The 134,787-nt window shown below is 36.6% G+C and overlaps 15 protein-coding genes, 1 long non-coding RNA gene and 1 pseudogene across 22 annotated transcripts in view; 11 read left to right on the top strand and 6 right to left on the bottom strand.

Moving 5' to 3' along the window:
* Nucleotides 1-15,232: 15,232 nt before the first annotated feature.
* On the bottom strand, nt 15,233-18,791 carry LOC133864696 (growth-regulating factor 1-like). 2 transcript variants are annotated; one of them, XM_062301100.1, is made up of 4 exons: nt 18,026-18,791; nt 17,517-17,741; nt 16,712-17,066; nt 15,233-16,305 (listed from the first exon to the last, which is right to left on the bottom strand). In XM_062301100.1, the coding sequence occupies exons 1-4, from the start codon at nt 18,432-18,434 to the stop codon at nt 15,501-15,503; spliced, it is 1,794 nt and encodes a 597-aa protein (XP_062157084.1). In that variant the 5' UTR covers nt 18,435-18,791; the 3' UTR covers nt 15,233-15,500. The 2 variants fall into 2 exon arrangements, with proteins under 2 accessions (XP_062157084.1, XP_062157083.1); XM_062301099.1 differs by having other exon boundaries at nt 15,233-16,323; nt 18,026-18,790.
* Nucleotides 18,792-23,870: 5,079 nt separating this feature from the next.
* Nucleotides 23,871-28,862, top strand: LOC133864199 (thioredoxin-like protein AAED1, chloroplastic). Its single transcript, XM_062300465.1, has 7 exons — nt 23,871-24,246; nt 24,344-24,390; nt 24,487-24,601; nt 28,029-28,073; nt 28,167-28,226; nt 28,320-28,415; nt 28,522-28,862. Exons 1-7 carry the CDS (start codon nt 23,947-23,949, stop codon nt 28,639-28,641), a joined length of 783 nt encoding a protein of 260 aa, XP_062156449.1. The 5' UTR covers nt 23,871-23,946; the 3' UTR covers nt 28,642-28,862.
* Nucleotides 28,863-34,869: 6,007 nt separating this feature from the next.
* LOC133862522 (short-chain dehydrogenase ptmH-like) lies at nt 34,870-35,712 on the top strand. Its single transcript, XM_062298354.1, has one exon. It carries the CDS (start codon nt 34,870-34,872, stop codon nt 35,710-35,712), a length of 843 nt encoding a protein of 280 aa, XP_062154338.1.
* A 2,795-nt stretch (nt 35,713-38,507) lies between these two features.
* LOC133864376 (AP2-like ethylene-responsive transcription factor ANT) lies at nt 38,508-43,453 on the top strand. 2 transcript variants are annotated; one of them, XM_062300685.1, is made up of 9 exons: nt 38,508-39,345; nt 39,474-40,116; nt 40,352-40,434; nt 40,601-40,609; nt 40,698-40,786; nt 40,880-40,953; nt 41,047-41,097; nt 41,212-41,288; nt 41,682-43,453. In XM_062300685.1, exons 1-9 carry the CDS (start codon nt 39,036-39,038, stop codon nt 42,284-42,286), a joined length of 1,941 nt encoding a protein of 646 aa, XP_062156669.1. In that variant the 5' UTR covers nt 38,508-39,035; the 3' UTR covers nt 42,287-43,453. The 2 variants fall into 2 exon arrangements, with proteins under 2 accessions (XP_062156669.1, XP_062156670.1); XM_062300686.1 differs by lacking the exon at nt 40,601-40,609 and having other exon boundaries at nt 38,509-39,345.
* Nucleotides 43,454-52,105: 8,652 nt separating this feature from the next.
* Nucleotides 52,106-53,198, top strand: LOC133862400 (receptor-like protein 44). Its single transcript, XM_062298199.1, has one exon. The coding sequence runs from the start codon at nt 52,221-52,223 to the stop codon at nt 53,028-53,030; it is 810 nt and encodes a 269-aa protein (XP_062154183.1). The 5' UTR covers nt 52,106-52,220; the 3' UTR covers nt 53,031-53,198.
* A 4,522-nt stretch (nt 53,199-57,720) lies between these two features.
* On the bottom strand, nt 57,721-58,592 carry LOC133862357 (agamous-like MADS-box protein AGL80). The gene has a single exon (XM_062298141.1). It carries the CDS (start codon nt 58,433-58,435, stop codon nt 57,725-57,727), a length of 711 nt encoding a protein of 236 aa, XP_062154125.1. The 5' UTR covers nt 58,436-58,592; the 3' UTR covers nt 57,721-57,724.
* A 1,519-nt stretch (nt 58,593-60,111) lies between these two features.
* Nucleotides 60,112-62,639, top strand: LOC133862520 (uncharacterized). The gene is made up of 3 exons (XM_062298351.1): nt 60,112-60,778; nt 60,866-61,467; nt 61,857-62,639. Exons 1-3 carry the CDS (start codon nt 60,112-60,114, stop codon nt 62,637-62,639), a joined length of 2,052 nt encoding a protein of 683 aa, XP_062154335.1.
* Nucleotides 62,640-65,004: 2,365 nt separating this feature from the next.
* LOC133862373 (DNA-directed RNA polymerase V subunit 7-like) lies at nt 65,005-65,548 on the top strand (annotated as a pseudogene).
* Nucleotides 65,549-69,761: 4,213 nt separating this feature from the next.
* Nucleotides 69,762-78,401, top strand: LOC133864031 (anaphase-promoting complex subunit 11). The gene is made up of 3 exons (XM_062300222.1): nt 69,762-69,780; nt 70,041-70,159; nt 77,825-78,401. The coding sequence occupies exons 2-3, from the start codon at nt 70,102-70,104 to the stop codon at nt 77,938-77,940; spliced, it is 174 nt and encodes a 57-aa protein (XP_062156206.1). The 5' UTR covers nt 69,762-69,780; nt 70,041-70,101; the 3' UTR covers nt 77,941-78,401.
* Nucleotides 78,402-79,563: 1,162 nt separating this feature from the next.
* LOC133862264 (hydrophobic protein LTI6A) lies at nt 79,564-80,597 on the bottom strand. Its single transcript, XM_062298035.1, has 3 exons — nt 80,310-80,597; nt 80,077-80,172; nt 79,564-79,849 (listed from the first exon to the last, which is right to left on the bottom strand). The coding sequence occupies exons 1-2, from the start codon at nt 80,388-80,390 to the stop codon at nt 80,089-80,091; spliced, it is 165 nt and encodes a 54-aa protein (XP_062154019.1). The 5' UTR covers nt 80,391-80,597; the 3' UTR covers nt 79,564-79,849; nt 80,077-80,088.
* Nucleotides 80,598-92,046: 11,449 nt separating this feature from the next.
* Nucleotides 92,047-93,448, bottom strand: LOC133864179 (hydrophobic protein LTI6B). Its single transcript, XM_062300432.1, has 3 exons — nt 93,246-93,448; nt 93,001-93,099; nt 92,047-92,323 (listed from the first exon to the last, which is right to left on the bottom strand). Exons 1-2 carry the CDS (start codon nt 93,333-93,335, stop codon nt 93,013-93,015), a joined length of 177 nt encoding a protein of 58 aa, XP_062156416.1. The 5' UTR covers nt 93,336-93,448; the 3' UTR covers nt 92,047-92,323; nt 93,001-93,012.
* A 3,002-nt stretch (nt 93,449-96,450) lies between these two features.
* LOC133862483 (pentatricopeptide repeat-containing protein At5g04780, mitochondrial-like) lies at nt 96,451-98,737 on the top strand. The gene has a single exon (XM_062298322.1). The coding sequence runs from the start codon at nt 96,583-96,585 to the stop codon at nt 98,719-98,721; it is 2,139 nt and encodes a 712-aa protein (XP_062154306.1). The 5' UTR covers nt 96,451-96,582; the 3' UTR covers nt 98,722-98,737.
* Nucleotides 98,738-100,574: 1,837 nt separating this feature from the next.
* Nucleotides 100,575-102,139, top strand: LOC133862280 (uncharacterized). Its single transcript, XR_009899194.1, has 2 exons — nt 100,575-101,144; nt 101,391-102,139. It is a non-coding gene; the product is annotated as an uncharacterized LOC133862280 (long non-coding RNA).
* Nucleotides 102,140-103,155: 1,016 nt separating this feature from the next.
* Nucleotides 103,156-108,805, top strand: LOC133863997 (transcription factor PIF3). 2 transcript variants are annotated; one of them, XM_062300178.1, is made up of 8 exons: nt 103,159-104,053; nt 104,200-105,439; nt 105,527-105,631; nt 105,759-105,824; nt 106,682-106,747; nt 106,853-107,368; nt 108,222-108,351; nt 108,444-108,805. In XM_062300178.1, the coding sequence occupies exons 1-8, from the start codon at nt 103,959-103,961 to the stop codon at nt 108,452-108,454; spliced, it is 2,229 nt and encodes a 742-aa protein (XP_062156162.1). In that variant the 5' UTR covers nt 103,159-103,958; the 3' UTR covers nt 108,455-108,805. The 2 variants fall into 2 exon arrangements, with proteins under 2 accessions (XP_062156163.1, XP_062156162.1); XM_062300179.1 differs by lacking the exon at nt 108,444-108,805 and having other exon boundaries at nt 103,156-104,053; nt 108,219-108,353.
* A 1,324-nt stretch (nt 108,806-110,129) lies between these two features.
* Nucleotides 110,130-113,876, bottom strand: LOC133863998 (uncharacterized). The gene is made up of 2 exons (XM_062300180.1): nt 113,664-113,876; nt 110,130-112,534 (listed from the first exon to the last, which is right to left on the bottom strand). Exons 1-2 carry the CDS (start codon nt 113,709-113,711, stop codon nt 110,519-110,521), a joined length of 2,064 nt encoding a protein of 687 aa, XP_062156164.1. The 5' UTR covers nt 113,712-113,876; the 3' UTR covers nt 110,130-110,518.
* Nucleotides 113,877-128,624: 14,748 nt separating this feature from the next.
* On the top strand, nt 128,625-130,765 carry LOC133862871 (transcription factor MYB61). Its single transcript, XM_062298776.1, has 3 exons — nt 128,625-129,123; nt 129,237-129,366; nt 129,463-130,765. Exons 1-3 carry the CDS (start codon nt 128,991-128,993, stop codon nt 130,499-130,501), a joined length of 1,302 nt encoding a protein of 433 aa, XP_062154760.1. The 5' UTR covers nt 128,625-128,990; the 3' UTR covers nt 130,502-130,765.
* A 3,558-nt stretch (nt 130,766-134,323) lies between these two features.
* LOC133862872 (pectin acetylesterase 12-like) overlaps nt 134,324-134,787 on the bottom strand; it is an 8,773-nt gene continuing 8,309 nt past the window's right edge. For all 4 annotated transcript variants that reach the window (XM_062298778.1, XM_062298780.1, XM_062298779.1 and 1 more), the window contains one exon: nt 134,324-134,787. This exon is cut by the window's right edge and continues 159 nt beyond it. The gene's annotated coding sequence lies outside the window, so the exon portion shown is untranslated.

Here is a 134,787-nt window from a genome sequence, read left to right as displayed (position 1 = left end):
AAGCAATAGTTTTGTACTCTTTTTTAAGTTTTATTTACGACGTTAGATTCCACCAGCTTTTTGCATTTTGTACAAAGAAAGGGCGCAGCCAATAATGACCGAAAACATTGGGTATGTTTGGCAAAGAAGATGCCAGAACATGATAGTGCCCTGTCACTATTTTTATTTATTTTTATTTTTTAATAATAATTCATATTAAAATATTTTTATTTTTTTATACCACATCAATAATTTTTTTATAACTATTCAAATAAAAAAAATTTATTACAATATATGGTAATAGTATTTGGAATAAAGGAAAAAGGCATAAAAAAAAAAAAAGGGAAAAATATATTCTACTCTCTTAATATCTGTTTATCTTCATACATAAAACATGAATCATTCTTCTTTTTGCTTGTAATACTTAATCTTCTGGTGATCAGTACTGTTTAAAGTGTAAAAATTGACATACAAACTACACAATATCTTCCAAGTTCTAGCCCATCAGAAAATATCATGTCGTTGAACACTTCACATATATTTTACCCATTCTATCAGTATTAATTCACTCTTAATTAAGAAATAAATGAATTTAAAAAGAAGTGACTATTCAGGATAACAGTGTTAGTAAAAATATATAATTAATTCATAACGTGGAATAGTGTGATCATTGGACGTGCCGATTTTAGACTTTCAAGCTAAACATATATTTCATGGTCCATGTTAATTTTCTTAGTAATATCAAATCGGCTAGCTAATACTCATCGATCACTTCAAGTGATCACTCTATCATCTATATATGGGTAATTATCATCTAATTTTGGCCCCCCCAAAACTTTTTTTTCAATTCCGCCCCTGTATATATATATGTAAGTCACTTAAAATGTTTACCCTTCCTGTTTTGGATCATAACCAAATATATATATATATATATAACCAAATTTGTGTGCAGATTGACAATGCATGATTACTGATTTCACTCAGATCCTGAAGTCAGCACGACAGATTTGTGGGGTGAGAAATATCCTTTATCTACTCCTTACTCAACAAGTTTCAATTCCTGGAATTCCTAGATCTTGTCATGCAATTAATTGGAGCAATTTGAAGGCCTATCATTTTGGGGAAACCTGTATCTGTTACCATTTACTTGTGAATTACAGCAAATGAGGACTGGGTCCAATTAAGTAGGCCAGGTGACTTCCTTGAAGATGGTTCTTAATTAATTCAAAGAGTACATGAGGGGCAGGTAATTATTAATACTTAGGTTTTCCAGATAACATGAAGGGTGGTGTTGCATACTCCCCTTCATATATAGTTTTAAGTGTAGATATTCGTGAATTTGCAGTATAACATTAATTTTATATATATATATATATATATATGACGATTGACGACGTCGTCGTCGCTAGCTAGCTTTCCCAATTTCACTTATCAATCAATTAATTAATTAAGCTGGCTCCTTTCACCCACACTTTTTCTTTACTAAACTTGATAGGTTTTGGATTTTGGGAATGAAGATGGTTGCTTTAGTGTATAATAATAAAGTGACAAATGACTTTATACTTAACTTGAAGAGACGAGGGGCCACATGCAAATGGTGTCGGAAAACGTAATCCAATACGCTCGAAAGAGATCGATCGAGATGCCTTCGTCAATCGTCACCCCCATTTTAGTTGCGTTCCAATAAAAAGTGTAGTTTTAATAATAGACGACCAAGATTTAATTTAACTCTCAAGCTTTTGTTATTTTTATATATGCGGGATTATTTTAGTGACCAACCCAACTGGCACTTAATTTGTTAAGGTGCAATGGAAACTTCCCGCAAGTTTCATTATTTAATATATATATGCGCCCACTAAGTCCAGCGAAAACAATACAAGAAAGAAACTAGGCAACTTTTTAGTGTAATAATTTTTACTAGCTAGTAGAAAACAGATATGAGAGGATTGGAGGAGGGAGTAGCGTTCTACTCTCCAATCCGCTCCGACTTCTCTCCTCTTTGATCGCCGCTGTTGTTTGCTAGTTGGTTATGTTTTTTTTTATTTGAATAAGATTTTTCTTTTATTTAGATCTGCCCTCATAGGGCCGGGGGTTTATGAGATGGAGGTTAGTCAGGTATGAGGGGTTATCGCTCACGGCTTGGATAGTTCGGCGTGAGATGTTATCTTTCACGACCGGATTAAATAAATTTTTTTTTATAATATTTGGCTACCCTTGTCTTAGATCTAGTCTGCTCGAAACAGATCTACTCTTTAACTATTTTGTACATGGGTTAGCGCAAAATGAAAATCATAAATAACACTTTAATTTATTGTAAAAATTTTATTTGTATCTATGATCGAACACTGTGTAATCTCATAGTGATATTTGATTTTACAGAACTTTATACTTTGTAATGTAAGAGTTTTATGCTCGTGATATTTGATCAATTAAATAATTAGATATTTCGTTCAAAAATAATAAAGAAATAATAATAATTTTTACGGGTGCATGCAGTAGGAGATTAGACGTTGCAATATTCAAGAGATTAGAAGGTTCACTCTTACTGTTTGGTTCCTAAAAATAAATGAACAACTGCTAATTAATTTTCATTTGATCTCTGTTCATTTTGCTAAGTAATTTGTTAATTGAATAATTAAATTAACGAATTCTTATCGGCTTAAAATTCAAACCTTGTCGTAGTCAATATTTGTCTCTCATTATTTCAATTTTTGAATCTAGAATTATATGAAATTTAATGTACTCTCAATTGGTTGGTGTTGATGAGACCTTGTACGTCCTGGCTTACGTGATAAAAAGATAGAAAGAAGTTAAAATATATCATTATCGAGTCTCATTCAAAAAAGAAAGGAAAAAAAGAAGAAGCAAACTATTTCTAGCTACTTTTGTACTTGTTAGATAGACTATAGAGCAGCACGTAGAACCTTTCAAGTGGAAGATGAAAAGGGAAGGGAGGCCAGGGTTTGGTCCAGTTACTACCAGTGGACGTAGGTATATATGGAGCCGATCGATCGAACCGGCCGAGATCACTCGCTTTGAAAAGGGCAGCGTTCAAGGGTGTATATGAAGGTGTCGGTCATTGTCTATCTCCTTTTTCTTTAGCTGGGTATTGTCTCTTCCTTTCTTCACTTCGAAGTTTATAATTAATAAAGACGACACCTTTTGTTTCTTTGATAAAAAGAACACAGACGCGTGGCAGATGAGCAGTCATTGGTTCCCATGTCTGCACTTGCACGCTGGATCTATTGATATTCATACGTACAGAAAATAAACCAATAGGTTAATTCGATCGGTGTTTCTAGACACTAGCTCCCTTAGTTAATTCTCCTAAATCCAACAAGATTTCATGTAAATAAACAAAAGTCATGGCCCCAGAAGCAGTACTGCATATGCAATCTACTTGGGGCCCTATCGCAATCTGAGATGGGGTCGCTAGCTCTTCTACCTGCCTGCACTCCATCTAAATGTTGATGTGCTTATATATATATATATATATAATCATTCACTAAAGTAGTTCCAAAGCTGGAACTTCACTTTGCATTATGGCCATTGCTTAAGACTAATGACAAGATTTATAAATTTACAAACCCCACTCTTTCACTAATTATTTATATACGGTCCACAATTTTCAATTAAAGCCTGATATCGATGTGCTTCGCCTTTAAGTCCGCATGTTTTAATTGGGACTACATGACAGAAACGCTAGCTAGCAGGATATGTGCATGTGTAACAGCTTCAATGATTAGCTAGGCATGTTTAAGAAATTAAATAAGAAGAATCATGACAAACGAAGATTCTTTTTCCAGTAATCTTGAATTTGTTTCCGAACTACGCTGTTTATTTCAAAATTTTAAATTAAAAGAAAATAATAAATTTAATTACTAGCTAGTACTTAATTAATACTTCAAAAACCTATATTCGAGAAAGATCTTTCTGGATCCTCCTTTAAGAGTAGGAACTTTAATTCTTTCATGAAAGAATATTGGTCGACCATGGGTGATCTAGGGGGTATGATTATTTTGATATAAAAACATAAGTTAAGAACATTATTAGATATTTGTCCTATGTAGAAGACCTTAATTACCAATTTACCACTATCTTATCGATCTGCAACTTGTCCGATCGAGGCCAACCGAATATTCTATGCATGCACCTTCCAACGATTAGAATTTAGAACGAAAATCTAGTGATGAACTATTTTAGGTGACACATGAATTTTGTTATTGGAGAGTTATAAACTAGGGATTAAATCAAAGAGGTTGAACTTTCTCCATCGGATGAGAAATATTACATGTGATATTTATTATAAGTTGCATTTTCATTGCGACACTTCAACAAAACTGACAGTTTGATCATCGATCGATCTCTCTTTTCCTGTGGATGTGGGGAATGACGGAATCAATGTCAACTAAAACATGGAAAATAGTAGCTAAGCTTTTCTTAAACCCTGTTCTAAGAGTGATGTTTGATGGAGACGTGAAACTACTCCTCTACCTAGCTAAAACTCTTGCTTCTTTAATTTGTTTCTTCTAATTTTTGCTTCTGTTCCCTAGATCTGGCCCACTAAATACAATTATGATCACTTTTAAGTGCTATTCGATCCTACAACTTTATAAATATATGTTATACTATACGAAAGGGAAATACTAGAATTACATTATTACAATAAGTGTACTACAAATGCATAACTCTAAGGCACATTGAAAATATCTATATGTATCATTTCCCTATACGAAATATTAGAAACGTAGCATTTTTCTCCTTTCTATTTTTTGTTCTTGTAGTTTTCGATCTCTTTTTTCTTGTTGGTTCATTTTTCTGATCTACAGTTCCACTGCCTCCAACACCACCAACTCGGTTTGTCTCTGCCTTTGATCTCCGACCTCTTCCTTACATTTCCACCATCCCTCCCATGGATGGTAGATCTAGGCTTCTTCAACCCAAATTTGTCATCCACCCTCAATCCCCACCCCAACATGCACGCCCCCCTCCCACCATCTCCTCTTCTCTCCTCGCTCATTTTCCCAAGCGCATGGGTTTCACATGCTTACTTACCTTTTTTCTTTATCATTATGTTAAAGTATTGATTAAATAATTTCAAAAACATTTTTCTACTAGCTTAAGTGTTTAGGACAAATAGTAATATAATATTAAAGCTAGAAGTCATGAGTTTGAACCTAGACTACATTATTCATCCTCTATTTCAATTTAATATCTCAAGTGTTGGGCTTCATCTATGAAAAGAGAGTTTCAACACAAGATACAATTGGACCAGACAATTCTTTTTGGCCAATTTCCAATTATTTATTTTTTATTTGTACCTTGTTGGCTTGTTATTGGGGAACCCGCCTATTAGTTTTTTGTTTTCTTGTAATCCTTTTCGATCCCCATATTGATTTTTTTTTAAAAAGAGAAAAAAGCATCATATATTTGCATTGTAATACACTCCATAGTTTTCAGTTTTCATGATATTAATTAAGGTAATCAGAAAGAGACTTGTAGAACTACTAGTAAAGCTCTAGAAGAAAAAAAGGTAAAATAAAAGAAAGAAAGATGGTAGTGTATGAGCTAATTAATTAATAGAAGCGTAAAAAGCATTGAACTTGACTTCTAGATGGTAGTCACTGACTCACTGGTCTTCATCAACAGTTTCTTCCCTAGGAAAGGTAGGTACGTACCTTAGTCCATGTTTTTGTAAATGAATCAACTCAACAGCAATCCTAGTTTGCGAGCTCATTAAGATTTGCAATATGTTGATAATTGGGCAGATTAAACCTTTTGGCCCATCATGACTAAACTAAACAAATTAATGGCCCAACAGATCCAGAAGAGGGCAGCCATTAATAACATCTTTGACAGGGAGTGTAAACTCTCTGTACGTGTCTCTCTGGCCCTTCCCAGAATCCGGGAATTCTCTAAGATCCCAATCAAATGTTTTATATCAAAAGACTTATCGAAATGGGGAAAAGCAAATGATATTTGTACATGTTTTATAAACACATTCATATTTGGTATATATGAAGTTTATGAAAAATGATATTTGTACACACATCTTGAACACACACACTCACAATGGGTGTGAGACCCATCTCATATGCATGAGTCTCATACTCATTGTGAGTGTGTGTACAATGTGTGCAAATAACACAATTTGGAACCCATGCATGTGAAATGGGTCCCATATGCACCAAATGTGAATATGTATACAAATAAGAAAATATTGATTTTTCTACATCACATTATTCTGCATCAACTCTATACCAAGACAAGAGGTGTGAGTCTCATATATGTGGGTCCTATATATATACATGAATCCCACACCTAATGTGTCTTGGTGTAGAGTTAATATAAGGTAACGTGATGTAAAAATAACATATCCCGTACAAATAACACATCTCAAATATGAATATCCAAAAATAAGGCTAAGCTTCAACGACAACGTTCTAATCCCGAGAATTATGGGATTTGATATGATCAGGAACTCCAACATTCCCCTATAAAAAGAAGACAAAATCTAAGTAAATGGATTCTTCACTCTGGAGAAAAAACTACAGTTAAAATAATCATTATTTTCTCTCTAAAAATGAATTAACTTAAGCATCAGAACTATTCTCACCGGTACAATATTCCCGACAAACTCTTGTGATTTTTATTCTTTTACAGGTATTCATTTTATTTCCTCAGGTGTTCCTCAAAATCGGGAATTAAGTACGTGCACCAACACAATATATACTAGTTACAACTGCTATAGGCCATCCTAATGGAATCATAATTAAGTGACTGATAAATTCAGTAGATAGCTCAAGCCCACTACAACCATTAGTCTTCAATGTGAAGCAATGGATTAAGATTCGTACGTAAGAATTTTTAGGATATTTTAATTACCGGCTAGAATTATTCAAATCTTAACCATTGGCTTGGAATTCAATGGTTGATATATATATATTATGTCATATATATGAGCGGTTATATTATCCATATTTTGGAAGTGATCGATGCTTGTCGATATAACAAAATATCAATCATACCTCTGCTTGTCGATATAACAAAAAAAAAATGCCCACTCATAAGAACAAAAATACAAACTTCAATTAACCAAGCATGCAGATCTACTTGGATCGATCGTATATCATCTAAGCTTCTCGATCCCTCATCATCTAAGACAGAGCAGATTAGATGTAGGCCAGGGTGTAGCATTGTGCTGCTCGAGAAGGGAAAAGAGATGGAAGAGATGGCTTTTGCACAAGAGTCTAGAAATTAAGGAGGTTAATTTAGGGTTAACTAGTACTCTATAGTGGAAGGGCGCGAATGATAGTGAGAAATAAAGGACATCAGGCGTCCATTTGAGAGAGGATGCGTTTTATGTGGAGGTGGATGCGTTTTGGGCTTACAGAATAATTTGGCCCAATTAAGAACCCAATTGTTAGTTAGGCTTTCGGTTATAATTGTATTTCTGTTGTAATTTCTCTTTCCGCAACAGAGAGAATGAAGACATTAATTCATAATCATGATATATATATATATATATATATAGAAAGAGATATGCATGAATAAGATAGATCATAGATAGATAGATAGATAAATAAATAAAAACATCAATCTCAGGCTCAATTACAAGTTATGGAGGCTAATTGAAGACTCTTGGTACTAATTAATGTAATTGATTTATACGCTCTCTTATGGAGGCTAATTAATACGTACGTACACCAGCCTAGACAGCAATCTCAATGTGGATTCCAACAAAAACTAGAAATTGAAGCCGAATCTAAGGTTCTCTAATTAAGGAAGAAGAGTAAATATAATTAAAAACCTTCATCCAATATGTTGAGACAGATCATTGTCTTCACTCTTCACAAATACGTACATTTCTAAATCAAATCTAAAACTTTACGCAGAAGCTCATGATAGTTTGACCCGTTTAGGGAATTATAAGGCATTGGATATATATGATATTAGATAGATATATATTTTCACATCTCATATGCATGGTTTGTGTTCCCGCAAACATTCTCGACTCTCTCGTCTTGACACGCCGTAGTACTTAATATTGTATCTAGGAAGAGAAGGGAGCTGAGAGAGCTTCAAAATGTTACCTTCTTCAATAACTTCACCCGAATCCTTGCACGAAAAGATAGACTTAGTCTTCCTTAGCTTGGAACCAAAAGGAGCTTTCTTACTTTGACTTGATGGCTTAGCGCTCTTCGAACTTTTTGTGCACTCGTTGTAAGCCACAAGAAAAGGGTCGACCTCTTCCTGCTTCTTTGAAGTGCTTCTGCGCGGAGGTTGTAGTGGGCATGGAGGGAGAGGGATCTTTATTGCGTCATGAGCAGAGAGCTTGGCAGGAGTCGGTGGTTGCGATGATGTTAGTTTAAGGGCATGTAGTCTTCTATCGATAGAGCACTCTTGATGGGGGACCTTGCAGACCCCAGGCTGGTCCTCCCATGAGAAGGGAATGGTTCCTTGTGAATAAACCTTTCTGTGACCCATTTTTGAAAACAAGAATCTAGGCTTGTGGGGATCAATGGAAGAGAGCTAGCTAGGGCTATTTGTGTATATATATATATATATATGATCTTCATGTACTTTGCACTCGATACCTAAAAAGGCGAGCAAGTAAAACGTGAAGAGGAAGCTGGTTGTTCTCTCTTGAACGAATTCAAGAAAGCAGATAATGAGAGAGCTGAAAAAGAAGAGGATCTTGAATCTTGATGGGTCTAATGCCCATTATTTGGCAGGGTTGATGGACAATATTAATTTGTCTATAAATTCAATGGTGCATTTATGGGGTTGGTAGATCAAGTGGATGCTGCATTCAATAACTAATGTAACGTACGAACAAAAACGTTTCAAGTGATGTATACATATATCATGGCATGACATCCATGCCTTAATTTTGAGGTCCAACACCAACAGTGACACATCAACAAGAAATTAATTAATCATGCCTTAACCATTTTCTCCTTTAAATTAATTAGTATACATGCATGTCTTGTTAGTACATGTGCACGCACTTGTTGATTGATCGAGATTCGAGAGCTTAATTCTTTCATGCATGTGTGATTATATAATCATTTGACTTTAATTTTCGTATAGACGCCGATCGAGTGCGTGAGCTTAATTCTTTGATAGTTATATTATTGACAATATATAAAGCTTCTATACAGTCGACGTTTCAAGTAACTTTTAAGGCGTTGGATCAGCTTAAATTAATCCGTCTTTAATTAATTTGGACGCGGTAGGTAGACTGCAAGCAGGAACATCATGCCAAGCGTTGAAATCAAATGCTGATTACCATTTTCGTCAAATGGGAGAGGCCAGTTGAGGTTCATGTGAGTGCAACCGATCACCTAGCTAGATGAGGTTACAATAAAGTAATTAATATTTTCTACGGAGTCAAGTGTAAGCAAGGCTAATTGTGCTAAGATGAGAATTAATATAAACCAAAATTTAAGTCAAAGGAAACTCATCTAATAATCATTATATGGGTAGCGTAGTGCCGCATTCCAATTAAAATATTATTACTTTTTTTTTTTTCATTCTTTTTTTTAATGCAACAGAAGGACAGCTATATGTATATTCCCAATTGGGACTCTCCTCTTATCTCTTTCATCTCCTCTCTAGGTTAGAGTATCTGAGGACTTCCCTATTCAAGTAATGGAAACCCCTGCCCTCTTTCTGTTATCGATCTTGTTTACAATTGGTTTTACAACTTGTTAACATATGTCAATATATAATTGGAGTCACGTCGATCACTAAAAAAGTGTTAACACTTTGGGAAATGATATTTATACTTCTTGTGCATATATAACAACTACACTCACACAAGACACATTGGAATGGGGCCCACACATTGGACCCCACCCCAATATGTCTTGTGCGAGTGTAGTTGTTGTGAGGATGATGTGTAAGTATCATTTCCCTAAATAAAAAGTAAAAGAATTTAATTATTTTAAGTTAAAAAATTTAATAATAGAGTGACATGTGTTGTTAAAACATTTACTCACATGCTTTTTTATTAATACCTGTTGGGGATAAATCCCACTCAACCCGATCCAAAGAGGAGATTCAAAAGTCTAATAAGGTCCAAACAGATAAGAGTAATGATCAGATAAGAATAATGATCATTATCAGAAGTCTAAGAAGATATCAGATCAGAAGTCTAAGAAGATATCAGATCAGAAGTCTAAGAAGATACTCAATTAGAAGTCTAGTAAAGGATTGAAGTCCAATTAGAACTCGGACAGCAGTTCTAGATCAACAAGGAGCAGGAGTCCTAATCCAGGTTTGACTCCACCTCTATGCCTATAAATAGGCTCATACCCCAGGTATAAACTAAGACTCAATTTTATGCACAAAGCATTATTTTCTCACAGAAGCTAACTTAGGCATCGGAGTGGGACCCCCGGAAGGGTCCCTAGGTTTTGTTGTTTTGCAGAGTTATTGAGAAGCGTGAAGAACATCAAAGGAACGTGCAGATTCACACCATACCGGAAACTGTACCAACAGTTTGGCGCCGTCTGTGGGAAACGATTATTCGTTCCTCATAAAAGAAAAAGAAGATCCAGCATGGTGATGAACACACGTTCCGGAAGCCAGACCAACCGACAGCCCGTGGCCCCACAGGAACCGGCTATTCAGAATAATTTGCAGCCTCCACCGAACCCTCCCCCGGGGGGTGGAGATCAAGATCGCATAGCAGCGTTGGAAGCCCAGATTGAAAACTTAAATGCATAATTGTTACGCATGAGGCAGAGACAGCCCAATCCCGAGATGAACAGGGATGAGCGTGAGGAAGAAGATCACAATAGCAACATTAATCCTCGGAGGAAGGATGACCGCCAAGGAGATCTGAGCAGAATTATTGCCAAGCTGGAGAGAAGGTGCACGTACATGGAGATGGAAAGAAAGGACTCTCGGGAATTTCAGGCTTGCTTTTATTTTTTAGTATTTATATTTGCAAAGAACTAGACTTTTATTTTTAATTCAGACTAGACAGAAAATTCCCCAGATTTTGGGAATAAGTATTTTCAGAATAAATGAATAAAGCTGACTTAAGCATCGGAGTGTTCCCGGTCTAGGGACCAGGAACCCGTTGATGTTGTTTCTTTTGCAGGCAAAAACTCTCGGATCAGTCCTAGCCGAGAGTCTCGGATCAGTCCTAGCTGAGAAGGAGCCTCTCGGATCAGTCCTAGCCGAGAGCAAGAAAAACTTCTCGGATCAGTCCTAGCCGAGAAGGAGTCTCTCGGATCAGTCCTAGCCGAGAGCAAGAAAAACTTCTCGGATTAGTCCTAGCCGAGAAGGAGCCTCTCGGATCAGTCCTAGCCGAGAGCAAAAAAAAAAAAAAAAAAACTTCTCGGATCAGTCCTAGCCGAGAAGGAGCCTCTCGGATCAGTCCTAGCCGAGAGCAAGAAAAACTTCTCGGATCAGTCCTAGCCGAGAAGGAGTCTCTCGGATCAGTCCTAGCCGAGAGCGAGAAAAACTTCTCGGATCAGTCCTAGCCGAGAAGGAGTCTCTCGGATCAGTCCTAGCCGAGAGCGAGAAAAACTTCTCGGATCAGTCCTAGCCGAGAAGGAGCCTCTCGGATCAGTCCTAGCCGAGACCAAGAAGAAAACTCTCGGATCAGTCTTAGCCGAGAGTCTCGGATCAGTCCTAGCCGAGACCAAGAAGAAAACTCTCGGATCAGTCCTAGCCGAGAGTCTCGGATCAGTCCTAGCCGAAAGCAAGAAGAAACTTCTCGGGGGGTCGGATTTAACCCTCGGGTTTTGCAGGTTTTTCAATATACAGGGAGAAAACCCTAAGGAAAAACAAGAAGGTAATTGGGGGGTAAGATTTAACCCTCGGGTTTTGCAGGTTAGCAGGTTTTCAGAAGGAGACAAAGATCGGGTTTCCTTAGACATGGAATTCCCATTATTCAAGCAAGCTTTGGATAAGGGAATTGGGGGGTAACTGTTGGGGATAAATCCCACTCAACCCGATCCAAAGAGGAGATTCAAAAGTCTAATAAGGTCCAAACAGATAAGAGTAATGATCAGATAAGAATAATGATCATTATCAGAAGTCTAAGAAGATATCAGATCAGAAGTCTAAGAAGATATCAGATCAGAAGTCTAAGAAGATACTCAATTAGAAGTCTAGTAAAGGATTGAAGTCCAATTAGAACTCGGACAGCAGTTCTAGATCAACAAGGAGCAGGAGTCCTAATCCAGGTTTGACTCCACCTCTATGCCTATAAATAGGCTCATACCCCAGGTATAAACTAAGACTCAATTTTATGCACAAAGCATTATTTTCTCACAGAAGCTAACTTAGGCATCGGAGTGGGACCCCCGGAAGGGTCCCTAGGTTTTGTTGTTTTGCAGAGTTATTGAGAAGCGTGAAGAACATCAAAGGAACGTGCAGATTCACACCATACCGGAAACTGTACCAACAATACCGTTAAAAGCAAATGCTATTAAAAAAAAAAAAAAAAAAAATGTGATACAGGTTTGTAGGAATTTCAAGGCTTTCGGAATTTGATTTTCTGCATTCTCTCTCTACGTGGATAGTACACGTGTAACAATTAAAATGAACAGTTGAACAGACTATCAAAATTGGGCCGACCAATCTAGGCCCATAAGGTTTGAAGTTCGCCATTATGGGCCTATCACCCAGAAGGGATGGATATTAAGGGAAAAATGAGGGAGAAGAATGTCATAGATGTGGCTAGTGTTGACAAAATATGAGGATGAGGCATTGAGGCTATGATGATAAATTACATTTCTCGATTTTGAGTTATATTATATATGTTGTTTGATAGTGAACCAAGAGCAACTGCACGCACGCGTACGTGCTGCTCTCTGATGACTGCGTTTGGGCATGTCTGAGCCTTTTTGAGTATTGGTTCGTTGTGTCATTGCGTGAGGTTTTGGATAATTCGTCGTTTTGGATTGGAGGTGGCAATGATTATGAGAAAATTCCTTTGGAATTCTCAATTATGGCCATGGGTGTGTATGGTAATAGTAAGAAAAATTAAGAGTTGATAGAATTTTTTTCTATACTTGTTGCCCTTTTGGGTTGCTCAACAGTTCAAGCATGTAAAGCTGACTTGATTCACTCTATATATGTGAGGCTAATTAATTATAATTTATATTGGATAGTGTACCAGTTGATTGGTCTCTAAACATGCTCGCAAAACCAATATCAGTTTGTATAGAAAGATGTTGATGCATGCACTGGTCTTGATCTCCATTAATGTTTCTAGTTTAGGGAGAAAATTAAGAGAGAAATAAAATATGTAACCGTGCCGGGAAAGCTCTAGGTTTTCATAGATATATATGACTAGTGTTGTTTTAGGTCGTTGCAATTAGCAGCCTTTAAAACGCAGTTTAGTTTTTATAATTGTAGATTTTAAAAAACGTATTTCATTGCCTATAATTTGAAAATATAGTATTTTTTCAATGTTTTCAACTTGTAATTTTTTTTTTTTAATTTTTAAAAAAGATTGGCTTACGAAATCACATCCGCAAACGCACTCTAAGATACTCAATGGTGCCAAGTTTCATATTGGTTGTTTATTAAGTGAAGTTAAGCTTTATAATTGATTGATTTCAGAGAAATTTTAAATTGATTAATTCTTTTATAGTAATAGTAGATGCGACTATTATTTTTCTTAATGGATACAAAATATATCATTACACAAATTGAAATCAGCTGTAATGTCTACTGTCAGATCTCACCCAAACACCCTTTCAGTTGGTTGTTTATTAAGTGAAGTTAAGCTTTATAATTGATTGATTTCAGAGAAATTTTAAATTGATTAATTCTTTTAGAGTAATAGTAGATGTGACTATTATTTTTCTTAATGGATACAAAATATATCATTACATAAATTGAAATCAGCTATAATGTCTACTGTCAGATCTCACCTAAACACCCTTTCAATTAGCATGTGGCAACCGTTGTATGATTATATCGTCAAGAAAGCTTGTAGCGCATTTTAGATTTTTGTTTACTTATTTATGGTCTTAATTGGTCAGAATTTCACTTTTACAAACTGCCAAAAAAGAAAAGGGACCAAGGCATTGGTTGTAGGAGAAAGTGAACAGAGGTTGAGCCATTGTCAACCCCAATTGATAACGAGCTTCTATCAATGCGGCTCTTCCCCAATTCAAAGCTTCTCATTGTTTTGAGTTTTTACACGGATGGATCGTGGATGCAACATGTGAAAGATTGAATTTGAAGAGCGAAGACCAACCGCTTCTCATAGCACCCATAACTTTGCCTCTATTTCTCTGTGTGCGCTATATGTTCTTCTTCCACAAGATCCCAATGATATACATAGCCAGACTCTTTGCATTCCACAGAACCCAAAGCACCATCATAGGCATAGCCACACCAACCAATTCCAAAGCTCCTCCACGAACCAATGGTCCGACCACCCAATTTACATCCACGTCTTAAACGACCCTTACTGGCACCTCAATCCCACAAGGGCCGTTCATAGCGTCCTCGTCGACGTTACTCTTTCTTCTGAGTCCATGACGGAAGGAAGAAAAATGGGAGCCAATAGCAAGTTTGACAATTCCATTATAAGCAACCAAAGAAGCAAGTATAAAATTTGCTCTTCATGCAGATGTGCCTGTGGGCCAAATGAGTTGACCTGCTACTCCCATGGCCAGTTCAGATAGCTAAATTAAATCTAACGCTTTTGTCAAGCTGGTCTTCAGCAAAGGACCCAAATAATGAAAACTTTTGTCAGTGGTTGGTGCAGCCTCATCCCATGGCCCATAGGCAATAACTCAGCAGAGGGCAATGGCGCGGTCTGCCAGCCGGGCAGGCCACAAGAGTGGCTCCTGTCTGTTGTCCAGGGTACTCCAACCTACTTCACTAGACTGATTTTTATTATGCAGATACTGTTGGGAGCAATCTCCCAGCTGAAGACGGTTGGAAGTGGGGTCTATCACATGAATGGCACGATTCAGATTTCAGCTCAAATGCCTCCATGATCAATATTTGTTTTGGAAGCTTCGCCACCATCATTGCCATATCCTGTCCCCACTGCTTTGGGAGCTAGCCCGCACAGATCCTCTTCATAGCTCGTGGTATTATTACTACTTTCTTTTTCTTTTTTGACTTCTTGTATTGGCTTCCAATAATTCACATATTGTGATCTTGATGTTATAACCTTCTACTTATGAAACTTGTTCCTGTGTGCGAATGATCAAATTGTTGTAGAACAGAGGAAATCCAAATTGCTCATATGTCAAATCAGACATTAAAACAGCACAAATTGCTTTTAATAACCAAAAAAATAAAAAATAAAACAAGCTATAGATGACAGCAAATCCCCAACAGCCAAAGTCGTCAATACCTACCTATTGAAACTAAAATCAGCCAAGCCCCTACTTTAAATCAACTTTCCACAAGGAAGAGAGGAAAAAAGAAAAGAAAAAGACATTCATCCGGAAAAGAGTTACGACATGCATTTCCACCAGTTAACTCCAACTCCACCCTGTTCTTTTAAACCCAGGTCCGTCCTCGATTTACATGGATGGAATTGAGGAACTTGCAAGAGTTGACCCAAGCACATCGTCAAACAGGCTAGCTCCCTCGCGGCTCTTTTTGTTCTCAGCTCCTGGGCTGCTGCCTGAACTGCTATTTGAGAGTGAACTGAAAGGCGCCTTTTGCAAGACACCAGTGGGGGAAGACCCCAACTGAGGGCTGCCATCCCACCCTTCAGTCAAGAGGTTAAGAGCTGATGAGTTCTTGCAGGCTTTCACAGAGTTTGTGGTGTTGGTCAAGACCTCACCTAAAGGACCCCCCATTGAAGTACCCCAAGAGATTGGAATCCAGTTTGTTTGATGCCGGGTTGGTTCACTAAGCTCAGTGCTCATCCCCAAGTTCATTTGAATTGGCTCAAACACACGAGATAACCTTAGAGGTGAAACTGAAAGTTTATCTTCTGTGGGTGAGGATGAGGATGATGAAAAGTCTGAGGCCATGGGGATTGACATGGAGAGTTGGGTCCAGTCTGATCTTAGCTCTTCAGGCCAAGAAATGACTGACCGATTTGATTGGTCCTTTGGCCAGTCATCAATAAATTGGCGAAGTGGATTTTGGTCTTGGGTTTCCTGGTCATTGAAGTCTAGAAAGGAACAATAGTTTTTAGAATTTATGCTAGAGCCCCTAAGTGAAGGATTATCGAGGGAATCAGTAGAAACTAGTCCAAAGAAGGACTGAGAGAATTCTTCTAATGGGATCTCTGCTTTTGAAATGGTAAAAGTAGATTCATTAGATTTCAGGCCGATCGTGGAAGACATCATAGAGAGGCCCCGTGGATCTTGCATTCTGCCACACACATTCTCCCTAATTCAGAAAAGCAGACATATTGAATAATCAAAGGACAAAAAAAAAAAAAAAAAGCTTACAATTAGCAGTAGAATTATGCAGAACATGTAGCCTCTGTAATTAAGTATAATTTCTACCATAAAGGCCTCAATTCCATTATCCAAAGAAATTGGAAAGAGCACATTTAATGATATGGCCCTAGAAAAGGGATCCTAAGTTTCGACTATAAGGACTAGTCTCTTTCACCAAAGTAAAGATGAGCGATGGGGTCTACTTCAAAGTAAAGCAAAGGAAGTAAAAGTGCAAGTATACAAACGGCCAGATCCATATCATTTTATAAAGCTCAAAGGGGATTATAAGAGCTAAACAGATATAGTAAGCTCTAATGCATAAAGTGTCCCTTTACCTGCTGACAAGGGCATCTGCAGAAGGATTGGCAGCATCACCAGGCTGCAAGTTCTTGAACTGGTGCTGTGTGATACTGAGGCTGTTGGATGCACTGCCACTAGGAATTACCGATGATGACACAGACGTCATCGGTATCACTTTCGGATTAGTGGTTCCAGTGACGGCATGGCCAGTCTGGCCTTCCACAGGCTTTCTTGAACGATGGCGGCCCCGGTTTATGTGCCTTTCACAGTACTTCTGGTCGGCAACAGCGTCTCTGGAGCACCGCCATTTCTTTCCATCTGTTCGACGACACCTCCCCGGCTCGGGATCAGTATTGCCGGAGAAACCCAGATGGAAAGAGCCCCACCCCACTGTATGTAACAAGAAAGGGACTAATTGAAAAGATTAAGCAGACAGACTAAAGTGGGAAAAAAAAAAAAAAAAAAAAAGAATTTTGCACCCAATCCAGTCACTTTATCGATAAAAACACAGCACATGCTGGATATTGGATTAAGCTTTCCACCAGCTAAAAACTTGGACATCATTGCTGCTACTATAACATGGAACAGAATAAATTGGCAATTCCATGTTACCAACACTAAAGTAAGATGGCATAGACATATGGGGTTCCAAAATTTTATGAATAAATAAGAAATAGCAGCCGCCTGCACCAAGTCCCCCCCTTCTTTCACAACTCCACTAGGGAATCACATACCCACACTCCCACGCAACATCTAAACATGGTTGTCAGTTATGCATGTCTTGCGCAAGATTTAAAAGTATCCACCCAGTGTGTAGTTTTAAGGAAATAACAAGCTTACAGGAATTGTGAGGCAAGGATGAAGCAGTTGAGCCGGACAAGTCATAAGGGTAGAGGGATCTCCTAAGAGGGATGAGCAAATTGGATGGCACGGGCACATTTGAAGTGATGTACTTGTAGATCAAGGCCTGATGCTCTAGCTCAATCCACTGAGATGGAGTAAATGGTCCTCTAACCCCAGCAAAGCTCCCATGCATGCTTGCATTCAAGCTTCCAGAACCATATCCTGAACAAGACAATGTAAATAACTTGCCCGTAACATTTGTGGGAGTCGCGAATATTATGAAAAATTTAGAAACAAAATATGAAACAAAAGAAAGAGAGAAAAACAAACAAGTCTAAAAGCCCAATTTCTGCACAAGAATATGCCAACATCTCACCCTTTTAGAGTCACATTTCCACATAACAATGTTGACTCACACACCTTACCCAACCCTCAAAAAAAAACAAAAAAAAAAAAAAAAACAAAGAAGCACGCTCAAACCAAATAGCAGAGGTAGTACTGATTACCAGCATTTCTAGTGCAAGCAGCAGGTGTGCGATGGTAATAAGGAAAAACTGAGTTGTGGGTACTTTTCTCTACCATCCCACCATCCTTCCTGAGAAAGGGAACCTCTGGTTTAAAGGAAGAGAAGCTCAGCATATGCTCCAGTTGCCCGCTATCACCAGTGGAGAAAGCATTAGATCTCAGCAAAGAAGTGGCCTGGTGCAACGGCATTGTCTTGTAGGCCGAAAGACTTTCACTTTTGGCAACTTTTGAACTCCTCCAGTCATCTTCAGAAGGCCCAGACTTGTCTTGCTTGACCAACCCAGATCCAAGAGCCTTTGGCTTGGTTTCAGGGTCTGAGAGCTTAGAAGAAGCTCCTCCTCTCCCTTCAGGACCCACCAAACCCTCCAAACCCACTACCCCAAAATCCATTTTGGAGATACCACCAATCTACAATAACTCTATTAAGCATGAGTTCATGAACCGGAGGGAGGAGAAGCTTCAGATAGACAGAAGAAAGAGAGAGAGAGGCGCATCTGGGGGGTGGGTTTTGTACTTTGCTCAGCTGAGAATTTAAAAGGGCTGAGCTTGAAGAGGGAGAAAATAATTGGAGAGAGAGTTGAAACTTGAAACGGAGCAGCAGACGAAGCTAGTACCAAACCAAACACTCTCCACATCTCAGACATACTGTGCTGTCAGCTGTGCTTATACTAGGCAGTAGGACAAGTTTATCCATGTTTCTTTCTTCCTCCTTTTTCTCTGCAAATATATGAAAATTCCTATGTTCTTAGTAAACAGAAAATAAGCAAACAAGTACTATTATTAAGAAAAAAAATCAAGTTACAAAAACAAATTTCAAAATGTAGTAAAAAGTCTAGAAGTTAATATCCCCAAGTCAATTATTTTTTGTTTTTATTTTGAAAAAAAATTCTAATACAAGATAAAAATGAAAATCGTTTTTTTTTTTTTTTAAAAGTGTCATATTTGGAGTTGCTTGGTTAGTCTTTTTTTTTTAAAAAAAAAAAAAAAGAAAAAGAAATAAAGAAAGAAACATGACTTTTGAGTATGTTTTGGGAGATTTTTTTTTTGTTTTTAATTTAAAAATAATAACTGATTTAACATAAATAAGAACAAAACGTGAAAGAAAATAAATTTAACAAAAGAATCATTCTTAATTAAAATGATTTTGTAGTCCATTTTAGATTGGAGAATGGCATTGATACCAGTTGGAAGAAATCCGTGTGGACATTTAATGGGGGGGTTTTTGTCCTTGTGTGGGAACACCTCCTTTGGGTTACAACTTACAAAGTCCGCTAGCGGTTTCAAATTTGGGTCCTTATCCATCGCTATTGAGGACAGTACTGTAGGGGCATTGGCGTGCATGAGGCTAGATGCATTGCCACGTGGCCGCACACCCAAATCTAGGCCATCTAGCCCCAGATGCCAGATGCCAGATGCCCACCTCTCCATCGGATTCGGATTCGGATTCGGATTCGGATTCGGATGGGATGGGATGGGTTGGGATTCCCCGTTTGCAAATCTCCAATTTTACCCCACCGTTAATTATATTGTTTTAAGGCCCTTGAGATTTATTCAGGCCTTTCAACAAATCCCCTTTCAATCTCATTGTTACAAAATTAGCATATTAATTTCTCTCTCCTTTTTCTTTCATTTTTTATGATTTGATTCAGGCTCTTTCATTCGGATTACTCTCCTCTCACTCTCAGGGATTGGGCGTGGAAAACCAAAAGATAGACCTCTGTATGGCCTAAAACAGATGCACTATCTTTTCTCCTCAAGTCCTTCCTTGACCACCTTATTATAGCATTGCCTTCTTCTTAAAGTCGTTCAATGAAAAATAGGAGGCCAATGGCAGGACTTCCTTACCCTGTTTTCTTTTCCTACAAATCTATTCATTAACGTGCATTAAATCTCATTAACTCACCTCACTATTTCAAGTACAATAGGGGACGGGGATAGAAAACTTTGAGCTTGTTCAACGGGGGGAGGCTTCACGTCTCCCCCACCTGTTGATGGTCTTCCCCTTAGCCCTCACGGGCTAGGGTGGTTTTTTGTCATCCCACTGGTGGATGTTTTGTTCTCCCAACCTTAGGGTTGTGGAGCTGTGGTCCCTCCCGAAGTTAGATCTGATGAGGTTGGTGTTTTCTTTTGTTGTTTTGTTTTTGGTTTTGTTGTTGTTGATGCAAACAGAAGGATTCCCAAGCTCTGGCATGTGGGAATGGCGGATGTCGGAGGGCATCTAGTAGAGTTGTGCTTTATTGCTAGATCTATAAGCCTCGGTTGGGTATTCATCGACATGAGCTTTTCTTTAGTGGTTGCTGGCCTCCTCTGGTTTCCGTAGTCACTTGACGGAGCTGTGTGGTTCTTTCTTGGGCGGCGCATGGCTAGTATGCACCAGGGAGTGTCTTCTCTGGGTTAGCGCCTGAGGGTTACAGTTTGCATATCCGGCTTCGTTTAGTGTCGATCTGGGCTTCTGGGGGTCGTTCGATGGCTAGACGGGTTCCCGGAGTAGGTGCGTGCTCAACACGCCCTGAGCTCCGGTGGCAGTTCTCATGGTGCTGGGTTTTTTTTTTTTTTATGTTTGTATTTGTACATTCTTGTATCATTATTCACCGTCTACCTTTTGGTAACTACTTTAAGCCAAGATTTTTCCTGACTTAGTGGATGGAGTTTCTTTAGCTTTATTCACTACATTGCCCTACGAGCACTGATGTAGCCTTCGGGCAGTATTCTCAGCTTCTTTGCTCCTGTATTTGTTATGTGGCTTTGGCCTTGATGTAATCTCCTTTGGGGTTTCATTTCAGCAACGAAGGTTCTGGAGCTTGTTCAAAAAAAAATAATAATAATAAAATAAAAATTACAATAGGGGACAAGAATTTCTCCCTTTCAAATTAAAGAGAGAGTATTTTAGTGCATTTAACTGTTTTATCTTATTTAAATTTTTTAAAAGACATATATATATATATTTTCTGATTAATGATATATGTGATCACACATTATTTCAAGCGAATCTCTATTAAATTAGAGCCTAAATCTAAGCGGTCAAACCATGGTATTTGCAACAAATAGTTACGCAAAGTTTAAAGTTACCAACGGTAGAGACCATTTTAAAAGTCTCTTGCTTTATTTTTATAAATATATACCATACAAATATTTTATAAATATTTAAGAAGTTGATGGGATAAGATTTAGTAATTATTATATATATATATAAAGGACAAATTCAAAGAGTACTAAACTTGAACACATCAATTTTATGATATATTTATGTCAACTCATGCAAATGATGTCCATAACCAAAAAGGCTGGGCAAGAAAAACAAAAAATAAAAGATTCAATAGCTGAAGTTGCAATATCCACAAGTAAAGTCTACCTCTGCAAAACCGTGATTCGAGAAACAAGGATGGGGGAGATAAATAATGGAGAGGGCAATTAGGGCATTTTGCGCGTATCCCGTGATTTTGTATACACATGGCTGGGCTTGTGGTGGTCCGGCTCCTTGCCACGTATTATTGTGGAAAATATATTTTTCCCGTTTTAGCAGTCTTGCCCTGGTCAAAGCAAGTGGATGTCGTGGCCAACCGAGAAAGAATTTCCTCGTGGAGTCTGCTTCAAAGAAGGCAAATGTTATTTCTATACATTTTTATTTTTTATTTTTATTTTTATACATTTTGTGCACATATTTATATTTAATGTGAGATTCATATATATATGAAAATGAAATTCATCTCACGATCGAATCTTAAATAGCAAATTTCACCGATATATATAAGTTAAAAGTATATTTTTCGAGAGTTAAATTGTTGACGGGTCACTTATAAAATAAATGCAAAAGGTTTTTAAAATATTATTGGTCTTCAGGAGATTAGAGACACTCAATTACTAATGTTAGTAAATTAATAAATTTGTTTGAGACGGAAAAACTGAATAAAGAGAGTAGGGTTTTTTTTTTTTTTTTTTTGGTGAGAGAGTCATGATACATTGATACCTAATTTTGTAGTGATGTTCCTTTTTTATTGAAAGTATCCTACGTGTCGGCTTGTAATCTCTAATTTTGTAGACAGTTTTGAGTAGGCCTATGATGATTATTTATATATATATATATATAGAGAGAGAGAGAGAGAGAGAGAGAGAGAGAGAGTAAATGAGACCATAAAAGAGAGAGAGAGAGAGAGAGAGAGAGAGAGAGTAAATGAGACCATAAAAATGGACGATAATTCATTCATGCTGAAAAGATAACAATATTATAAGAATTCACCACTTTTTTTCTGCATTTTTTGTGGAATAATGATTCAATGCCACCTAAATATACAACTTTTCACCACCTTGCCACATTGGTAAGGTGGTCCCCCACTACTTTTTGAATTTTTTTATTTTTTAAAAATAAATTAAAGTGGGGGACCACCTTGCCACATAGACAAGGTGGTGAAAAGTTGTATATTTAGGTGGTAGTGAATCATTACTCTTTTTTGTGCTAGATTCGTGTTAGAATACCCTCTGGTTCAACTGAACTAAAAAATATCCGATTAGTTATAATGTAAAGACATTTTTGTCCTAAAAAATATGAAAAAACAAAAATACCCATAAATTTATAACTAATTGAATACTCTCTAGTTTAGTTGAGCTAAAGAGGGGACCGTTTCCAACAGTTTCCTACACTTTTCTTCCCGACTCCGGTTCAAGTCCAATTGACATAATGACCACTATAAATAACACTTTGGAGGAAATATTTCAAGTTAAGGGAAGAGTTACAAAAATACTAATTACACACTCTCTCCTTGCATGGAATGTGACCCACCATCACATAACCCTACCACATGTAAGTGTGGGTGTACAATAGGTGTGTAATGTGGGTATTTTTTTAGCATTATTCTTTGAGTTAATCCACTATGGATTTCAAAATCCCCTAAAAAAAGAAGAATAAAAAAAAAACCTCAGATAATTAGGCTCGTGTTCATTAAGCTTATCAAGGTCTCAAAATACAATGGAACGCAGTCCAGCAAACAGTGGTGGACCTGGAACCTGGTGGTGGAATGATGCAGGTCTAGACAGTGGCACAATTGACTCTGCAAACTGCTAGGTTGGGTTGGATTGGATCAATTTAGGTTGGGGTTTTTTGAGGCCTATAGCCCAAATAAAGGACATTTAACTCTTTGATTGTATTGGGGTCACAACGACCAAAACCCAATGAGAGACAACAATGCTATGCAGTATGTACATCCATACCAAAAGAGGCATCACGTGACATCATTCACTTAAATGAAATGTTTGAATTTAGTTACGTGAATAATAAAGTAATAAAAAAAATATATATCATATAGGACCACTTCTCACCTTCAAGGGTTGTTGGTCAGTTAAGGGTGCAATTAGAGTAGGCCAACCATCATTATCTAACTGCACCGCCTTAAACTTTTGGAGGTGATCGCACTATCATTTGAGAATTCGAGGCCACCCTTGAGTTATTGGAGAGATTATTAGCGCTAACTTAACTTTTAAACAGTTGTTTAAAGCCTTCAATAAATAAAATTATAATATAGTAAAAATTTAATAAATAGTCTCTAATTAAGGCTCCCATTTAATAATTTTACAAAAAAAAGGTTTTTCTCATAAAAGAATTTAAAACACTAATATGGTAAAAATTTAATAAATAATCTTTAATTAAGGTAAAAATTTAATTTTATAATATTGGAGGTTTAAAAATTATTTGGACATGAAAATGAGAATTTGTTGACTCTAGACATATAATTATTCCATTTCTTCTCTACAACTCGGTTTCATAAATAATGTAATTTTCATGAAAGTTAATAATTAAGACTTCCAATTTATCAATGTATATAACTTTTGTTTTAAAAAGAAAATTTAAGGGCCAACCATTAGTAACGATTATTGCTGAGTCTGTGTGTGTCTCTCTCTCCCCGAAGCCATGGCCTTTACAGTACCTCATCAAACCTTACAAACCACCGGCCTAGGACCAACGACTACTCCACCGTATCTTCTCGGCCCTAAGTCCCATGTTCGTCCCTCCACTGCTACCATCTACCACTCGTCGAAAGCAACAAGCCCCAACGGTGTTAGTGTTAGTAGTAGAAGATCGCTTCGTGTCGTTGCGACGGCCTCCACTTCGGAATTTGTCCCAAATACTGGTGATGTCCTCGGTGATGTTACCATTTTCAACGCTGCCGGTGACCCCGTCTTGTTTAAGCACCTCTGGGATCAGGATAACGTGCTCCTCACTCCCTTAATTTCTTCCTTCTACCTTTACTCTTTTCGTTCTTTCTTTTGTCCCTAAAATAGTTGCTTATGAATTCATTTTCTTCCAGGGAATAGCTGTTATTGCACTTTTGAGGCACTTTGGATGCCTTTGCTGGTAATTTTTGATTGCATTAGTATTATTGTTATTTGTTATCAGAAAAGCTGGACTTTGTTTTGATTATCATCTGTTTTGCTTCTTCTTCTTTCAAAGTTGGGAACTTGCTTCTGCTTTGAAAGAATCCAAACCGAGATTTGATGCAGCGGGTGTGAAATTAGTTGCAGTTGGTGTTGGCACTCCTAATAAAGCTCGGATTCTCGCTGACCGGGTGGGTCCGTTTCTTTCTCTTCATCTGTTACCCCTCTGTGTTTTGAGGAGCAGTTTATTATTAGGATACTCCATTCACAATATTTGTTCACAGAATAAATTTTAAATCCCTGGAATGGAATGACTTCCTTCTTTTGTTTGGTACGGGTCTATTCCTCGGAAGAGGTATTCCCATTGGAATACCTATTCCTTTGCGAAGATGAATAAAATGAGAGGATTCCTTAGGGTAAATGCAATATTTTCCAGAAAAAACTATTTATTTTTTATTTTTATTTTATTTTTTTTAAAAAATCAAACCTTTAACTGGCTGGTCGGCAAGCTAGTATATGGAGCCAGGGTGGTGCAACCACCCCCGGCGCACAAGCCACCCCCGATTCTCATCGGGGATGGCCGCGGCCACCCTAGGTTGCCTTTGAGGGTGGCCGCGGCCACCCCGGACTGGCTTCAGGGGTGGCCGGCCACCCCCAACGAGTATTTTGGGGGTGGCCAAGCCACCCATGGGTTTTCTTTTTTTTTTTAATAATTTGATTTTCTTTTCAATTTTTTTTTTTTTTAAAAAAATGTGGGGTTTTTTTTAGTAATTTTGATTGAATTCCAATTAAAATATATGTATTCTTACCAAACTAAAGATTATGAATAACCATTCCATTCTGCCACTTTCTATTCCTAGGAATTCCAATTTTGATTGAATTCCAATTAAAATATATGTATTCTTACCAAACTAAAGATTATGAATAACCATTCCATTCTGTCACCTTCTATTTCTAGGAATGACTATTCATTTTCCTAATGGAATAGCCATTCTGCAAACCAAACGAGGCTTTATATTTTCCTTACTAGGTTGCATTGATATTTTTCTTGTTAGGTTGCGTTGTTTAGCACATCTCACCTTACCTTATTTACACATTGCCCTGTTTTCCACTCCTTGCCTTTCTTTCTTTCTTTCTTTCTTTTTTTGCCACGCCTTACCAATGTAATTCAATTACTCAATGGATTAAATCAATATGAACAAAATGTATTGGCATTGTCAGCAGTGGAAGTAGGCCTGTACCACCTCAAAACCTTGTCTCTTTTCTCTCTGTGCATGGCTCTTTTTATATTTTATATTTTATTTTAACACTATTCTACATGAATATGTTTCTGTTAGGAAAATTGAAAGTTTGTACTCTAATTCACACTATTTTACTTGAATCTGTTTCTATTGGGAAAATTGGAAGCTTTGCCAACACACCCGTGTACTCACGTCTGAAAAGTTGTGGTTTTGATGAGTATGAACAAACCTGCTGAACTTCCCCATTTTGTACTTTGACCTAAGTTGATTTTGGACAGAATGTAGCTAGTCTGAACAAAGTTATTTTCTTTTGTGATGTATAAACACTTTTGTCATTAATCTTTAATAGACTTTCTATAAATCTTTTTTTTTATTGGATGGAACTTTGATTTAATGGACAAATTATTAATCTCATCTTAAGTAAGGGCTTATGTCTTTTTAATATACCTAGTATCTTGACTGCTGGTGAAATGGAGGTTCCTAAGAACAAGGGTGCTAGACTCGACTTAGAGTAATTGGATAGAAGGAAAAATTGATCTCCTGTTAAGCAAGGGTTTAGATGTTTTAAAATTAAGTATCTAAAGTGCCTGCAAACTGCACTTAGTCTTGACTCTTGACTTACATTTGGACATGGAGACTTAGCATATGATTTTATTTCTGAAGTAGCCAAATTTTTGTCCCATTTTAGTATTCCTTTTAACTTTCTTACAGTTGAAAAGCATGTAATGACATTTTGTCTGTCACTATCATGTCATGTGGCTTGCTTATTTAACAAAAGAGCAATTGCTGAAAATCGGCATGATTATCTATGGCCATCAGATTTTGTTCATGTGTTTGAAAGGTTTAGAAATTTTAAGAATCTTTGGGCAAAATGGGGGCTTCTACTGTATTTTGGGTTTTTGTGGGCTTCGGGTGCTGTGGGTCCTTGTGGGTTTTCTTGGGTTCTTTTTGTGGGTTAATCGGGTTGTTTCTGTGTATACTACCTGTGTACTCAGAGGCGCCTTATGCTTTTTTAATAAAATTTTCTTACTTATAAAAAAAAATAAAAAAAATAAAAAAAAAGAATCTTTGGGCAAAATGGAACATGAATCTTGGCTCTGTTTGTTAATGTGTTTTGGGGGGTGCTTTTTGCTTTTGATTCAAATGCATAAAGGTGAAAATTATTTTTGTATTTTTAGGAGTGTCAGGTGTTTGGGTTGTTCGTTAATGTTTATGTTTTAAGAAGAGAAACAAAAGATATAAAACATGAATTTTAACAAACGGTTTAGTCTCATCAATCATGCCCATCATATGGTGGACCATCATTTCATTAAATAAGCATGTTATGTGACTTGGCAGTGGTTGATCATACGTGATTACTTGCTATTGAATTAAAAAGGAAGTCATTTTGAGATATTATTACCAATTAACCTTAGTATTTAGTGATCTTGGCTTGGTTTGTTATAAACGACAGATCTTGAGTCCAAAAAAAAAAAAAAAAAGGTTCTCTTGTTAATGGTCACTAAGCATTTATGTGTCTAATTTATCATAGTGATTTTTCTACAATTGTTCAATACTATCATATAGTTGTCTCTCCTATCAATATTCATATAGGTTGATATGTAGGACCTGCACAGAGACATTTGGAGACTTGACAAATGTTGGGACACAATGACCGCTCTTTGTTACCGCTCTAAAAACAGGCTTGCTTGGCATGATGTCGAGGTCCATAAAAGATTTGAGTTTGTCTCCCTTAACACCAATTGGTTCTAGATGGAATGACAGTTCACGGTCCAACAAATGGTATCAAAGCCAGGAAGTTATGGGATTGAATTGTGGGAGCTTCATTGTGAGGGAGGGATTCTTGGGACACAATGCCGCTCCCTGCGACCGATTTAAAAACAGCCTCGGTGGGTGTGATGTCGAGGTCTATAAAAAATTTGAGTTTGTCTCCTTTAACACAAATTGGTTTTAGGTGGAATGGCAGCTCACAGTCAACAAAGAAACAGAATTTTGCACTGCTTCAGAATTTAGGTTAACCATGTATGTTGCACTAATCACATGTGGTAGTTTGCTGCCTCAATCCAACGACAATTTTTTCTCCTCTTCCTGAAAAAGGAGATCAGTTTGCACACTAAAATAGATATTTGGTCAGTGTTGGATATGTTAAAGTTTCATTGGCAGTGGTTGAACTACAAACTCGCCTCTAGATTCTAGCTGAATCTTTCGACTGGAGACATAATTTCCAGCAGATTGTTCTAATACAATGGAAATTGCAATATGTCTGTTGATTTCCAGGGGGATCCAAAGCCATCATTGCATTTTGTATTGTCTTTGTATAGTTTTACCATTGGCCTTTACTTGATTTTTGGAGCTGATTCTTCTCCCTGATGTTCAGTTACCATTTCCAGTGGATTGCCTGTATGCTGATCCTGACCGTAAGGTAATAAGTTGTTTAGTAAATTAATGATGCCCATAAGTGATTTTCTCCTCATTTAGTGATTGTAAATTCTGACTGAAACAAAATTTATTTCAGGCATATGACGTTTTGGGTTTATACTATGGTTTGGGCCGTACATTTTTCAATCCTGCCAGTGTAAACACCTTCTGCTTTCCGCAAAATGGTTTTGGCTGTACATTTTGCATGGTGTATACGATGATGTTTTCTGCCTTAACTCTGACGTGACAGGCCAAGGTGTTTTCAAGATTTGAGGCTCTGCAAAACGCTTTGAAGAACTATACCATTGAAGCCACCCCAGATGATAGAAGTAGTGTACTGCAACAGGTTAGGTTATTCTGTCTAATAATCAAGGATTGTCCTAGTGTAAGTCCTCGAATTTGTTTACTGTAGGCATTTCCATGTATTGATCTTTCTGTGTTGTTTATATTAGGGAGGGATGTTTGTCTTTAAAGGGAAAGAATTGTTGTATGCGCGGAAAGATGAAGGGACAGGCGATCATGCCCCTTTAGATGATATTTTTGATGTCTGCTGCAGGGTTCCAGTTGCATGAAGATTTACAATGGATCACTCTTTCAGATACTGTGTAAATTTTTGCTTCATGTCTGATCTGATGAAGCATATTTTGAAATGCCGGTGACAAGTTTTTAGCCAGCTATATCTAGATAATCGAATAATTTCTGCCTGGTAGAATCTTGACAGCAATTATGTTGTAGTATCGCCTATATATATGCACACCTGTATAGCTGGTTAAATGCATGTAGTCTTTTGTGATGATGGGGATCCTGAGTTTATATGGGTTGCTGACCACTAGAACAAATTAAACCATAATCAAATTGAGAAAATGAATTGTATGAATCGGTGACCTTTTGCAACTAATTTCATGTAATGATTCAACTAGTTGAAGTGTAATTAGCCTTTTAGTTCAATGGTGTTATGCAGATAAATCCAAATCCTGCACATTACTACATTAGTGAAATTAGTACGGATGGTTCAATTCGAAAGGGTCTCTGGTTGGCTGCCATTAGAGAGGTTTTTTTGGCTGCCCGTGTTACATAAACATCCTGCTTGAACTTAGATAAGGATTTGCTGATGCGAGGAATTAATTGGCCAAAAAAAAAAAATTGATGGCATTTATACAACTTGGGGCAGAATAGGTCGAAAAGATTTTGATGTACTGCTTTGACTAGGTTATTTAGTTCTTTAGTTTGTTTGAAAGTACCTACTTTAGTTATACTGTTGGCTGACAGGGGCATGGCCAATGTCTTGTATAATCACTTGGGTCTACCACCATGCGAGTTGACCAAATTTAATTTACCTTCTTAACTTAATCTTGCAGTTTATTAGGCTGCTAATTTCCTTCTGCCATGCCATGCTGCTTCTTGCGCTTCAACACAGTATCCCTACCAAATTTGTAGTCTCACTTGTGGGCCTGGCCGGCCATGGCACAAAGCCCTTCCTTGGTCTATATGGACTTTCAAAATAAACCCAGCTCTCGAGTCTCGAGCCAAGCCCCTTAAATCTTATCTTTTATTAGGATATTCACTTATAAATAAATTCCTCTTTCTTTTTCTTTTTCTTTTTCTTTTTTTAATTAATTGAATCTTTCGTCTTTACATTTATTTCACACCAATTGCATATTAAGTAATTTTCATTTTTTTTTTTTTTTTATAAAGTGGTTGACACGGCTTTAATTCTTTTGTAATAATGCTATACCTACATTTTTATTTTTATTTTAATAACGTGCAGTCGACGCTGACACGTGTTAATTTTTTGGAAGCGTGTAGCAAATTGAATGTTTATGATAATATTAACGTGTTAATTTCTAATACGTTGATCTTGAAATGCCACTTCATTTGGAATCCAACTCTCTACAGTTGCAGCCTAGGCAGATAATATCCTCTGTTTTTTTTTTTTTTTTTTTAGAAGCCAGATAGTATATATCCTCCGGTTGGGGTGGCTGTCTTTTTCAATACTTTATAAGTCAAATATGTCTTACATTCTCTACTAATGCCCAAATGCCATAAAAAAAAAAAACAACTGATCCCTCATCACTAATTAGCTGAGTTAGCTCATTTCTTGTGCTGTTGTGAAGACAAAGAAAAAGTAGACAGCAAAATTAACATATGTCCAGGGCCTTTCAGCTGACATGAAAGGCACCTCTTTGTAAATCGAGACCAAGGTGGGTGAAAGGTTTGGATTCTTCTTTGAAAGAAACCCCACCAACCTCCATATTAGTTATATATATTCAAACTTTGAACAGAAGTTTCTCTGTTTGCACCATCTTTCAGACAATATTGGGGTCACAGGAATGTAGATACTTTGGTGACTGGATTCTGATGACTTCAATAAGTTAATAGAACTGGTATGGCAATTGCTTGCTTTCCTCCTATATCTTTTGGGTTTTCCTTGTCTGGGAAAGAAAATCTAGTAGGGTCTCTCTCTCTTGGGTAAGGCTAGGCTATGCTAGGCTACAAGTCTAACATAAAGATAGACTAGTCCCAGGGTCACAGTCCCAGCCTTCATCCACCCCAATCACCTCGTAACTATGCGAAAGAGTAAACGATCCTATCTTACGTGTATTTTCTTCCAAAAATAAGAAAAGGAGAAAATTAAGAGGAATTTTCTGGATGATGCAGTGACCAAAGTAGGTCTGGAGAGAATCTTGCTTTTGAATGTGATATGGCGCATTTGGGATGGAGAGAGAGAGAGAGAGAGAGAAGGGTAAAGCTAAGTTAAAGACATTAATGGGGCTGAGAGTTGCAGAGAAATGGCATTGGGTTCATGGAGGAAGCACTTTAATGGTGAGAAGGGTACTCTCTCTCTCTCTCTCACAAAAAGGAAAAGGGCTCGCTGACCTTTTAGTCCCCATGCATCCAGTATAGCACAAACACGGTTCTGTGGTCGCTCTCAGTTCGGTTGCTATCCATGAATTGCTTTATCTGTTGACCTGTTGGCCATTTCAGGGATCTTATTTAGATTTTGTTTGGCTTTTATGTTGCCACGACCTGAAATACCATTAAAACCACTTCGTCATTTATGTGGATTATACTGTTTATTGGGTCTTAAATACTTTATTCGATCTTATTCTACGTACATTGAGCAAGAAGATGAAAATGACTTTTCATTTACCTATAAAAATTATCTAGAAAGAACCGCTAGAAGGTAGCTCTTCTTTAATTTTTCTCTTCATTGTTAAGTTTACAACCAGTTTTGCATGGCTCGTCTTAAGATATATAGATGGTCGATCGGTGAAGTCTGGGATCTTTCAACAACTATATATTTATGTTTGCTGCTTCTTGTTGTTACTCTTGGCCTCCAAGGCTAGATCTATATATATATATATATATATCGATCTGTTGCATTCGTTAAGTTTCTTGCTTAAAATTATCTTTTTTATTAAAAAATAAATAAAATTACAAAGCCTTAATTCCCATTTGTTTACGAGTGAAAGTTTGAGGTTTGACACGTACGTTATTAAACTTTTGGATGGTAGCTGGCTAGATTTTAATTTTTTATCGTTTATATAAGATTATTAGAGAAAGAAATATTTAAAGAACCAGTTTCCACTATTTCTGGAACAGATTACAATTAAAATTGTCTATATGGTGTTATCTGGATATGAAACAGAAACGGCCGGACAAGGATACTTCAAATTAAGATTTAATTTGTTTCGTCTACTAGTGTATAGAGTAATGCTACACATCATCCCCTTGTCCTCCTTTTGTCCTCCCAAATTTGATGTGGCTCTTAAAATCACCATTGAATTTATGATAGATCATTATTGAATTTTGATCCAATGGTGATTTTAAGAGCCACATCAATTTTGGGAGGATGAAAGGTGGACAAGAGGATGATGTGTAGCATTACTCCTAGTGTATATGACGTTATATCATTTAAAATGAAAAATTAAATAAAAAAATGCAAAAGAAAAAGAAAATAGAAATAATGATTTAGGGGTGCATGGTTCCGTATTACACACATTATACTTTTTTTCTTGATGATATTTATATTACAGATGCATGACTCATATTTATTGAAGAATTAAGATAGCTAGGTAAAAATACAGATAAGTATAATCAGGGACGGAGGAATGGGGGCTAGTATAGGCCACATGGCCCCCTCCCTCAATTCCTAAAATTAAATTAAAAAAAGAAAAAGAAAAAGAAAAAGAAAAAGAAAAAGAAAAGCCTACTAGCATTACAAAAAAAGGACTAATTCTTGACCATTTTTTTTCTAGAAAGGTTTTGAATTAAATTTTTAACGACGCTTACGACGCTTTTATGAAAAGCGTCGAGAATTTAAAAATTTACATACAGTTTTCTATAAACAATCAGTAAAAAAAAGAAATCACGACGGCTTCTTTCACGAATTTTGATCAAAATTCGCTCTTCGCATGTCAGTGGGTCATTATTGTACCTACAAAAAAACGTGAAGTACTTCACGTTTTTACACCTCCCCCTTTTTGTCAAGTATGCCTCCCCATTTTCTTCTTTTCCTCTTCTTTCTCTCCTTTTCTCCCCTACTTTTTTTCTTTTTCTTTCCTTTTCGTCCGAGCAAACGAGACAGGGAGATTAGAGAGACCGAGAGAGAGACCGATCCATGGAAGAGAGAGAAACAGAGAGCTTGAGGTAGAAGTGCTGTAGGCTAGCCACCGTTTGGGGCGGACGACGGCGCCTGGGCCGGTGGGTCTCAGCCCGGCGTTGGTGAAGCCAAGGAGCTTGGATTCCAGCGTTTTATCGGTTTTGAGTTTGGATTGTGATAATTCATGGCCGAAAGAAGGGGTTGTGAAAATTTTTGGGTTTGATTTGTGAAGGAATTTTAGAGACCCGGGAGATGAACCCAGTGACCCGATCTTCCGTTGATTTTCGGTGGAACCCGAAAGAGACCCGTGACCTGTCGAACCCAAGAAGAATCGAAGAAGGACCGATCCTTCGGCGGGTCAAAGCAGAGGAGATTTCCAGTGAGCCCGTGAACCAGATATGACTCGAGACCCATAAGATCCGAAAGAAGCCTGATTCTCTGATGGATTTCGGGTAGAATCAGAGTTGATTTTCTGTGGATCGAAGAACGGTTGATTTATTTTAAGTGCTTTGATGTGATGATTTCCAGTTGCTGAACTGAAGCCAGAGCATATAAGGAAGAAGATTGGACGTGAACAACGACGAAAAGAATAACCTAGAAGCTATGACAGTAGGACAAAAACTCACGCATGGATTTTTTTATTTTTTAAAAAGAAAAAAAGAAGTAATGATTCTTGACAGTTTGGGCAAAATCATCTAGAATTCTTGACGGTTTTGCCCAAACCGTCAAGAATTAAATTTTTTGACACTACATTTCGGACAGTTTCAAACCATCCAAAATAAATTGTCAAATTGATTCTTGACGGTTTTCACCTAGTTTTGAAGGTTCAAAACCGTCTAGAAATAAGGGAATTTTTGTAGTGTGGACCCTAACAACAATTTTTTTTGGCTCCTAATCCCTGCTTATAATAATTTTTGGTTTAGTCCCTGAGTATAATACCATTTGTTGGTACAGTTTCCGGTATGGTGACGTGTCGCCTTGTGATTCGTCTTCCTTCTATCTTCTATCTTAAACTTCTTTGGAACTTGCAAAATAACAAACAACTAGTTGGGGGTGCCGACTACACCACTCCGATGCCTAAATTAGTTTAAATTTGTGACTTTTTATGGAGGATCAAAAATTTCAGAGCTTAGAGCCTTTTTAATACCTAGCGCAGCAGACTTATTTATATACTCACAGTTATGAAGATTTCGGAGTTCTTGAAGCACGATTATATTAGGAGTTGGAGTCCTAGATCCTGTAGACTTTAACCTTATCTTGATAGAGTTTGAATTGATGGCAGAGTCCAAGTTGGATGGTACCCTACCTTTTCAATCTTGATTCTACGCTATTGGAAGTCTTATCCTGCATATTATTTGATAGAGTCTTATCCCGAGGTTCTCGAGATAAGGGCCTTATCAAATCGTGCAAAGTCCTAGATTCTGGACTAAACCCAAAATCTCGAGCAAGCATAGTGTCCTAATAGCACTCGATTACTTACTTGCTGAATCTGAGAAGATACCTCTGAGGCGATGTTATTGCTTTTAGACCAACTATCGGAGGTGGTAGTATCCGAGACATGTTATCTTCATTTAGACTAGGAGATCTCAGATTATTGCGCCTCTTATAGAGTCTATAGGTCTGAGTTGCTTAATGCGCCGAGATGTAACATAAAACGAGTTGTTCAGGCACTGAGGCGATCTCCTCTTATGAGGTCGTTACTAACCTCCAAGATGTTCTGACCAATGTGACCCAACCAGGTCGGACCGATGGATTGAACTTCTGACTTGTCATGGCTCCATGTGGTTTTGGAGCCGATTATTTCCCCAACGTACACCATTAAACCTGAGTATATACAATCATTTAATTATACTTGTTATGAAACCTATCATATATTATAAGAAACATATTTAATTACTACGCAGCATATGTATGAATAACATTTATATCCAGTTATACGCATCCTATGAACATTCCAAAGATCACATCGTTTGTGACGCTAGAGACTGTATGCAGCATACTATACAACTGGAAAGGCCTCAGTTATATAGCCGGCCGATCTTGATGGAAAAAACATATTCTTTGGGCATATCCTACGGCTAGACCTAAATCCATGAAAAAGGAACGTACATGCACCTTGGCGGAGATCTCTTAGTTCCTTTGTGAACCTTATAAGAGTGAGCTAGGAATCAACTATCCAACGACAAGAAAAACAAACATGGGTGACAATAAAGTTGTTTTAGTCACTGGCTGTGCTAAAGGTGGCATTGGTTACGAATATTGCAAGGCATTTGCGGAGCAAAATTGCCGTGTCTTTGCCTCCGACATCTCCCAACGCATGCATGACATGTTAGACCTGCCATCAGACAACATCGAGACACTTGAGCTTGATGTCGCATCTGATGAGAGTGTAGCCTCTGCCGTGGACACTATTATATCCAAGTGTGGTCACATTGACATTCTAATCAACAACGCTGGAATTGGAAGTACCGGCCCTTTAGCTGAGATTCCACTCGAGACGATTAGAAAGGCCTGGGAAATTAACAGCTTGGGCCAGTTAAGACTGGTGCAACAAGTGGTTCCCTACATGGCTTCTCGGCATAGTGGGAGTATTGTGAATGTTGGGAGCATTGTGGGGCGGGTGCCAACCCCATGGGCAGGATCCTACTGTGCTACCAAGGCTGCGGTGCATGCCATGTCAAACACTTTGCGTTTAGAATTAAGGCCGTTTGGTATCAATGTTGTGCTAGTATTGCCTGGGGCCGTAAGATCAAACTTTGGAAGTGCAAATACGGAGAGATTGAGAAATCATGATTGGAAACTTTATAGGGAATTCGAGGAGGCCATTGTAGAGCGAGCTAGGGCTTCACAGGGTAGTAAAGCGACTGATGCTACATTATTTGCAAGACATGTAGTGAAGAAAGTTTTGAGTCCTAGACCACCAAAGCAAATTATATTTGGCCACATGACGGGTTTGTTTGCCATGCTTTCATGGTCTCCACTTTGGGTGAGAGATCTCTTCTTTTCGACACGTTTCAACCTGAACAAGAAGGTCTCGTAAGAATCTTGATTATAGTACTACAAGTCTACAAGCATGCCGTATGTGATTGAAAGTGCTTGTGAATCAGCCATGCATATTGAATCTTAATTAGGAAATATTAGTATTTGTTAAGGCCACCCTTTGATATATATATATTTTAAATGACAAAATAAATGGATAGTGAACAATATGGGGAACTCGTTCTAATAACCACAAAAATATTTTCTTTCTTAGTTATTTTATAGCTAGCCTTAAGGGATCGTTGCTTGAGGTGTACTTTATGTGAATGCATGCATAGCTTTCATGCTCTAGAAGAGGAAATTCCACAGACAGCAGCAGCAGAGCTTGTGAGGGAGCATCTGCTTTCGTGCAATAGAAAAGGATATTCAACAGACAGTACGTACGAACTCGAAAGATTCCCATTTCTTCAAGCATCTCACTGTCGGGAGGCAGGATCGATCCAACAATTACTAGACTTTAGATTTGAAAACTCACTAGATGCTGCAGGAAGAGATTTTCATTTGTGACCTTCAAATAAATGAACCGTCTGATCAGATCGAAAGAAAAATAAAAAATTGTTTCTATTCAATTAATATCTGACACTACTCAAACTATACTTGACTCAAATAAAAACTTATTATATATATTCGCAGGCATAACAAGCAAACTAAACTTAAGCCTCCACTTGTTTAAGACCATGCTCAAACATTTTAACGTGTTTATGAATAGATCAAAAGATTAGTGAACAAGGAATTTATCTACGACTCGATCCCAAAGGACACAATTAACGGTCCATGTTTAGTGAAGACAAAAGTACTAACCACGTTGCTAACAAAAAGTTAATGACAGGCCGTATCAAAAGAAGAAAATGCAGAGAAAAGAGGCACTGCCAAGTGCCAACCCTTCCCCATCTGCTTCCCACCAAAAGAATAGTGAAAAAATAAAGAAAACAACTTTTGCGGAGGGAGTACAGAGTTGGTCTTTTGTTAGGCCATGCACTATTTATAGCAAAATTTTATTGGCCTCGGTGCTATTGTGAGTGGATTTACTCATCATTACTGCAATCAAAAAGAGAGTCTCTCTACATTCTCCCCCGTCCTTTGGTACAACTTTCACTCCCAAACACCCCCACTCTCTTTTCATACCAAATCATTCCCTCCAGAAAATCTGTCTCCATGAACTTGGTCATGCAAATTTGCATGCAAATCTATGATGACGTTTATTAAGGCCAACAGGGATTCAAGCTTTCTACAATAAATGGGACAACCCCTACTGATTGAATGGCCCCCTTGTTTAATATTCTCCGCTTACCACTAAGCCACTAGGAAGCATATGCCTTAATTTTTATGACGTGGGGCCTCGGACTCCTAACAGAAGTTAGTACTCCTACGTATGTTCATAATTTTATATACGATTTACGAATTTAACGTGAACTCAATACAAAATTAATGAATTAAAGTCGAGAGGTTTGACATGTTTAATTAAATGTATTAAGTTAATGTTAGCCTATATAGTTTTATATCCATGCTTCAACATGATCCAAACCTAACATGTAATATTTAGGATTATAATTTTTTTTATACGATTTCTAAACCTGACACAAACCCACCACAAAATCAACAGGTTAACCATTAGGATTGGAGGGTCTGACCCGTTTAATTAATAAATCGGTTATGGTTATGGTTTACTTATATAATTTATACCCACGTCTTATGCATTTCATTGCATGCATTAAATTAACCAATAATTCTAACATATTCTAATTGATCTACAGCTCTACCAGTATTAGGACAAAGCTTGATTGTGTTTTGCACGAAATAAAACAAAACCAGAATACCCTTAAATTTTTTATACTAGCAAGGAAAAAAAAAATACAAATTTTAAAAAATTGCAGAAAGATTATGAGAAAGAAAGAAGAAGCACGAATTTCATCAACGCTATATGTACGTACTATTCATCTTTTCAATGAGAAACTTGAATATTAAGCACCACTCCTTGAGCGGATAGTACACTTGGTGGGCCTATTCTAACCTAAAGTGTGGCCAACCACCATAAGGATGGCCAAGCCACCTATTAACTTTATTTTTATTTTTTTGTTATTTTATTATTTACGTTATTAAATTAGAAGTTCATTTGAAAAAAGAGTCCAAAATATAAAATTGCATATTCTTGCAATCAGTGGCGGCCGGAGCTACATGTTGGCCCCCAATGCCACCATGTTTTTTCAAATGCTTTTTAAAAATATTATTATTATTTTTTTAAAAATTAAAATTTCCCCCCTAAATTTTATTATTTTTCAGTTTTGCCCTTCTAATTTCTTTTATTGTTATTTTTCAGTTTCGCCCCTTCAAATTAATCTAAATGAGATTTTCTCCCCTGCCTGCAATTCTTTGAATTTGCACGACCGACCTGAATCCCTAATATTAACATGTAGCTCATTTTGCAGAGAATACTTCAGGCTAAGGCAAGACAGTGATCAGGGTGTGACTTGCCATCACTTGTCCTGATTTCCAAGCAGGTTTTGAAAACGGTGTCGTGGAGGCTTGACTTAAAATATATCCCTGTATGAGATTGAGATTGTAGATAGTACGTAGATAGTAGATACCTAACCTCGATCTAGTTGCAAAGTATAGTAGTAGGTCGAGTACAGTTACTGCGTACTGTTGTGAAGTGACAGGAGGGCCAGTTTGTCTTCTGCCCGTGAAATCTAATTGAAGGCACTCCTCAGAGCCTGAGAGGCTGAGACCATTGAAGCAAAGCTCAGTAGAACATTAATATGGTGCATTCACTAGACCGTCTGTGACTGCGAGTCAACATATTTAGAGAGGGAGAGAGACTTGTTGGTCATGAGTCAATGACTGAAGGGTTTTTTTGGGTACTGAGTAGTGAGTAAGAAGCCTATCCAAATGAGAAAATGAGACTTTGAGAGGTTTCTTGGAATGTAGGCTTTTGGTCTTTTTATTTATCTTCTTTGTCTATTGATCTTTAATGCGGTTTTAAGGGGGTCTTAAAGAAAAGCAAAAGAAGGCAAGAGGGGAAGGGGGGAGCGTATGGTAAAGCAAAAGAAGGGTCTTTCTCATACACAGATCCCTATGGAATGCAGGAAGGATGCCCAGCATCGCTTGTGCTGGAACTCATTCTTTTTGTTTAGATGAGTGGTTAGATACGGTCCAATCAGTGCTGCAGCTACCAAACAAAACACACCCGGTTTCAAAATGGAGGGAAAGCACATAGATGTTGGTATGATTAGTTTATATCTTTCCCAATGATTGAGTTGCCTTCCCTCAAGAGAAACTTGCCAAGGATCTCTACTTAAGTGGGAAAAGGAGCAACATTGAGAGAAGATGAAATCCATGGAAAATGATGATAACAACAACAACAGCACCACTAACTGGTTGGGTTTTTCTCTCTCTCCTCACATGACCATGGACGTTCCTCCTAACCATCACCAAACACAGCCTTCCTCTGCTGCTGCTACTGTTTCTGCAGCAGTCCCAACAAGCTTTTTCCATTCCCCACCTCACCTTAACTATGGTGCTTACTATGAAGCCCAAGGACAAAACGCTGCTTTGTATTCCCCCTTGTCTGTCATGCCACTCAAGTCTGATGGTTCTCTCTGTATAATGGAAGCTCTCAGAAGGTCACAACCACAAGGTTAGCTCAAACGTCTATTATTCTCTTCTTTTGGGCTTTAGTTTTTGCTTTAGTACAAATTTTATTCTTGAACTTCTGGACTCTTCCGTCTTTGACTCTTTTTTTTCTTTTTTTCTTTTTTTGTGAAGCATTGGTAACTACTTCAACCCCAAAGCTGGAGGACTTCTTTGGTGGTGCAACCATGGGGACCCATCACTATGAAAGCAATGACAGAGAAGCTATGGCTCTCAGCTTAGACAGCATGTTTTACAATCATAACCCAGACCATGAGGCCAACAGCCAAAATTGCCTCGACCATTTCCAACAGAATTCCAGACAGCAACAACAGTCACAGCACTATTCATATTACTCTGGCTTTAGAAGCCATGAAATGATGTTAGAGGAGGCCAGGGAGTCCCAGTTTGCAGATTGCAATCTCCAGCTTCCAACAATGGCAGATGATGGCGCTAAGAACTGGGTCTCAAGGAACTATTCAGCTAACCATTCGGTGGAGCAGAAGATGATTGGTTGCATGGGTGACAATGGAAGGGAATCTGGGACCATTGGTGCAATGACATATGGGGATTTACAGTCTTTGAGCTTATCCATGAGCCCTGGCTCCCAATCAAGCTGTGTTACAGGTTCCCAGCGCATCTCACCCACTGCGGCTGATTATATAGACATGGATACAAAGAAAAGAGGGCCTGAAAAGGTGGATCAGAAGCAAATTGTTCATAGGAAGTCCTTGGATACATTTGGGCAAAGAACCTCCCAGTACAGGGGTGTTACAAGGTTAGTTTTTTCCATCTTCTTTAGTCTCTTTAACATCTTCTGTTCTAACTATTGATTTTTCTGTAGTATGTCTTTATGTTTATTTTTCTTCAATTAAAAAGCTTTCTTACAGCCTTTTGCTGCCTGATTCTCTTACTGTGTCGTCCTCATATTTCTTCCTTTTTAAAATTGTTCTTCCCATTAGTTATTTCCTCACTTTCTCGTATTTTTTCTGACTTTTCTGATTGCTCATCAGGCATAGATGGACGGGTAGATACGAAGCTCATCTGTGGGACAACAGTTGCAAGAAAGAAGGCCAGAGCAGGAAAGGAAGGCAAGGTTAGAAAAGAAAAAACAACCTATCTATAATCTCCCCCACAATATTTTATTTTGGATGCCTCTGCTATTTTTGGTCAGTTTTTTTTTTCCTGACCAATTACCGTCGCTGATTTTTGGTGTTTCTTTCTTGGCTGGGGATGCCATTTCCATTGAAACGAATTCTTAGTTTATCTGGGTAAGCCTTCTCTTTTAAAATGACTAGGCATACTAACATATTCTGTCATTTATTGTTTCGTCAAGTCATTCCAAAAATTCAATTTCAGGGGGTTATGATTTGGAAGAAAAAGCAGCAAGAGCTTACGATCTTGCAGCACTCAAGTATTGGGGACCCTCCACTCACATCAATTTTCCTGTAATGATTCTTTTCCTTTTATAATTCCAATCTGTCAAGGTAGGTTACGTTAATCTGGATTACTGATATGCAACTGTGATGATGTTTTGGCAGTTGGAAAATTATCAAAAAGAACTTGAAGAAATGAAGAACATGACCAGACAGGAATATGTTGCTCATCTAAGAAGGTATTATATATTTTCTTTTTGGTTTCATGCTGCTATGTTGCATGCCCCATCGTGTTTTCTCATTATGTCACTCAACTTTATCATCCTATGCAGGAAAAGCAGTGGATTCTCTAGGGGGGCTTCGATGTACAGAGGAGTGACAAGGTCCTACTAGAATGGTTTTATTAGTATTGTAATTTTTGCGTTAATATGCTTATCTTTTAAGAAAGATGAATTCTTTTCCCCTGAAACCTCTGTTTCTGTTTTCATATTTGGCAGACACCATCAACATGGACGATGGCAGGCTCGGATTGGAAGGGTTGCGGGAAACAAGGATCTTTATCTGGGGACATTTAGTGAGTTCCCTTGAATCTCCGAGTTTCCTAAGTGAAATATTTGATCATTTTACTGAATGGTCCGAGTAAATTCTGCAATTGTGTTATCATATTTATTGTATAATGTAGAGATTAACTGGTGTGCTTTTGTGAATGTTTAAACCCAATCTTTGAGGCACTCTCATCAGTTTGAACCCGGCCATGTCTTTTCAGCCAACATAAGGCTGATCATGAGCCACTAGAAACAGGACTTATGGTCAGTGAGACCAAGCTTTTGATAAGGCTGTTCTTTCACAGACACAAGCACAAAAAGCAACTTTAATCTTAATGCTATAGCTTCCTGTACGCAAATAGCTAGATGGCAACCCTTTGTAGTAATCACTAATTCTAGTTCTCATTGAATTGAAACTTTAGGTACCCAAGAGGAAGCAGCTGAAGCCTATGACATAGCGGCTATTAAGTTTCGAGGGGTAAGTGCTGTAACTAACTTTGACATAACAAGGTACGATGTGGAACGTATCATGGCAAGCAGTACCCTTCTTGCTGGAGAACTAGCTAAGAGAAATAAGGAGACAGGATCCACCATTAAGGCTGCCGATAATGGCAACGAGGAAGACATTCTCCAAAAGAAGAACGATGAATGTGAATCAGACTGGAAAATGGCGCTCTATCAGTCCTCCCAGGAACTTGATCACAAGCCACCCAAGATTGAAAACTACAGAACCCAATTTTTTCCGGTGGCTTCAGACAATATGATTCAGCAAGAGGTAGAAGATTCGGTGAAGATGGGAACTCATTTGTCAAATGCGTCATCTTTGGTGACTAGCTTAAGCAGTTCAAGAGAAGGCAGCCCGGATAAAACAAGCCAACCAGTGCTCTTTGGATTGCCCCCGTCAGCCTCCAAGTTGTTCAGTACTAGTCCAACTGGTGCTGTCAATTCTTGGATCCCATCAGCTCAACTGAGGCCTGCACTCTCCATGCCTCACATGCCAGTTTTTGCTGCTTGGACAGATGCATAACTTTTGTCTTTTGATAAAACTAGCGAATGGTATGCATGACAAACAGAGAGAGAAACGGGGGGAGGTTTTATGTGGGGTGAGATATTGGGGGGGTTTAATGGAGGCCTATCTTCTTCTTCTTTTTTGTGAACAAGATTTCTAAAATATTCAAGTCATTTTCGTAGTCTATGTTATGAAGATCTTAAAAAAATTGGTGGAGGGAAAGCTTTATAGAGACTTTGATTAAGTTCATGGAATGATTATAGCAATATGGGATGGATGATCTACACCCATAATTAAATTCCGGCTTTATTGATCCTACTAAGTACAGAACCCGCTGATCAGTTTGTGTCCCAGTAATGCAGAGATGCGATATTTTGCTTTGTGCCTTTGACCATATATATTATCTCATACTTCAATCATAACCTAGTTTTTCACGTTTATAACATCATCATTGCTTGTTCCCTTTCTGTTCTAAGCTTTCGCAAAAGGTGACAGATATTCCATTCCCCTAGTACAAAGGAAAGGGAGTCGGAGGTGGAAATGCATTGGTAGGGGACTTTTGGTGATTTAATTATGATAAACATGGCCCATAGTTATTAGGAATAGTCTGCATTTTGTGGAAAGTGAAACCCATTAACGCCTTTCTTTCTAAGCCATCCTACTGTAAACTAATGATGATGATGGGCAGAAAAGCAATCCCATGTCCTAATATGGGCTTCTATGACCAATCAAACTCCACCATGGTTTTGTTCACACGGGAGTTGGATCTGCCCGTTTGACACCCGTGCGGGGTCCCGATCGAGCAGGTGGGGTCGAGATAGACTTTCACATGGGATTGCCCAAGAGATCTGTCCACATTTTTGTACCCCGTTAAAATTTGGGGGAGGGGGAATATGGTCAATTTGGGAAAGAACTCGATCCAGTATTAGAATGAGCAAAAGAGAGACGGATCCATCAACAAGATTTGCCTACTAATAGCACATTTGGTCAATGTGGCAACGGGCTAGCTGGCAAATGCTTTACATCCCAAGTAGTACTGTTCTTTTCACTAATATTCTCTCTCCTTTTCACCCCGCTGCTGAAATGAAAGCACATTATTGTTTTGGGATTTTGAAGAGAGCAACGAGCAGGGCGGGAACATGGAGGAGGTGGTTAGAGTCTCCACAAATGACATTTATTTTTATTTATGCTTACATACTGCAAAGTACACGATGATGACAAATGAATTAATAGCCAAAGCGCTCCATCATGAACTCCCCAGCAGCTGTTAACATTGTTGTTAGCTGCAGATTGTTCATAAACTTTTTTGTGAAATTCAATGCATTTTGAATGAAAAGAATGATTGTGAATTTGTTATCTAAGCAATTATGATATGATCGATATTTGCACATCAAAAACTACTCTCACAACAACTGTCGACACTAGTTTACAACGTTTTACAACTTGGTGAGAGTTGGTCTACAGCTTGGACACTGAGAAGAACTCTCTCTCTTGATCCATGATTTGATATCAAAAGGGAAATCTTTTAGAGACCCCCAGTTAGGCAAACAGCTAGCTATAGCACACTAATTTTGACTCCAAGAGCAGTACCCTGCCTGCTGACGAAAATGAAAGCATTAATTGTCAGGATGTATTAAAGTCATTTGGGATTCCTTTAATTGGGTCAGGATGCTTTGTTTATATATGAACAGTATCCAAATCAGTGGCCTAATCAACTTGAACAAAACAAACCAACAAATTAAAGAGTCGACAAAGTATTCTAGACCTCAATTACGTACGTGTAAATTGTAAAGAGTAATAGATCGATCTCCTGCATTAAGAAAAGAATCTCTTGAGGACAGGAGAAAAAAAAAAATAAAAAAAAATATGGATGGTAAAGGTCAAAAGGAACACAACTACCCGTGGAAATGATGGTGAAAGTAAAAAAGAAAAATTGTCCTTCACTTGCATAAAAGATGTACGGCTTCAGTGGAGGTTCTTAAAAATTTAATGAGTCATGTCAAAAAAAATACGCACCATTATGGTGACTTAACCCTTGCTAGGAGAAGTTGTCTGCTATATATATTATAGTCTGTGTGTCTGATCAATCACCGAATATGAAGTGGGTACAAATACACTGGAAAAAGATTTTTGGTTGATTATATATAGTAGTGCTTGAGCTGTAAAAACCAACGAGATTGCGTGCAGGTCATTATTCAAAAGCATTAATCATGAAAGGTCGGTGGTACCTTTCCTGGATCATGGCTAAATTGCGAGACTATTATGTATAATTCAGACAAAAAAAAAAAAAAGAAAAAAGAAAATTTGCATATTATGAGGCTAGCTCGATCTTGGGGTCATCGATCCCGTCCTCATCATTGCCTTTTCTTCTAATTACAATGGCGACACATGCATGCTTTGATAGCACACACCATCTACACTAATTAATCATATCTTCTTGGTACGATTAAATCATAATTGGATTGTGAATTAACTCCATAATCAAAACATGATCCTGTTTAAGGCCGATCGTAGTCTTTTCAGGACAGCATTGCTAACTCATCGATCGATTTGTTGTAGGTGTAGGCAGTATCATTAATTTCCTTGACGTAATAAAATATTTTCGCAATATAATTAAATTCACAGTCAAAACGACCTTTTTTTTTTAATGATTATATAATCTTTTCAGCTACTTGTCGATCATGATCGATGTTAAAACACAGTAAGGAATTCATTCGAACCAGCTATATATTCTGCAACGCGGTAGCGAGCTGGCCCAAATCAAATAACCGATTGCCCTTACTACCATTAATTTAATTTGTTACACTTTTCCAGTGACACTACATGCATGTGCTTCATATTCATCGGTACGTAAGAACATGGTTTATATATATTATATAGAGCATCTGCAGGTAATTAATAGAGTAATGCTTTATGTCATCTTTGTGTTAGTATTCTTTAAAAAATTATAAAACTTTTTTAAAATTACTATTAAATTTGTGATAAATCATTATTAAATTTTAAATACTACATTATTCTTAATTTTAGGGACACAAAAACAACATTTAGAATCTCCTGATAACAACATGGGCGAATGACCAGCCAAATAAACAAAGTATTGTCCTCCTACTGCAATAGAACAGGATCTAAAGTCGGAATTAATAAATTCAGATTTCGGAATCACAATTCAGGCAGGATTTTCAGTTGAAAGTAAACGGGCCGTCAAATCCAAAAGATTTGGACTTCTTTGGAGAACCACGGGGCAAGGAAATGGCCCAATGATGAAGTTTGAGTTTTGACGTTGTCACTCTGGCACTAAACATTTGAGCGGCAGCCCAAGCACCACATCTGGAAGATGTCCATGGACCCACTATTTAGGGGCGGCCCATCCAAGGTGAGCAAGTTCTTTTTTCTTTTTTCTTTTTTAAAAAATTGACATTTTCTATTCATTAGTTTTTAAAGTCTCAATTTTTTTTTCCATGCAATTACGCTCTGATCGACCAACTAAACAATCGGGATATGTAAAATTTTTAAGTAATTTTTTTGTTGGGTTTTATGATGGCCGATTCAAACAGAGAATTTTTATAATCCACGTATACGTATAAGAGTGACATGTGTTATTTAAGCATGTGAGAATCACATATTATTTTTTGTTAGTTAATGTTATTAAAAAAATATGTGAGAAGCACATATTATTAAAATAACATGTGAAAAGAGACACATGTCAATCTTATATATGGTTTGTATAAAATATTTCTTTGTAATTGCAAAATATATATAAGATGAGGTGAGTTAGGCGGAAAGAAATTATTCTATTCAATAATGAATAATGTCTGGGTGGTACATAATACATATCATCCCCGTTCCCCACTAGTATTTAAAGGCCTGGTTCTAACTCGGTTGGTCAGGAATGAAAGCAACTACAATTGTCTTGATACTCGACATGATTGCGGTTTACACCACAGAATTGGAAATATGAGCTCCACAAAATCCATGTATCCGTGTGGGCATAGGCCCATCAGATACGTGGGCCATATATGATTGCTTGATACCCAACAGGCCTACCCTTGCCACAAAGAGATATTAGATATTATTGAATTATTACCTTGTTACATCCCAGCACCAAATTGGAGCTTAGCTACACAAATTAAGATCGATGATAAAATTTGGTGAATTGAATGATTTAACTCATATTAAAATATTTAAATGACAACCAGCACAAATGCCTTTTTGGACATTCTCTCACGCCTATGTTGAAAAGGTGGCTACGTGTGTCTCAGCTTCGTCTACAAATCACCGTCTGAAGAGACCAAAAAGAAAGGGTTTGTCGAGGATAATCCCACCAAGTCCGTTTCAAAGGCTAGACAGGATTTTTGAAAGTTTGCATCAAAGCTGAATAGGAGAATGGCCCACCCACGCTACCTATCTACACAAGTTTCATATTCTTGTTCAGGACCCACACACCATGATGGTTGCACCTTTACTCAATTATTGTTTATATTGTGAGGCACAAATTAATGCTCCGCCAAATTCCACGGGTTTTGATATTTTGTTTTTTTTTTTTTTTTAAAAAAAACTCGGCTCGTCTGAACATATCATATACACGTCCAAACTTAATTGGCTCCAACACGACCAGAGCTTTGAACATTCGTTAATACTCGTCCCACGAAATCTTTTGTTAAAAGTATTTTTCAAAATTAATGTGTATATATATTTATTTTGTGTCTCGGGAATGATTTAAAATGAAGGTTTTAAAGAGTATTAAAAGAAGATAGTCCCATATGAGAAAATCTATACGTGTTCGGGTTTAATTTTCGTTAGTGCAAAATGCAATTAAACAAACAGAGGATTATGAGCTCCAATTGTATCCTGGAGAAATATTTATTGTAATCTTTTGCATACATTTCTGGTGGGGGCAAATAATTTCTTAAGGAAAGCGACGTTGTAACGCGCCTTAGGAGCATTTTACTTTTCTGCTTTCATTTACTTTTTCTAATATCTTTAGATGAGGTCAAGCTTGAGTTCGAACTCGGCAAGAGAGACATTGGCAATTTTTTTTAGTTTGGAAAAAATATTGTCGCAATCTAAAGTTTAGAAACGATATTGTCAATTAAATGGTAATTTGAGACAAACAAGTATGTGAACTTTTTTCATATAAATTTGTTTTCAACACCCAACTGTGAGTTTTTTGTTTTTTTTTTTTTTTTTTTTTAAATGAAAAAGAAAGAGAGAATTATTACAAGGGATCAATCCTTCTCGCTAGGGCTGGGAATCGGATAACTTGGTTAAGGTGGCAGCCAGTGGAATGCTAATAGTCATCTCAAAACGACACCATTTCAATAATTATACAATAAATAAATGTGTGAATGCCGGGTCGGTAAGTTATTCTGCTTACCGAATCGACTTTGTCAAAAATGAAAAAAGTTTCCTCTTACTCGTCGCTACCAAGGTAGTCTTGGTCGGTTCTTGGATGGTACTCACCTCACCGGCAGGCATTAGGGGGTTTTTTGGCACCACCCAACTTCCCGTTACAGTCTACATGGGTAGATCCTACTCTTTCTTTTTACCATGAATTGTGATGAGGGGAATGGAATTTAATGAAGGTGTGTATTGTTCTGAAATGATATCCATAGACATGTACTTATTTTGGGTGTGGTTAAGATGCATTATTTAAGTTGCTGTCTGGCAGCACTCTCGTACAATTATCATCACCATTATTTCAATAAAGGTACTAATTTAAGTGAAGACGAATGCATGTCAAATTGTCTTGCAAAAGCGATCGAGTTGGAACTCGGAACCACCCACGTACTCAAACTATTGTATATATATGGATACAAATAATGAACTGGCTAGTATTTTAACTAACCCAAGTAGACCCAAATAATATATTGGAATCTCTCTCTCTCTCTCTCTCTCTGTCTCTCTCACACACACACATACACACACGGACACATGAGATTGCAATATATAATTGTGTACGTACGTAGCACATACCTTGAAGGTTTGTTTTGAAGTGACGAGTTTGGACGAAGGTGCTATCAACCAAAGCAAAGATATTAAGTTGTCTGAGGGACCAGATTTGGGCTGGCTGCTATTTGGGAATGGAACTGAGAGTTGGAAAAGCCGTAAGGACTACAGAGCCTCAAAAATGGCACCAGCCAAACTTTGATGGGCCCTTTAGTCCACTCCACAATGCACATCCTTCGCTTTCGGATGCTCCCTTGTAGGGGCTTGAATCACATCCCAACACTATATGTGTTGGTGTGCAGCCATTCATGCTGACTTTATGCCGAGGCAGCCAAAGGAACCCAGGCTTGATGGGACCACCCTACACATATATATACTCGTTCAATGAAGCCAGCTCTAATTTTAATTATTATTATTTTTCCTTTTGTTTTGTTGGAAACATTTCATTTCGGACCACAAATGGCACCAACAACCCCTCCAGTACTATTCCTACATATCTATAATCTATCTATCTTGGCCCATTCCGGCAACTTCAGTAATCCACATATATTTTAGGCTCCTTTTGGCCCATTTGGACCATCTTTATTTTTTGTACCTTTGAAGTGACTTTGAGAAAATACAATTTACGCTAAAGAAAGCCTGACCATAAAAGAAATTATTGCTTAAGCGTGATGTGAGGCACGAGTTTGACTGCATCTTAGAAAGAATGAAAAGCAATGAATGCTAATTAGGACAAACCCCACCAAAAAGAGAAATGTTTTGTTTTCTCTCAGTCACTTTCCACTATTCTCAAAATCTTCCAATTCTTGCCATACCCATTTATCTGGGATCCCATTTGAGGATATATAATTCAAACAAAACTTATCCTGATCCGAGCACGCCAATTTGGACGCCATGACAAGGAATATTAAAATGTTTGATTCTTGATGAGCTATAAAAATGTGACACGCCCTGGTAAATATATAGGGAGTTTGCGAGCCGATCGAGCTGATCAGCCTCACACAGTCACACTCAAGGCCAAGGGTTCTTCTATCATTCTAGGCACTGCAGGAAGCCATGTGAGAGATAATTCAATTATTCAGCTTTGCGACATAAGCAATGTACGGAGTTACGGACCTGCTACTGCTAGAGTGTCCGATTGGTGCCAATATTATCAATTGTTTCTTATAATTAGTTGAGTTGAACCCCCGCCCTTAATTACCATAAGTTTAAGACATGAGGTGCAGGTCAGGTATCTGTCAATTGTTGATTAAATAAATAGATAAGTTTACACATGGACAGATGTGTTGATCACCATATATATATATATATATATATATATATATATATATATAGACTTATAAACAAAGATATAATTAGTACCGTCGTCGTAGATTATTCAAAGTTGATCTAACCCCATACAGATTTGCATTTTGTCAAATTATTTATTAGAGTTTGGCTAGTGGACTTATTTGTTTCATAATTAAATAGAATGTCAAAATTACCCGAAATAATTTGGTTTTGGTCCATCGCAACCCTAATATATATAGGCCATGGCGTTTTGGCAAAGGAAGACCATAAATAATCCCCCAAGGTAATCATGATGGCACATACATACATATAATATATACCTCATTAGCTAGACATTCCCAAGACTTCATTCAATGCATGTCGTGGTCGTAATGTGCAACTGGGCGGGCTTAAATTCAACAAATATTGATGAATCCACTCCGAAAGCGTGAATACTCTTTTCTCGTCGTCTTGGTTGAGTCAATAGTTGAAATGAGATTCCTGTAATCCATAAAGCTAGCTATAGCCTTTAGGAATAGCGGTGAGTAATGAACGGTTAGCGCCGGGAGGGGCAAAGATGGAATGAGAGTGAAAAAAAAAAAAAAGAGAGAGGAGTGACGGCTATTCCCGTCTAGTAATTCCCTTCCCCTCTCCTCCCATTTTTTTATGGGAGAAATTTTTTTAGTGTGAGTAAAAAGTGATTGATGTGATATAAAATAGAAAAAATTTATATGAAAAAGTAGAAATTTTTTGTTCTGTAATGAATTTTTTTATTTAAATAATAATAAAAAATTATCAATGTGATATAAAAAGTAAAAAAAATTAAGAATGTTTTGAGTTGACATTTTTTGAAAAAAAAGAAAAATAAAAAGAAAGGGAAAGGAGAAGGAGTTATTAAATAGGGCCATATAAAAATAATAATAAAAAAAATGGATGACTTGACACGATTTGACACTTGTTAAGATACCGGACCCGTTTGGTAACCAAACCAAACAATTTTAATTTCCATTTCACTTCTCTCAAAAAAATCAAATCAAAAACATTCTAACTTTTTTACACTTTTTACATCACATCAATAATTTTTTATTACTATTCAAATAAAAAAATTCACTACAAAACAAAACTTTTTCACTTTTCTATAAAACATTCTCAAATTCTATATCACATCAATCATTTATTACTACTATTCAAATAAATATTCCATTTTCCACAACTTACCAAACAGCTTCACCATTTACCGGATCAAAATGGTAGTTCAATTGGCAAAGGTTACTGTTTTAAAACTAGCATGAGGCTTGCATTTTTCTTCTTCTCATTCTTTCTCTTGTCTTAGTAAGGAGGGCTAATATACGGGGACGGTTACTTTTCTTTTTTGCTCTTTTAATAAAAAAAATTAAAATTTGTCCTTTGATGTTTGGGCATTCTCTCCAGTTGTACACGCGTTTAGACAATAGTGCTACACGTGAGGGGCATATTAAGAGTCTCTTGGGTTGTAAGCTTTATAAATCTTGAACAAATCTCTTTCCTTAAAGTGTATTTTGTGAAAGAGTAAGGTTTAATAGACTTTATCATGACAGTCACAATAAAATCAAAATCTTTACAATTATTTGATCAGATAAATCTTATAAACAGTATCTAACCACTTACTCACATTCGTATAAATAATTAGACAAGATCATAATTCACAGTGGGACTATAGCATTGAGGAGTGGGGACAACAATGTCTACTGGTTCCCTTAGGTATCTTTTATAGAAGAGTAATACTCAATAGACTTTATCATGACAGTCACAGTAAAATCAAGATCTTTACAATTATTTGATCAGATAAATCTTATAAACAATATCTAACCACTTACTCAAATTCATATAAATAATCAGACAGGATCATAATTCACAGTGAGACTATAGCACTGAGGAGTGGGGACAACCCCTTAGGTACCTTTTATAGAAGAGTAATACTCAATAGACTTTATCATGACAGTCACAATAAAATCAAGATCTTTACAATTATTTGATCAGATAAATCTTATAAACAATATCTAACCACTTACTCAAATTCGTATAAATAATTAGACAGGATCATAATTCACAGTGGGACTATAGCACTGAGGAGTGGGGACAACAATGTTTATTGGTTCCCTTAAGTACCTTTTATAGAAGAGTAATACTCAATAGACTTTATCATGACAGTCACAATAAAATCAAGATCTTTACAATTATTTGATCAAATGAATCTCATCGGTATCTAACTACTTACTCAAATATGTACAAATAATTAGACAGGATCGTAATCTACAGTGAGACTGTAGCACTGAGGAGTGGGGACAACGATGCCCGCTGGTTTCCTATAAATGGAATTCAAGCTCTCCTCTGAAAGTGACCAAAACGCCCTTTCCCGTATGGTCGCTATCTTACGCCTCATGTGTGCAGGTCACTGTCCCTACCAGCAGAAGGCCCCACCCTCTCTCTCTCTCTCGTGTCAAAATGACTTTAGCTTCTTCGCTCTCCGAAGTCCGAAGTCCCACCCCACGGTTCCACGTCGTCTCTCCTCCAAAGCAACATAACATTTAAAACATTGTTGAAACAAACAAACAAACAAAGAAATATGCAGTAGATACCGTCCCCCCGTCTCTCTCCCTCCCTTCCTCCCTCTCGCAACTCGCAACAGTCCCCAGAAGGAGAGAACCCCAAAGTCCAAAGCTTGGAAGCAAAAAGAAGAAGAGAAGGAGAAAATTAGATGATGATGAGCCTCTTGACTCACCTCCTTCTCCTTCCTCTTCTCCTCCCGGGTTGTTTGTCAGATCCGAGCGACGAGCTGTGCCTGACCCACCTGAGCGAGTCCCTGGAGGACCCGGCGAAGTCGCTCCAGAACTGGACCAAGTCCACTTTCGCCAACCCATGCTCCGGATTCACCTCCTACCTGCAAGGCGCCACCTGCAACAATGGCCGCATCTACAAGCTCTCCCTCACCAACCTCTTTCTCCGCGGCTCCCTCTCCCCCTTCCTCTCCAACTGCACCAACCTCCAGGCCCTTGACCTCTCCTCCAACTTCCTCACCGGCCCCATCCCCTCCGACCTCCAGTACCTCGTCAACCTCGCCGTCCTCAACCTCTCCTCCAACCGCCTCACCGGCCAGATCCCCCCTCAGCTCACATTGTGCGCTTACCTCAACGTCATCGACCTTCACGAAAACTTGCTCTCCGGCCCTATTCCTCAGCAACTCGGTCTTCTCGTTCGCCTCTCCGCTTTCGATGTTTCCAATAACCGCCTCTCCGGTCCCATACCCTCCTCGCTTGCGAACCGGAGTAGCAATTTGCCGAGATTCAATGCCAGCTCCTTTCAAGAAAACAAGGACCTCTATGGCTACCCTTTGCCGCCTTTCAAGAACAAAGGGTTGTCGGTGATGGCCATTGTTGGGATCGGATTGGGCAGTGGATTCGCTAGCCTGGTGCTCAGTTTTACAGGGGTGTGTATATGGCTCAAAGTTACTGAGCGCAAGATTGCTCTCGAGGAAGGCAAAATTAGTCAGCTTATGCCTGATTATTGAGCTCCCTAAAACCCTCCAACTTCTTTCGAGGTGTATTTTGGATGATTGAGCTCAATCAGATTGAGATTTTCAGGTATGTTTTTTTTATATATAAATATATATATCTATATATATAAGGTTTGGGCTACTCCTTTTGTATTTCTCTTCTAATGGGTTTTTTCCTTTTTCCTTTGGGGTATTCTCTTTTACTAATCCATGGAGGGATTTTTCTTTTTCTTCTCTCTTAACAATTTTTTTTTTTTTTTTTAGGGGGTTGATTATCTATATTTTAACTTCTTAACGATCAACAATGTATAAAACAATTCAAACATGAGGCATCAATCAGTGAAAATAGTGCAGCTCTATTTTTCATTTTCTCAGTGGTGTAATCAGCAATGTTTCCATACTGTACTGTAATGCTTTTCTTGTTTACTCTCTCTCTCTCTCTCTCTCTCTCTCTCTCTCGGTCTCTCTCCGTGCGTGTGTGGTAGGGTAGGTTGAGACTTTGGTGGGTCTGTTGAGTGACGAAGCTGCATCGTGCAATTTTGTCTGGCAGTGAGCTAAAATATAAAAACAAACAAAAACTAGTGGAAAAATTCTATTTCCCGGAACTGCTGCATTGAATAATAATGCACTTTAAATGCTCGGAATTCTAGTGTTTGCTAATGTAAGCGAGTGGGAGACCAATTCCCCCTCGTCGTGTGTAAAATGCCGACTTCTGCTGCATTCAATATGTTGGTGGTTTGCTCTGCTTAGGCCAACATTCCGGGCACTTTGCTACTTGTTTTACTTGGGGTTTGTGTTCCATGCTCTATCGCTGCTTTTTTCATCTCTATTTTCAAGTTTAATTTGCCATTTCTTTATACTCTCGACAACACTCCGCAGTAATGATGTTATGCACAGCAAAAGGGAAAATAATATGTATCCCCCAGATTCTAAAAGATTTTCCCACCTTGGGTTAATGATTAATTAACATGGAGGAAGTGGTTCACATTATTGATTATTAGTTACTGGGTTCTGGGCTCCGACTCCTCTTTCAGCTCTATTTTTTTTTTTTTTTTTTCACTTTTCTCTTTAGGTGAAAGTGGGCCTAGGCTACCAGCTCTTCCTTTTTTTCAACTTCTCTAGGGTTAACTTTGATTCGCTTTTGATTAGTGACATTAATTAAGATACTAATATTTTTTTTTTTACTTAAAGCTTGGCATGTATCGGCGTGCCTGGCCCCGTCTCGTCGCTCAAATCAAGCATATATATATATATACACATTACTATTTTTCTTCCTTTAATTGAAATTAACAGCGAAGCAAAGTCTGAGAATTCAAGTCTAAAGCAAAATTAATAGCTAAGCAAGGTTTGAGCTGTATGTGGGTATATATAAAACAAGAAGACCATGCCTATGACTTTTTGTATATAGAAACAGAATGGTCTTTTCAAAATACATCACCATGTCATAATGGGGTTTTATGCCCTAAAAAACTAACAGTAAGAGCAAAAGTGTACAACAGTAGGAACCATTTTGTAGCTTGGCAAGATTGCACAACCTTGGGGCTCACTTCGTTGCTTTTCCCAAGTGCTATTCCGCACAAGTGTTCCTTGATCTGATCTCACTTAAATATCTAAATAATATGTTTTGAATCTGAAACCTTAATTTGGAAAGACCTACTACCACTTAAATGACTTATATATATATATATATATATATATATATATATATATATATATATATGTGGAGAGAAGTCAATTAATGATCAATATTTTATTTTATAGATTCCTATTCGCTACGTGGTAAATAGAAAAATTTAGATGACATGCATTACATGCAACGAAATAAAATCTTCAACATAAAATGAAAAATGGAAAAGGTTTAAAGGACATACTCAAAATAGTTTAACCATAATAAATAGTGTTGTTAGGATTACTACAAGTTTAATTAATAAAGCATTTATAAATTGGCGTGACAATTTTTAAAATAAGTTAGTGACGGACTTGACAATTATACATTTTTTTATCACTTTACAAATTACGAACTACCGCGTTATTTTATAAGAAAATTTTAGTAAAAATTTAAGTACCAAACATTAGATATTATAAACAAAATTAGAAGAGAGGAAAACAAAAGATATTTGTTCCAAAAATGTGGGGAAAAAAAAAAAAAAAAAAACATATTTAATTAGAGCCAAATTAGACAAAGATCCGGTTCTGGCTTATTGGTTGGACATGTATGATGAAATTTGTCGATGGGGATGAGCAAAGTGTAACGTGTTTATCCACACCACACACCAGGCCCATGCTTGTCTCTGTCTAATCAAAGCTGCCTCATCTAATGGCTGTGAATCGCAAAATATTCAACTCACACCGAAAGTGAAAATGGTCAAACCTGCTTTCATTCTCGTCATTAATGTGTCCTCCGAGAATGGCATGCATTCCATCATGGGTTTGGGGCCTTTGGGCCCCATGCCCCACCCAAGTTCATTGTTGTGTTTTTGCTCATAAAGTTTCAAGCAACCTTTTGAGTGATTTGGTTTGTTTCTCTAGAGCCTGATTCATTTTTATTTATAAATTATAAACCATTACTGTTTGTGCTTCCCCATCCCTCCCCTTCAGTACTGTTTTAATCCATATATATATATATATATATATATAATAAGGGATAAGTTTCTGCCTTCAATGTTGCAATGCCTTTATAACCGGATTGTGATATGGCAAATCGAGACGTTGGCAGCAGCCCACACCTGGAGAAAGGGCTCGGACTTCCATAATTTGGACAATCTATTCATGTTCAGAAGATTGCGTTAATTTTTGGTGTTTTGCTCAAGATAACCACCGACATTTACTGTCATCGCCACTAGCACAAGGCGATGCTGCTGTAATTTATATTTTGCCTTTTAAAATTGTAACTCTCCACGGCACACCATCGGTGTACAAAACACAAAAACTTTTACGAGGAGTTGGTGTGAATGAAGTCTTTTAATTACACCCTCCAATAGCAGTAAATTTACGTCAGTTTGCAAAAACCTTAACGCATTAAGACAAAATCATCATTTCTATTCTCTTAATTAAAGAGAAACCTTGCGATCGACAAAAGCCCCATTCCCCATTCAAGAGAATCGACGTACGTCATTGCCCTCTTTCCTCAGCCAAAGAACAACCCCCAGCCCATTCCTCTGCTGAACGCAATCTTTTACTCTGCTTGATCACTTTGTATTTGAAAACTGATAAGGATATAGATCATTGATGATTTTGATTATCTTAAATTAAGAGATTTAGTTTATCATAAAGAATACATGCAGCGCAGGCTTGATCTGTTGCTTTTAACAGAGGCAGATCAAGTACGTACATATTCTAATTCAATATACAAAGACCAGACTCGTGTAACCCAGAAGCAAGGAACAATTTTGTACCTAAATTTGAGTTCAAAATACAAGAATATTACAAAAATGAAATCAAGAATCTTGCTTTTCTAGGAAAAAAAAAAAACGACCTTACCATAAAATGCATCTTCACTATGAATTCTACAACTTTGCATCATTACATACATGGTTGTAATACTTAAGAGCACCTACCACGCTATCATCATTCTGTTGGGTACATATAATTGGCAAGTACAGCATGCATGCATCGGAAAATAATTTACTGATCTGCTTCATAATCAGAGAACTATATATATTGTCAACATCTAATTAAATTGGTATTATTACGCGCAATCTTCTTGATATCTCAAAATAAATTCACGTAGATAAACAAATTTGTAACTCCAAAGCTGTTGTATGTCCCAATTAAGTCTATAAGATATTCAATTTAATTGAAAATTTTGGTTGGGTGTTGATGGGAATATTGTATAATCAAGTAATTTATGTCCGAAATACGAGAATGGTAGTAGAATGATTTCTGAGATGGTAGGAAAGATGTATGTATAGGTGTTGTTTTGAGGTGGTTGTGTAGATCGAGCAACTATATATAGTCTATAGTGTCCAGCGTTTTACTGGAGAGATTGTATTTCTTGTTTTTTGCTAACACAAATTTCATTCGTCTTCAAAAAAAAAAAAAAAAAAAAAAAAAATAATTACAACCTCATAGAACTTAGGGAGATCGAAAAATGCCAATTGCATTCTTGTTTTGTTTTATTTTTTAGTGTTATTAAAGGTATTACAATTTTTACTAAAAGATCGTTACAAACTAAAGTGACATTTCATGTAATACATACGTTATTAGCAACTAAATAATTAAACTTAATGCCACATTAGTGAGTTTGTTAGAGAATTGTACGTAGTTTCTAAACCATTGACGAGGAATTCATTTAGATGGTCATTCAAATTGCATGTAATCTAGAATTCTGACATGCACGAGAATCAGAGAATCAACATTTGATTGTGAATATCATGAACGTGACAAATAACCAGTACTCATGATTGTTTATGTACATCGAGTTTAAATAATAACACGCCTTAAAACATAAAAACATGTGGAATAGGATTCTCTCCATGGATTAACATAAGTCATTTCATAGTTAATGATTTATTTTGTTTCATTTAACGGTGTACATAATATCATGTGGTCATCGATAATATTTAAAAAAAAAAAAAAAAAAATCAAATGACATGAAATCATATACACTATAATTAGATGAAACAAAATAAAAACTTAGCCGTGAAATGGCTCCTATATCTCCATTTCACTTGATAGAAGTGAAAGCAAATTAATAGTAGTGATTGTTTTCAAGGAAAGAAGGCAGTGGACCAAAGAGCATTGTGGTTGTTATCCGCAAAAGGCAGCATCAGCTCATCCCCACCAAACCCCAAGTGCTCTTGTGGGTTCATCAAATCCATGAACCAATGCTGCCTCTGCAAGGTTTCCATATTCATCTCAAGAGCCGACCTCCGATGATCAGGCTGCACATTCTCTACAGTACTCCTCGGCATTCCATGACCTTGTTGTATTTGGTTTTGAGCCTCTTTGTCGAGTTTCTGATCAATCCTCATGTAAATGTCCTTCAAGTTTTGGTCGATCAACCACCCGAGATCATTCAAATCCATCATGCTCAAATTCTGCAGCCCTTTTCCAGTCAGGCTCTGGAACATGACTTGTGTCATCTCCTTCTCCCGGTTGTCCTTGCGCTGTTTCTTCAACTGCTCGTTGGCTTTGGCAATCCTTTGCCTGAGGAAACTCTCTTGGTTCACCATCTTCTTGCTCTGCTCCAATTCAGGCATCTCCTTGAACCGCGCGAGCACACGTTGCACTCCCAAAGGAGAAGGCCAAACTTCGGGCTCAGAATCATAAGGGCTATAAATAATAGCACAGGCTTCAATCCCACACAGAGTGCTAAGCTCATTCACCTTTTTCATCAGACCCCTCTTCCTTTTCTTAAATGTCGCTTTTCTTGCAGAATCACTAGTGATGTACGCAAGCTTCACCTTCTTTCTTGCCATGGCTCTTATAGTATAGAATATCAAATAATTAATTAACAAGAAACAATATGGAAATTGGAACTCCTTTGAGTATTCTTGCCCCAAACAGCTATGCTATATATACGTCTGTAAGGATACTAAATTAATACAAGAAGATTGTCGAGTTGTATATCCTCGTTGGAGGTATTAAATGAGGGCTTTATTGTGTGGCACTGATGATCTGGCCGGGCACCCCTTAAACCAGCAGGATTCACATGCAAGGGATTTTTGTTTTCTATATGATAGGAAAAGGGTTGGGTGCTCACAACAATATTTGCAATTGAATTAGTGTGTTTTTAATAGGATTATACGAAATCTCGGGCTAAGGATAACGTTGTAATGATGTGATTGAGAATATTTACTAGGTTGAGTTAATTCGTTAGGATGCTTGTCTGGACTCGATCGATGACACAGATCGAGTAAATCATCACTTTTACAGCGGCTGATTCATACATTGAAACTGCTATATATCTTTACTGTATAAGGTAATGATATAAGGATATATACATGCACATTGAAGTGTACTAATTAATGGGGACAGACACAACTGAATGCCAACTATATATAAAATAAGAACTTAAGCTTTGTTCGGGTTTACGGTATCAAAATGTGCGATTTAAAAATAACGATTTTATATGTACGATTTTAAAGAGTGATATTTAAAAACGCAGTTAAATATTGTTTGGCAAAATCGCAGTTTGGTCTTTAAAATTATGCATTTAAAAAAAAAAAAAAACATTAATTTAATGTGATTTGAAAATGCAATTTTCTGTGTTTTCAAATCACAATTTTTTAAAAACGCAATTTTCAAACGATTTATTTTCTGTGATTTGGTTTAAAATCACATTTTTTATCTATGAAATCACACTCTCAATTTAATTGTATATTTTTTTTTACGTATATTGTATATTTGTTGTCCATCTCTTTTGCAAATTTGATTAATTTGCACAAACAAAAAAAAAGAAAAAAACTATGCAGAAATAAACCGTAAATATATAAAAGATGTAACCGAAACATGTTCTAATGAATAATAAAGTTCTAATCCTCTATTTTTATTTTTATTTTGACATGTTCACACAAGAGAGGGAGGGAGAATTTGACCTAGTGACCTCCGCTTTTTATGAAGCGTGGTCCCCAACCGATTGAGCCACCCCTTGGGAACGTTCTAATCTTCTATTATTGATATCTCTTATGAAGCATTTTTGTTAAGTTATGATATTTGTTGTGTTTGATATAAAGCGTGAAATAACGGATAGCATTCTAGTATTCTACTACCCTTTGTGACCCTTTCCGGTATCAATTAGGATAAAAAAAAATAAAAAATAAAATAAAATAAAATTATGGCATCCTACTCTAACTATTGACCCAATCCACCTAACAAAATTCATATTTAGAGTATTATCATCAGCTAGCCAAATATTGTTTTGGTGGGTCGAAATGCTAAAATTGAAGTAAAAGTTGTTTAATAATTTGGAAAAACATTTAGTAAGTATTGTTTACTTATTAATAAGACATACATAACTTTGATACCCAAAAAAGTGGCTCCTATAAGTGTAGCTGATTTTCGTCCTATAAGTTTGTGTAATGTAATTTATAAGCTCATATCCAAAGTGTTGGCAAATAGACTTAAGATTGTATTGCCTAACATTATTTCCCCTATGCAAAGTGCTTTTATTCCTGGCAGATTAATCACTGATAATATTTTAGCTGCCTATGAGACTATGCACACTATGCAGACTCGCATGTGGAGTAAAACAGGCTTTATGGGTCTCAAGCTCGATATGAGTAAAGCTTACGACAGGGTGGAGTGGGGATTTTTGGAATCTGCTATGCTACGGATGGGTTTTGAGACAAAATGGGTGCAACTTATTATGGCATGTGTGAGATCAGCACATTATTCAGTCTTGGTGAATGGCAATCCGGTTGGAGATATTCGACCGTCCAGGGATATACGCCAAGGTGACCCGATCTCTCCATATATTTTCTTGATTTGTGCTGAGGTGCTGAGCTCTTTACTTACTCAGGCAGAACAAAAGGGAATTATTACAGGGGTGCCGACTTCCCCCAGAGGTCCAAAAATCAGCCACCTTTTCTTTGCGGATGACAGCATCCTCTTTTGCAAATCTAACTCTGTGGAATGGAGACGGTTATTGAAAATCTTGGGAATTTATGAGGCAGGGTCGGGCCAAAAGCTAAATTTGGAGAAAGCGGCTATTTTCTTTAGTCGGAATACTAGCCTATCTCGACGAGCTGAGATTCTAAATTTGTCCGGATTGACAGAAGCTCGAAGATTTGACACATATTTGGGATTACCGGCATTGATTGGTAGGTCCAAAAATCAAGCATTCTAAAGCATCAAGGAGAGAGTTGGACAAAAGCTTACGAACTGGAAAGTGAAATTCCTTTCACAAGCTGGAAAAGAAGTGCTTTTGAAGGCGGTGGTCCAAGCGGTACCAACTTATAGTATGAGTGTTTTCTTGCTGCCTACTACTCTTTGCAAAGATCTCAATAAATTGATGCAACAATTCTGGTGGAATCATATGGCTTCTACTTCTAGTATTCACTGGATGAGTTGGGAAAAAATGGGGAGATCTAAACGTTGTGGAGGGCTTGGTTTTAGGGATCTTATTTGTTTTAACAAGGCTTTACTTGCAAAACAAGGATGGCGACTTCTCCAGAATCCATCCTCTCTTGTGGGTAGAATTCTAAAAGCCAAGTATTTTCCAAGATCCTCTTTTTTGGAAGCTTTTATTGGTAATCATCCTTCCTATGCTTGGAGGAGTATTCTCTCAGCTAGGGAGCTTTTGCAGCAGGGTATTTTATGGAGGGTTGGAGATGGCACAAAGATTCAAATTTGGAGGGACAGGTGGCTACCTACCCCTACTACATATAAGATCCAGTCTGTCCCTATTCCACAAATGGAGGATTCACGGTTGGCTATGCTCATTAATAGGGATACAAAGATGTGGGATATTTCCCTTTTCCATGTACTCTTTCGACCTGAGGAGGTGAAGGTAATAACAAATATGCCTATTAGCCCATTTTAACCACCTGATCGACTGATATGGCAAGGTACCAAGAATGAAAGTTTTTTCTGTACGAAGCGCTTATCACCTTGGGATAGAGTTACAAGATCAGTTAAGAGGGCAATCGTCCACAGTTGTTAAGGAGCCTGGGGTATGGAAGTCTTTATGGAATCTCAAAGCCTGGGGTATGGAAGTCTTTATGGAGTCTCAAAGTACCTAATGCTGTTAAAATTTTTATGTGGAGAAGTTTTAATAATATTTTACCTACAAAGCAAAACCTTCTCAAAAGGAGGATAGTTGATGATGGGAGTTGTCCATGGTGTCTTGGTGAGATGGAAACTATTTCTCATGCTTTATGGTATTGTATTGTAGCACAGGATGTGTGGAGTGTGGGTCAATCTCCATTCCAGAAATGTGCTTTCATTGATTTTACTTTCATGGAGATTTTTATGGAGTGTTGTAGCCGCTTTGAAGTTGAGCAAATGGCTATCTTTGCTGTCCTTGCCAGAAGAATTTGGTTTAGAAGAAATGCTATGTTGTTTGAAGGTAAAAATGAACATCCAAACCAGATTTACCGAGAAGTGGTGACAGCGGCTGCTGATTTTATTGATAATAATAGAGGGGAAGAATCTGCGGTTGAACCTGTAGTTTTTAATACGGGCTCCTGGACTCATCCACCTTCAGGTATTGTTAAAATTAATTTTGATGCTGCTTTAAATCAAGAGAAAGGAATGGTGGGGATTGGTGTGGTGGCGAGGGACTCAATGGGCTTCCTATTGGGTGCTAAATGTTTTTCTATCCATATATTCACTGATCCTCATACAGCAGAAATGCTGGCAGCAACATATGCAGTATCTTTTAGTAAGGAGGTAGGTTTTTTTGAAGTGATTTTTGAAGGCGATGCACTGAATGTTATTAAGGAGGTGAATTCTAATCCACCTTTTCTTTCGAGCGTTGGTCATTTGGTTGAAGGCATTCGAAATGAGGTGGGTTTTTTTAGAACATATTCTTTTGTCCATGTAACTAGAGGTCTCAATGAAGCTGCTCATATTTTGGCTAAGACTGCGATTACTAATGTTGTTGATGATGTTTGGTTAGAAGAAATTCCTCCTTGTATTTTGGAGACTATTACTAGGGACTTTCAAGTCCTTAGATCCTAATTTTGTTGTAATGTTGGGATCAATTTTTATTCTATCTAGGGAAATGCTGGATGGGGGACACTCATCCGTCCCCCATCCCCCATATATAATAAAAAAATAATTTTTTATTAAAAAAGTTGGCTTTGATGGGACATCAAAGCCAACTTTTTAATAAAAAATTATTTTTTTATAATAAAATGCTCACAGGGGACGGATGAACGTCCCCTGTGTAGCAAGTCTCTTCTATCTATGAAGAAGTCGAGCTTTATGTTCAAAAAAAAAAACATTTTTTAATCTCTAATATTTTTTTTTTTTCTATTCTTAATAAATAAATCTTTAACAAAGAATAATTTAAATGAAGAACAAATTTGACAGGGTGGGATGGGATTTGAATGTTTGCGAGGTTGAAACGCACCGTGTTGGATTTTAGGTCCCCTCTTGACTCTTTTGCCGGAGTTCGTCTATACGGCTCACTCCTATCCCACTTTTATCCGACTTTCATAAACACGTGGGACTTCCTTTTTTTAAAAAAAAAAAATCATGAAATGGGCGGTCCTCTCAGAACAAAACAGACCAAAGGTATAAAACAAAGAATAATGATTCAATGCCACCTAAATATACAACTTTTCACTACCTTGCCTATGTGGCAAGGTGGTCCCCTATTACTTTTTGAGTTTTTTTATTTTTTAAAAATAAATTAAAGTGGGGGACCACCTTGCCACATAGACAAGGTGGTGAAAAGTTGTATATTTAGGTGGTAGTGAATCACTAGTCTAAAACAAAATTCAAAACTTTCTCTCTCTCTCTCTCTCTCTCTCTCTCTCTCTCTCTCTCTCTCTCTCTCTCTCTCTCTCTCTCTCTCTCTCTCTCTCTCTCTCGTATTCTCGCCGGATCTCTCCCTTCTCGACGGGCCTCACGTTCTTCCGCCGTATCTCGCTTTCTCTCACCAGGAACCCTCGGAACTCGCCGGAACTCCCTCTCTTCTCGCCGGGTCTTTCCGTAAACTCTTTCTCTCAACGGATCTCGCCGGACGTCGCATTCGCCCGCCGTATCTAGCTTGCTCTCGCCGAGAACCCTCGGATCTCGTTGAATCTCGCCGGAAATCCCTCTCTTCTCACCGGGTCTTGCCGTAAACTCTCATTCTCCCGCAGGATCTCGCTTGCCCTCGCCGGGAACCTACGGATCTCTCCAAAACTCTCTTGCCGGATCTATCTCGTCGGAGGTAAGCTTTCTCTCGCCGGAACTCCTTTTTCTCAGATAAGATTTTAACAGGAATTTTTTCTTTCATGAATTTTCTTAGAATAGTTTTCTTAGGGTTTATTGCATTTGACTCTCGATAGCTCTTGATAGTTCGAATTTTGTGATTACTTATCTAATTGTAATTTACACGATGAAATTATAACATAATTCAATTGATTTGGGACACCTTGAAATATCAATTAGATGTCGTTTAGATATGATTTGTGCGTTTGTGTGTGTGTAGGTTCTCAAATTGCGAAAGATTATGAATGATTTATCTCAAGTAAACTGCATGACCGAGAATACTGATTCAAAAGCTATACAATAAAGTTACAATTTAGACTGAAACCTTCCCTTGCTGGCTTTATTTTCTGCAATTCTGAGTCTTTTGTTTTGAGAAACAAAGTTTTGTACTTCTGGGAGTTTTTTTATACAGTTAAAAATGGAAGCTTTGTTCGAGATATTAAATGTGAGTTATGAGTAGTAGCACTCAATCCTTACACCAGATTTTAGAAAAATTCTTGGTAGTTTTTCCTTTACCTCTATCACCTGGCTACCATTTCCGCTGCATTTTGGTATTAATACCGTAGGTACTGTGCTACTTATAAAAAAAAAAATACCGTAGGTACTGTTCTGTTTGTGTTGTCAATTGTCATTAGAATCAGTAAATCACCAGCATCAACCCACACTACAATTATGACCATAATTGTTATTTCTTACCAGTTGTCCCCTGCTCCACCTTATTTACACTACCATCTCCACCATGTTGGCCTATGTTGTGTGGTGTGACACATTTGTGGGGCCATGCTTCTGCTTCTACAATGCTGAAAAATTTTATATGATGGTAATTGATGTCAGATGTCATGATGGAGAAATGGTTAAATGATGCATAAGGTTCACAATTATTTGCAAAACTTTGTTCTTACTATTGTTTGTTTGTTTGTTTATAACCTTGTGGTGTTTTTCTATACAATTATTCAGAATCTTGAATATGATGGTTTCTTTCAACTGAGTGTATGGTCCATCATATGAACTTTTTCATATGGATGACTAACGTCTCAGAAGATGAGAACACTGAGAGAAATTTAGAAAATTAAGTTAGCATACTCATGGTTGCTGTCTTATTCTTTTGGTTTACGACAGGTGGAGGAAAAACAAAATGTTTCTCAAAGTACAGTTGCCCTGGAATGTCATAATCGCTGCTGAAAACCTGGATGCAAAAGGATTGATGCTTCAATGGGCAATTATTATTCGCCTGTTGGGCGACTTTGCTGCCAGAAAGGCCACTAAGGTCTAAGGATCTTGGATATTATCAGGCCGTCACTACTCTGGATACAATAGGAGAGAGGGGAGAGTGAGACAGCAAACGGGAGATGTTGTCTTCCTAGTTTATTTTAGCGCCATCACCTTCAAGCTGTACAAAAGAGAGATTTCAGAGGAGGTTGTCCACAAGGTTCTGAAGCATGGGGTCCTCTTGAAATGTGGGCCAGGTTACTACTATGAGGGTGGCGAGAGTCCACTGTTCCGGGACAACCTGTCGAAGATTGAAAAGGATGTCGTGGTTCGTTTCATTGTGATTGGAACAATATGGTTGGAAGCGGAAAGGGAATTTCAAGCACTGGTCAGTTTGGAGGGCAATTATCTAGGACCAATTTCTCAGTGTTAGGAAATGCTCCCTTTGTATATGTGTAGACCCTTTTTTTTTTTTTTTTTTTTTTTGATTCATTGTATATGTGTAGGCCTGCAAACATGTTAATGCTCATGCTGCCCTTCTACTTCAAGTCCTCCAATCAACTTCTTGTTAATCGCATTTTGGCATATTTGTAGCAGCTTCTAGTTTTCATCCATTAGAAGTTGTCCAAATGTGGTGCTATTTTGTCATCCGGGGCAAATTACATAATTTCTTTGTTGTTCCATTTCCCCGTATTTCATGTTTTGCTTACCATTTTGATGAGAGAAATGCTATTATCCAATAGTAATCCATGGTTATTTTCAATTAGGGGTGAAACTGCAACTTACCATAAAATATTTACATTTGCAACACCATACAACTTTTAGCAAACAGCATCACGAAAAAAGGTTTATTCATAATCAAATTTTGTTGCTTCCACACAGCCACCAAGCCTTCAAGCAGTAGATAATAAGCTTAAAACTGCAACTAACCACAAGGTCCACAAACGCTAGCAATTCATTCATCATCCTGTAATGCTCAGGAAATTGATTGTAGAGTACTATAAAATTGAAAGACATCTTAATGTAAAATTTTCATGAAATTGACATGAGATTTCCTTCTAAAAATACAAAATATCTTCAGCTGATAATTAAACTCAGGACACAGGCAAAAAAGACTACATCTTGTAATTGAGATAGCACATCAATTCTCCTAGACCTTCACTGCATGTTCTGGAAGCGTTTCATGATAATGACCCTCATATCCATTTAATGCCGAGCACAGTTTGAAAGGCAACTAGACTCACTGGAACTGAACTTGCTCCCGAGTGTACCAGTGATGCACTTGTCCCAGCAGACATTTGTGAGCTTTCCTACCATCTCATTAACCATGGCTCTTTCCTTCTCTTGTTGCATAGCCACCATAAGTTACTCAAAAGAATCAAATAAATTGTAAATGCAACTTGGTACTAATAAGGCTAACTAATAGTGATAACAATAATAACCATCATCACAATCGCCACCACTACTATGTGTCATTGATCTCATAACATACATTCTTACTACAGTTGAGTCTATGAAGGGCTAAATCAGTGTCCAAAACTTGTAAAGATTAGAGTCAGTCCCACCATGAGCTTACTCGGAAAAGAATCACATAATTGATATGCGCAACTTGGTACTAGCATGACTTACTGTCAACTATAACAATAATAATAATCATCACCACTACCACCACCATTATCTATTCTTGATCCCAAAATGTGTTGTTCCTAGAATAGTCAAATCCTAAATGAACTAATTTAGGCTATTAATTAAGAAAACTAAGTAGACTACACATGTCATGGCAGGGATGAGCTTCCAGGACATCAAATAACCACGTTGCAATAGAACTTTACAAGAATGAGTTTTGGCATCAAATATGTGATTAATATCCTAGCATATTCTATACAGAAGCATAAGTTCATGGAAAGAAAATGGTTTTCTTTTTTCACTCTTTATTTTTCAAAACCAATGACGTTGGATCAATTTTCAAGATTCAATTGGTACCGAAGTTGCTTCAACTAACAGATAGAACTTCTAATTATGACTTCCAACTAGCCTGATAGTCCAAGTTAACGATTATCATCCACATTCGCAAACAGTTATAATTTAATCGGTTCCAATTCAATAGATGCCCAAACATGCACCAAGTTCAAGCAGGTGAATATTGACTACAAAAAATTTATGGCACAAAACAAAGGTCCGAAAGTAGTATACATTAATGTCTTCACAAGATAATACCGTGTAAATGAGGGACTATAGACACATGCTTATTATTGCTTAAGCACACAAAGATCTCTAGTACCCATCAAAAATCGACAATGATGTGAAAGAAATACGCAATAAAAAATTATGCAAGGGAACTATAACTAAACAAACAACTCTACAAAGACAAACTGTAAAAACACCAGGTGAGAGGCATGTGTAAGAGCAATAATAAAAAGAAAACCCCCTAAAATCTGATACACAACCATTACCCCACCAACACAATCAAACGAGAGAGAGAGAGAGAGAGAGAAAGAGAGAGAGAGAGAGAGGGGTTGGTCTAGAACCGACGGTGAAGAATGAACAAGAGAGATGTGGGCCGGCGCTGGTAAAGGACGGCTGGGTGGAAAACGAGAAAAAACGCCGGAGAAAGGGAGAGAACGCCGGAAAATGGGAAAAAAAAATGCCAGATGCAGGGGGAGAGAGAGATCGATGGGGGGAGCAGAAATCGCCGGAGAGAGAGAGAGAGATCGGGACGGCGGTGGTCGGCTAGTCTCCGGCCGAAAGCCCCAAAATCACACAATCAAACACCCTCCTTCAGCCATCAACAGTGACCGGCCGTAGAGAGAGAAAAAAACACAACAAAAATCCAGTGGCCGACCGTGGAGAGAGAGAGAGAGATACCGTAGAGAGGGAATAAGGTGGTCGGCGCTCCTGGTCGGTGGTGGGAAGGCGATCTGCGTGGGCGGTGCTTCGATGGGTGGCGGGAGATGGCTGTCGGTGGGATGAGGGAGGAGCGAAAAAATTGGGGGAAGAAAACTGTTTTGAAAATTTTGGGGAAATCGTGTGTTTAACAAATGCTGGTCTTTTTTTTTTTTGGTTAAAAAAGAAATGCCACGTGGCAAAAAAGTCGGACTCTAGTGTGATAAGGGTGAGCCGGATAGACGAACTCCTTTTGCCGAGCCCCTTTTGCTTCTGCTGAAGAGCTTTTAGCCGAAAGTGGAACGCATAAACCCGAAACCCTTCATTTAAAATCCTTATTACTTCTCTGCTACAAGACTTTGCCGCGCTTCAAGGATAGAAAGGTGGGTTTTTTTTTTTTTTTTTTGAAAGAAATTGTGATATTTCTTCCTCTGTTTGTTTCCTGAGAAAATGAAAGAAACGAAATAAATCGAAAGCTTGAATCTTTACGCGTGCTGTTGCGTTATTTTCCCAAATGATAAAATACCCAGTTTCTAGATTTCGATTCTTTTTCGTCCCGACATTTTATCAGCAGCGAGATGGTGTTTTGATTTTGCAATGTTTCCCATAATATCACTATCCCCCATTAAATCTATTGACTGCAAATTGCACAAAAGATTGACAATGTGTGTACTGTTTCCATTTCCCCTCTCAATCACCGTTGGTGTATCTCAGAAAATGTGTCATATCTGTGTTACTATACTTCAAGATATGTATCATAATCACTTTGTGATTATATACTGCATATGATTTGCTCAGAGAAAACGGTTTGATTTGCAGGAGAAGAGGATGAAAGTCAAGCTCTTACGTATCCTTTTCACGACATTGCAGCTTTATTGGTTATACACACACACACACACACACATACATTCACCGTAAACCCATAGCTATTAATCATTATTATCTTATGTTTTCCGTGATTGTTTCAAATTTATTCACTATGAATTCCAGACGTTATAAGCTTTTCTGGTCAAGTGAATTATGATCATATTGGAAAATCCCCATTGATCCTCTTATATTTCAGATTGTGGATAAAATTAAGATTTTTTTTTTTAATTATTATTATTATTATTTTTTATTTTGGATGAATAAATGCTTTTATAAAGCTCAAACTGTCTACAAGCGCTCCAGAAGACTGGAAACAAGCTACTAACTAGAGTAGCAACAAAACAACCAGCCATAGCCAACTACAAACCAGTCAGCAAAGGCTACAACACCTAAAAAGCAACAACACATCAAAACAACCAACATAACCGTAGCTGAGTTGAAAATGGTTATACTGAAGACAGCATCAACCAAACAACAACAACATTAAAACAGTACACCTGCTAGCTTCAAAACCGCAGTAATACCTATTTTTCACAGTAATACCTATTTTTCCTATTTGTTTCGATGGCTCTGACAAGCAAGCAAGTATTTTGATAGTAATAGGTCAATCCCGTTTTCCCATGCTTTATATTGGAGCTGCTCTAAATTCTATTTAGGAGGGATCTTAATATCTTAGATTACATTGATTTTCACTTTAGTGGCATAAACTTAAAGTTCATTTGTTGGTGATATAGTATATGTTGCCTATTTATGGAAACAGTTTTCCCTTGATTCAATTCTATTTAGGAGGAATCTTAATATCTTATATTACATTGATTTTCACTTTAGTGGCATAAACTTAAAGTTCATTTGTTGGTGATATAGCATATGTTGCCTATTTATAGAAACAGTTTTCCCTTGATTCAATTCTCTGTGAATATTCGCTGGGCTCTCAAACAGAGTATGTTCTCTTTATCTCTTTTATTATCATTGATTTTGTTGATTAAATTGTAATTAATCGTTTGATATAGGTGGTTAGCATAAATGTAAACTGTACCTTAAAATTTTCTGCTTGGTGAGAAATATCTATGTTTTGAAGAACTTTCAACATTCTCATGTTTTGCAACTCTTTTAGTTCATCCATCACTGTAAACATGGAATTAGGTTGTTTTATAATTTTTTCTGTGGAGCCATAATTCTTATCCTTTGTTTTAATGATAGCTGGCACACTGTTGCTTCTTGGACTTGGGATGCCCAGGATGAAACATGTGGGATTTGTAGGATGGCCTTTGATGGCTGTTGTCCTGATTGTAAGCTCCCTGGGGATAATTGCCCACTAAGTAAGTCAGTAACATTACTTATTTGATAAATTTCTACTTTGTTTTCATGCCTTACTATTTTGCGACTATTTCTACTGCTGTTGAGATCCCAAAGTTTGGGGAGATCTTCAAATGAGCTTCTCGGTGTCGGCCTATAATTTGAGATTATTAAATAAATTTCCTAAAAGTAGCTTGAAGCCACCTTCTACAATGCCTGCTACTTTTTTGCATGCTTGACTGTTAACACCGGTAATGATCTTTGATTGAATCATTCAAATGGCATCCAACACATAAAAGGAAATGCTTTATGGAAAAATTGCATATACAATATATAGCACATAGTTAGTGTAAATGCTTCTGCATTCAGATTTTATCTACCCTTATTCTATCAGCGTTCTGCATATGAATTTCAACATCTAACATGGGATCTCATGCTGACCCTATAGTGGCATGTTGCTCATTGGTAGTAGGGCACAACTCTCAGACTTGGATAATATATATATTTGTGGTACACTGTCGTCTACAATGGATGGGTGTTTGTAAATCTCTGGATACAGGATCTCGCGTTTGTGTATTAACTTAAGATGGTATAGGATGGAGCACCCCCCCGCGGGCGCATGGCCCTGTGAGTAGGTGTCCTACTGTATGGTGACAAATAAAGTAAATTGGAGCTTGTCAACATTCATAGAAACCTATTCCTTTTGAGAACCATGCATGTATAAGCAGAAAGCTTCTTAGGTATATATACTTGCTATCCGAACAGAGTATCTTTAGTTATTTCAAATAATTAAAATCACAACAAATTGAGGCTGAGAATTTTGTTTGTATTTTCTATTTTTTCTATCAAAATGTATTTGAGTGTTTGTGCTTTGATTGTGGAATGCCCCCCCATCTCCAAGAATCTCAGGAAGTAAGACCAGTATATGTATCTATTACTTTTGTTAAACTTGTTCATAGTATATTTGCATGCCTGCAATATACAATTTTCCTAATGTTTGTGGAAGGTCAGATAGGCGTGAATAAATGGATGCAATTATTTTCTATTTGTAATCCCTTGTCCTTGATGTTACTTATTATAAAGAAAAGAAAAGAAAAGAAAATAAAGAAATAACTATAGTTCATGTTATGTAAATTTATAATATATTTATTGCTCATACTGTTGAAGCGTAGAGGAAGAAGAGAAGAATTTTTCTTATTACTTGATCTCATGCAATTACATACATTGTTTAAATAGAGAAACCCTACGAACTAATATGGAAAGCAAATAGGCAAATACAATCAGAGAATAAAACGTATATGGTAAGACCCAATATGAAAAAATCCGTTATATTTTTCAACACTCCCCCCCCAAGCTGAGGCATAGATGCCTCGCATGCCCAGCTTGGATAAGGCTGTATGAAGAGTACCACTAGAAACACCTTTTGTTAGGGGCGGAGCCAGCTTTTAGGTTTTGGGGGGGCCAAATTGAAAAAAAATAATTTGGGGGGGCCAAAACTATAAATTTTTTAAAAAATAGGGGTAAAAATTAATTTTTTTTATTTTTTATTTAGATGGCCCCCCAAGCCAAAGTGTGGCTCCGCCCCTGCCCTTTGTCAACATATCCGCCAATTGTTCTCTAGACTTCACATATGGCATGCAGATGATACGTTCTCCGAGTTTTTCTTTAATGAAGTGTCGATCAATCTCAACATGTTTGGTTCAGTCATGTTGGATTGTATTATGAGCAATACTAATGGCTGCCTTGTTGTCACAATACAGTCGCTTTGAGTCCTTGGAGTCAAACCCAAGCTCTGTCAAGAGCATTTTCAACCATAATATTTTACACACTCCTTGAGCCATAGCTCTAAATTCTGCCTTTGCACTAGATCTGGCAACCACAGACTGTTTCTTGCTCCGCCATGTAACCAAATTACCTCCCACAAATGTGCAATAACCTGATGTAGACCTTCGATCTGTAATCGAGCCAGCCGAATCTGCATCTGTATAGGCTTCTATTTTCAAATGATCATGTTGAGAAAACAACAGTCCCTTACCCGGTGAGGATTTTAAGTAGCGCAGAATATGATAAATAGCTTCCATGTGAGGCTCTCGCGGAGAATGCATGAATTGACTCACCACACTAAATCATATGCAATGTCTGGACGGGTATGTGATAGATAAATCAATCGCCCAACCAATCGTTGATATTTGCCCTTATCCACCAAGGGACTTTCGCCACATTCTCCCAGTTTAACATTTACCTCTACTGGATTGTCAGTAACTTTACACCCGAGCATTCCTGTTTCTTTAAGAAGATCAAGTATGTATTTTCGTTGGGAGATAAATATACCATGCTTTGACCTTGCTACCCCAATGCCCAGAAAGTACTTCAGAGTCCCCAAGTCTTTTATTTCAAACTCATTTGCAAGGCAATGCTTTAAGTTCTGCATCTCCCCATCATCATTGCCTGTCAAGACGATGTCATCAACATACACAATTAAAGCTGTTACCTTTCCTTGAGAAGGATGCTTGATGAAAAGTGTATGATCAGCTTGACTCTGCTTGTAACCAAATCTCTGCATAGCCCGGGAAAACTGCTCAAACCATGCTCTTGGAGATTGTTTCAGGCCATACAAAGCCTTCTTTAGTTTGCACACTTTTCCTGCTGAGGACGAATCTTTCAATCCAGGGAGAATTTCCATGTAAACTTCTTCTTCTAGGTCTCCATGAAGGAATGCATTTTTTTACATCAAATTGATGTAGAGGCCAATTTAAGTTTGCAGCCATAGATAATAGAACCCTAATTGAGTTCATCTTTGCTACAGGTGCAAATGTTTCCTCATAATCAATCCCATAGGTCTGGGTAAAGCCTTTTGCAACAAGTCTGGCTATGTATCGTTCCACAGAACCATCGGGCCTTATGCTTGATAGTGAACACCCACTTGCAGCCAACAACCTTCTTTCCATTAGGTAATTTGACCAAATCCCAAGCCTTGTTCTTGTGAAGAGCTTCCATCTCTTCATGCATCACTGTCCTCCATTTTGGATCATTAATGGTGCGTTTGGTTCGTAGTGATATTCAATATTCGAACCGGGTTTTTATTCAAAAACCCATACCCGGATCCAAGTTGAATAAAACCCATGGGTCACTTGAATAAAGTTTGAATAATTTGAATAAACCCATCATATATTTTTTTTAATTATTTTTTACCATACTAATCATTATACACAACTTTTCATACAATCCAATCATTTTCAATTATTTTATACTATTATAAAACACTTTTTTAAAACCCATAATATATTTTTTATTATTATTTTTTACCATACCAATCATTATACACAACTTTTCATACAATCCAATAATTTCCAATCACTTTATACTATTATAAAACACTTTTTTCCAATCTTCCAAATTCAACACCCAAACACATATTCAAAAGAATCTAAATTATATTCAACATCCAAACACATTTTCATTGCCTTGAAATCCGTGATCAGATTCTGAATATTATTCATATTCGAAATATTCGATACCCAAACGCACCATAAGTGCCTCATGTAGATTTCTAGGAATAGACACAGAAGACAATTTGGATACAAAGGAACAATATGATGAAGAGAGATGTTGATAAGAAACAAAATCAGACACTGGATGGTGTGTACATGACCTAACTCCTTTACGTTGTGCAATGGGTAGACTTGTATCATTAACAACAGGTATTACAGAATTCATATCAAAAGTAGACTGAGTAGTACCTGAGCCCGAATAAGATGTTTGGCATGTAGCATCTGGAATGGTCTTAGCTTTCTGACGTCTAGAGTAAACTCTCAACTCTTCCACAGGTAGTGCACATGGCTGATCAGTAGGTTCAGTTGGAGACTCATTAGTAACCTGTTGTTGCTCCGGCTCTGGCATAGGAGTAGGGATAGGTAACGGACTCAAAACATCCTCATCCTCTTCAATCTGACTCTCCCCCGGAAGAGGAGTAGAGGTGGACGAGAAGTAGGATTGTTGCTCAAAGAAAGTAGCATCCATAGAGACAAAATATTTTCTGGATGGAGGGTGATAACATTTGTACCCCTTTTGAGTGGGAGAGTAGCCAACAAAGACACATTTGAGGGATCTGGGGTCTAACTTACTCCTATTAGGACCATGAATATGGACAAAGCAATCACAACCAAAAACTTTTGGAGAAACACCTTTTGCAGAGAGTGAGGTGGGGACAACACCTCGAGGGGTGTTTGGAAATCTAGAACCCGAGAAGGCATCCTATTGATGAGATATGTAGCAGTGAGTATGGCGTCCCCCCAATAAGATTTAGGAACATGCATGTCAAGCATAAGGGAACGAGTTACCTCTAATAAGTGCTAAGTGCCAATTCCTCCGTTCAGCCACACCATTTTGTTGCGGAGTATCAACACACGTGGTTTGGTGGATAATGCCATGTTCACGAAAATAGGCCTCGAGATTACTAGACATATATTCGCCCCCATTGTCAGAGCGAACAATTTTAATTGTGGCATTGAACTGAGTTTGAACCATCTTATAAAACATCTGAAACATGGAGAACCCATCACTTTTGTCCTTTAACAAGTAGACTCATGTGGTTCGGGAAAAATCATCAATAAAAGACACAAACCACCAATAACCAGATAAAGAAACCACTCGTGAAGGACCCCACACATCAGTATGAACAAGAATAAAAGGAACATCACTTTTATTGATACTAGGAGAAAAAGACACACGATGGTGTTTTGAAAGTTCACAAGTTTCACATTGAAATTTAGAAACATTATTATGCAAAAATAACGCAGGAAACATGCGTTGCAAAATTAAAAACGAAGGATGCCCTAAATGTTGATGCAAGAGCCAGATTCTAGCTGCCGAGTCATCCACCCGAACTATATGATAAGCCTGTATGAGCCGACCATGTGTGTCAGGCTGAGAGTCCAGATAGTACAAACCATCCTTCAAACTACCACTGCCAATCATCTTCCCCGTGGCTAGGTCTTGAAAGAAGCAATAGTAAGAGTAAAAGATTACACAACAATTCAACTCAATGGTAATACGTGCAATGGATAAAAGATTGGCAGCAAGGTTAGGGACATGAAGAACAGAGGTCAAGGTCATAGAAGGGGTCACAGAAACAGATCCTTTATTAGATACTGGCGACAGAGAACCGTCAGCTATTCTAACTTTGTCTCTACCTGAACAAGAATTATATGATGAAAATAAAGGAGACATACCAGTCATATGATCAGAGGCACCTGAGTCAATGACCCACGAATCATCAGGTGGAGTAGCAGATGCATTCAGAGCAGTGACCAAATTACCTGTAAGAGTGGAGGATGATGCTGCAGTAACATATGTGTCCAATCGAGACATAAGTCGACGGAGTGCTTCTACCTCGTCTTTACTCAGTCCCCATGTATCTGTAGTAGAGGAAGACGTCTCGAGTGTGGGAGTGGTCATCTCAACTGTAGAAGTATGATGGGCTCGAGGTCTAAATCCTCCACCTGTGCGACCCCCACAACCTCGGGTAGGACAGCCATGAAGCTTCCAACAAGTCTCTTGAGTATGTCGTGACCTATTACAGTGGTCACAGAATAATTTGTCTTTGTCATCTGAGGTCGCATCTGCTGTTCTGTCCCTATCTCGAAATTTGGAACTGTTGCTCGGAGTGCGTTGAGTTGCCCCTACAAGAGCGGATTGGGACTGTGAACTAGAATGAAGCATAGTGCTACAACGACCCTCCTCATTTTGAATGTAAGAAAACACCTCTTGTAATGATGGACGGGCCTCCTTCCCAAAAATCTGAACCCGCACAGGATCATACTTTGAATTCAATTCACCTAGGAACTCATAAATGCGTTCTAATCATCTTCTTAATTTGAGCGGCATCAACAGCGCACATAGGCTACAAATTCTGATAATGATCTAACTCCTGCCACAAACTGCGGAGTTTATGAAAATAAGTGGCTACCAGAGAATCACCTTGCGTGAGACCATGGATCCGGCGCTTCAAGTCATACTTCAGTGCAGCATTCCCCACTTTGGAATATGTTTGAGCAGCAGCATCCCAAACTTCTTTGGCCGTATGGAAAAATAAGTACCCCTAACTGATTTCTGGATGCATTGAATGCAGTAACCATGACATAACTGTGGAATTTTCTGCTTCCCACTTATCATAAGCGGGATCATTTGGCTGTGGTTCTTGAATTTTTCCATTCAAGTATCACATCTTCCCTCTACTCTTAATAAAAGAACTGATTTCCCTGTACTCTACGCATGGCCCTGTGAGTAGGTGTCCTACTGTATGGTGACAAATAAAGTAAATTGGAGCCTGTCAACATTCATAGAAGCCTATTCCTTTTGAGAACCATGCATGTATAAGCAGAAAGCTTCTTAGGTATATATACTTGCTATCCGAACAGAGTATCCTTAGTTATTTCAAATAATTAAAATCACAACAAATTGAGGCTGAGAATTTTGTTTGTATTTTCTATCATTTCTATCGAAATGTATTTGAGTGTTTGTGCCTTGATTGTGGAATGCCCCCCCAACTCCAAGAATCTCAGGAAGTAAGACCAGTCTATGCATCTATTACTTTTGTTAAACTTGTTCATAGTATATTTGCATGCCTGCAATATATAATTTTCTTAATGTCTGTGGAAGGTCAGATAGGCGTGAATAAATGGATGCAATTATTTTCTATTTTTAATTCCTTGTCCTTGATGTTGCTTATTATAAAGAAAAGAAAATAAAGAAATCACTGTAGTTCATGTTATGTGAATTTATAATATATTTATTGCTCATACAATAAGGAGTGAACTTACAATATGTTAAGAGGTAGAGAATCACAATCATGTTGTAATTTGCAACTAGTTTGTTATGGGCATGTGTTTGGGAGCGGGTGATGGGTTTGGTAAGGGGCAAAGCCGCAGGATCGGTCTTCCTGGGTTTACCTATGGTGAAGGTGATGAATGGATTTGGGGTATTCAAGGTACCCCTGCCTCCTAACAACTATAGAAGTCGTTTGTTGGTAATTTTCTGCATGCTTTATTTCTCCTCAAAACCCCTTATTAATAGGGTGCAAGCAAACATAGAAAAAATACAGAAATAACGGATTCTAGGGAAAGTATAACTCCCTTATTTGGTCTCCTACAAATCTGCTGCTAATGGGAATTATAATCCCTTATTCTTAGGCTGAATCTTAGGCTGCTAGTGGGAGATAACAACCCCTTATTTCTAGGAACTTCCTAACCCAAAATCGTGCTCCCCAAGTACACGATTTTCCTCCCTTACATCCCATATGTGTCTCAGCCGCCACTAGGGTTTACTAGGGTTTTGTTTCGCCTAGCATAGGTACATAACATAGTTCCTGACATTTTTCTGCTTAATGTCCTTACTTTAATATTGTGTTTTCTTATGCAGTTAGTTTTATTTGGTATTGTAGGGAATGGGTTGTTATTATTATTATTACCATTATTATTATTATTTTTTTGGTGGGGGGGGGGGGGGGGGGGGGGGGGGGGGGGGGGGTGGGGGGTTTGGGAATGTATTCCTGTTTACTTAGGTGGCAGATATTTTTGCACCAAATAAACTCATTTACCTGTTAGAAAAAAGAAAGAATTAAATCTTTTTGTAGTAGTTGGTAAAATCTTATTACTGGAAATAATGTTTTAACTAGTTTGATCTTGCAGTTTGGGGTGTATGCAACCATGCATTCCATCTTCATTGCATCTTAAAATGGGTGAATTCTCAGACGTCTCAAGCACATTGCCCCATGTGCCGTAGGGAATGGCAGTTCAAAGGATGAGAGTAAAATTGGAGGAGTTCCAGAGAGGATTTTATTGAACACCTGCTGTGAGAAATGAATGTGTGGTGGGGGGGGGGATAGGTTGATGTAAGGTGAGATAACACTAAGATCTGGAAGCTTCAGTTTTCTCTCACTTTTTTGTAGTCTATCCATCAATCCATGTTATAAGAAATGACAATCCTTAACGCTAATGTGGGGAGTGGTGGTAAGCTCATTTATTTTTCAAATTGATTGAATCTAATGTTTTGGCATTATTGTCGAATCTCGATGATGTCGAGATCATACTGCCCAAGGTAGAAAAGATTATCTTTCCACATTTCGCCTTGAAGCTTCTTCAAGTTCTTCGACTTGTGACAGGTACTGACTTTCGTTTTCTTTGTGACAATTATTTTTTTGTTTAGTGGATGATGATGATATATATATCTTCTTATTGCCAAACTTAAAAGAGTGATTATGCTCCACTATGTGTGCCTGGTCTTATTCCCTTCTTTTTTTTGTCCTTTGCTTTGTTCGTTTTAAATATTATTATATCAGATATGGTTAGATATTTTATGTCCCATGTCAATTTCGAATATTGATAATTTGATATATTGAGGTTATCCCTCTTCGGATATGGATTGTTGTTGGTTTTAAGATTTAGAAAAACTGGGTGCGCAACCACACGAATCAGGCACCGACTCTGGTTCTTATCTCATCGGGAGCATACTAGATTTGCTTATTGCCGGGAGCTCATTTGTATAAACTTTTTAACTTTCCAAAATGAAATAGAGATGGTCACTTTGTCGTGTTATGAAATAATGGGTTTTTTTTTTTTAGGTAAACAAAGATATATCAATAAAAATGTGTTATGGCGCCCCTAAATATACAATATATTTATTATGTGACATCATCTATACCATTAAATACAATAATAATATTAAATTATGATCTTTTGTTTGTATCAAGGCTTTTGACTTATTAATGATTGATTAAGTATTAAGACAATAAATACTGCATTTGCTCTCTCGTCTGGGAAGTCTCGAGTAAAATGAAAAACCAGATTTGCGTGGTTGATTTTTATTTGATGAATGATGATTGATGAGATATGTGATTATTTATTTTTTTTAGATGAGATATGTAACACCTAATCAGTAAGGTCAGAGGCCTTTGGCCATGGTGGGTTAAAGAAAAAAATTCAGAATTTACTGAAGATAGGGTAAGGAATGAGGGCTCGTACTAAAGAAAAGACCAAAAAAGCATGTCTAAAAAAGTGGCTTTGGATAAGGTGCATGGCATCTTCGTTTCGTGTTCTATTCTGCCCTTCCAGCTGTCCAAAACATCATGGTCATGGTGTCTTCTCGAGAATAACTACTGACAAAGCTAAGATGGCTAGCTGGCTGGGCTGGAAAATGATAGGGAGGGAGACAAACAATTGTTTCCGTCACCTTCTTTTATTTCTTTTAATAAAAAAAATATACATATATATATAAATTTATCTGACATCAAATAATATGTGGTAGCCCTGGAGTGGAGTGGAGTGGGAGGATGGATTACTTCTTTCTCGTAAGTGCTTTAAACAAAGACAGGCGACAGGGATGGGTGGAACATGAATTATCACTATCAAAGACAGGCGACAGGGATGGGTGGAACAAGAATTATCACTTTCACATTAAAATAACAAGTTCTAAGATACATCACAATTGACACCCATCATCATAGTCTCTTCTTACTCGCAAAACAAATATTGCATCTTTAAAATATAGAGGGGAAAAGGATAAAAACCAAAATACAAAACAACGTCAAACACTGAACGAAGCATCAACTGTCCACCCAAGACCCAACGGTTATCGAAATCAGAAACCAAAAGACATTCATATATATATATATATATATATATATGATATGATGCCCTTCACGTACACATCTCCACCTGTGCCAAAAGCAATAACATAATTAGAGAGAAAAAAAGAACCCAGTCCACTGAGTCAGTAAAGTATACCCGCATAACATGTTTGTTATTCTAAAATTAATTAAATCAAGAGACAAAGAAGTAGAGGAAAATGGTTTTGAGAATTGAGATAAAGAAAAGAAAATGGCAACCCAGAGGGTGTCGGGGAGAGATAAGAAGATCGAGAGATTGATTGTTGGGGTGCTTACAAAAATTGGACTTCACTTGGTGATGATATAGACAGCATAAATAATCCCAGGGAGATACCCGAAAATGGTGAGCAACAAACAGATCCAAAACTCCACCTGATGAATCACAATCAGAATCAGAATCACCCCAAATGAAATTAAACATAACAAAGACATCAAAGAGATCGAAATTACAATGGAAAAATAACACGACATATGTAAATACACAGATATATAGATTGAGCATCGCGTACGTTGCAACCAAACTTGAGGAAGACACCCAGCGGAGGCAAGATGATGGCCAGGATGATGTCTATGCAGGTAGCTGCAGTCATTTTCTATTGCTTTTCCTTTTCTTTGAAAGAGAAGATTAAACTGAGTTTGAGAACGGGGAAAGAGATGAGTCACGTATTACTGCAAATTAATCGTGTGAGAGAAACTGCAAGGGCAGCAGGTGGATATATAGAGTCCACAAGACTCCACATGCAACCCCACGCGTTGTCCACGTATTGGAATAAATTGGATCCGTGCCATTCAATACTGCGGATCATGCACGCTTCCTTGATGTTCTGAGAACCCAACACCTCAGTTTCATAAATGGGTAACAAAAAGCTTCCCATGCCTTCCTTTTCTTCCGATTGGACCGACATACATACATATACACATGTCGGCACATTTTATAATTAAATACAACTTCATTTCACAATAGCACGGTTACAAGATTAATATAGTTGGGTGGGCTATCCAACAATGAACCCAAAACTCTTAAACTATCGTTGGATTGTCAATAATAATGACAGATTTTCTTCTAAATTATCAAAAATTGCCAATAGCTATGGTCATCAAAAACACAAAAAAAAAAAAAAAAAAAAAAACAAATTATAAGACAAAAATATCCTAATAAATTAATAAAATTTTTTTTTTTTTTTTAAAAAAAAAACTAAACTAAAAGGCAAGCCACTCCCTTAGTTTTTTTTTTTTTTTTTTTTTTTTTTTCCTTTCATTTTTTTAATATAATTTTTTTTTTTTTTTTTAATTTTATAAATGGTATTTTTGTCGTTATGTGGCATTAACATTTTTTAGTAGTTTAGAGAGAACATTGACACAATTAAAAATTTGGGATATGCATCGCCAATCTGATAGTAATTTGGGACAAGGATCCTCTCCAATTCAAATGAACCGAAAGGGATCCAGTTGGTGTATTTCAAGGGGCAAACTTGTCCATATACTCTAATTCATTTGAACTGAAAATGATTCAAATGCAATAATTTGAGGGAATACTGTACTTTTCCCAAATATTGGCTTCCACTTTGCACACATTACATCTTAGCTCCGCACGCCTTCACAATCCTAAACTTGAAGACATGCTACATATACGACTTTTTGTAAGGAGGATCATACCCTCCAATTACAAGTTTACAACACTAGTAATGCTACAAGTCTTTATGCCATTTCAAAATTGATATGACTTAAAATCATTATTGAATTTGTGATAAATTACTCTTATAACGCAAATACTCTCCCTTTGTCCCCCTTCATGGCTAGTATTTATTTTTCATTTTCTTTTTGGGTTTATTTATACTGATCAAGTTATTTACAAAGTATAACTTAGTGGTGTCAATTCGTATTTATATATCGGGTTTAGATCATGTCGAGACATGTGTATTAGACTGTATGGGCTAATTCTAACAATTTAATTATGAGTAATGCTACACTCAAGACCCTTATTCCCAAAAAGTTATATGACTTTTAAAATTACAATTAGATTTGTAGTAAATCACTATTGAATTTTGATTCAATTGTAGTTTTAAAAGTTACATCAATTTTGGGGGATAAAGTTCTTGCATTAGCATTACTCATTTAATTATGAATACGGGCCAGACCCATCAACCTTAATCCGCTAATTTCATGTTCGATTCATGAGTCGTGTAAACAATTATCAGCTCTAATTTTTGTGTATTAGGATTAAGTTGTATCGACTCATGTGTATAAAACTATATATGTCAATCATAACTTGACCTATTTAACTAAACGAATTATTCCTCAATTAGGGGCGGAGCTACAGTGTGTTAGAAAATATATTGATATCGTATATTACGGTACTTTCCATATATTGTAGGATTTGATTTAATTCTCATTAATTGTAATTGATTATAATCAAAACAGATTTGAATACATTCAATTCTGATTTGATTATATTCTCTTTACATATCATTTTGTATTCTCTCTATATCTCTATAAATAGGGATCATTCCTATTATAAATATATCATTCAATAAAAGCATAATGTAGCCCTTTGGGCTTTATCCTGTGGATGTAGGTTATAGACCGAACCACGTAAAATTTTTGTCTCTATTTATTATTATTCCGCTTTATTTCTTTTAGGTTTTTTGATTTCTTTCGCAGTGTACCTTGGGGGATCCATGGCAACCCCACATATTTTAAAAAGCCCTATAAAGCTCTTTTTTAATATATATATTATGGCCTTGTAAGTCCCAACAAGATGAAATTGTGTGAAGGCTTAAAACTTGAAACTTTGAACTGTGGGCAGAGCCATCGAGGGCCTGATTCGTGAGAGGCAGAGAAAGACTAAGAGGCTGAAAGAGTTAGAGAAACTGAGCAAGACTTGAAACTTAACCGGTGGCGGTGGGTGTAAGGCTAAAGCCTTGAGGTGAGGGCCAGATTCGTGAAGATTTAAATAGTAAGTTTGGATGTTCAATTTTTAAATTTAACTATAATTTAGTGTGCGAATTTCAAAGCAAATAAAGTTGAAAAAAAAAAGTATGAATAATTTAACTTTTTAAGATAAAATTAAAAAAAAAAAAAGTGAGATAAAATTTGATTTGTTTTTAAAAAAACACAAACACTATATCAAATAGAATTCTTGTTCCCAACTATATTATTACTTTACTATAACCTTTTTATCTTCTTCTTCATATACTCATAAAGAAACTAGTAATTGTAAAACACAAAAAGCCATCTTCTAGTCAACTCAGGGCCGGCCCGATATATTTGGGGGCCTTAGGCGAGAAGTTTAAGTGAGACATTTTATTTAAAATTAAATATTATTTAATTTTAAATTATATTTCAAGGGTATATTACATAATTGAACTTCTTCATCAAGAGTTATTATATTACATAATTGAATGTCACTATCATTATTTTCAATGTCATATTTTTGTTGTATTATTTCATTATCTACTAACTCTTTTTCATGAATTTCTTGTTCATTTATGTGCTTTTCAACTAAATTATCATTTATATTTTGTTTATTGCTAATAATAAATTTATTTAAAGATCCTCTTTGAGATTCAGTTAATTTTTCTACTTTTCTACTTTTCTTTTTCTTTTTGTAGTTTTTCATATCCAGATGCATATTTTCTAGTAGACATCTACAGCTAAAAGTAATTACAAATTAAATAAACACAATTTATGTAAAAAAAAAAAATTATATACATTATGACTATAATAAAATAAATTAAAAAATAGAACAATAAAACCTGATTTGTCAATGATTAAATTCTCTTTAATCTTTATGGTCGGATTATCTAACACTTTTAACATGCACAAAGGAAGACAAATTAGTGTAAAAATATTTCTTAAAATCTAATAAAAAAATTAATGCAATTGATTTTTTTGGTAACTAATCCTTTTTCTTTTATATCACTAAGTAGATATGGAATGATTTTGAAGACTTGAATTGTAAGTTATAGGGAAAGAATGAAAATGGAGAAGAAGAAAGAAATTCAAATTCGAATAAGATCGATTTGAATAGGGAACTTGAAATAAAAAAAGGAAATTATATAGAGTGGGATTTGAAATAGAAACTTAATTAGAGACGTTTCATCTTCTTACTTTTTAGCATTTATTTATTTATTCATTTTATATTATTCTCGAAGTTGAAGACTCGAACGTTGGACTTATTTATTTATTTATTTTTTTTTTATATTCATTTTTATGAACAAAAGGAACGTTGGACGTACAGTGGACTTAATTAAGTTTTCTTTTTTAATGAGACATTCCATTTTCAAAAAGACTTTCCATCTTCATTCACTCTTAGCATTTATTTATTTGTTCATTCTATATTTTTCTTTGGCGGACAAGACATTTCATTCATTACTCTAGCTAGTAGCTGTGCATGCCAAATTGAACGTTGGAACTTGCGAGTTGGGATAGACCGCCAGACCGGACAATGGACTTAAAGTAATGATTCATTACCACCTAAATATACAACTTTTCACCACCTTGCCTGTGTGGTAAGGTGGTCTCCCACTACTTTTTGAGTTTTTTTTTTTTTTAAATAAATTAAGGTGAGGGACCACCTTGCCACATAGACAAGGTGGTGAAAAGTTGTATATTTAGGTGGTAGTAAATCATTACTTATGGACTTAATTATGTCTTTTTTCTATTTTTTTAAGAGAAATGCTAGAACACCTTCCAGTATTCTCCAGGAATGCCATAGATGCAATTTTTTAATCAAAAAAATTACATCTATGCCATTCTAGGAGAACACCAAGAGAACACAAGGAGATGCTCTAGCATTCATCTTTTTTTAATGAGAATTTCCATCTTCATTGATATTTCGTAATTGAGGGCTTTATTAATTTTATTTTTATCAGATTTTGGGGCCTTATTAATTTTATTTTTACCAGATTTTGGAGCCTTTATAAAGTGTATTGATGACAATTAAAGCTTTTTTTTTTTTAAAAAAAAAAATATATTAATATTTTAAAAATTGGGAGCCTTTGGTGACTGCCTAATTCGCCTAAAGCTTCAGCCGGCCCTGTGTCAACTTGAGAAAAAAACCAAAAAAAAACAAAAAGGGTAGAAAGTTTAGTCTACATAATGATGGATGATAGAACTCTCTAGAAACTAGTATGTAACACTAAGACTATAAAAATAAAATAAACTACAAAAAAATTCATGAATGGGGACAAAAACCCAAAGACAAATAAAAGACGTTTCTTTTATAATTTATCTATCGGTGCCAATGACAACAATAATCAATTTATATTTTGACTTTTTTTAGGCTATTTTATTTGGAAGAGGTTATGGTCAGATTAAAATAGTAATATAGAAATTAATTAGTGTAGCAGTAATGAAATTGAATTGAAAAAGTAAAAACAAGACATGTCTTTTTTAATTTACATTTGATTGTGTTTAGTTTGTTTTCAATAAATTCCTTAAGATAATGTGGATATATGTCCTAAAATTTATCCATTTTTCTTAGACCCTATTAATTATGGTTAATTTATTTTGTCATTAGTTTATATTATTATGTGTTTGTGATGCCGTTATAATAAATTTTGAATATCAACTTTGATTTTTGGAATTTTTGTTTTTCGTTGGCTAATTTGATTTTACATATATTTGTGCTCACATACGTTAAACTATATATACATAGATCCGATTTTTTTTAAAAAAATATATATACATAGATTCGGACTCCAAGCAAGAATTCCTAGTTTCGCCCGTATCCTTAATCATAACCCGTTAATTTTATGTTGAATTTAGAGATTATATCAAAAATTGTCCTAAAAACAAACCCCCAGATTTAATCATCTCTTGGTATATATGATTGATTTAGTGACTGCTGGGTTTATATTTACTAATATGCACATGGTATTTTCAAATTTCACTTTTGTTACAGTTTATTTAGAAGAAAAATGTCATTCATAATATTTCATATCAGTCAAGCATGCGTCACATGCAGGTACAACCATATGGCAAAAGTGATGCGAAAGTCCTCCAAATGTTGTGTTAATTATTTAGGATTTGTTTGTGTTTGCGATTTTAAGAAGTGTGATATAAAATTAGCAATTTAATTTTTTTTTTAAATGCAGTTAAGTATTTGGTAAAATTATAATTTAGCATTTAAAATTACAGGTTAACCTTTAAAATTTTGCGTTTTCAAAAAACTACCCTTCTACCTGCTATTTGAAAAAAATAGGTTGGGCAGACTTGTTTCCCAATGACCATGACAAAGCGCGTAAGTTGTAGGTTCAACGAATAAAGGGATAATTACATCACTGATCCTTATGATTGGCCTAAATTACAAATTACTCCCTATGGTACACAAAGTTCATGGACGATCTCTCTGGTAAACTATAATTACGAATTACTCCCTGAACCTGTTTTCTGTCCACCAAGTTAACAGATTCTGTTAGTTTGTCATGCCATACTTAATAAGAAATCGACACGTGGCCACCCTAGGCCGTGCGTTACTCTCCATACATAGCCGGGCCACCCCTGGCGGCTGGCAACCACCTATTTGCTATTTTCTATTTTTTTTAAAAAAATAAAATAATTTTTAAGTTTTATTTATTTATATATTTTTTATTATAATGGACACGTGTCGATTTTTTGTTGGGTATTACGTGACAAACTAACGGAATCTGTTAACTTAGTGGACGAAAACGGGTTCAGGGAGTGATTCGTAATTATAGTTTACCACGAGGACCCTATATGAACTTTTTATACTACATGAAATGATTTGTAATTTATGTCAATTTCAAAGATTAATGATGCAATTATCTCCCGAATAAAACCCACCAGAGTGTGAAATAATATGAGGGCTAATAGGATGCCGCGTTCCACATGAATAACGGAGGTGGTGGAGGCTTTGAAGCCAATACAACTAACGTAGCTGTACTCCAGTGCACCATGTGCACGCGATGTAACCGTCCTTCTCATACCTCCAGGATATACCAGCCGCCCTCCCACGCGTGCATATGGGCTAATTTGCTTTTTAAGTAAGTAATAATTAGGAAGAAAATACAAAATTAGTCTATTTAGTTTGCCTAATTAACAAATCACTATTTGTACTATAAAAAATAATCCATAAGTTTTTATGGTAGGCAAAAATGACAATTTATTCACCAGTATCAATTTTCATCCATAATTTAACAGAATTTGTTTGGTTGTCATGCCTAGTTTAATAAAAATGTGACACGTATTACTTTTTATTAAGGACACCTAATAAAAAAAAAAAAAAAAAAAACCTATGCATTATTGGGCAACTGGCAAGAAAGGATGCATATCATTATCAAAAGGAGAAATGATATTTACACTTCTTGTGCATAACAACTACACTCACACAAGACTCATTGGGGTGAAGCCCAGTGTAATACTTATTTGATAACTTTCTATTTTGCGAATATTTGTACTTTTGTTGAGATCCCAAAGTTTGAGGTCTGGTGTCGGCCTATAATTTGAGATTATTAAATAAATTTCCTGAAAGTAGCTTGAAGCCACCTTCTACCATTGCCTGCTGTTTTTTTGTATTCTTCATTGTTACAGGTAATGAATGGTCTTTGATTGAATCATTCAAATGGCATCCAACACATAGAAGGAAGAGAAATGCTTTATGAAAAAATTGCATATACAATATGTAGCACATTGTTAGTGTAAATGCTTCTGCATTTAGAATTTATCTACCCTTATTCTATCAACTCTCTGCATTTGAATTCGACATCTAACATGGGATATCATGCTGACCCTATAGTGGCATGTTGCTCATTAGTAGTCACTACCAAAAAAAATTACATTTAATGCCATTTCTTTTAATGCTGTTTTGCTTAATCTTTTTACTGGATTTGGATTGTTGATTTATTCGGTTCTGGTCTCTTGTTATATATTGATTAAATTGTGTTGAAGTTGATCATCATTGCTGAAAAGTTAGATTAGGCTTTCTGACTTGAGTTTATTATATTATCTCCAATGTGTAGTAATTATGAACATAAATAATGTTTGCATATTTCTGAAAGTGAAGGATTTGGCCTAATTTTTTCTTTCTTTTAATATGTAGGCAGAACTTGAAAGCATTTCCATTCAAGAGAGCAGATTAGATGAGCAAATAAGGTTACTTAGCTATGCTTTTCCTAGTGCTGCTCTATTACATTGTTTTTTTTTTTTAACCGTTGATGTGCTGAGGCATCTAATCTGTTGCAGGGAAATGCAAGAACGATTGAGGGACCTCAGTGAAGATGAGAACAATATATCAGAAGTAAATTTCCTTCCATTTTACTCCACCAAGATTCATTCACTTTTGTGATGTTATGATCTTTATTTTGGATCCATAATTGGTATCATTTTAACTGATACAATCTAACCTTTAATTTGTGCCATGTTAGGTGGCTTTTTGTCACTGAGGAAGACATCAAGGGCTTACCCTGGTTCCAGGTTTGTTTTTAGTAATGTCGCCATATATAATTGGAGTTTTTACGGCAACCTTGCATTTCCTAAAATAAATTTCTCTTAGCAGTCAACTAAATACATACAGTAAATGCTTCTGCGGTTCTGCCAGAATGAAACATTAATAGCAATTAAAGCTCCACATGGCACCACTCCGGAAGGAAGTCCCAGATCGATCCTGATGAGGTAATTTAAGAGTGGACAAGATCGATGAATTGAAAGTTTATTTTGTGTTTTTACATGCATATTTATTTCTCAATGACTTCTCTAATTTGTATATACCGGGCTGTTGACTATCCCCAGATCGAGGAGGTACAGGATAGTCCTAAGTAGCACAATGGGTCCCGTAGATGTTTACCTTGTAAGGTATCATTGATTCTACCTGGTTACAAGATCATTGCATTTTCTGTAGTCATTAATGTCTTCTCTGGACTAGCAAAGATAAAGCCACAATCCTAGTGTATGTAATAATATTAGTAAATCAAAAGTCTCTTGAGTTTGGCCAAAAAGAATTATTTTAAGGGATTCTTAATTTGGTTTTATACCAATCTTAATTTGTTTATTTGTTTGTTTTTTTTTTTTTTTTTTAATGCTGCTTTTACAATAAGCGGCATTAATTGTATTAATAATTAATGCCGCTTCAAAAAAAGCATAAATTAATACCATTTGTGTCCTAAGCAGCATTAAATTAACTTAAGACCACTACATTAATGTCATTTGAGAAGCGGCATTAATTAAACGGCACTAAGTGTTTAGTGCCCTTTTTATAGCCTAAAACAGCATTAAATGTAGTGTTTTTGTGTGTGTGTAGTGAGTAGGGCACAACTCTCAGACTTGGTCCCCGTCATTATTTGGTCTGTCTATAGTGCAAGCACATTCTGTGGATAACTTCTTCTTCTTCTTTTTTATTTTTTTATTTTTTATTTTTTATTTTTTTTGTGGTGCACTGTCGTGTACAATGGATGGGTATTTGTAAAGCTTTGGATACAGGATCTCGCGTTGGTGTACTAACTTAAGATGGTTGATACTAGTATAAGACAGATAGGATGGAGTGCACCCCCTCCCCCTTCCCATGGCCCATTGAGAGTGAGAGAGAGAGAAGACCGAGAGAATGATATTTGACTGAGTAGGTGTCCTACTGTATGGTGACACACAAAGTAAATTGGAGCTTCTCAACATTCACGGAAGCCTATTCCTTTTGAGAACCATGTTTAAGCAGAAAGCTTCTTCTTAGTTATATAATCTAGCTATCTAAACAGAGTATCTTTTGTTATTTCAAATAATTAAAATCATAACAATTGAGGCTGAGAATTTTGTTTGTATTTTCTATAATTTTTATCAAAATGTATTTGATTGTTTGTGCTTTGATTGCGGATTGCCTCCCCCCCGTGCTCGACACAAAGAATCTCATGAAGTAAAACCAGTACATGCATGTATCTAGCTGAGACTTCTTTTGTTGAACTTGTTTATAGTATATTCGCATGCCTGCAATATACAATTTTATTAATGTCTCTGAAAGTTCAGATAGGTGCGAACTTCATGTATTCCTGTTTACTTTGGTGGCAGATCTTTTTGCACCAAATAAACTCTTTTACCTGTTAGAAAAATAGAAAGAGTTGATAGTTTGATCTTGCAGTTTGGGGTGTATGCAACCATGCATTCCATTTTCATTGCATCTTAAAATGGGTGAATTCACAGACCTCTCAAGCACTACCCCATGTGCCGTAGGGAATGGCATTTCAAAGGATGAGAGAAAAACTGGAGGAGTTCCAGAGAGGATTTGATTGAACACCTGCTGTGAGAAATGCACCTGTGTGTGTGTGTGTGTGAGTGTGCAAGTATGGGCTAAGCACTTAAGCATAAATGCCGCCATATTGGCCGTGTATGGGTTGATGTAAGGTGAGGCAACACTAGGATCTGGATGCTTCAGTTTTCTCTTACTTGTTTGTAGTCTATCCATGTTATAAGAAATGGCAGTCCTTAAAGCCATACTACGTTACCTTTGAAGTTCGAGATGTTTGAAAATCGCACAAGTAGAATTTGGGTCCAATATTGTGCACTTCCTGTGTGCATACACACGTACAGGATGCGCAGGACCTGCCAAAGACTGATGTGGCACTCCCTGGTGCATCTTGCGTATAAATTTGTGACACGGGACGCAATCCTTTCTCTTGTCACAATTATTTTTTGTTTAGTGGATGACAATAATGATATCTTACTGCCAAAGTTAGAATGACTATGCTCCGATCTTATGTGTGCCTAGTTTGTTTTAAATATTATAGATCAGATATTGTTAGATATTTTATGTCTCATGTCAATTTCGAATATTGACATGTTGAGGTTATCCCTTTTTGGATATGAATTGTTGACTTCTTGTTGGTTTTAAGATTTAGAAAAGTTGGGAAGAGCATTAGCATCAGTTTTCTTAACTTTTATTTCTTCCCTTAATTGTGCCCTACATCTAGGAAAGCAGAAGTGGTCCATGCATTATTTTAATATAAAAAACTCTCTTTTTTCTCGCTCATTTCTTTAGCATTTATTTGAAATAATATTTAGTGTTAAATACATAGTTGTCCCCTTATGGTTTACAAATTATTATTATTATTTTTTTTTTTAGGGGTGGCTCACCCCAGGGGCAAAAGTGAAAAAAAAAAAGAAGGTTTTGGCTCTTGGGGGTGGCTGAACCACCCTCAAGGGCCATGGGGGTGGCTCTAGATTTTTTATTTTTATTTTTTTTTTCTTCTAAGTCCTTAAAATAAAAAAAATATATATAGTAGGTACGATAGCGTTGACATGGTTCTGAGGACAGGTGTTGCACAGGTAAGCCGACACGTGTAGGATGAAATGGCGAGACGTTAGTTTTGGACGGAAAAATGAACGGAGGTACCATTTCTGTCTTTTCCCATAGAACATGGACCTCTTATGATAAAAATAAAAATTCAGGTGACAAAAAACAAAATTTTTAAACAAGGGTGTGTAAGGCATTTAACCCTAATATTTAAATGATTTTTTTTTTTTTTTAGCATTTAATTTAAATAATATAAGAAAAGGATAATGAAAGTCATAGTGAAATGAGGATGACTAATGAGTCATTTAATGGTTATGATTTAATGTTATATTCTATCTAACCGTGGAAAAGATGTCTTATCATTTAAATTTCTTGGATGGCATTATAAATATTTTATCACATGGCATCATCTACGCAATTAATTTCTTTCATTAACATTAAATATTGATCCTATTCCGTTTTGTATCATGGCTCTTGACTTCCTAGATTATAAATTCTGCACTTGCTCTCTCATCTGGGAAGTCTGAACAAAATGAAAACTCGGGCATAGATAATTTTATTTGATGAATGATGAGATGTGTGATACCTAATCAATGGGTTGAGAGGCCTTTGGCCATGGTGGGTTAAAGGAAAAATACAGAATTTATTGAAGGTAGGGTAAAGAGTGAGGGCTCGTACTAAAGGAAAGACAGAAAGCACGTCTAAAAAAGTGCTTTAGATCAGTTGCAGGTGCATGGAATCTTCGGTTTTGTTTATTTTACTATTTTTTTATTATATTTAAAAAATTTATTTTTTAAAATTTAAAAAACCTACTCAAACATATTTTTAAAAAATAATCAAAAATAAAATGCTATCCTAACAAGTCTTCATTTCTTGTTCTATATATTATGCATATTTAAGAAATAAAAATAAAAATAAAAATAGTAGTATTAAAAGTCCCCTATAGAAATAAAAATTTCGTTCAATTTCATAATCAGACAGGGGAAGGGTGACTTACAGTTTACAAATCATGCAGGAACAAGAATTAAGATATCACATTAAAATAAGAATACCAAGTTGTAAGATACATATGACAATTCACACCCAACATCATTTGTCTCTTACAAAACAAATATTCCACCTTTAATTACAGCATTATAAAATAAATGGGAAGGCTAGGGATAAACCAAAAACACAAAAAGAACGTCCACACTCTGATACACTGAACCAACCATCGATCAACTGTCCATCCAACGGTTATCGAAATCAGAAACCAAAAGACATATGTTATGCCCCCCCCTCCTCCACCTGTGCAAAAAACAATAACATAAATTCAAAATTACAGAAAAAGCCACTCCACTAAGTCACAATTATTAAGATGAAAAGCACGAATTGGCGGAGGTCATGCGGGCCCCATACATCATCGGCTAGTGGCTACACTCTAATGAGTAATGTCTATCCAAATCACGCCAGCTGTTAATATCTTTTTATATATATATATATATATATATATATATTACTTGTCTTACAAGATAACTAGTTCATCAAGATGCTATCACAATCTCTCAGCAAAAAAAGAAAAAAGAAAAAAAGAATGCACATCTTAACGCAATCAAGCTCTTCTAATTAAAAATTTTACAAACTGGCATTTATCATGTTTATTATATAATAAAAATAATTCGTATACGCCGGGCTTGTACCATTTATTATATAATAAAAGTAAAGTATTTTGGTATGAAATAAAACTGAAAATGATTTTTTAAATTTTTATGAGAGTCTGTGTTTTGATTGTTTGTTAATGTTGCCTGCTTTTACAACAGAAAACAAAAATTTTCTATAAACGTATATGAGCCGCATTACATGTTTGTTATTCTAAAATTAAATCAACAGAGACACAGATTATAGGAAAATGGTGTTGAAATAAAGAAAATAAAATAGCATGCAATCCGGGCGTTTAAGGAGAGAGATCGATTTGGGGTGCTTACAAAAATTTAACTTCAATTCTTGGTGATGGCATAGACAGCATAAATAATCCCAGGGAGATACCCCAAAATGGTGAGCAACAAACAGATCCAAAACTCCACCTGATGAATCATAATCAGAATCAGAATCAGAATCAGAATCAGAATCAGAATCAACCCAAATGAAATTTAACCTAACAAAGACATCAAAGAGAAATTACAAAGGAAATGTAAATCGTATGAATGTAGAGATAGATATTGAGCATCACCTTGCAGCCAAACTTGAGAAAGACACCCAGAGGAGGCAAGATGATGGCCAAGATGATGTCTATGCAGTTTGCTGTGCCTTCATCCGCCATCTTTCTGTTGCCTTTCTTTTTTCTTGAAAGAGAAAAGAGAAAATTAAATTTGAGTCTGAGAACGTGAAAGGAAAGAGAGTAAACGTAACTGCAATTAAATCGTGTGAGAGAAACTGCTAGGGCGGTAGGTGGATATATAGAGTCCACATGCAACCCCGCCCACGCGTTGTCCACGTATTGGATACATGCAATACTGCGTATTATGCACGGCTCCTTTTGATTGACTGAGAATCGAACAGCTCAGACGAAAAGCTTCCCCATGTGCTCCTGTCTTGATCCGATTGGACCTACATACACACCTGTCTTGATCCGTATTATCCACTTCTTTTTCTTTACTTTATAATGAGTCTCTACATTATGGAATGTTATCTTCAGCCGTGTTGGTTTAGCTTGAAAGAGTCGTAGATCTTTTCACTTGTTGGAAAGGGTTTCGTCCTGACACAAGTTTTTGCTAAAAAGAACCCCTTTGATCTGTATACTTTTCTTATTAGAAATTTAGTTGGTAAAATTTCAATCTTTTGCGAGGGAAGGGAATTATCATCCCATATGCAGCGAGTCCAGGAAGAAAATACTCAATAAAATTATATTTGCTCAGCAAAGCATAATTGGTCCAAGAAATACTAGTAGCCTTCACGTGCTACATCAATGTAAAAACCGCATAAGACAGTTGGATAAACATCTATATGGAAGAAGTAAGAATTAACATCACAGACAAGGTGAGTCCAGGACAAGAATTACTCCATAAAAGTGAGGAAAAAATTAGGTTTCTCATCATTCGGGATACAAATGTAACAAATCCCAACCGAATTGAGGCTCATTGGCCACTTATTTCCTTCATTGAGGTCAAACTTTCAAATCCCACAAACCAATTCAACATAAATAAATGGATCTATAGTCTTACTCTCTATCCATTTCATCAAATTCCCAGCTGCCAAACAAAAGGTAAACCCCAAATTGAACCCAGATCTGACAAAATCACAACTACATAAACAAACCCCAATCTAGCCATTCAACAAACCCTAAACCCAATCCAATCCAATCCAAACAAACAACCAAAACCCATAAACCCTAAAACCAACCAGACCCAGAATTTATAGAACACCAAGCAATTAATCCCATAAGCACCAGAACAAATTAAATGAAAATTGGGGTTTGATACACGAGATTTAAGGCCCAAAAAGTAAACAAGATTGAAAACAAAATAATACTGACTGGTGAGACGGTGACGAGGGTTCTGGAGAGCCTCAACCAAGAAGGGGTCCACCATCGATTCCTTATCTTTGAGCCCATCGACGCCGCCGTTGGTAGCAGTGGTGTAATCTCAATCTCGATCTGGTCAGGTAGATTTCTCATACAAATATGGAGTCTTCTTCCAAATATGGAGTGTCAAATAATCAGACGGCTTAATAGGATGCCGCGTTCCACTCGAATAACGGCGCCGATGGAGGCTTCGAAGCCAATAGAACCAACCCAACTGTACCCCCTTTCCCCCTTTCCCGCTTTTTTTTTTTTTTTTTTTTTTTAGAAACTAAAAGAAAGAAACCAAAAAAAAAAGGAAAAGAGATATGCCCCAACTGCATCCACAGTGCACGTGATGTAACCGTCCGTCTCAGATTTCCAGCCGTCCTCCCACGTGTGCCAGATATGGGCTAATTTGCTTTTTAAGAAAAGTAAATAATAAATGTTATACATTTAATTGTTTTTTTTTAAAAAAAAAAAAATATTAGAACTTATTCTAGCTTCTTTTTAAAATTTTTCTACGTTGACATGACACTCAATTTTTAATAAAGAAAAATTACTGCTTGATTTTTTTTCTCTTGTTTTTATTAAAAAATGCAAAGTGTCATGTCAACATAAAAAGACTCCAAAAAAATCCCTAGAAATAACTTTAATTCCTCTTCTTCTTTTTTTTTTTTTTTCTTTTTTTCTTTTTTTTCCTGATGAGTGGAACATCTTTTGTTTAAAGAAAAAGATCCCAAAGTTAAGGTCTTTAACCATAAGGGAAGATTCGATCACCTTGTTTATGGATCTTCTAATTTCTTTTTCTAAATAAATATGATATTTTGTCATCCCATAAGACATAATTATTGACTATTTTTGTTTTTTTTTTTTAATTTTTTTTTTTAAAAAATCCCACAAAACGAGACCCCACCCATTTACATGGTTTTTTTTTCTTTAAAATAAAAAAATAAAAAAAATAAAAATGGTCAATAGTTGTGTAACGAGGTGGCCAAATATCATTCATTTTTTTTTTTCTAAATAATTGATATTTTTAAAATTATTTCTCAAGTTGTTTTCGTAAGTGCTATACTAAATAGCAATTTTGAAACTAATGGAAAAACGATTTGAAATGGTGTCATTTGATGTTATGGTTGTTGTGTGAATATGTTAAACTAAAAAAGCAAATTTACACGAAAAGCATGAGCATGGAAAAGCTTGGCTGTTTTCTTGTTGATTGATCGAATGTATTGGCTGCCGACATGATTCTTATAGGGCCCCTCCTCCTTGTGTTGCTCTTTTTATTATTATTATTTTTTAATTTTTGGTTGGTTGCTTGGTTTGTTGGTTTCTTCTCGTTGTACTATTTGCCAGGCAAATAAAAAAAAATAAAAAATTAAAAAAAAAAAAATTAAAAAAAAAAAGAAAAAAAAAAAAGAGAAGAGAAGCATAAATGGGCAACCGGCAAGAAAGGATGGAGTATGGATATCTTTATCAAATAAGGCACACCTGTGGCTGTAATACACGGAATTAGAGACCATTTAAATGTGATGCACTTCTTTCTAGCGATTTCTTTACTCGTTTTGCACGGAATATGGCTTTCTCTATTTCATTTGAAATGCACCTAAAGCTATTTTATAGTCCAAAATTTTGTTTGATACCGGAAAGTGATGACATACACGATTAAATTTAATTATTAAAATTAATCTTAAGACTTGAAAGTAAGAAGTCCTCGTCGTTTTGCAGCCACCCACGTCGACACTGTCCTTCACTGTTTTGCCACGCCGCTCGTTATTATTTTCCAGCTATTTAGAGGTGGTCATGGGCCTGACGCCGTAATGGTGGCCGACCCAAGGGTTGGCCCTATAATATAAGTTCACATGGCCTGCAATCATCATAGAATAGTTTTGGAATTTGGAACCGTCATGCCTTCGAACTCATTTGTAGTCCAATAATATATTGTATATCTCATACAGAGGAGCCCTCGATCCCTCTAGGCTCTAAACCCCCTCAACTTCGTAGTATTATTATGAAAGTTCCCCTCCCTCTAAAATCTCACGAATGTAACCCAACCTTGCCCTCCACTTCAACTCTTTTCAATCTCTTTCGCAAATCATACCACCAAACATCATCTCCTCATACTTCCACCCATCTCAACAGTCTCCTCCACACCAAGAACCTCAAACATGTCGCCCAAATTCACGCCAAAATCATCACAAACAACTACGCCTCTCTCCTTTTCCTCTTCACCAGCCTCCTCAATTCCTATGCTAAATGCGGCAATATCGACCGAAGCTTACTGCTGTTCTCAACTAAGCATGATGGATTTAAGAACATTGTCACTTGGACCTCTCTTATCAACCAATTATCCCACTTCAACAGACCCTTTGAGGCCTTGACATTTTTTAACAAAATGAGGAGCACTGGTATTTATCCAAACCACTTTACCTTCTCTGCTATTTTGCCTGCTTGTGCAGGCACCATGACGGTTACACACGGTGAACAAATGCATTGTTTGATTTGGAAACATGGGTTCAAAACGGATGTCTTTGTTGGCAGTGCATTGGCAGGCATGTATGCTAAGTGTGCTGATATGAGCTTGGCGGAGAGAGTGTTTGATGAAATGCCCAAGAGAAGCCTTGTTTCTTGGAATTCTATGATTGTGGGTTTCTTGCAGAACAAGTTTTATGATCGGGCTGTTGGAGTTTTCAGGGAGGTTCTTAGTGAGAGTTTGGATAGTCCCGATGAAGTGAGTTGCTCAGGTGCGTTGAGTGCTTGTGCCAATATGGGTTGCTTGGAATTTGGGAGACAAGTTCATGGAGTTGCTGTTAAGCATGGTCTGGTAGCATTGGCTTACGTGAAGAACTCTTTGATGGATATGTATTGTAAGTGTGGGATGTTTGGTGATGCTGTTACGTTGTTCAAGACCATAGGAGATACAGATGTTGTTGCATGGAATGTTATGATAATGGGCTGTGTCCATAGTGATAACTTTGAGGAAGCTTGCAATTATTTTTGGGCCATGAGGAGGGAAGGCATATCACCTGATGAGGCTTCGTACTCTTCTGTCCTTCATGCTTCTGCTAGTCTTGCAGCACTAAATCAAGGCATTTTGATCCATGATCAGATTATAAAAACAGGTTTTGTGAAGAATGCATGTGTTGCAAGTTCATTGACCACAATGTATGCAAAAAGTGGGAGCTTGGTTGATGCTTATCGGGTGTTTGAAGAGATTGAGGATCGAAATGTGGTTTGTTGGACGTCAATGATTGCAGCTTGCCAACAACATGGCTGTGCAAACCAAGTCATTGAATTGTTTGAGGAAATGCTTGGCGAGGGGATTAAACCTGATTACATTACATTTGTTTGTGTTCTATCAGCTTGTAGCCACGCTGGGCATGTTGAAGAAGGATTTGTTTACTTTCGTTCTATGACTATGGTGCATGGCATGAATCCTGGGCCTGAACACTATGCTTGCATGGTTGACTTGCTTGGTCGTGTCGGCCGATTGGATGAAGCTAAGAGTTTTATTGAGTCAATGCCAATCAAACCTGACTCGACAGTTTGGGGAGCTTTGCTTGGAGCTTGTAGGAATTATGGTAATCTGGAAATGGGAAGAGAGATTGCAGAGAGACTTTTTGAGTTGGAACCGGACAATCCGGGGAATTACGTGCTGCTTTCTAACATGTATGCATGTAATGGGATGTTGAAGGAAGCTGATGAGGTTAGAAGGTTGATGGGAGTCAATGGGGTAAGAAAGGAAGCCGGATGTAGCTGGATTGATGTTAAGAACGCTACCTTTGTGTTTACAGTGCATGACAGGTCACATCCTAGGACAGATGAGATTTACAAGATGTTGAGGAAGTTGGAGGAGTTGGTGAAGAAGAAAGGGTATGAGCCTGAAACGCAGTTTGCAATTAACTGTGTGGAAGGGTACAAAGAGCAAAGCTTATGGTATCATAGTGAGAAACTAGCCCTTGCATTTGGGCTACTGACCCTTCCTGTTGGGGCTCCAATTAGGATAAAGAAGAATCTGAGGACTTGCGGCGATTGTCATACAGTTATGAAGCTTGCTTCAGAGATATTTGAGAGAGAGATTATTGTGAGAGACATCAATAGGTTTCACCGGTTCACTAATGGTTTGTGTTCCTGCAGAGATTACTGGTGACTGGATTTTGTGGAATTTGAAGATAGTGAGAAACTAGCCCTTGCATTTGGGCTACTGACCCTTCCTGTTGGGGCTCCAATTAGGATAAAGAAGAATCTGAGGACTTGCGGCGATTGTCATACAGTTATGAAGCTTGCTTCAGAGATATTTGAGAGAGAGATTATTGTGAGAGACATCAATAGGTTTCACCGGTTCACTAATGGTTTGTGTTCCTGCAGAGATTACTGGTGACTGGATTTTGTGGAATTTGAAGGGACAGAAACATCATCTTTTGTCTTTCCCCCCCTTTTCCCCATTCTCATTTCTTTTCTTCTTCTTCTTCTTTTTTTTTTTCAGAAAAGTATTTTTATTAAATTTTTCTGCCACAGAAAAGGCCAATTTCAGCTTCAGAATTATAAATTTTAATTCTTTATGGCGTTTCACCTAGAATATCTATTTCTGATTTGTTTTGCCCAAGTAAATTCATTTTCTCACAATTAAAAGTTAAAACCTTTTCATCCACTTTTGTAGTGCAATTCCTTGGTGGACTACTTTGTCTCGAGTATGTTCATTTTCAACCCTTAATATGCAGTAATGATTAAACAGAGAAAGACTCTAAAACATCAGGAACCAGTTTGGCGTATGTGCTATTCTTTATTTGTTAATTTGAGGTTGAAATATTATTGATGATTTCTCCCCTCGCAATAATCAAAGACGTGTCTGAGCGTTAAATACGTATCATTCTGGTGGACTAGAAAGGCCTGTTGTGTGATAAGTATTGAAGTTTATAGATAGCCTTCTACACTGTAATGGGAAGTGCAAAAAGAGTGCTGTGTGCTGGTAATTCCAGAAATTATGTTAGAATCTATGAAAAGCTGTTTCCTACTGATCTCCTTTATGACTTTGTTTTTCTCTTTTGATCCGCCCAGATGATGCCAGCGGGGTAAGGAGTACCGTCAAGGAACGCTGTTGTTGAAGAAAGGATGCAGAAGATAGGCGGTCTCTTGTTACCTACTTTTATAATGCTGAGAACATGAAAGACAAATTACACTTAATCAAGGGTTATTATCAACTTTTCACCTTACACACAGAATAATAGCGCATATATACTCGTTGAATCATGAAGGAATTTGTGCTTTCAAAGCAAGTTGCATTAGCAAATCTGGAGTGATTCCTGATTTGATGCTTTGATTTGTCTCTGACCTGCCATAACATCATGTGATCAAGTTGAATCGAAAGACTATTCTAGCATAAATCTGTAACGGTACCTCATCTACTCCATTAACTTGTCTTATCTCTTTGAATTCATATTGTATTATACACAATCTCTTTGGTACTGAGTGACAGAAGCAGCAGTACCTTTGTGAGTCATGACTCATGTCGTTTAGAATACGACCTAAAGAATTACTGTTCTAACCAAGAAAGCATTGCAAGTGTATTATCAAACAGTGGAGTTAATGAGAAATCTATCAAGAACCACTGCATTAACTTCTCTTGGGGTCCTATTGAGAAAAACTTCCAGAGAAATCTATTCACAGCACATCCGGCCCGTTTGAAAATAAGAGAAGGAGACTTATTATATTTTTACAGTTGTTTATGCAGTGGCAGTTTATGCCATCTGAGTTGGACTTATTTTAATCCTGAGCTACAGAACGTACGTCATGGGCAGGGATAATATAACAAAAACAGTACTTGGTCCCTTCAGTAACCTGAACAACTGATATATATGTCTTTATCATATCTTAAAGATAATGGCTGCCTTTATATATCCGCCTTCTACTCTTGATGCATGCGACACCATCCTGTTTTGAACTATGCCCTATGCACGCAAAAATAAGAGTAGGGAAGGGAAAAAAAAAAAAAAAAAAAAAAAGGAAAGAGAAAAATGTGTTTAAATGGTGGTATTCCAGGCGTTTTCCCAACTTGTAGTAAACTAGAAGAACAATACTGATGCTTGTCTTATTATTTTAATTTTATTTTATCATAAATACGCACGATATAGAAGGTGCATATTTACCATGTCTGAAACATTATCAAGTTGCTTCTAAATACTAGATATTGTTGGCACCTCTAGACAAGAAAAAAGATAAAATCAGGCTGGTGGTTGTTCACAGCACCCTGGCTCTGTGTTTATACGCAGCGATTTTAAGATTCATAGTCATAAAAATATGTGTGTTAGATGGGTCTAGTGGTCATGTGCAGTCGTGCAGATTGCAGAGAAGCAGAGACAGTGGCCTGCAGAAAGTGTTAGCAGTAGCACGGAGTGAGCACATTTCATGTTTGGGCCCAACTTATGAGGCTCCGCTGCCAAGAAGGCATTATTTTATACGAGGTCCGTCCCACCTCTATCGTCCCAAGGAGGTTCACTTTGAATAGTTTACATTATCCTCTGTTCTTCCCACATCTCTGTACCAGACGGCAGACGCTGTGGTTTATTTATTCTGGTATTTGATCTGTGTCTATGATAATTTTACTTGGGATCTTCAGGTCCTTAATTATCAACATGCTTAGACACAATATTGTAATCTACATAGCATGCTGTTTGAGATTAATAATAATGGTGCCACTCATAATGTTTTAAGGTTGTTAATTAGGCTAGCTTTAACACAATTTGGAGCCAAATGAAGTCATTACTGCCGAGCCGAAGACGAATATTTATTAATGTCGGTACTATGCATGGTTTGTTGCAGATCAGGAGGAAATAAAGTGGCTGCTTTTCATCCAAAAAAAAAAAAGAAAAACGAAGAAGAAAGCGGTGCAAAAAATTGGTAGCAGCTGGAACTGGAAATTAGACGGACGATTGCAGAAGAAAGACAAGGAATAAAACAGAGTAAATATGCTAACATCTGCCTACTGAAAACAGATAGATAGATGCAGCCATATCATGCAATCACCGGCGTGGTGGGCTCATGTAATTTTGTTGTTGGGTAAAGACTAAAGACCCTGGGCACAAAAACAAAGAGTCACGTGAACTTCATGACACAGTCGCACTCCATTTTTCACTTGTAGAATCTGGAATCCGGTCACTGATGGGTCGATAGTTTTGGGACCTCAAAATTTCCTCCTCCTGGGTAGTAAGTACACCAATGTCACTTCCCCCTCATGTTCGATCATGTTCATGTTAGTGGTACATGCATGCACCTTATGGGGAAAGAGAGAAGCCACTAAAATGAATGGGGGGGGGGGGTCGTATGTATGGTGTCAAATCCCTTACTCCACGTGGAGAATGCTCATTCAATCGTCTTAGGCCACATTTTTGAATCCTAATCCCGATCCTAAAATCTGGGACAAATTAGGAGTAGCCTCTCAAATCCATCCCCTTGAAGAAGGACAGACAGACAGCCAATCGCTGCTGATGATCTACTTGCTCCAAATCTAATCCCATTCTGAGATTCTTCCCTTTATTGAATTATATCCAATGCTATTTTAGTGGGTCCTACATCTGTCCTAACAATCTAAAGTAAAGTGATTTGTGGCTTTTAGAAGTCCTTAGAGTCGGAGCTTACAACAAATTACCTCTATCAAACAAAGGAAAAAGACTATTATGGGCTTGAGATAGTGTATTGGTTAAAGTCCCTGACATGATGGGCAAGGACGCCATTTCGTTTGCCTTAATCATAGGGAGAACTAAACAAGCGGATAATAACATGCACAATGAATTGATGATCTCATGGATTGAGTCTATTATCTATTAATTAATTATCTACACATTTGCATAAAAGTCTCTCAAGAAATGAAGGGGAAAATCATTTTTAAAGGAAAAACAAAACCCATTAAGGGCAAGTCAATGGCTTCATTAATCCCATAACCCACAATCTTCAAACCTAAGTATAATTGTTTAAGTTGAAAAAAGGGACAGAGACCTTGACAATTGACAATTGACACGATATTGTTGTGTTCCCATTATGATTTATATATGGCTGAATCCACACAACGCACAACTACAAAGTCCAATCCACAGGCAATTAATTTGATAAAGATAACATATAATACCAAAGGATAATATATATATATATTTCTATTTCAAATGCACCGAACAGGGACGCCTATCTTACCAGGACAACCCCACCACACTGCGCGTCAAATAAATAGTGGACCTTATGAGTTTGATAATCAAGTCGGATGAGTTTGGGAAGCAAATTTAGCGGAGTAAATTGGATATGTAATTTAAACTAAATTGAATACGAAATTTACATGTTAAAATAAAATAATTTGACCTATTTAATTAAATAAGTCTAATTAAAATTTAGTTAAAAGTTTTATAGTTATACTTGAACCACCGCTCAAACCCAATCTCTCGGAACACAAGTTGTCACCCAACGGCAAATCACAAGCAGCTGTCGCCTGTCGGATTAGAATTGGACCATTTAGCCGAAACATGGGCCCATACCCTTGAGAAAAAAGAAACTAACCACGATGATAAGCTTAACTGTGGTTAAGCTCATTACTCTCTCTCTCTCTCTCTCTCTCTGTGCAACTCTGCAAGCCTTTCGCCGTCTTCTACGTCCACTTGGATTCTCTCTCTCTCTCTCTCTCAGCCACAAACTCTTAAAAGCTCTCACTTTTGGAAACAGTTATTCTGATTCACTATCAAATTTCACCTTCTTAATGCATATGGATCAGCAAAGTTTGACCGGCTCGAGGATCTCAGAGTTTCCGAAGAATCATATGGGAGTTCTTTCATGTTGAAAATCGGGAACTGAGGTCTTTGAGCTCGTCTGCAAGTTACATGGCTTTCCCATGTTTTTAAGTGAAAATTAACGGTGTTTGTACGAGCTTTTTGATTAAACGATCTGCTTGTTTTCTGGGGTTGCTATTTAATGATTAGAAAGTGGAAAAGATCCGAGTTTTTAAACTTAATTTGGAGGGTTTTTGTATCACTGGAGCCATTAAAGAATTGGTTTGACTGATACTTTATACTTAATTAAATTGTGTAATTTTATATAATTATATGTGCCTCCCCTGACAAAGACTTTAGTATTAAAAGAAAGATTTTATTCTGTAAATTATGACTGTTAAAGACTTAAAAGCAGTGCCAGTTCCGTTTCCTTTACTCCCCCTATAAGTTCAGCTGGGATTGTATTACAGTGGCGTTTTTGGACAGGCTTGTGTCTTAAGACCTTGTTGGATTTCTATATATGTTTGAGTTTTTTGAACCGTGAATTGAGAGTTAAAAGTAGTGTGTGGATGCTACCAAAAATGGCCAAGTGCTTGAATCTGGGGCATTTCTGAGGAGCAATCAGTGCTTCCACCTTCCCATGATGCCTCTGTCCGAGCTGTATCGAATGGCCAAAGGGAAGCTTGATTCTATTCGAGAGAAGAACACCACATGTTCAACTGATCTATCTTTTCTGTAAGTTCAGTTTCACTCATTTTATTTTATAGTCTTTACACTCTTAGCTCTCTTGGTTCATGCCATTAAATTGGGTTTTATTATCCCATTTGGTCTTTTAGGTATTTTTGTTATTGTTATTCTTTTTCTTGTGGTTTATAATGCAGACCTGAGGATGACCTTTTTGAGCTGGTGTGGGAAAATGGTCAGATTTTGAAACAAGGTCAGTCCAGTAGACCTAGAAAGAGCCCAACTACTAACAGCTTACCATCTCACACCCCTAAGACAAGAGATAAAGATATAGGAAATGGCACCAGTTCAAAGATGGGAAAGTTTGGGGGAATGGACTCTGTATTGGATGAAATCCCAATGTCGGTGCCATCAGGTGAAATGGATTTGAGTCAAGATGATGACATGATGCCTTGGTTGAATTATCCAATTGATGAATCTTTGCAACATGAGTATTGTTCTGAGTTCTTGCCTGAATTATCTGGGGTGACTGTAAATGAACTATCCGCCCAGAATAATTTGGCATCTATTGACAAAAGTAGTAGTTGTAATATGGTGTATAGGGATTGCCATACTGATTTTGTAAATGATGGTTTGAGTTTAAGACATGGAGATGTGTCAAAGGTTTCTTCAGTCGTTGGTGTTGAGGCCACAAGACCTAGAAACAGTAGTTTTCCCTTATACCCATCGTCTTCACAGCAATGCCAAACATCGTTGCCAACCATTAGATCAAGGGTTTCGGATGTCACTGGCAATAATATGAGCACTGTAATGCACCATGCTGTTTGTGGGGATTCAACACGGGTTGCATCCACTGCTGGTGGATTTCCTAGCATAAAGATGCAGAAGAAAGACCCAATGCCGCCTAGCAATAACCCCAATCTGATGAATTTCTCTCATTTCTCACGACCTGCTGCTCTTGTGAAAGCTAATCTTGAGAACATTGGCCTAATGGCTACTTCAGGTTTATCAAGCATGGAAAGGATGGCAAGTAAGGAGAAAGGTTCTGCTGCAAGTAGTGAAAATCCTCCTCAATCAACACTTATCAATTCAAGTAGTGGTTTACGGAAAGAATCAAGTTCCCATTGCCAACCAGTTGCAGTGCCATTGAAGGTTGATTTAAAATCGTTGGGGGAGAAGCCTATTGAGGAACCAATTGCCACTGAACAATCTGAGGCTGTTTGTCAAGGGGATGCCTCTAAGAATGACAAAAGCTTTAATCAAGTCCGTGGTGAAAGTGCAACTAAAGGACTGCCAGATGGTGAGAAGCCCATAGAGCCTGTAGTTGCTTCTTCTTCTGTTTGCTCGGGCAATAGTGTGGAGAGAGCTTCGGATGATCCAACACATAGTTTGAAGAGAAAATGTCGTGACACTGAAGAATCCGAATGCCATAGTGAAGTAAGTTTATGTATTGGTATTACATCTTTTCAATTCCCTTACTTTATCTGTTTCCTCCATTTACCAAGAAAACACTATCATGTGCAGGATGTTGAGGAGGAATCAATGGGTACAAAAAAAGCAGCTCCTGCCCGAGGGGGTGTGGGTTCTAAGAGAAGCCGAGCGGCAGAAGTGCATAACTTATCTGAAAGGGTGAGCAACACCATTCAAGACTAGTGTTTGCAATAAAGAACATCTTTGTTTCTTGTATGGTTCTGCACTGCGTTGTTTCTGAATTATAGGGTCTTAGCTGGTACTCATTTTGGACTTTTATGAACAGAGGCGAAGAGATAGGATCAATGAGAAGATGCGTGCATTACAAGAACTCATACCAAACTGCAATAAGGTTTACATTTTCAGTTACAGTTTTGTTAGATTTGCTTGATGCACTTCATCTATTGTTTTAACTTTGTAATTGAATCAAAGATGGTTTTGATAAGTTTTTGAATCAAAGATGTTATCACCAGTTATTCAAAAAACTTAAGTTGATAGAAATTGTGAATTTAATCATTTAATTAATATTCTAACACTTCCCTTCATGTGTGAGCTCAAACTCTCCCTCAATAAGTAAAACCAAATATGTGGGATATTTAACTAAAATAGGGGCAAATTGTGGAATCAATGTTCGAACTCAAGACCTCTGCTTTGATATCATGTTAAATCTCAACTTGTCCCAAAAGTTTAAGCTAGTAGGAAATAATTAATTTAATTAATATTTTAATACTTCCTCTCACGTGTGGGTTCAAACTCTCTCTTAATTAGTGAAGCCTAACATGTGGAATATTTAATTGAAATGAGAGATGAATTACGGAGATAGAGTTCGAACTTAGGACCTCTTACTCTGATACTATGTTAAATTAGCTTTTATTCCAAAAGCTTTAGCTAATAGAAAAAGGTGAATTTAATCATTTGTTTAATATTCTAATAAAAGACTTAAACCTAGGCTTCAAGTTTGGCCTTATAGAAGTGGAATCACTTCATGAAATTGTATCCATGTTTATGAAGGTCTAAAGCTAAAAGCTCATACATATGCAAGTTTTCAGAATTCATCTCTGATCTAAAATTTATTTTCTTAACCAATCTAATTAATTCTTGACAGTGATGGATCTTATAGAAGTTTGTAACCTTGAATATAACCAACTGAAAATCTTGATATTTTCTGCATTTTCGCTTCTGCTGACTTTCACATGTTGGCATTATAAGGTGGACAAAGCTTCAATGCTCGATGAGGCCATCGAGTATCTTAAGACGCTTCAACTTCAAGTGCAAGTAAATATTCTCTTCTTTTTCTCCTACAAATAGTTTTTCAGTTTTATTTTCGCAGAATTTGGATAATCCAATTACAACATGGCATTATTTCCCATTGTTATGCAGATAATGTCCATGGGAGCTGGTTTTTATATGTCACCAATGATGCTACCGACAGGAATGCAACACATGAGTGCACCTCACATGGCCCATTTCTCTCCAATGGGTGTTGGAATGGGAATGGGACTGGGAATGGGTTATGGGATGGGTATGCCTGACATGAATGGTGGATCTTCAGGTTACCCTATGATTCATGTGCCCCACATACAAGGAGCACATTTCCCTGGGCCGCCTATATCAGGACACACTGCTTTGCATGGGATGGCAGGATCTAACCTTCAGATGTTTGGGCTTCCTGGTCAAGGACTTGTCATGTCGATGCCACGTGCACCCTTAATTCCTTTGTCGGGAGGGTCTCTTATGAAGTCAGCCACGGGACTGAATGCCTGTGGAGTGGTAGGTCCTTTGGAAAATATGGATTCAGCTCCAGCATCTAGCTCCAAGGATCCGATGCAGAATGTCAATTCTCAAGTGATGCAGAGCACTGGTGCCAATAGCTCAATGTGTGAAACATCGAGTCAGGTTTGGGCATTTATTTTGGAGTCGCATATTCATAGTGAATAAAGTGAAACCTATGATATTTGAAAAATGGGATTTCATTTCTATTGCAAGGTAGACTAAGCATGTTAAATTTAAATGTACCACTAAATAAAATTATGACAACATACGTGAAAGGAGACCCTAAATGGTGGTTATTAGATTATAAATTTCACTAGCAAAACTTCCCCTAGATGAGGCCAGATCCCTCCCTCCCTCCCTCCCTTAAGCTGTCATATTTCTTAGTTCACGATCTCTGGATTTTTTCTGCGTTCTCATACTAACTTGTCGAGATTAACATCTATTTCCAAAGAAGATGCTTGAGAAGAAATAACGACTCAGTTACCTTTTTTCTAATGATTGCTTATTGCTTATTATGGAATTTAATTCTTATATTCCCATGCATGATTGTTGGGGGCCGGACAAGCAGAGTCTTGGAAGATGACATTACTGGAGTATTTTTTTTTTTAATGAAATTATAGGCGTAGATTAGACCCTAATATTTTATATATGCACTACAAGCCAAAGTCTGGAAAGTTAATGAAAGAAACATAACGAAGATGCTAAACCTTGGCTAGATTAGTAGACAAGCAGTCCTCAATGCATGGGATTTTGTCTTCGACAGAGAGAGGGGTGCCCTGAAAGAACACCTATTTTTGTTTATTCATAAAACTCGTTAATATGAATTAATGCAAAACAGAAATGTATTAGACTCAATTAACCACCCAAAGCTTCAATTCTTCGCCAAACAATGTCTCCTATTCTCTATTTGATTCAGTTGAATTCTGCCACTTGTCTGCCAGAATCCCCTAATCTTGTACTGTTTTTTAAATAGTAGTGTCCAGCAACAAATGCAGGATTTGAGCGGTCCTCTTTGGTGAAAAGTAATCGTCCAGCCTCAGATGCTACTGGCAATGCAGCTATCAACCCTGCAAACGGAAATGACCTTGTGCCTAGTAGACCAGCTTGTAAGTGGATATTGAAAATTAGGATTACTTCAATTTTTATATTACATTAATTATTGGTGGCTTGAGAAGGTAAGGACTCGTTCTCCATGCAGGCTACGATTGACAAACGGTACTGATGATCTTTGTGATTGAAGAGAAATCTGTGATGGCCTTTTGAGATTGAACGTATTGTTTCATGCTTCTTCATACTCTTGGCAATTTCAATTGAGGAACTAGGAAAGCTAAATAACAATCTATATTCTAATTTAAGAATAGTACAATTATAAATTGCACAGATTTTGGTACCTTGGGGAGATTCAAAATCTTTTTCTTGCAGTTGTACATTCAAATAGTGACCTATGCAGTCAATGCAATGTCTAAGAGTTAACTATCTCGGAAATATGTATTCAAAATGTGTTTCAGACCTTTCACAATAATTCTTTGAATTAATGAAATGATAGTTATATTCCAATAAGCTCTTGACACGCACTCTCTCTCTCTCTCTCTCTCTCTCTCTCTCTCTCTCTCTCTCTCTCTCTCTCTCTCTCTCTGATGCAATATAGTGTGACTGGTTGCAGAAAGAAGCTTGACGTTAGGATGGCTAGTTTAGTTCCTTTTGCTTCCTAAATTTAGATAATTGGTGTGTGATAGGGTATTAAATAGGCCTTAATAAGAAGATAGGAAGTTCTGAATGGCTTAGGGTTGTGGTTGGGAGAGCATTTGTCTCTATATTTCTTATTCATGCCTCGGTATATTGGTCCTATTCGACTCTTGAAGCTTTTTATCTAAGAAAATATTGCAATAAGAGTAATGCTAGATACTTAATTTCATCTTATAATTGTCCAAACAATGTTAACGTGACACTCCAAATTAACTATTGGATCTTTTATTATTATTATTATTATTTAACAATGATTGATCCAATGGTTTATTGAGAGGGTCATGTCAGTCTTGTTTAATAGAATTATAATATCTGGCATTACTTATAAAAAAAAAAAAAAAATTTATAATATCTAGCATTACTCTTGCAATAAAAATAATTTCCCATTCAACCCCATTTATTTCTCAGTTGATTTCTGAAAGTTTTCCACGATGAATCATAAATGAAGAGTACGAATAAACAAATATGCAGCTGAACATAGACGACAAATATATGAAAGAATCTGCAAGCTCAACATGCATGAAGAAGTTTTATGCTTGGCTTAATACCATAGTCGTCATCTGATCTGATGGAACTATGGAGGAACCAGCCTCCACTTATTAGTTTTTTCATACATGAAAAATTAAAGAGCCTGATCAGTATGTCTAGAATTTGATGTCTTGATTGTCTTGCATGTCACACTCATTTGAATAGTTGGCTTTCACTGCCACACTTCCATTGAGTTCATTACAAAATGATCATATTAGAATAAGAAAGACAGGATTTCTTAAGAGGATACGTGATTATTTGTTGATAGTTTTGTTACATCTCAGTAAGTGCTGTACTCCACCCTGTGGAAAAGAAAAGAAAATTGCCACCATGCCAGGGCTCTCCTTTCCCAAGGTGTCAGCTTCCCCTACCAGCCTACCAGGCTCCCTTCTTGTTTAGGACGGGTTTGATGAACAGGATGAAGAGTGTTGCAGTCACCAAAATGTGGATATTTTCAGAGTCTCCATACTTAACAGGGAAAACCAATGCAAGTGAAAACTGTTCTGATGATGATAACCCAGAAACATAGTCGTAAGCTTTCGTGCTCACCATTGCATTATTGATCTTATCGTGGGATAATTAACCAAAATAATTTCATTTCAAATGAACATTTAACAATAGTAATGAGAAATCATTATGATGTGACTATAACAATTACAAAAGAGGTATCAACAAAATTATCTTTACATGCACACAGTTCCCATCTCCTGATCATTATTGGCAAACAATCAACTACAAACTCCACAAATACATACAACTGCAAAGAATTGGGCAGGAGAATAAACATGTCTTTACAATTTTCACAATATTGAGTATGGCAAGGACTATACCTTCTATATGCACCCTTTACAAATTAAACACGCAAGCAAGTAGGAATGACAGAACAGCAACAGAGATGAATCCACAGCAGTTACGGCTACACATTGTCGCACACAACAATTAGGAAAAGATACCACTTCTGCATACAATTATACAACTGCATCCGTAGTCAAAGTTCCATTATTTGACTTTAATATCACCCTTGGTTTCAGAGGAGAGGGTTTTTGAACTTGGAGATTTCCCAATGATTGCTTTCTTTGCCTTCACAAGCGACTGTTTTACCTTTGATATAATGTTATTTGAATGCTTTTGAGCGGACTTGGCTGGAAGTTCTTTTGGCAGGTCCTGGGATGTTTTTGTCTCGTCACCAGCATCGACGGATGGCTCCAGATTCTGGACATCAGATTTTGCAATCTCATCAACTTTTTCTTTCTCCAACTTATCTTCACCAGTTTCTGCAGTTTCCTCATTTTTTCTTTGCAACTCAGATTCCTGGGGTTCTTCAAGTGGTTTGCTAACAACTGTAGTAGCTTGAGCCTGATTTTCCTCCACGTGCTCATCTTTGTTGGTTCCGCCTAAAGCCAGTGTCTCATTTTTTACATTCTGCTCTCCTTTGTTTTCCTCTTCAACATCTCTGCCAGTTCTCTTTCCCTCAAATGATTTTTCGATAAATTCAGCTGTAGAAATAGAACTACCGACATCCTTCTCTTTAACTGGCGGAGTTGATTCCTCGGGTATCACATTTCTTTTTCCATTCCCTTCTTCAGTTTCCAGAGTCTTCGGCTCATTCTCTTCTGCAACCTTTCCCGCCTCTACCACTGCCTCTTTTGATAGCTCTCCAATCACATCAGCCCCACTCAACTCCTTTTTGTCTTCTGCATCAACCTTCTCTGTGTCAGCACTTGGTAGAGAAAAGTCCCCTTCATCTTCCTTCAGATAAGTTAGAGCTTCCTGATTAGTCTGAACTTCATCAGAAATTCTGATTACACTAGGTTCTTCCTCTTTATCCTTCAAAAAGGAGGTATTCTCAACCTTTTCAGCGGAAATCCCAGTGTCTTTATCTGTATCACCCTCCACTCTTTCCTTAGTGCCAACTTCCTCGTATGTTTTCTCAACTTGTTCAAAAATTTCAGATTGTTCTCTTGGCTTTTCTCCTGCTTCAATAGCAGCAGCTTCTGGCTTCTCCACTTTTATGGACTCCACGTGTGAACTTTTGATCTCTTCTACTCCTACTACTTCCGATTCTTTTGCAGGAAGCACATCCAGTGGTCCCTCTAGTTTCTCAGGAGTTTCAGTTATATGTTCAGGAACTTCAACCGTATTTGCTTTCTCCACTCTTTCCTTAGTGCCAACCTCCTCAGATTGTTCTCTTGGCTTTTCTTCTGCTTCAATAGCAGCAGCTTCTGGCTTCTCCACTTTAATGGACTCCACGTGTGAACTTTTGATCTCTTCTACTCCTACTACTTCCGATTCTTTTGCAGGAAGCACATCTAGTGGTCCCTCTAGTTTCTCAAGAGTTTCAGGTATTTGTTCAGGAACATCAACCGGATTTGCTTTCTCCCCTCTTTCCTTAGTGCCAACCTCCTCATATGCTTTCTCAACTTGTTCAAAAAATACAGATTGTTCTCTTGGCTTTTCTTCTGCTTCAATAGCTGCAGCTTCTGGTTTCTCCACGTGTGAACTTTTGATCTCTTCTATTCCTACAACTTCCGATTCTTTAGCATGAAGCACATCCAGTGGTCCCTCTAGTTTCTCAGGAGTTTCAGGTATTTGTTCAGGAACATCAACTATATTTGCTTTCTCTTCTTGCCCTTTCTCGAGAGATGCAACTGCTACTTGTTCTGGTGCTTCTTTAACAACATACTCCACAGCTGGTTGCTCTTCTGATTGGGCCTTAATAGTGTCATCCACTGGCTGTGGTACGACGGGAGTGTGTGAATCAGGAATGTTGTCTTTTTCCTCCTCATTATCTTCGACTGGAACATCCGAAACAGGAGCATCATCAGTCTTCTCAACATCAGCTATAGGAGGCTCAATCTGCTTATCCTCTGACATTTCTTCAGGTTTAGATACAGGGGTTGCAGGACTTGGCGATTCCTCGACTTTGGGTTTTTCTTCTTCTACGCTTTCCTTGGAAGAAGTGACACCATCTTGCTCAATAGCTTTTACTTCTTCATTGACCTTCTTCTCAACTTGCTGCAAACAAATGAATGAGCACTGAATGAGTACAAAGAAGGAAATGCGAAACAGGAGTGTGAATGGAACACTTAGGCAGTACTGTATGACTACAATTAAGCATTAAAAAGCATTGTTTTATCATCATTTGTAGCATCCAAATTTAATTGAAACTTCGAGAGGCACAATTGGATGATGTGTGTGAACCAAGTATAAGAAATTTGGGAATCCAGTTCAGATGATCTGTAAGATCTGAGGAAAAGCATTGCCAAGCCTTCACAGTGAGAAGGGAGTTTTGTGCTTCTTGCGTCCCATCCTCTCTGAATAGCTGGCTTGTTTTCTTTGAACTCATAACTAGACACTTGTGGTATTTGGAGAGAATCCTTACTAATGACATGGTTAAAGATAATATGACTAATCCTGATGCTGCTTAATGAAAAAATAATCACAATTTAGTAGGATTTTTATTGGGTCTCAAGAAACATCTTAATCATTAGCACATTCTTCATTTTTCCGAGAGAAATCCTAAATTTTCTGGCAAAAAAATACACAAGCACAAAGAGGTGGTGCTTTGATGCATTCATCACTTCACTAACTTAATTTTGGACCAACACTAGGCTTAGAGAACAAACTATCATGCTCTGACTACCTTAAAAACAAATTGTGTTTCCTCGGGAATCATGGGGTGCATGACTATGGATAGATACTCAAAAAGGTGCTGTTCAAATATTACACATATATAGTAGATGGTGAATCGGCTACCGAATACATCCTTATCCAAGTGGGTCTTGATAGGAGATATATCCTTATCCATTAGTGATTATATCTTCCTCTAACTGTAGGAGATACTCAACCCACAAATTCTAACTGATCTCAATGGAAAAGATCCATAATCATGACCAAAGTTAATTACATCTAGTAGTTCTAGTCTTCTAGAGATATAAGCAAAAGCACAAGTATTTGTCTTTTTGACGAATAGCACAACTGCACAAGTGAGTTTTGCTAAAAGCTGACATACAGATTAAACTTAAGAAACCTATAAGTATGGATCATTTGAACTCTAACATCCAGCAAGTAGACATATTCATCAGTGGAATCAGAAGTATCACAACAATTCAAGAAAGAGATAGCAGAAACCACAAGAACTTACCTCATCAGTAGCAGAAGTATGATCTGAGATAGCAGTCTCAGTAGCCATAGGAATTCAAACAGAAGGTGACACTTCAAAGTTGTTTTGAGATTGAAATGAAAAGGAAGATAAGGAAAGAGGGAAAGGAATAATACGGCTGGCAACAACCCAAAAAAGCTCAATGAACTTTTAGAAAAGAGCTACAAAAATAGAGACAACAGGGTGTCACAGACAGACACTGTCACTTGATGATCTGTTCAAGTATGAATGATTAGGATTAGGATTAGTTTTAGGATTCCATTTTTTTTTTTCCTACAAATGAAATAAAATATTTAAAGTGACCATTTTGTTGTGGCAAAGTGACAAACTTTAATGGGGAAGATGGGGACCAGAGGCTTCTAAATTTAACGGTCTAAAACTTTTGGGACCTCTTGTCAAATAAAAAGCTGTGTGATATGTGATCCGTGTGTGTGTGTGTATATATATATATATAGAGCACTAATGTACAAAAGAAGGGAAGTTAATTTATCTCATTGTATAGTCATTTCATCAATTTTCATTGCAAAAACTGTTGCCTTGGCAGGAAATGGATCACTTACCCACTTCCATCTCCGAGAAAATGTCTTTAGTAAAAAGTTTTCGTTATTAAAGTAACTAACTTATAATCTGCGCTATGCGCGAGATTCTTCATTATAATTTAATTTCAAAATTTAAATACATATTCATCGTACTTTTTATTATAGGTTAAAAAATGCGTATAAAAGTATAGGTATATTTATTCACATAAAAACTAAAACTTTTTAAAATATTTGTTCACATAGGTATATAGTTTATAACGAAAAGAAGTATAAAAAAAATAGCAAGAAGAAAATCTAAATTCCAAGCCAATAGTGTGATGAAAATGTGCCTTATAGCACTACTCTATGATATGATGGGTAGTGAATCTAGTATGTTTTTAATTTAACTTTTTTTTTAAAAAAAAAAAAACTCACCAATTACTGTAGCTATAATGACTCATTAAAACATAATAAATTTATTAAAATCATGACAAAACCGATTCAACCTTTAAAATTAATTGGTTTTTTACTTAAAAGACTGGTTCAGTATTTAAAAATTATAGGTTCACGCCACGTGTCATAATTCTATGCGAATTCCAAGTTGAAACTCGGCTTTTATATATACTAGCTCGTAACCCGTGCTATGCGCGGGATTCTTCCTTATAATTTAGTTTCATAATAATAATAAAAAAAAAAATGGAAGAAGAAAATCATAGAAAATATAGATAAAAAATGAAAACTAAAAAACACTAATATAATATAATAGGGACAAAAATTTCTTATAAACTGGTTTATAGAAAATTTTCTACAACTCACATTTAAAAAAGACACGTATCCTTTAAACATGTGAGAATCACATGTTTTTTTTATTAATGCTATTAAAAACGTACATGCTATTTAAATAACATACACTTCTCACATGCCAAATGACATGTGTCAATCTTATATGTGGATTGTAAGAAATTTCCTACAAACCGGTTTGTAGGAAATTTTTGTCTATATAATAGTGTTATCTTTTTTGTATTACACAAAGTAATAAAAAACTACTCAAAAAACATAATACTCTAAAAAATCCATCATACCTCGTACAAAAAACAACCATAGGAAACTCTCTCTCACCATCATTTTCTTGAATTTAGTGTAAAATTTACAAAAGATAAAATAAGCAATTTGAATGAAAAATAATATATTAATTACATAAAAAATAAAGAAAAAAATAAAGAAAAAAAAGAAGGAGAGAGGAAATGAAATAAGAGAACCATAGAAAATATAGACAAAAAATGAAAAATAAAAAATACTAATAGAATAAATTAGAGTTTTCTTTTCCATATACTTTTTCGGTTCATATGAAACCTTGAAAATCAATATTGTCTATCAATTAAGCACGTTAACAATGTGCATTATACAGGGAAAAAAAATCAGTGAACAATGTAAATTAAAAAATCGTCATACCTCGTAATTAATGTAAACTTTCTCTCTCCATGGTTTCCTTGAATTCAATGTAAAATTTAGAAAAGGAAAAAGAAAAAAAAAAAAAAAAAAAAAAAAAAAAAAAAAAAAGGCAATTTGAACAAAAAAATAATATAAATTAGGAAATAGGGACAAAAAAAAATGTAAAGAAAGAACAAAATCATAGAAAATAAAGTAAAAAAAAAAAAAATGTAAAATGATAACCACTAATATAATAGAAAATAACAATTTTTTTATTTACTTTTTCCAGTTCCAAAGAAATTTGTAGGTATAGGAAGAAACTACAGTTAGATAGATATTTTTTAATTCGACCATCATTCTTATATATAGCGTAAAAGAAACTACTTTTACAAAAAAAAATATATATATATATATATATATATATATATATATATCAATGCAAAAATAAGGATAGAAAATCAAATCAGAAAAACAGAAGCACATAAAATAAATACAAACATATTATTTATAATTCTATTGAACACAGCCCTGACAAACTTGATCAAAGGCAAACTAAAAAAAAAAGGCTATAGCAGTATTACAAACAAAAAGGTTCCAACAATAGCAAAAACTTTGCTCTCTTTGCTTTGAGCACCACTCTCCAGTAATATAAACAACATTGCAGTTTTGCATAGCCACAAACCATTACTTCTCCATATATTTATTCGAGAAAGTGAGAGATATTGGAGTGACTTTTGACATTTCCCAAAGAAAAAAAAAACTGACATTTGACTCTTTGAGGTTTAGTTTATAACGGACATTTAGTGGAAGGGGAAACGGTGTTGGAGTAAAAGATTTTATTTAAAGGAAGAGAGAGAGGTAGAAATTAGTGAGAATTTAATGACAACAAAATGAAATGTTTCTATTCATTTTCTATTCAATGGAAGAGATTTGATTAGGAATATTAAACTCACCGTTTATTTCACTTGAAATACATGGAGCAATTCAATTTAACTTTTTTTTTTTTTTTTTTTTTTCCAGTTTTACTTAAAGGAAGAGAAAGAGGTAAAAATTAGTGAGGATTTAATGACCAAAAAAATATGACATTTTTATTCAATATAAGATAGTTAATTAATCATATTAAATGCACCATTTATTTTACTTGAAATACACAGACCAGTTTAGTTTTACTTAAATTACCAGTTTTTTACTCAAATGGCCGGTTCAATATTTAAAAAGTATGGATTCATGTCACGTGTCCTAATTCTAGGCCAACTCTAAGTTGGAACTTGGCTTTTATATATATATATGATTGTTAGAAAAATAAACGAAAACAGAAAAACGGAATGCTCTTAAGACACGTTACAACGTCGCTTTTCTTAAGAAATTATTTGCCCCCACCAGAAAGGTATGCAAAAGGTTATAGCAAAAACTTCTCCCGGATACAATGGAGCCCAGAATCCTCTGTTTGTTTAATTGCGTTTTGCACTAACGAAAATTAAACCTGAACACTTTCAGATTTTTCTATTATAACAAGAGACAGACAGAAACTTTTTTAATTTTAAATACAAAAGGTATCAGAAAAAGCATTGAAGATAAAAGAAATTTTGTTATTTCTTTTATTAAACATTGTACAACAGTTATTTCTGTATATTTCTGATAACTGGACAGTAGTTACTTCTGTATAATATTGAAATAACTGCTAATCCAACAGTCATAAACTGCTATTTTAACAGACACTTAAATCTGACCATGATTAGATCGCTCCGAGCTCTGATGCTAAGTGCCAAGTGTGCCATCAAAGCGCCCTACAACCCACTACCACTCTCGCGCGCGCATGTGCGTCCAGTACTTCGCACCGTACTAGAGTATACACGTTAGAGTATACACCCAAGCATTACTTTAAATGCTTAAAGTGTGTTGGACTTTATAAATGCCAACTTCAGTTTCTCTTTTTTCCATGTGAGACTATCTTCATTTAATGTTTTTTAACACCTTCCTTTTAAATCATTCCAAGGACACAAAATAAATATATACATATTAATTTTGAAAATACTTTAACATATATATATATATATATATATATATATATATATATATATATATATATATATATATATATATATATATATATATATATATATATATATATATATATATATATATATATACAATATGATGGGTAGTGAATGTAGTATGTTTTTAATTTAATTTTTTTTTTAAAAAAAATCTCACCACTTAATGCAGCTATAATGACTCATGACAGCACAATAAATTTATTAAAATCATGACAAAATCGATTCAATGTTTAAATTAAAAATTATGGATTCACGCCACGTGTCATAATTCTATGCATATTCCAAGTTGGAACTCAGCTTTTATATATAAATATATGATATGTGAACGTGTGTGTGTGTGTGTGATGATAAAGAAAAGTTTTTAATTTTAGATTTTTTTAAAAAATTCTCACCACTTAATGCTATAATTCGATAAAAAATATATATATATTTATTTTGGCCTCACGAAGATTCACACCCATTATGTTTTCATTTAAGCACAATAAATTTATCAAAATCATAACAAAACCGGTTCAACCTTTAAAATTCACAGGTTTTTTACTTAAAAGACCGGTTCAATATTTAAAAATGATGGGTTCACGCCACGTGTCACAATTCTAGGCCAACTCTAAGTTAAATTTCGGCTTTTATACATATATATATATATATATATATATATATATATATATTAAATGATTAAATGATTAAATTTATTATTTTCTATTAGTTTGAGTTTTCGGAGATAAATTGTGGTTATTAGAGTAAAAGTTTTTAGTTTAAACTTTATCTCCACTATTTACATTAAATTTATCTCTTCTTGTAAGTTTAAACTTTTAGGACAAGCGGTGATATCTAAAAAGTTGCCAAACATATTAGGATCAAATTTTGTGATCAAAATCTAGCTGTTGCCTTTGTAGCCACTAAAATGGTTTTTGAGTTAGTTGGTGCCTTGCAAGGACCACAAAATGGTGAGTCTACTTTCACTTACTAGGTGGTCAAATTTTGTTTTTAAATTTGTTTTAGCTTACAGGAAGAAGATCAACTATGCCCTCTTTGCCCATCAATATCATAACCGGAAACCTGGAGCATCTATTTTTCGAATTGCCATTTTTTGAGGGTGCTTTGGAGAGAATCGATCTCTTTGTGGCCACTGCCCTAATTAATTCCTTGCTTAGCCTTGTTACATTGGATCTCATATGGTTTCAAAGAAATGAAGTGGTTCATGGAGTGCCCCCTCCCAGTTCTACCTTGGACTTGAGCTTTTAAAAGTGGAAAGCCTTAAGGACATCATTTTTTGAGGGTCTCGCACCACGTCGTTTTTTTTGCCGCTCTCAACCAAGATGGTCTTCCTAATTGGCTTTTTTGGATCCTCTCATTGTTGGGCTGCCGAGGCGTGTGAACGAATTGAATTTTAGAGTGATCATCCATTAGGCCCAAGGGTTGTTGAGTGTCGTAAGGTTAAATCGTATATTGGAAAGATGTAAGACTGATTAATATAACACATTCAAATTCATGCTTTAAGTAAAATATCCCTTATAATAACACAAAATTATTTTAATTAAATAATAATAATAATACAGATGGAGAGGTTGTGCCGTGGGTGGGTGGTTACTCTTCGCACCGTTCTTCATCTCCATCTCCCCCCTTCGCTTCTACTGTAAGGTTTCGATGTGCGGGACTCAGTGATCCGTTGTTTTTACAATCAAAATCAATCGTTTGAGCAAATGGGTATGTGAGAAACTGCTTGAAGTGTAATGATCCACCTCCAATGATATAATATTGTCTACTTTTTGCTCCTCCAAACTAGATTTTTCAGGAAGTCACTCATCCTGGTACTATTCTCGCAGAAGCACGGGCGGAGTTCTAATAGATTCATAGCCATCACGGCTTTAAAAAGCCTTGTATCAAGAATCGTGTGTTTAACACATAAGTATATCCCCATTTCCAAGCGATATAGGACATCACAATCACCCCCTCTTGGGATCCAGCATCCCTATAAGTGACCCTCATGGGATCACTCCATTCTTGGCGTCTCAGCAAGTGCCCATGGGCTTGTGCATGCTCTCCTCATCTCAGGCTAGGTAATGACTATGATACCACTTATAACGACATGCTCTCAATGACACAATATTGTCCGCTTTTGGCTCATCTAAGCCAAATTTTCTAGGAGGTCACCCATCTTGGTACTACTCTCGCAGAAGCACGCTTAACTGTGAAGTTCTGATAAATTTATGGTCATCATGACTTTAAAACGTGTTGTGTCAAAAATAATGCGTTTATACATATAAGCATATCTCCATTTTCAAGCGATGTTGGACGTTATATGAAGTGCTCAGACACGAGTGGTTCTTGAATGAGGAATGGTTGGTTTGGCCAAACGGAACTGGGATTCGCCTGGTTTTGGCAGTAGTTGGCAATAGTGGTGAAGGGTAGAGAGAAGGATGACTACTTGGAGTCTTGAAGCTAAAGACATGGTTGGTCTCTTTACTCCTCAGTTTGACTTTCCTTGGTTGAGTTTTCAAAGCTCAGACCAGATGTGAGGAAGATGTTTGAGTAGTGAAATCCCGAACGTGGCCGCGGGTGCTTCACTGTGGCTCTGGGCATCAATTATTATTATTATTAAAAAAATAAAATTAAAATAGGAATATTTGGGATATTTTGACGTCACAGGGATCTAACAAAAACAAATTTTAAAGGAAGGGCATGTGATATTACAAATTTTTCAAACATGACGATCCAAAAAATTGCACTTTTTAAAATTTAAGGATGTGATTGCAACAATTTTAAAACATTAAGAGGTAAGTGAAGTGTCCTTATTTTTAAATATAGAAAAATTAAGTTTCACATTAAAAATACGTGACAAATATGAGTGATTAATATAACATTGTTGAACTAAAAGTTAAGCATTTAAGTTGAATTGTTTCCCAATATCTTATATTGTAATCTCATTAGAAGACTTCTTAGGTGCTGATCTCCTTGACACCACATCAATGATACTTTTTGGGATCAAAAAAAAAAAAAAATGGGGTTTGGACTGTTGTGAAGGAAATGAATTATGGAGTGACCATCTAATTGGGCCAAAGGTGACCTATTTGATGTTAAAGTGTCTGCACTGGGTTTCTTGCATGTTCTGCCTTTGTGAATTTGATTAGACACCTTTAATCGAAATCTGTTAAGCATGCCCAATGAGGGCTTGACACAAGCTCTAAGTTCAAAATGACCGAGAAGACTCAACGCTGATATATAGCAACCCCCCCCATTAGAATCTCAAATAGTTCATTTAGGGGCATAAGCTCTCTCCCAAAATGAAAAGTAATGATGTAAATGTGGCTATAAAGTTGACTATCATTTCCCACTACAAAGCAAAAGCAGAAAATGTAATTATGCAAGGATGGGGTACAAGGGGAGCATTTCAACCAGACAAGCTTTTGATAATTGATGGGGTTAAAGGGATTAAAGCTTTTGTTGATGGGCTTAATTGGTTTTTTGAACTTCTGATAATGATGCCTTCTTCTTGAAGTCAATTTCCACTGTTATTTGGGCCTTCCACTCATTATCAACTCTACAAAATATCAAAATGCTAAAACTCTTTTTTAGGGGGTTTACACGCTTCAAAACCCAATACAATAACTAATCCTGGAGATTAGAGGGGAATGAATAGTGGGGTTTAACTTATAATGATTGTTATTGAGATCTTAAGCTTCCATATATGGTAAGCAAAAGTCATGAATCATTATAGTGATGCTCATGTTTCTGTCATCATCGCTCATTGCTTTGACAAGACAAACGATAATTAAGCTTAGTTGTGATTAGCAAAAACTTATGAGATATCCATGTGCTTATGTTTCCCCCTAGTGTTAATGGGCCAATTGAGTAGGATACATTAAAGTCATCTCAAATGGAACCATTCTGAATCCTATTAGTTTCAGTTATCCAGGAAAAACAATGTGGGGTGTTTTCCAAAAGTTCTGTTTTTCATAGCTGTAATAGCACTTCCAAGTTATCTAAATTAGGACGATTTCTCAAGGGTGATTCCCTGTTCACAATATCCCAAGGAATTAAATAGGCAACAAAATCAACAAGATTAAATACACAAGATTGATCACACAACAAAATACTTTTGCAAGTCGTTGCAATAACCATGATCCATTTTTTGAGGCATTCATGAGTTTCTTAAAGATGCCATAAATATTCTAGTTGAGAAAGAGATGACACTGTAGGTTGAGGCACCATTGACCAAGTTTGCAAGTTGGAATAACCTTAGTCATAAGAATTATTACAATAACCTGCAAAACGGTCACTTTATTTGAGGGTAATTACTTCTTCTTCTCTTTTTATGAACTACTGATCATTGTCGATATGCCACCGCAAATTGACATATCGATCATAAGAGAGCATTCAACTACTATTTCCATACCTTTACCCATTTTAGTTAGTTAAATTTGTGAAAACATTCAAATACCCTAACATAAAATCAAATTTTACAAAAAATACCCTCAAAATTAAATAAATAATTAAAAAAAAAAAAGAAACTAAGGAAGACACCCTCAAAGGTGGCTTCGGCCACCTCGAAACCTAGGCTGGCCGCATGGCCACCCTAGGTTTTTTCTAGGGTGGCCCTTATGCCGGGGGTGGCTCGCAGGTCACCCTTCCTCCCATTTTTTTTTTTTGTTTTATATATATATATATTAGGTTTAATTATTTTTTATTAATTTACTGTTTAAGAGCATTTTTGTCTTTAAACAAAATTTAACGTCTAAAAATCGCATATTCGGTTCGATTTAACGAGATTGCCTGACGGAAGAGAGGTAAAAGTACGCAAATGGTAGTTGAATGCTCTCTTATGATCGATGTGTCAGTTCGTAGTGGCATGTTGACAATGACTGATAGTTCATGGAAGGAAAAATGTAATTGCCCCTTTCATTTGTAATAGATGATTTTAGTAACAATTACTAAGCACTAAGGCTTATAAATATGAAAAATGTAACAGGAAGAAAACTCTCAGAAAATCGATCTAAGACTGCTCCCTTCTCTTCTTCATTTCCCTTTCTACTCCTCGCTCCTACCTTCCCCCTCCCATTTTGGTTTTTTTGTTTGTAGGTGTTCTCAGACCAGATCAGCAATTTTGGCATCTCTGCTATGTATCCGTCAATTTACCTCCATGTGTGCCATTAATATCTTCCATGGTCGTTGCTGCTGTTTGCTGTTTGAGTTTTTGCTTTGAAAAAAAGTTTTCTTCTCCAAAGATCTGTCATCATGGACGATCTATGGAATGAAGGTTAATTATGTGTGAAGGGTTAGCTCTCACAGTTTGGATAGTTCGGTGTAAGAGGTTATCTCTCACGGCCGGTTGAAATAAATTTTTGTAGGATATTTGGCTACCCTTATATTAGATTTAGTATGCTCGGAGTAGATTTGCTCTTTAACTATTTTTGTACATGGGTTAATGAAAGATGAAAGTCATAGACAATACTTTATTGTAAGAATTTTGTTTGTATCTATGACTTTATAACCTCATAGCATGCGCCTATAATTTTACAGAACTTTATGCCTTGTGATGTAAAAGCTTTATGCTTATAAATTTTGATTAATGAAATACTCATATCTTTTGTTAAAAAAAAAAAAAAAGCGATGTCTTCCCGTTAAATGGTGTAACAGTTGCTCTTTCTTGTCAATTAGTTATCCGTTTCTGAATTCGCTTAGTGAAAAGATGGCTTTAAGGATTATGGAAGAGGCATCTCCATTTTTCAAGGGCATATGGATTATGTCTCCGTTTCTTTCAAATGACTTTTTTGATTATTATCTTCCAAATCTTTCTCTTCATGAATTTGAGTCCACATATTTCCCATCAACAACATATTTATAAGCCTTTTTTTTTTTAAGCGCTGCAAACTATGGCCTCACTTTGCTAAGATGTCGTCATTCAATTAAACGTTTTTTATAAATGTGCTAGTTATTAGCAAAATCTGCCAGTACTAGATGATGGCTCACAATATTTTAATCAGAAACATAGGCTTCTTCTTTTTTCTGCAGAATACGTGCCTTAATTGGCAGCAGTTCAAAAAAAAATCCCAAATGGAAGAAACCAAATAAAAGTCATGAATTGTTTAATTCACATTAATTCGTTAAACAGTTCACCTAAAAATCCAGCTGATGGTAACTGCGCTTACAGCTATGAGCTCTCTGTAGATCGATCTCTATTTTAGGATCTGCAGGTTCTGGTCCATGTGTATATAAGTTCGATCACCGAAATTGCAATTCTTGATATATGCTCGATCACCAACTGCATATATATATAGTACGTCCCATGTCAAAAAGTCATATAGAAGTGACCAATCCCTGTTACCTATACTTTTTTTTTTTCTTTTTTAATGATGATGGGGGGTTCCAAATGCAGTGGCATGCTGTAGATGGATTTTGGAAAACACTCGCTTTTATTTCAGTCTTTCAGAGAAGCCTTTCTACTCTCTACCCAAATGATTCTCGATCTCCTTTTTGTCAATTTACTTTGGATCAAGCTAAATAGCTAAGAGATATAAGGGCATTGGTAACGACTTACTCTATCGACACAATATTGTTCGCTTTCGGCTCTCCAAATCAGACTTCTTAAAAGGTCATCGATCTCGGTACTACTCTCACAAAAGCATGTTTAGCTTCAAAGTTCTGATAGGTTCATAGCCATCACGGCTTTAAAATGTGTTGTATCAAGAAATGTGCATTCGAATATACATATAAGCACATACCAATTTTCATACTCAAGCGATGTGGAACATCACAGTCTACATAGGATAATATCACATACTCCTGTGGCAACCCCTTATGCAATTGCTATTTAAGTTGTCTTCTTGCTATATACAAACTTCGGGAATAGGTGCTCCCATAACACTCTAGTCCTATATTGAAAAGAGAAGTAGTCTAAATAGAGTGGAGGATTTATAAAAAGCACGTATATGTGTTATGTCTCACATTGTTTACTTATTAAGTAAAATTTGGTTTTATGAGCAATTCTAGCTAGATAAACTCCAAATTAACTAGTCATTTTGAGAGATGATAGCACATAAGTGACTAACAGGAAACGCTTTCCCTAGATCATTACACTCCCTTTATAGATTTCAAGCAATATTAAACCTCCCTAAGGAATCCCAGCATAGCAATTTGTGAGACAAAAGCATACCAAAACCTACGAGTGATTCTGGATTAAATTTGTCCTAAGCCTTTTCGATCTGGCTGTAATTAATTATCAAATGTACATGCATGTTCAATAGCCCTTGATCGATCTACCTCTTACCCTTGGTGACTGCTGTTTGGTCATACATGTGTACACAGTCTTGAAAGTTGAAACAACAATCCGGCCGGCCCATTTATGTGTCTTAAACCCTAAGTAAATTATAGTTGTCATTATGCCCCGGACTCACACCTGTACAGATCGACCAAGGTAAAAGAACAGTGTACATGTCTCTCACAGGGTCAACTTAACTTTAAATTATCATATATGTTCACACCTCCTAATCATTGGAAGACACAGATTCATTCCCTATAACCAAGGCATAAATCAAAAATCAACATACAGTATATATTTATAACGATTTTTCATGTTAATGGATTTATGTTGAAACACGACTTGATTGATTTACGTGAAAATTGAAAAGAAACAAAAGGCAACATATTAATTAGTAACGTCTGAAGGAAAAAGAAGCAAGGAATAAACATGTAACGATGGTTGACTTCACAGAACAGCTCATATGGTGCTAAAAGATAAGAGCTTAGGAGCGAATGATGAGGTATGGATACTGCAAGCATCTTCTTAATTATGAGTTCTTTTTTAATTAATCTTTAATATCCCAAATGGGATGTCTGAACTAGGACATGGCTAAGGTCAAGGAAGCTTCATAATGTCAGAACAAGGAGACAGGTTATCAAAAGGCATGATCTTTTTATTATTATTATTATTATTATTATTAGTATTATGATGGAGGTGAAGACTGAAGTTTCTTTCTAAAGCTTAGATGTGCTCAGGGAAATAATTAAATATTGACGAAATCATTTACTAGTCTAGATGTTTGTGTGCCATATGCATTAGTTAAATAGTTAAATTAGAATATTTTATGATCTACATAAGAAAAAGAAATGTTAAATTTATAAAATTAATGCATTTTGATAACTTCACCTAGAAGATATGTAATAATAATAATAATAAAATACATTTAAAAACACCTAGCCTTTTTGTCATGTTTAAAACTAACTTATATATGCACCTTAATTTGGCTTTTTCTATTTCTATTAACATTTTGTTGAAATTAATAAATATATCAAAAGGATCAGTTATTTTATTTGATGAGCTTGCCCTTTGCCCTACATGGTGAGCCGGTGACTAGTAACTGGTCCTAATGATATGGGGATGAAATTGAAGGCAACCCAGGGCATTTAAAAAATCATTTTGATAATAAAAGTCGTATTAACAAGCTTGTGCTGATGACCCGTTGGTGCAATGACCTTTGAATATTGTGATTATGTGTCAACGGTGACAATTACCAATTTGGATATTTTCAATGATATTTGATATGACATAATTGTAATAGGCCAACATACAAAGGAGTAATGCTTTTACACCCATTTTATATTGATTAGTATGGCTTATTTTAAGTGATTTTATTTTTTGTTTTTGTGTTTTTTTTTAGCTACTTAAAATATATCAGGTTAGCGGGTGTGAAAAACAGCATTACTTTATTATAGACCACACTTTTATCCTATCACTATTTTACTTTGCTGACGTAGCAATACCAAATAGCCATCGGAATTTTTTTTTTGGTTTTTTTTTTTTTTAAAAAAAAAAAACTGATTCAATGGCTAATTGACACTGTCACATAAATAAGATATGATAATTAATTGTGAAATAAAAGTACAGTTTCTAATATTACTTTTTACTAAATGCCCTGTATGTTTTATTCGTCTATTATTTTGCAATATTACTCTTCCTTAGTGTCATGATACCATTGTTTCATTGTGTGCCCTATCCAACAAATTATACCCATTATGTTACTTTCTATCTTCAATTATCATACAATTTGATGATGTGACCGTCAAAAATCATCTCTTGAATCAATACTTGTAAAAATAGGAAAAAAAAAAATTAATGACTAATTTTAAATGTCATGTCATCCCAATTGTGTTTTTTTTTTTTAAGAAAATTCGATTTTTCATAAAATCATGCAAAAGAAGCTTACTAAGCAAGTACAATATTCCTGATAGAATTAGGGTAGCATCTATTCCACACACAATCTACTGACTAGTGCACCGCCAATTGAGCCAACCCGTGGGCAGCCCGGTTGGCAAATCATTTCACATGCCGAACGAAAATTCGATTTTTCATAAAATCAAGCAAAAGAAGCTTGCTCAGCAAGTACAATATTCCTAATAGAATTAGGGCAGCATCTATCCCACACACAATCTACTGACTGGTGCACCGCCAATTGAGCCAACCCGTGGGCAGCCCGGTTGGCCGATCGTTTCACATGCCGAACAACAGAATTTGAGAACTCTCAATTGTATGACAGTCATATAACATTGTATTAAATAATATTATTCATTTCCATATGCTAAATGAATTCAAACTTTCACAAGAGCCTGATTTATCAATGGCATTGTGCCATTAATGTCGTTGGATTGAGTATACCAGCAAACTTGTAATAATTCATCCAGCCTTTGTCTCCATTCAACTTTCAGAAATGCATGCATACTCGACCAATAAAGGACGACTACATTATTGTGGTTGTCATATATATATATATATATATATATATATATATATATATATATTTGAGTAGGCCAGTAAATAGGCCAGTTTACCTTCTTTTTTTTCTTTTCTTTTTTTTTTTTTAGCATTTTACACAAATTATATATAAAATACCCCTTGCATGAAGTCAAAAATTTAAATGAAGAAAAAAGAGGCCCAACCTCTTATTTAATATTTATCAAAGACGTTCGAGATATATGTGCTTTGTACGGAATTATGAAACTTTTCAAAGTGATCATGATCGAGTGAAATTGCTCAAAAAGCCAATAGAAAAAGAAGGTAGTCGATATATCGAACTAGTTTGATAACCCACTTTTATTCTTCCCTTATTTTTTTTTACTTCTTTCAAAAATATCAAATTAAAAACATTCTAATTTTTTTACACTTTTGAAATCACATCAATTATATTTTATTATTATTCAAATAAAAAAACTCACTACAAAACAAAATTTTTTCACTTTTCTATAAAACATTCTCAAATTTTATATCACATCAATCACTTTTTACTATACAACACACAAATATTCCACAACACAATTACTTACCAAACAAGCCCATCCTGAGAAGCATCTGACACAAAAGCTAGATAGTCAAGAAAGGAGAGTACTGATGGAGTATTCAACATTAATCCATTTGCTTCTACTTTTTTTTTAAGAAAAAAAAAAAAAAACAACTAGGGACTGAACATAGTTGCTCGATCTTATCATCAATTTATTGCAGTATACCATATTTGCAAACCTCTACCAGTTATAAGGGTATTTTTCTTGTGTCCAAGGAATTTCCCTTTTCCAAATATTGTATCTACTTTTATTTTAGGAATCTGGGGATAGACTAGGATGAATATGGTATTGCTTGAAGCTTTATACAAACTCCAAAGTTGTCGTTTCCATGATCATAAAAAAAAAAACCCTCTGTACGTGTAGGTTTAATTCCAATACCTGAACTTAATTTTATTACTCCGGCTTCTCAGAATGAATTTTCAAGTCTATTTTTCCTCTTTCTTTTTTTTTTTTTTTATTAATAAAATATCTGTCAAGAAAATGCCCAAGCAGTGCTGCCAAAGTCTAATTCTCAAACCTTTATATGAGACATGCAAAGTAAAAAATTATTGGAGCTTACCCCATCTCCCCCATGCTCCCTCCATCTCCTGGATATGTCCAATGGCATCTGGACCGTCCACAGATGATGGAACCCACTGAGACTGACCCAATGCTAGGAAGTAATGGAGAGAATCAAAACTCGGAAAAATTATAGTATATAAATTCAAAACCAACATCTCCAATCACCCTCTTGAATGTGACTTCTCTCTCTGCGGCTCCTCCTATTAGTTTGATTCCCTACCAGGCTGCCATTTCATTTTCTAAATCTCTCTCTCTCTCTCTCTCCACATAATCCACCACCCGATTTCCTAGAACCCGTATCAGAGCGAGCCCTCCTCTCCCGTTGCTGACAATTCGCAAGGTCTGCACAAAACTTTGCAACTTTTATAAATAAAGCTTTTGCCAGCACAGAAGGTTTGGCTGGACTCCACATGGGGAGGCACTCTTGCTGTTACAAGCAGAAGCTAAGGAAAGGCCTTTGGTCTCCTGAGGAAGATGAGAAACTTCTGAATTATATTACCAAGCATGGACATGGGTGTTGGAGCTCTGTCCCTAAACTTGCAGGTACATATATATACTTTATGATGTTATTGTGATGCAGAACAAAGAGTACTTTTGAGGACTAAATTAATGTCATTGAGGTTCTTCTCCTTAATTTGTATGATATTCATTGGCAGGTTTGCAAAGGTGTGGAAAGAGCTGCAGGTTGAGGTGGATTAATTACCTGAGACCTGATTTGAAGAGAGGAGCATTCTCTCAGCAGGAAGAGAATCTGATTATTGAACTCCATGCAGTTCTTGGCAACAGGTGGTTTAATTTACGTTCAGTTTCTTTCATACTTTTAGCTTATTGGATGATCACTTGTGTTCTCATAATTAATTATGTCCTACTCCACGCCACCAGATGGTCTCAGATTGCAGCTCAGTTACCAGGAAGAACCGATAATGAGATAAAAAACTTATGGAATTCATGCCTTAAGAAGAAGCTCAGGCAAAGAGGCATTGACCCCAACACTCACAAACGGCTCTCCGAGGTTGAGATTGACAAAGAGAAGCTGCCCGCAACCAACAAAATCAATGAGAAAACCTCTGATCAACTGAATCTCATCGAGGCATCAAATTCAAAGCCACCTCCAATGCCTGCAGATCGATACCCAGTTGATGTTTCTTCCACCTCCAAGGTCAACAACAGCATTGGCAGCAACAATACTAGTTTGAAAACCACCCAGGAATTCTTCCTAGATAGGTTTGGTGCTACTTCCCATGAAAGCTCCAGCACCAGTTGCAGGCCTTCTGATCTGGCGGGGTATTTCCCTTTCCAGCATTTGAATTATGGGCCCGATATCGGGCTCTCTGTAAATACTTCTCTTTGCTTCAACCAAAATTCCAGATGCTCTGAGATGATTTCAGACTACAATTCTAGTATGGCTTCCACAATGCTTCATTCCATCTCAAGCTCAATTTATCCAAGTGCAACACGTGTAAAACCTTCTGTAAGTCTTCCCTCCAATAATCGTTCCTTAGGCTCTGGTGGTGTCAATGGGGTCCAGAACTGGGAAACCAGTACCTTCAGTACTAACAACGGCAGCAACAGCAATGGAAGCAGTAGCAGTATGGAATTGCAAGGCAACAGTAACTTGTTTGAGAACCATGCTTTCGCTTGGGGAGTGGCAGATCATGTAAAATCTGATAAAGAAGCCCATGTCCATCCCTTAGAAGCCGATGCTGAAGACATCAAATGGTCCGAATATCTCCATACGCCGTTTCTGTTGGGAACCACCCTACAGAATCAAACCTCTCAGCCTATTTGCAGTGACATTAAACCAGAAACAGGCTTCACAACAGACGGCTCAAGTACCACTTGGCATCATAACCAGCATCAACAACCTTTGCAAGCTTCGGACCTCCAGCAACTTGCTGTGACTTTTGGACAAACCCTTTAGTTTTGACTTGACATGTTGAGAAGAGGCTTGGAAAAGGGTATTTTCTGGTTACAGGTGTGTGCTATAGAACTTTCTTTTGGTTTTGTAAATGTGTCTAATACAAATCTTCCTAGCCTTTTTTTTTTTTTTTTTTCCCTTACAATATTTTTGTGATTTGTTTGAGCTTATGTTTATGCCTTGTCGATCCATGAAACACATAGAATTACTAAATAAGGCTTGTTGCAGGGTCTCTTCTGCTTATATCCTACATTTATTCTGGATTCACATGTTGTTGTAAGTTTATTCGTCAACAATAAAAAAAGAAAAAAGAAGCTCCTTTTATATTTTGAAAAAGAGAAACAGTAAGGTTTAAAAAGCCTTTTCAGATCGAAGTTCATGGTGATTGCGACTCCATGTGCAAGATATCCATATCTGTTGGTTTCCTGGGGATTTTATTTTCACTTTAATATTATCCATCTCTTTCTTTCTTGATCCTTTTCACATTGAAAAATAAACAAAATTTCCATGTTCTTTTCTAATGCAAAATTGAAGGGACCGTTTTTCTTAAATGGGTGTCTATCACTGTCTCCCTACAGATGGAGATGGTTTTCACTTTTTGACAGTCTTTAAGTCACTTCCCCCCTTCAAGACTCGATGACTGAAGACAAGAAATCATAGATGTGTCGTCCTACGGTTTACCTCACCCAGAAGTCCTAGAGATGATATATATATATATATGTAATTATGTATGTGCCATAATTTCAAGCATAGGTGGAAAATCCAACTAATAAGAGAGGCAAAAAGCCCCACAGGCCACAACAAGCTCATAGCAATCAACCAGCTGGTCAAGCAATACTGGAAATGACTTGCACTCTGATAAAGACCATAAATTCCTTGTCTGATAGGCCTTTTTGCAGTACTAACAATATCTTAAGGACATGGTGAAGCGGAAAAAAATTCCATCCAATTCAGCATAAGGGAATGGGGATATTTTTGAAGTGTACAGTACTATATATTGCGAGGTGACAAGTTTTGTACCACTCATCCATTTGTACCATTTATTACAAGAGGATACCAATGCGCGGTGGCCGTAGTGTGGGCCTCAATTTTACCAGTTTTATATAGAATGGGGTCCCTGCAAGGGGCATCCCATTGATGCTGAAACTTCAAGAGAGAAAGCAATTAATTAGAGTTCGGTGTTTCAGTGGAACATGATAGAAATCAGTCAAATCACTGATAATAATATCAGGTAGGATCGTACATGGTGAGTTTATCTGTGAAGAAGCATTTTCGTTGAAAGAAACAAGGGTAAATCCTGCCAAAGCGAATATATAGTAGCAAATCCCATGAGATTAAGCTTTCTTCGATAACACCACCTTTTTTTTTTCTTTTTTTCTTTTTCATCTCGTTGTTATTAATTTGTTCTTTTCAAAACAAAAACATCAAAGCACAAAACATTCGGAACAGTAACATTTGCATATAAAGTTAATTGATATCAACCTCAGGGACAAGGCAATGCAAAGGGTGATGATAAAAAGTAGAAACGTGCATGTTAAACAATCCTGTTACTCTTTCATGTCAACAAGAAGCTTGACTCCAAAAAGTGTTTCACCATGCCTTTAACCAGAATAAAATTACTAGGTAAAAACGGTATCTACCGCAAAGAAAGAATTAAAACAAGAAATGGCTTACTTTATCAAGTAACATCTCTAAATTTTTGAAGTGTAAAACCCCGAAAAGTCAAGCCCCATATTAGTTGAGTGAATTGTGAAGATACATGAGTAATAAGTTTCACATTGGTTATTTTTTTAAGTAAGAATAAACTATATAAGTGACTATAAAAAACTTCAAATTTATGACAGAAATAGGACTAACGTTTCATTCGGTTGTGTACAAAAACAACCCGTTCAAGGTCATCCCATCCAATTGAATTAGTCTCCCTCAATAGAATAGGTCAATGTTTCTTTATGTATGCATACACACATGTATATCACCAAATTATTGGGTCTATTTGTTGGGGTCTACAGGCATGCGTAGGAAAAGAACAAAAAGCATTGTGTTGCAATGGCAGACTGATCAGGGGGGATGATGAGATGGCAAGCTTTGATCCCTTATTCATAAAGATTTGCGTCAGAAAATTGTACATTTTGGAATCTTAGCTTTTCTTTTAGTATATATAATATAACAGCAAGGGTCAATTTTTTTTTTTTTTTTTAATATGTGTTTACGAATATGAATGTGATGATAATGACAATGATTTTGCTGATCATGACAGCAATGATGATGATCTATAAAATAAGCATTATGAGAATATTATGTACTGGATGAAAGATACACATGCATATGTGCAGAAATCAAGGTGAATAAGACTAAAGGCACCAGTTTCAACTAATAGTTAAGGCTTGGAGCAGCAGCAGGAGGGCAGAGAAAGGTAGGGCGGGGGGATTGCAATTTACCAAGGGTAACAAATTCTCGTACACTGCAATACAAGAGTCACAATTCCTTCTTCTCTTAGAGAAAAGAAAAATGATACTTGGAGTAAAACCTGATCTCAAGAGTGATAGTTAAATATGGTTGAGATGGGGGGACAGTTTTTAACCTTTCTCCTTTTGTATTAGTTATGAAAACCAAAAGTAACATAAAAGAGTGATATGAAAGGATGTTATTAACCTCAATACTTCCTGAGAGCCCAAAAGGAGAAGAAAGGGAGTACAACTACAAGCATGGGGAATTTGCTAGTGGGCTTTTTGCCTTGTAAAGGGTGCGAGAGATAAGAAGTTTGCAAAACCTTATAGGGATCCATAGAATTTAGGGTTTAAATTGGAGGCTGTCAAATCTAAATTCACTCTTCAAAGACACCAAAGTCACATGAGAACAGAATAAATATGTAGATTAGGAAACAGTTCATTGCAAATGGCATGTTTTAGGGCTACTTAGGGCTCATGCTCCTTTTGGTTCTATGCTTCCATTAGAAAATTTGATACCAGGTCTTTTTTGAGTTTTGTTTATTTCCCTATAATAAAACCTATCTGGCTGCCCAATACGTTACTCATCCCACAGATGATTAAAGGGTTAATAATAACCATTAATTCGAGACGAGTCTCAAATCTTGCCACAATCATTGTTACAAGTTTCAAATATTCGAAATGTGAACCGATACAATATGTTTCCAGCACATCAGACCCACCATGAGAATAAAATACTACGTAAATCACAAAGGGTAACATGGCAGGATCATGATTAAAACAAATTTAAAGAAATCATCGCGTCGTCCAGTTGCAAGCATATTCTAATAACAACAAATTAAGAAGCAAGTGGGACTTTTGGTATTCCAAAACACCTAAAAAAAAAAAAAAATACCCATTGAAAGAAAATATTGGTGCAGAAGCCTTTATCTCCATAAGAAACACAACTCTTTATAGGGAGGTAAACATAAAAGGGGCATGTTACTTACACATCAAGCGCACAACAGGACACAACAACCCCTCACATGGAATGGGTCCCAGCGTGTGGAGTCCACCCCCATGTGAGGGGCTGTTGTACCCCTGTTGTGCCCATAATGTGTAAATAACATTTTCCAACATAAAAACCCAACCTATCGGTTGATGAGACTAGCATGGTAAATCTTATAAATTATTTGATGAATCCTAGCTCAATCCCTTTGCCCCAAGTAATGGGCAGTCAGGCTGATAGGGTCTCAATAACTTACTAACACGTGTCGGTATGTTATTAGAGCCACATCACCCACCACCTTCCAATCACATGCATGCTGACACATGTCAACATGTTGTAAAAGATTTATGGGCCTAACATTTTTTCCATTTAGGTTATGCCAGCCAGAAGAAAGCCCAAGCGTAAGTCCACCATTGATAACACAAAGATTTTGACAAATATCATAACCATCCATCCATAGTGATCCATCTCTCTGAAATAAAAAGTTCAAATTTGTTCAACTTCGGAAAATTCAATGGTCTTGATGTTGCCAATCAACCCTCTTCAACATAGTAACAAATCTAATATTTCGGATGAATACCTCAGTTAAGCACTTGGACTGCCCAATAGAAGTAGCGTATGCATAGCAACTACTGTCATTGGCTAAATTACAAATAAGTTATTACAAGGACAACAAATTTGCAAAGGTAAACTACATTCACCATGAAATTTCTATATATCAATGCGAAGGTGCTGAATACATTTGCAATTCTCAGCAACCTTCTTCTTTTTTCCTTTTTCTTTTTATTTTTATTTTGTCATCTATCAAAATTCAATTGATTTGCTAAGTTCTTTCAATATCAAATAGAAATAAA

The sequence above is a fragment of the Alnus glutinosa genome, chromosome 3 (genome assembly GCF_958979055.1).
Source record: "Alnus glutinosa chromosome 3, dhAlnGlut1.1, whole genome shotgun sequence".
NCBI classification, from domain to species: Eukaryota; Viridiplantae; Streptophyta; class Magnoliopsida; order Fagales; family Betulaceae; genus Alnus; species Alnus glutinosa.
Note: the sequence above shows the minus strand (reverse complement) of the source record. Positions and strands in the feature narration are given on the sequence as shown.

Coding starts and splice junctions, on each gene's coding strand:
- LOC133864696 (XM_062301099.1), bottom strand. CDS start 18,434: ATGGATTTTGGGGTAGTGGGTTTGGAGGGTTTGGTGGGTCCTGAAGGG. Junction 17,067..17,516: donor ATCCTTGCCTCACAATTCCT/GTAAGCTTGTTA, acceptor TGTTACATACAG/TGGGGTGGGGCTCTTTCCAT. Junction 16,324..16,711: donor GCAGATGCCCTTGTCAGCAG/GTAAAGGGACAC, acceptor TTTCTGAATTAG/GGAGAATGTGTGTGGCAGAA.
- LOC133864199 (XM_062300465.1), top strand. CDS start 23,947: ATGGCCTTTACAGTACCTCATCAAACCTTACAAACCACCGGCCTAGGA. Junction 24,247..24,343: donor ACCTCTGGGATCAGGATAAC/GTGCTCCTCACT, acceptor ATTTTCTTCCAG/GGAATAGCTGTTATTGCACT. Junction 24,602..28,028: donor CTCGGATTCTCGCTGACCGG/GTGGGTCCGTTT, acceptor CCTGATGTTCAG/TTACCATTTCCAGTGGATTG.
- LOC133862522 (XM_062298354.1), top strand. CDS start 34,870: ATGGGTGACAATAAAGTTGTTTTAGTCACTGGCTGTGCTAAAGGTGGC.
- LOC133864376 (XM_062300685.1), top strand. CDS start 39,036: ATGAAATCCATGGAAAATGATGATAACAACAACAACAGCACCACTAAC. Junction 39,346..39,473: donor CAGAAGGTCACAACCACAAG/GTTAGCTCAAAC, acceptor TTTTTTGTGAAG/CATTGGTAACTACTTCAACC. Junction 41,289..41,681: donor TCTTTATCTGGGGACATTTA/GTGAGTTCCCTT, acceptor TTGAAACTTTAG/GTACCCAAGAGGAAGCAGCT.
- LOC133862400 (XM_062298199.1), top strand. CDS start 52,221: ATGATGATGAGCCTCTTGACTCACCTCCTTCTCCTTCCTCTTCTCCTC.
- LOC133862357 (XM_062298141.1), bottom strand. CDS start 58,435: ATGGCAAGAAAGAAGGTGAAGCTTGCGTACATCACTAGTGATTCTGCA.
- LOC133862520 (XM_062298351.1), top strand. CDS start 60,112: ATGCAAAGTGCTTTTATTCCTGGCAGATTAATCACTGATAATATTTTA. Junction 60,779..60,865: donor GGGATTACCGGCATTGATTG/GTAGGTCCAAAA, acceptor TCCTTTCACAAG/CTGGAAAAGAAGTGCTTTTG. Junction 61,468..61,856: donor TTCGACCTGAGGAGGTGAAG/GTAATAACAAAT, acceptor ATTGTAGCACAG/GATGTGTGGAGTGTGGGTCA.
- LOC133864031 (XM_062300222.1), top strand. CDS start 70,102: ATGGCCTTTGATGGCTGTTGTCCTGATTGTAAGCTCCCTGGGGATAAT. Junction 70,160..77,824: donor TGGGGATAATTGCCCACTAA/GTAAGTCAGTAA, acceptor TTGATCTTGCAG/TTTGGGGTGTATGCAACCAT.
- LOC133862264 (XM_062298035.1), bottom strand. CDS start 80,390: ATGACTGCAGCTACCTGCATAGACATCATCCTGGCCATCATCTTGCCT. Junction 80,173..80,309: donor TCCTCAAGTTTGGTTGCAAC/GTACGCGATGCT, acceptor GTGATTCATCAG/GTGGAGTTTTGGATCTGTTT.
- LOC133864179 (XM_062300432.1), bottom strand. CDS start 93,335: ATGGCGGATGAAGGCACAGCAAACTGCATAGACATCATCTTGGCCATC. Junction 93,100..93,245: donor TTCTCAAGTTTGGCTGCAAG/GTGATGCTCAAT, acceptor ATGATTCATCAG/GTGGAGTTTTGGATCTGTTT.
- LOC133862483 (XM_062298322.1), top strand. CDS start 96,583: ATGAAAGTTCCCCTCCCTCTAAAATCTCACGAATGTAACCCAACCTTG.
- LOC133863997 (XM_062300178.1), top strand. CDS start 103,959: ATGATGCCTCTGTCCGAGCTGTATCGAATGGCCAAAGGGAAGCTTGAT. Junction 105,825..106,681: donor TCATACCAAACTGCAATAAG/GTTTACATTTTC, acceptor TGGCATTATAAG/GTGGACAAAGCTTCAATGCT. Junction 107,369..108,221: donor TGTGTGAAACATCGAGTCAG/GTTTGGGCATTT, acceptor TTTAAATAGTAG/TGTCCAGCAACAAATGCAGG.
- LOC133863998 (XM_062300180.1), bottom strand. CDS start 113,711: ATGGCTACTGAGACTGCTATCTCAGATCATACTTCTGCTACTGATGAG. Junction 112,535..113,663: donor ATACTTCTGCTACTGATGAG/GTAAGTTCTTGT, acceptor ATTTGTTTGCAG/CAAGTTGAGAAGAAGGTCAA.
- LOC133862871 (XM_062298776.1), top strand. CDS start 128,991: ATGGGGAGGCACTCTTGCTGTTACAAGCAGAAGCTAAGGAAAGGCCTT. Junction 129,124..129,236: donor CTCTGTCCCTAAACTTGCAG/GTACATATATAT, acceptor ATTCATTGGCAG/GTTTGCAAAGGTGTGGAAAG. Junction 129,367..129,462: donor CATGCAGTTCTTGGCAACAG/GTGGTTTAATTT, acceptor CCACGCCACCAG/ATGGTCTCAGATTGCAGCTC.